The sequence below is a fragment of the Aquarana catesbeiana genome, linkage group LG03, assembly GCF_042186555.1.
Source record: "Aquarana catesbeiana isolate 2022-GZ linkage group LG03, ASM4218655v1, whole genome shotgun sequence".
NCBI classification, from domain to species: Eukaryota; Metazoa; Chordata; class Amphibia; order Anura; family Ranidae; genus Aquarana; species Aquarana catesbeiana.
Genome location: NC_133326.1, coordinates 130,652,669 through 130,787,668, shown reverse-complemented (window position 1 = coordinate 130,787,668; position 135,000 = coordinate 130,652,669). Strand labels below are relative to the sequence as shown.

The 135,000-nt window shown below is 42.3% G+C and overlaps 3 protein-coding genes across 3 annotated transcripts in view; 2 read left to right on the top strand and 1 right to left on the bottom strand.

Annotated features, from left to right (window-relative positions):
• LOC141134474 (regenerating islet-derived protein 4-like) overlaps positions 1–6,153 on the top strand; it is a 12,269-nt gene extending 6,116 nt beyond the window's left edge. Inside the window, exons 2-5 of the mRNA XM_073623998.1 lie at positions 363–460; positions 2,894–3,031; positions 3,117–3,231; positions 5,993–6,153. Coding sequence (XP_073480099.1) covers positions 363–460; positions 2,894–3,031; positions 3,117–3,231; positions 5,993–6,060 — 419 coding nt within the window. The 3' untranslated portion in view covers positions 6,061–6,153. The remainder of the gene's footprint in view (positions 1–362; positions 461–2,893; positions 3,032–3,116; positions 3,232–5,992) is intronic.
• Positions 6,154–17,309: 11,156 nt separating this feature from the next.
• LOC141131681 (regenerating islet-derived protein 4-like) lies at positions 17,310–27,147 on the top strand. The gene is made up of 6 exons (XM_073619233.1): positions 17,310–17,453; positions 21,452–21,516; positions 22,486–22,580; positions 22,673–22,810; positions 26,339–26,453; positions 26,990–27,147. The coding sequence occupies exons 2-6, from the start codon at positions 21,453–21,455 to the stop codon at positions 27,055–27,057; spliced, it is 480 nt and encodes a 159-aa protein (XP_073475334.1). The 5' UTR covers positions 17,310–17,453; position 21,452; the 3' UTR covers positions 27,058–27,147.
• CPT1B (carnitine palmitoyltransferase 1B) lies at positions 26,188–114,465 on the bottom strand. Its single transcript, XM_073619232.1, has 19 exons — positions 114,305–114,465; positions 98,490–98,638; positions 95,955–96,094; positions 91,509–91,680; positions 90,979–91,080; positions 88,781–88,918; positions 82,318–82,395; positions 79,153–79,260; positions 67,482–67,566; positions 56,758–56,953; positions 56,397–56,582; positions 54,412–54,517; positions 52,160–52,276; positions 48,893–49,057; positions 44,093–44,227; positions 43,856–44,008; positions 42,095–42,208; positions 36,829–36,921; positions 26,188–27,737 (listed from the first exon to the last, which is right to left on the bottom strand). The coding sequence occupies exons 2-19, from the start codon at positions 98,628–98,630 to the stop codon at positions 27,651–27,653; spliced, it is 2,316 nt and encodes a 771-aa protein (XP_073475333.1). The 5' UTR covers positions 98,631–98,638; positions 114,305–114,465; the 3' UTR covers positions 26,188–27,650.
• Between the last annotated feature and the right edge of the window lie 20,535 nt (positions 114,466–135,000).

Genomic DNA, 135,000 nt, shown 5'->3' with positions numbered 1-135,000 from the left:
GTTCTTCCTCTGTTCTTGATTAATTGCAAACAAAATCTAGTGCTACCCCTAACTGTGTTTCTAACTCATCCTTTGGCATCATCAACATCTACCTAATTGTGATCCCCTTGTGTTATACAACTACTCTGTGTATGTGCATCACCTAGTATAGTTTTGGTTTGGCTCTGGACTGTGGTGTATGAATTTGGTAATGTCCTCAATAACGTTGTCATAGGATTCAATATGTGACTGACAAATACATATCTGAAAGTACATACTGCCATAGTTATAAGTGTTTCCTAATGACCCTGATATAGACACATGTTTTCAAATGTGAACGTATACCCACTGACCCATATGATCAGATGTGTTTCTTTCTTTAGCTGCATCAGTCAGAATATCATGTCCCCCTGGCTGGTTCTTCTACAGATCAAATTGTTATGCCATCAGTAAGAACCCAGCAACATGGGCTGATTCAGAGGTAAGTCATTGCATTGTCATTGCAGGTTATATAAACAGTTTTATTCAGTAAAACACTGAAAGGAATACAGTACTAAGTGCAAAATGTAAGGTTCAGAAACCATCTTCTGTTTGTCTGACTATGCACTTTTCTAATAGCACCATTTACTGAATAAGCCCATTAGGCTGTGCTCCAATCAGATTTAGGGTTGTTTTCTATATGCTTCGATGGAGAAACGTAGCATTTTTTTTACATCAGTTTGGGATGCTTCTGGTATCATTCAACATTATTAGCAGGTGTACTTGACCTGCATTTGGCCTGCTTCAAGCTGCTTTTGCATTCTCATTTACAGTACTTGCATGTGCAGGGAAGCAGTTCTGGAGTAAACAAAAGCCATCATGTTAACATTATTAACATTTTTCTGCAATTAAACTATAGACATAATACAAACTATGTATACCAACATTATAAGGTTGTATTTAGTGATTTGGCATTTGATTATAAACGTTATCTGTTACACAGCTAGGCAATACTGATAAAGCAGCACAACAATTAAAAATTAAAGCAGAGTTCCAGCTTTATTTTTTTTCCTAAAAAACACCCCTGTAAAGGTCGCATCCTATATAATACATTCTGGCATACAGTATGTAGTCCTTTTTATTAGATATTTCTGAATATTACTCACTGTCATCTCCTTAGGAAGCGTGCTCTCATCTTCAGTGTGTGTATCTGAAGCCCGCTCGTAGCTTCTTCCGGGATACGGTGCTGCTGACTTCCCAGCACCTCCCAATCTTGCACGTGCATATTGCGTACAAAGCACGACGCACTCATTGGGTTGTGTTGTGGAGGCTGCTCATTGACTCCTTGGATTGATGACACTTATATCTCAGGAGCCAATGGGCAGCCAGATATGAAATACCTCACCATAGCGAGGTACAGTGGAAGTGCAGCTGTCTACCCAGATAGCAAGCAATTGTGCTGTAAGTTTGAAAATGACTTGCAGAGCTCCTGCTGTAGACTCACCACTGCAACTTTGCTCTTTCTAGAGACTTGCCACACAAATTTGCTTCAAATTGGAAAAGTGTCAACTAGAACTTGTGCATCAAGTGTTCTGCAAGTGTAGAGTACAACTTGCTAGTGAAAATGTGCAGCAAGTTAACAGACTTACAATTCAACACTTACATAGCTCAATTGCATGTGTATGTCTGAGGTGCTGGTTTATAGACACACTATTTGCTATATGTTTATATCACACCAGTGAATAAGTATCTATCTTGATGCATGATCTATGGAATGATATCTATATATATATATATATATATATATATATATTTAATGAATGTCTCTACATTTTCATTTAGAAATTGTATATAAGTTCCCAAAAAAGCGGTTCCATGTCGAGCTTCCTGTAACTCATACTTTGTACTAGCCGTCATGACAATAGTTGAGGTTGTCACCAGTACACCCCTAACGTAGACGGCTGTCTTGGAGACATATATTTTACCACTGTATATTTTCTCAATTACTGTCTTTTAAATTCTGTTTTATATTTATGTGGTGTTTTTAATAAAATGTATTACTTTTTATCGGTGGTGCCTATAAAGTCAATTTTTCCAGTTATATTTTTCCTCAATATGTTAGGACATAGAGCTTTGTTATTTCTGTACACCCGCAGTGCCATCCTGCGTTGGTGTGCTTAGCTTTTTTCTTACAATTCAACACTGCCACAAATTTGTGGCAAGTTGTCCTTGCTATCTGGGTACTAGTCAAAAAAGGTAATAAGCTTTAAAAAATAAACAAAAAAAAACTAAAAAAACAAATTCAGATGATTAGTGGCAATGTGATAAGCAATGCAGGGGCTCGAACTGCAAAAATTGGGTGGAACTCCGCTTTAAATCACTTGAGTATGTAGCCAACACAATGTAGCCAACATGCATAACATTGTATCAAACAGTATGATTATAAATATAAACACAATTGGATCCTCAATGCTTCCAGATCCAGAGCATAAAGTGCCCAGGCCTTCTATATTGGAAATATGGTGTCTTCAGGTTTAATCCCACTAATCTGGGAAGCCAACCGATCCCAGTACCGAACAGCAGCCGATGGCGATCAATTTTTCTGTTGATTTTTAAATTTGACAAAAATCACCTCTTCCTCACAACTGTTGAACCAAGGACTTAACTGCTGGTGCATGCCCAGTTTTATATATATGATTACCTACACTAAAAGGCCTGTAATTAACAGTGCATAATCCAAATATATTGTAATGAACCTAAAGGAAAACTCCCTGAGTTTATATTATTTGTATTCACTCCTAAAACTTTGCTTTGTGTCATTGGACATTGATGTACATTCATAGGAAACAGCTTATTTGTTTTTTGCATTTTCTTACTGGGTACTGTGTCTTCAATTTTTATAAGAAGGATCTGTTAACATATTTTTCTTTTGTAGTATGAGTGTACAAGTTATGGACATGGTGCCCATCTGGCCTCCATCATGGATGAATCAGAGGCATCCATTATTGCTAGCCATGTGTCTGCAAGTCAGGATTCGGAGGGTGTGTGGATAGGACTGCATGACCCTGACAAGGTGTGTATATCCATTGAAAATCAAAAAACAGACTTTCACAATAATCTCATGACGTAGTCTATAAAGCCCAATGTTTGACTTTCAGAATGGTCGTTGGAAGTGGACGGATGGATCCATGTTTAATTTTCAAGCCTGGAAAGCAGATGTTCCAGATAATGCCAAAGGAAAAGAATATTGTGTTGTGCTAGTCAGTGGCTCCAGTAAGTGGATAGTATCAATAGTATCTATTTATATTATATGTCTATTAGCTGCAATAGTGTTGGCAGGTATAGGTCATGTCGATATTATATATTAGCTTTTTTTATACCCTTACTACAACTGTATAGCCATCCATGTTATATCTAAGTGCCCAGGGAGCACGTTGTGTACAACGGAATGCTCCTGTTTAACAGTGGATGACGTTAATCAGCCAAGTTGATAGGTTGAGTTAAAGAGCAACCACAAATGATTTGTATATATCAGGGGTAGGCAACCTCGGCCCTCCAGCTGTTTTGAAACTACAAGTTCCATGAGACATTGCAAGACCCTAACAATCACAGATATGACTCTTAGAGGCAGAGGCATGATGGGATTTGTAGTTTCACCACAGCTGGAGGGCTGAGGTTGCCTACCCCTAGTATATATGATCAAAGCAGATCTTTCAGACAGTCCATTTGTATGTTATATATAGGGATTGGAAACAGTATTTCTATAAAGGTAAAGCAGTGACCTACTATATACTTCTATTTGTATACCACTGGGGTTTGCCTGTATAATGATGAATAAACAACACGTTTTTGATTTACCCAAATATATTAACGTAGATTTGTTCAGTTTGTGGAAAATCATACAATTCATAAATGCTGTAATTCTCTGCAGATCAAGCAAAAAAAAAAATGTGACTACCCTGATAAGTAAAACATTAAACTCAGCACTATACTCAATTCACAAATGAATACACCAGGATAAGAATCCTTTTCTTTTTAAAAAAAAAAAAAAAAAGGGTGACAGTTATTTCAACTGGGTCCAATAAGGTTTGAAATTGTAAAATAATGATTCTTATCCTTATGTTAAAGCCTATAATATGTGTTTCTATAAAAATATGGTGTAGACTTTTAAAGCAGAACTCTTGCCAAAAATACCAAGATACAATTGAATAGCCCATTAAAAGATAAAATCTCAAAACCATCTTTTGTTGTGTTATTCACCTTCAATCTATAGACTTCCTCTGCAGTACTTTTTTCTGAGACCAGATGTCCTCAGTCCGATGGCCTGAATCATTAAACCCAGTGGTCATCAACCCTGTCCTCAGGGCCCACTAAGAGGCCAGGTTTTATGTATTACCTTGGGGAGCTGCAGACTAGAATACTGCAGTCACTGAACAGCAAATGATTTCACGTGTGATGTATTTCAGTTATCTTGCAAACCTGGCCTGTTAGTGGGCCCTGAGGATAGGGTTGATGACCACTGATTTAACCCACTACTTCTGACTCCAGGTTGTTTTGGAATCACCCCTGCCTCTGACTGGACTGTGAAAGAAAAAGCAGCAGAGAGCTCATCTCTCTGTTACTTTGCTTTATCCTCCTATCAGCATGCTTCTTGCTAGCACATGAATTGATGATTTGCTGCTATTCCTTCACCTCACACACATGCCCTTCTGTACAGGGATTGGAGACTGATACTAGGTTAAATTCAGACAATTACACTACTTGCATTTAAAAATAAATGTAATGGTATATTATTATATATTATATATGTTGCCACGCTAATATAATGAAAACAAATTGCTAAAAGTCTATATCAAAATGAAAATTTGGCAAAGGTAAATAAAGTATATGAAATAGTCCAAATCCAATATGTGATTTTGAGGAATATGTGATTTTGAGGAATATGTGATCTTGAGGAAAACACCACTGATATTGTGTGGAGGTTGTGCTACTCCATTCATGTAGTCACCATGTGGCCCATCACCATTGTAAGAAATGAACTCTTAGCAGACTGAAATGACCCCACTACAGAGTCGGATTCGCCTGTTATAAATACTTCCATTGGGAACATTCAGTTCAGACCCATTGGTTCCAATATGTCAGGCTGGCTTTCACTCCAGAATTAGTAGAGACAATGGTGACCATATATACTGTATAATCGAATAGCCATATGTAATCAAAGCAAGGAAAGATAAAAGGTGTAAATCAGCTAAAAACTTTAATGTAAACACATGATACACATTTTAATCACATGATAAAAAGGGGGTAAGAGCATAAAAAGTCACAATTTCAAGCTGTACAGCAAAGATTCCAACTCCAAAGAAGAGTGGCAGTGTTGCGTGCATAGGCTCATCCCAACGCGTTTTATCCCATAGGACATCATCTGGGGCATGGGATAAAAAAGGGTAGGAATGAGCCATCAGCAATGTCTACAGCATACAAAAGGAGATACACGTGTGGGAAGGAAGCTGAAGTTTTCTAAAAAGGTGCAGTGGATGAAGTCACAGTAGTATGGGCAGAATTGCTGTCAGCTCAGGTGGTGTATCTACACAGGTACTTGCAGAATATTGCTGGGCACACGCAGATCTAATTGTCTTCAAACTCAGTGCAAGTACCTAGTGACAGCAGTGCATGTGTAGTACGTAAGTCTCTTTTGCAACAAAGATCGGCTTTTTCTACCTGTATTTACTTGAGGCGCTTATTATCATTTCTAGAACATATGATATGGGTCACGTTTCATAAGGGATGCATCTCGTGTCTTTTTTGGGCCATTTATAACTAGCCTATAAAGTGCTCCTAAACCAAATTACTGTTGCAGCTCCTTTTTCAAAATTTAACATAGGGGGAAAAAAAGAGATAAAGCTCAATGGACCACTAATTATGCTGTAATTCACATTCTCATATTTAGCTACACCCAAAAGATAAATGTTTGAACTGAATGAAACGTATGTTATACTTACCTTTTCTCATGCTTTGCTTCCCTGTTCTCTTCCAGAATATAAGAAGTGGAATGATGTTGGGTGTGGAGGAAAGAGGAGCTGTGTCTGTAAATTTAAGCCCTGAACTGCCTTGTTTTAAAATCCAACATGTTCACCCTATTTTCTAATAAAACAGCATAATGATGTACCTTTTTAGTTGGAACAGTGCATTATTTGATGTTGATATTTGTATTTTATATTGTGTGCTGATGGAAAGCGAATCTGAATCTGTTTAATTTTTCTAAATAAATATCCTGATAATGTACTGTATGTGTGGACAGGCTACTGTAATGACCAGACAAATGGCAAAATATTGTAAGCAACAGAAAGGAATCAGATATCTCTTTAAATGTTTTTTTTTTTTTTTGTTATTAATCACTACAGGCAGTCTACATTGTTTTTTTTTTTCAAATAAACCCAAAGTGGTGGCTAAACAGTAGATTACTTATGACAAGTGTGAATATAATATTAAAGTTATTGTAAAGGCCCGTTTAAAAAAAAAAAAGTAAATAAATAAACATGCCATACTTACCTCCTCTGTGCAGTTGGTTTTGCACAGAGCAGCCCGGATCCTCCTCTTCTCGGGTCCCTCTTCTGCTCTCCTGGCCCCTCCTCCTATCGAGTGCCCACTCAGCCAGCAGGTTGCTACAAGGGGCACCCGAGCCTAGTCAGAGCTCTGTTTATCCATTCAGACACGGGGCCCCACCCTGGCCCAGCCCCCTCTCTCCCCAATTGGCTGACTGACTTTGATTGACAGCCGCGAGAACCAATGGCACCGCTGCTGTGTCTCAGCCAATCAGGAGGAGTATCTGGGACTGCTAAGATAGTCGTGGACATCGCTGGGGAGAGATGGGACTCAGGTAAGTAATTAGGGGATGCTGGGAGGCTGCTACACACAGAAGGTTTTTTTATCTTAATGCATACAAAAAAAACTTCTGTCTTTACAATTCCTTTAAAGAAAAAACACTAGGAAAAAATTTTAATAAAAGCAAATTAAAGTAATGCAGCATAAAGTTGGATGTCTGCAGTAACCCACAGCAATTATAGTACAATGAGAAGCTGCCAAAAGTGTATTATTACCAACTGGACAACTTTATGACTGCCTTTAAACTGAAGAGTGCTTTACTATGGATTTATAAATATGTAGCAGTATCTTATCACACAGATATAACCCAGTTTGCCAAATGCATGAATGTTTGTGCTGATATGGTGGTAAGTAATTCAATAGGTACAATGTGTGTACAGATCACGCAGCAATTCCTTGGGCTGAGACGATTGTCAAAGGCTGGAGCAATGTTGAACTACGGTAGGTATTTACATTACAACCATTAATCAGACTGTATTGCACCCTACCAGGTTAGAAGTACAGTTTATGATGAAGCGGAGATCAAGCAATGCTTAGTTAGTGATAAGAATAACATGGTATTTTGCTGGCAGAAAACCACATTTTGGAAAACATGCCAGCCAAGAAACTTGTAGCCAATGAATCAGGCAGTGCCTGAACAGCTTCATATGCATAGTGAACTGATAAGAAATAAAAACCAGACAATACTTGCTAATTGAGCTGATGCCCATTTTATATACTTGGCAACAGAGCTTGCATTTATGATTCCTCATTCACCTTTTAGGGTTTTAGGCCTGCTTGCCTCTCTGATGGATATGATTACTTCATGCATTTGGAAATCCCCTACTTGAACAAATGACCAGAGAATTGTAGCAGCACCACTTCTCTATAATATACTACAGTGGCACCCACAGAGTGCAGGACATTGCGAATACTATTAAGCCCAGGATAGGGCACACCTATTTTCAGGAACGACTTGGGCTATACATTAGCTGCTTAGCAAACTCAGGTGGACTTTGATTCATCCTATCCATCATTAGGCCTGCAAGTGCATTCAGCGGCTTCTACACAGGGACTGAGGGGGAGGGTTGGCTCACCAGCGTTTATTTTTAATCATTCAACGTTCTATTTTTGTCTGTCAATTGATATTTGTCTTGCAGTTCATAGATATCGCGGAGGAACGGACCCCACCTGTGTGGCTACGTTCCACATATGTGGGATCCCCCCCTCTTCTTTTACTTATATGTAATTTTTTCAATAAAGTTTTTTGCAATTGACCTCATTACGTTGTAGCTTCTCCCCTTTGTTGGCTATCCAGGGGCCGCTATGGTCCCTTTTTTTTCTTTTTCCATTGCGAACAGCTTGTTTCAAAACCAATACAATAACCTGACTGCTTAAAATTGAACCCCCGTGCACACGGTGGGCTTTATACTGGCACAATGCAGGCTCACATGCTCCTTATGCATTTTGGGTCCTCTAGGCATGGCGTTGCATAAACCAGCCCCTGCAATCAGATGGCCCTGCATGAAGTGCTTTTTCATTACAAAATTAAAGTAGGGGACTTCTAATTGCAGAGTATAACTTAGGCACTCTAAGATAGGGTGATCTCCTGCCTGATGATGCCTGCATAGTCCCAGTTCTCCCCATAAGAATTTGTGCAGGACATAGAGCCTACAGGGTAAGTGCCACTGAACACTAACGCTGTAGCAACATTTCTCGCACTTAACACCAGTGATAGGGCTACATTACTTGGACTGATCATCAAAGATAAGGCTACATTCCACAAACTGACCACTAGTTATGGGCATACATTTTCCACACTGACAACCAATGATAGGGCTACATTCCTCCCACGACCACTAGTGATGGAGGTACCCTTCTCCCTCTGACCACCAGTGATGGGCCTACATTCCTGACACTGACCACCAATGTTGGAGTAAATATTCTGACCACCAATGATAGGACACTATATTCTGATCACCAATGACAGGGCACTAGCACAGAGCTTTCCAGCACCCTGCAATTTACCATATCATGTGAAATGATCTCCTGCCCAATGGTGCCTGTATAGTCCCAGTCACGACATCCCCACAAGGAGTGGCAATCGGACATTCAGACTGCAAGGTAAGCTCCACTGAACAACAATGGGGCTATATTTCTCTAACTGAAAATCAATAATGGGGCTACATTCCCCTCACTGACAGAATATGAAGGGGCACAATATTCTGACCACCAGTGATAGGTCACACTTTTTCCTACTGACCACTGATGCTAGGGTATGTATTACTCCCACTGGCATTTTTTTTACTCTTTCTGACCACTGATGCAGGGCAGTTGCATAACCAGAAATCACATTGCACTATAGCAAATACTTATTTTAAGCTCAAAATAGAAAAATATATACACATTGTACAACTAATTACCATGGCAGGGATAATAGACTGAAGAGGACATGGTGATGATATTGAGGTAAGTATGGATGTGTGGAGGAGGGAGGGTGGGTTTCTTTTAACCATGGAATCTAGAGAAAACGTAAAAGTGTACTTTGTTTAAAAGTATAGTCCCAGTCCTGACATTACCACAAGGAGTGGCACTGGAACACTGGGACTGCAAGGTAAGTGCCACTGAACACCAATGGAGTTACATTAGTCCAACTGAAAACCAATGATGGAGCTACATTCTTCTCACTGAACCCAATTATGGGGCACAAACATCCTGACCACCAGTGGTAGGGCACTCTTCCTTCTACTGACCACTGATGTTGGGGCGTTAGCGGTAATAGCAGTGCTTTTCAGCCGCTAGCGGTGCACTTTTCACCCCCAACAGCGGCCTAATAAAGGGTTAAAGGCACCCGCAAAACGCCTCTGCCGAAGTGCTTTGCAGGCGCTTCAGCAACGCTGCCCATTGTTTTCAATGGGCAGGAGTGTGTGGAGGAGCGGTATATACACCACTCCTACACCACCCGTCTGTATAAAACAGAAAATTGTATGTGCTTGGTGTACCGTAAAATTGCAACACTATGTATATCCAGATACAGGAATGTTAACTATAAAGCCAAAACAGTGTACATGCTCCCTGTGGATGTCCTACTGCAGATGAAATGCATGTAGGAGTTGGGCTTGTGGCCAGTGACTTTATAATTTGCCCGCCAGTGTACAATGGTGTGACATTTGTTGTTTTTAACCTGTGATATTTGTGAGTACCTTTTATTATTCAATAAAAAAGCGTTTTACCGTCATTACCCTATATTGGGTTGCTTTTCTTCCTATTATTCCTGAGGTGAGTTGTGCATACTGGAGTTTTTCAGAAGGGGAAACATGTGGAAGCACACAGCGGATCTGATGGAGTTTAACCCTTTTCCCAAGTGGATTTGATCTCTTTGTTATATAGAGATCATATATTTCTGGTAAGAAGCTGGGAGCATCGAATGTTTGGCTTCAATGCACAAGTGCTATATTATGTTTTAGCATTATTACCCTATGTTGGTCTTCTTTTTCTCCTATTACAGCTGAGGGTACCTGTGCATTCTAGGATACAGTATTGGCTGTATTCTAGGAGAGATATGTGGAAACATACAGTGTGTCCAGCGGGGTTTAACCTTTTTCCTAAGCGTATTTGATTTGATTTGGGAGCATGTATTTCTGGTAAGAAGTTGGCATTTTTGGTGGTTTGGAAAGTTGAGAGCTCCAAATATTTGATTTCAATGCACAAATTTCATAAAATGCATTAGCAGTTATTTGTGCTATTTGTGAACACTGGGTGTAGACTTTATTTTCATATGTTTTATGAACACTTTTATGGGATTTCTATTCCTCTCTACATTGAACTGTTGTTCAGTGCAAACTGCAGACAGGCTGAATGCTAACAAAGCTGAATTTACACTGCTGCGAGGCTTTAATTACAGCTCTCAAAGTATAAAGAAAGCATTAGAAGAGGTTATAAATGCAGTGTCATTGAATAGATTAAAAACACCTTATGTGCTTTAAATTTTCAGTAATTCTTAAAGCTGAACTCCTCATGTCTTCTGTCTTGCACAGTTGTACAGGCAACCCTCCTGTATTGAAATTGCTAATGCCGCGTACACACGATCGGAAATTCCGCCAGAAAAAGTCCGATGTGAGCTTTTGGTCGGCAATTCCGACCGTGTGTATGCTTCATCGGACTTTTGCTGGCGGAATTTCCGCCAGCAAAAGATTTAGAGCAGGTTCCCTATTTTTCCAACGGAAAAAGTTCCTATCGGAAATTCCGATTGCCTGTAGCACTTCCAACGCGCAAAATTCCTATGCATGCTCGGAAACAATTTGACGCATGCTCAGAAGCAGTGAACTTCTTTTTCTCGGCTCGTCATAGTGTTGTACGTCACCACGTTCTTGACGGTCGAAAGTTCCGAGAACTTTTGTGTGACCGTGTGTATGCAAGGCAAGCTTGAGCAGAATTCCGTCGGAAAAACCATCCAAGGTTTTTCCGACGGAAATTCAGATCGTGTGTATGCGACATTACTTTGATTTCACTGCACGTGAAGCTGCAGTAAGTCAGATAGAGGGTGCCTAATTTCCTGGCAGGAGAACATTCAGCATCAAATAGTCCTTTCTTCCACATATGGCCCTTACTGTCCCTGGTCTGCCCCTTTAATTTTTTTTCTTCATTCAGCAGGTTCAGCATCACATGTGGATGTTATCTAGAGGCAGTGGTTCTCAACCTCAACCTAAGTACCCTCAATGGGCCATGTTTTGGCAACTTCCCTTAGATAAAATAGCTCTTATCAATACCATGACATTGATATTGATTTAAGGAAGCTGTGCACAGTAAAGGAAAACCTGAAAACCTGGCCCGTTGGGGGTACTTGAGGACTGAGGTTGTGAGGTTGAGAACCACTGATCTAGTGCAGCCTGCCTAGACTAATAGCCATCCATCAAGGGATTTTGATATTTGCATAACTTCTCTCAAGAATTAGCTCACTGCTTGCATCAGGGTCATGCTTTTCTCCACCAGTCATCCAGGGAGCAGCTCTGACATGAGGAAGTAAAGTTCTGAACCTCTTATGGGGATAGGATCATCTGCAGTGAGCCTAACGGCAATACTGATGATTGGTCCTTTGCCCTCTCCTTACTATTTTTGGCCCAGCTTCCAAAGATTAAGTTCTCTTAAGTATACAGCTGTTTTATATACAAATGCTTCTGTGATGAATGCCTAAAACCATTGCTTTTTATCAAAATTCAGTTTGTACACCCAGTGATATTAGCCAAACCTATATACACATGTGATAAGTACAGGGCTTCACAAACACTACAACTTTCCCAATAACAAAACTATATTTTAATGCAAATACTGATATCAGTGAATAACATAAATACATGTTTCTGTAACTTTAAAACTCTGTGTCAGGATCAGGATCTGGATCTAAGGCTCGATTCACACCTATGCATGTTGCTTTTGAGTGTTTTAGGAGTTTTTTTTGTCATGCTTGCCACGTTTTTGAACAGCGTTTTTACATCGTTTTTGCCGCGTTTTGTGTTTTTTTTTTTTTTTTTTACAGTTTTTTTTTTAGACTGTATACAGTCTAAAAAAAAATAATAAAAAAAAAACGCCAAAAACGCATCAAAAACGCTGTAAAAACGCTGCAAAAACGGTGCACTTGCGTTTTTGATGCTGGTCCATTGAATTCTATTACATGCAAAATGCTGCATTTTGCATAAAAAAAGTCCCTGACCCTTTCCAAAAATGCAGAAGTACAAAAAGGCATTGATGTGAACATGTTCCATAGGAACTCATGTTAAAAAATTCCCATGCATTTCTGCAAAATGCAAAATGCATCAAAAAACGCGCTAGTGTGAATGGCGCCTAAACCTGGGGCTTCTGCAGTGTCTGGCTGTGGCTCTTCTCACCGTGGCACCTGAAATGCTGGAAAACTCCCTCTCTGGTCCCATGGACATTCCTGTTTTATACCTTGTCTCTGTTGAATCTCAACCTTTTTGCTCCTCCCATAAACTTCCTATTTAAGCTATGTCCTTCCTGGTTACCATATTATTGTGCTTACTTCAACCCATTATTTTGCTATGTGCATCCCTGCTGTTGTCCCTACCTTCGTTACCACTCATTCTTACATTTTGGCTTGCTCTTCTACTGTGCTTCCACCTGATCCTATCCAGCTAATACTCATTACTAACCTTTTGGCTTGTTCATCCACTACACTCCTACTTGTTTCCTTGCTGCTCTCTGACCACCACTTGCTCTCTTCCTGCTTGGGCAATCCAGAGGGGCGTTCTGGCTTCAGGAGCTCTGGTAAAGCTAGGGCATAGACCCTGTGACTCGGGTGAGCCCACGTTATCCACTATGGAAATCTGCTTGTGTATTCATCCAGTTGACTACTGCTGGGACCTCTCTACTGTTACAGCCACTGGCCTTCAAGCATTATCCCAGACCTTGGCACTCTGTGGGGTTGATTTACTAAAACTAGAGAGTGCAAAATCTGGTGTAGCAGTGCATGGAAGCCAATCAGATTCTAACTTCAGCTTGTTCAATTAGGCCTTGACAAAAAACCTGGAAGCTGATTGGTTTCTATGCAGAGCTGCACCAGATGTCGCACTCTCCAGTTTTAGTAAATTAACCCCTGTGTGTCAGAAGAGTCCAAATAATTTAACCTCATGCACAATGGACATTTGCCTAGCTCTTCTGTATACCTTAATTGCTGGCAGGTGGGAAAAACAAGGCAGGAGGAAAAAATGCACCTAAAACCACATTAAGCAAATGCAATTAGGCACATCAAGCATTTGGGTGTTCATTTATTCCCTTGACCAGAATATTAATTTATTCTGGCCACTGAAATGAATGACTGCATAAGAAAAGCAGTGTTTTTGACACCCAGCGTGCATGAGGCCTTTGAGTGGAAAATCCACAACAGTAATGAGTGGAGTCGTTTTTGCAAAACTGATTTACTTGCAAAAATAACAATTTGCAGTGCTTCTTTGGGGAAATTGGCTTTAAAAAAAAAAGACCCACCTATAAGAAGGTTAGTGGGCTGTTTTGTGTTTATCCACACCCACGAACTAAAACCTGTCCATGCCCAAGTTTTACTTTACCATAATACCAGCAGGTCTTTTTATAATAAAGAAGTACTGTGCGAGCCCAAAAAAAATTATGCTATCTAGAAACTGATAAAGCCATTCATTCATTGTCAAGGAAGGCTGGCAACAATGTAATGGAAACTTAGACCGTTCTTCAGCAATACATTGGAATTCCAGAAAGTTATTTACTGTCAGCCTGGCACAATGTTATTATCTATATCTTGAGGGCTGCTGGGGATGCTGACAAACACTGTAGTAGCCTGTGCTACATGCGGTGATAGTCACAATCTTCCAGGTCCTACTGGAGCTGCACACTGACCTCAGGGGGTCACTCACTCTGCACCATCACCATTCAGAGAACGCCTTGTATTTTTTTTGCAGTGAATTGGACAATGGTAGATGTCATCTGCCCCCTCCACCTCCACCTCATCCAATCATAGTATGCCTAGTATTCATTGAAAAAAATACAAGGTATTCTTTGAATGGCATTGGAATTGATCCCCTGTGTTCAGTGTTCAGAGTGGAAGCCACTCAAGCAGGACCCAGAAATTTATAGCTATCACTGTATGTAGAGCATGCTATTACATCCCCAGCGGCCCTCCATATATAAGATATGAATAATTACATTATGCTAAGCTGGACCAATGTAAGTTGGCAATAAAGATAATTCCTAGAGTCCACTTTAACCACTTCAGCCCCGGAAGATTTTACCCCCTTGCTGACCAAAGCACTTTTTACAATTTGGCACTGCGTCGCTTTAACTGACAATTGCGCGCCCGTTCGATGCTGTACCCAAACGAAATTTGGGTCCTTTTTTTCCCACAAATAGAGCTTTCTTTTGGTGGTATTTGATCACCTTTGCAGTTTTTATTTTTTATGCTACAAACGAAAAAAGAGCGAGAATCTTGAAAAAAATATACTGTATTTATTGGTGTATAGCACTCACTTTTTCATCGGGTGCAAATAGCTTGTGCATGTTATACGCCAATACTTCAATTTTAGTTGCCTCAGAGGGGACAGAGAGGGGTGCGGGACGAGCGCCATCAGATTACATACAGTGAGAATTTCCTGTTTACTTGGCGGCCTCTGTAATAGGAAGTCCCCTCTCCTGGGCCACCATTGGACCGCTGTTCTGTCTATCATAGGAGATTCTCACTGTATGTAATCGGTCAGCGCTCGTCCCGCCCCCCTCCCTGTCCCCTCTAGGCTGCTGCATTAAAGGTAATGGTGAGGCTGCTGCATTGAAGGCAGTGGTGAGGCTGCTGCATTGATGGCAATGGTGAGGCAGCTGCATTGATGACAATGGTGAGGCAGCTGCATTGATACCACTTGTGAGGCTGCAGATAGGCATTGATCAGGCTGCATTGATGGCAATGGTGAGGCTGCAGATGAGCACTGACCCTTATTTTGCTTCACAGTTCCTTATTTAAAATGTAAGTTTTTTTTTTCCGAAACTTCCCTCTTAAAATGAATGTGCGTGTTATACGCCTGTGCATGTTATACGACGATAAATACGGTATATTTTTTACTTTTTGCTATAATAAATATTCCCAAATTTAAAAAAAAAAACACATTTCTTCATCAGTTTAGGCCAATATATATTCTTCTACATATTTTTGGTAAAAAAAATCGCAATAAGCGTATATTGATTGGTTTGCGCAAAAGTTATAGTGTCTACACACTATGGGAAAGATTTATGGCATTTTTATTTATTTTTTTTTTTACCAGTAATGGGGGTGATCTGCGATTTTTAGCGGTACTGCGACATTGCAACAGCCAGATCGGAGACTTTTGACACTTTTTTGGGATCAATGGCATTTAAATGACACTGGCAGGGAAGGGGTTAACACTAGGGGCGATCAAGGGGTTAATTGTGTGTTCCCTCAGTGTGTTCTAACTGTTTGGGGATACCAAACATACCCAACAACCCGTACGCATACGGGATGTCGCCCAGGGGAGCCACCTTGCCGCAGTATATCTGCGTGAGCCGGTCGGTGAAGCGGTTAAAGAGACTCTGTCACATTGCAAAAGCTGCAACATAAAGACAAGCTGGAAATCTGCATGAGGAAAACTTGCAGAACCCCAACTTCTGCAGTGCAATGTTAGGGAAACAGGGTGGCATTCCTGCTGCAAAATCCAATTTCCGGACATGTTGAATCGAGAGCCTTTATGCTCTTTCCTCCTTTTCTATGTCATTGGTGTGTTTTAACATACATTACATAAAATTTAGCATAAAATTGGCAGTAAAAGCTTCAGCATGGTTAGTTGACTACCGTTGTTTACTATGCATTGCCTTTTACTGCCAATCTTACAAAATGCTTCTACGTGCTATTGAAATACACCAATTACGTAGAGGCTGGTTGAAGGGTGGGTGGCACTGTGGGTGGCCAGTAAGATCTGTGGATCATGAAAATGTTGGCAAGATTGCCACCCTGATATGTTTACCTAACTGGGTCAAACTGGTGCACTAAATACTCCTAACAAAAGTTTAGTAGGCAGCACAATGGGTGGTGGCGCGGATTCTAACTGTGAGTTTGCGTGAAGCCCGTTCACAAAGCCAAGTTGATATCAGTAGTTGAATATAAAATTATTTAGTTTAACACCAAAATATGTTAAGTATATAGAACGTTGGATCTTTCTTTTTAAGCCATCCATACATGGATCAAAATTTGGCTAGTTCAGCAGGGACCGGACAAATTTTCATCCATGTATGGGCAGGAGTGGTTGTACACAAGTCAATCTATTGATCAACTTATGTACAACCAGCCTGTTGGGTTCTTCCTGAACTCTTGTGCCACTGGCTATAGTGGTAACGCTGATCATTGTATCCTAATGGTGGGGAAGTCTCCCCGCTGTCAGAATACAATACCACAGTGGAAATGTGTGGATGGGGAAACCAAGGTATTTTCTTTTATCCAACCAGCTGGTTGGAATTCTAACTGGGAATGCTATGAAATTTCAATCATTTGTTCTGTTCTTCTGCTCCTGTCAATTCAAAACCTCTGAACAGCTTTCTTTAGCACAGAGATCAACTGTCAGTGATGGAATTAAACCCTCCTTGCGTATTGTCTCTAGAAGAATATAAAGCTGGAAACCTTGTCCAATCTAAATTGTTATATGAATGGTGAATGGATCAACAGAATTATCTGAAAACCTGTTGTTAGGTTAAGTGATTCAGCTTTGCATTACATCACAGGTTAAATGAGGGAAAGGTTACGCTATGGCAGCCTATTTACACAACTATGATCATTACATTATTAGTGTAATTATCTATATTTCCAGAGCAAACAGTATGTGCCACAGATTTATCTCACCAGAGGCATCAGCACCAGCAGTTGTTTATCAATGGTGTAGTGCTAATTTTATTTTACTATTTATGATCTGGGTGGATGGTGAAAACCCTTTAATTAGGTGAAATAACCATATCCTTATTACTTCCAATCTTTGTTTCCTGCTCTCCATATGGCATGATTGACTCTCCTGAGAGATATAAATTCACAATCTGTGAATATAGAGCACCAACAACTCAGATAATCCTAATTCTACTGGCTGTTCAGGCTTCTGTGGCAGGTAAGCAAAGGATCTATAAATGTCAACTGGAATTGCATATATATATATATATATATATATATATATATATATATATATATATATATATATATATATATATTTTTTTTTTTTTTTTTTTTTCCAGCCCCATAGATCTATGGGGAAAATATTATACTGCTTGGAAACTACAGGCTAAAACATCACTTGTATACTCATTTTAATTTAAAATCATCTCAGCACAGTACAGCAAACTTTCTGCAACTATTTGGTTTGACATATTTTTGAGCAAAACAAGGTAGGTTTGGACTTACCAGGGTTAAGGTAATAGGTCAGGAGTTAGGTTAAGGTTAGCGTCAGAGTTTCAGGGTAAAGTGTATGTAAACCACAATACAATTAATCTCTCTTACTTGCTTCTTTTTGGTCTGTTAAATATACTGTAACATGGAAAGAGTTTAGTCATATCTCTTTGACAAGTGGAAAAAAACAAAACAGTTGATCCTGCCAGAAATCCAGTGCTGTCCTGTGCACTCTGCAATGCTATCACAAGGAGTCTCCTTGCTTAGGCCTGTTTCACACACAGCTTTGACAAAGCATTTGCAGAGCTTTCAGCAAGCTTTATTGAAGCTTTTAAATTGCCGTTCAACTCTAGTTTGTAAATGTTGAACGCAAATCCTAATGGGAGTGTTGACACTTTAGGCAATTTGCTAGCAGGCTTCAGTGTGCTTTCAACAAGCTTCATAAAGTGCTGAAGCCTGCTAGCAGCTTGATTAAAGTGGCAATCAGCACTCCCATTAGGATCTGTGTTCCACACTTACAAACTGTAATTGAATGGTACTTTAAAAGCTTCAAAAAAGCTTGCTGAAAGGTCTGCAAATGCTTTGTGAAAGCTTGCTGTTTACACAGCTCTTACACAAGCTGAAGTCTGTGTGAAAAAGGCCTTCAGTTACCTCTGTAAACTAAAGACCAACTAACTTGCTATGTTATGAAGATGAAGAAAAGGGTATTGCGAACACCCTCATCCCCTAGAGCATAGCTCTCAACTGATTTCAAGGGACTGTCCCTGACTTGGAACAAAGTCACTCTGTCCCTCTTTCCCCTTCATCTAGCCATCATTTTGGTCTGATCTATATAGTTGTATATTAAATGCACTATTTATTCTTTAAAAAAGTCTTTCCCAGTGCTAAACCTTCCATCCAAATTCCAAATTGCTGCATTTGTAAATTTCAAAAGCCAGTATAAAGAAATAGTAGTGCTAAAAAAAAGCACTTGTTGGTTTAACTAATCATTTTTTTTTTTTGATAATTCTCCTTCAAAAGAGCGTAACAGGGGGTGTGTCCTATGCCTATATACTTTTGCTAATAGGTGTGCCTCGTTCCCATCTCAAAAAGTTGGGAGGTGTGCTAGAGTGACAACACTTCTCCTCCATAGACACAGTACAGCAATTGATCATTGTCACCATGGACAGGAAGTCTGTAACTGGCAGGGTCACCAGATGAAAATAAGGGAGACAAAAAGACTAAAAAAATAAAATTAATGCAGCCACCAAGTCTATATACTGTGTAATTCAAAATGTTGTTATTGGGTTCAATCACTCTTAATGCTTGAATGTAGGAGTTAAGTAAAGGCTTCGAGGTAAGTGTTGGGGTCAGAAAGATTACGTTTAGTCTAAGTGCTGTAGTTAGGTTAAGTGTTTATTTGAAGGGATGGGTTGAGTTTTAGGCAGTTAGGAAAGGGTTAAATAGTATCTTTTTAAAAAAGTTTTATTTGGAGTTTGAAAGCGTTAGATTGTCAAGTTTTATTTCTGTCTGCATTGCCCTGAAATTCATTGTCTTTGTCTTGGTGACCATTGTCACTGGGAAAGAAACTGATAGAAAATTTTACCAGTGGGGGGAACCTGTACTGGTGACACCCGTCTAAGGCTGGCCACACATTAGTCATTTTCTTTAGTTCAACCACCAGGTTGAAGAAAAGAAAATGAACCAATCCACATATTTAATGTGGATGGGCGAATCCCTCCCGTGGAGCTATTGTATTCTGACAGCAGGGGACATGTGTACAACTAGCCTGTTGGAAAATGTTTGCTCGATCAGTGCTGATGTGTGTATTCTGACATTGGTGAGATTTCCCCACCGTCAGAATACCCTCATCAGCACTGAAAGAACAAAATTGTTTCAATGGGCTAGTTGTACAGATATCGATCGACTTCTGTAAAACCAGCCTGCTCATAGATGGATCGAACTTCAGCCGGTCCTTGCTGAACTGGGCAAATTTCAATCCATCTATGGCCAGCTTTAGGCTCCATGCACACTTTTTTTTTAAGCTCCTAGAAGCTGTTATTATCATTTTTTTTAATGCTCCTAGAAACTAAATAGTATCATCCTATGGGGGTTATTTACGAAGTGCAGTCGCTGTAAATGTGAGGGGTAGATCTGAAATGAGGGGAAGCTCTGCTGATTTTATCATCCAATCATGTGCAAGCTAAAATGCTGTTATTTATTTTTCTTGCATGTCCCCCTCAGAACTACAGCGACTTTACTTCCAAGTGCACTTGCAGTGCAAAGTGGATTTGCCTTTAGTAAATAACCCCTTATGTGCCCATGCACACTACTTTAGGCTATTAGTGCTTTTTGAGCTAAGGCATTTAGGAGCAGAGTTTCTTGAAGCGTTTTTCCAGCAGAAACGCTACTAATAGCGTTTTTTTAGCCCCCCCCCCCCCTTATTTATTTAAAGGGACTGCTTAAATGCTACTACCAGCATTTTTTTATCCATCGTTTTTTAAGCTTAAAAAAACACTAGTGTGCATGGAGCCTAATAGAGCATTTCCCTTCACTTTGTAGAGACTTCCCTTTCAGGGACAAGAAGTAAAGACAAATCCCCTCGATGAGACACAGATAGCAAAAAAATACTGGAGTTCTAACTAGTCTCAACTGTTCTCTAATATAAACCTTTAAATACACGTTGGCCTGTATACAGAATTTTTCTCTGAACTAATTTTGTATGCACACAGGTTAATGGGAATGTAAAAGCAGCTTGATGCAGCTTAGGATTTCAGATACAGATCACACGTAGGCCAACTGCAGGTCAATTGTACCTGTAAAAGGAACTCAAATGCAGGCTGAATATACCTGGAAGTACGCTGCATTTGCCCACTTACACAAGTACTTTAAGTGAAAGACCAAAAAGTGCCAAGAAAAGATACTGACAACTAATGCGTGTTTTTTAACCAATGAGCAAAAATGTAATCGACCAAGGCTTATTTTTTCAGGCTTTTTTTTTTGTTTTTTATTTTACTCTCTGACCCTGCCATTAACACACTTTCTGTCCTAGGGTGCAAATCCAAATAATGTACGTCCTGAATTTGACTGCTTTCAGCTTCTTGCCATCCCTGTATATTAGAGCTGTGTGTGAGAGGAAGAAGCAGACCAAGGAACCAATCAGTTAATGTGCTGATAAGAAGCATGCTGATAGGAGGACAAAGCAGGGTGACAGAGTTCATCACTGTTCTCCTTTCACTGTCCAGTCACAGGCTGGGGTGGGTGCAGGACAGTCTGGGCTCAAAGAAACAGGGCTGAATGATGCTGGCTATCAGACTGAAAGTGATTGTAAAGCCTCGCTTTAAAAAAAAAAACAAAAAAAACAAACATGTTATACTTACCTGCCCTGTTGCAGTGGTTTTGCACAGAGCAGCCTGGATCCTCTTCTTCTCGGGTCCCTCTTTGCTCCTTCTGGCCCCTCACTCCTGTCGAGTGCCCACACAGCAAGTAGCTTGCTATGGGGGCACCTGAGCCGAGCTGCAGCTCCGTGTGTCCATTCAGACCTTCAAAACCTTCTGCCTTTACAACTCTTTGAAGGTATCTAGCGGTGAAAAAAAGCACCATCGTGGAAATCCCTGGATTAAAGCTGAATTACAATAACATTTTTATAAAATACTGGGTTGCGTTTTAGCTCCATGCCAATCTATTATTAAAATGTCTGTTAATATTTCATAAGGTTTCTTATATATTTCTTGCTGTCCTTAGGATGAGACCCTCCATTTCTCTTGCCCTTTTGGGCCTTCTGGTTATTGTTGTGTCCGTGTCAGAAGGTAAGGATGGGTCCTTTCATTAGTCGTTGTAAAAATAGCTCTATGAATGGGTTATTTGTGGGTTTGGGTAAAAATAGCGCTACAAACAAGTTATTGGTGGTGTTGGGTAGCTGTGTGGGGAATTTTTTACTTTGTATGGAATTGGTTAATGATAACAGACCCCCCCCTCCAGCAACAAGAGATCCTTCCCAGCAACAATAGACCCCCTCCAGAACAAAATGCACCCATCCCCAGCAACAATAGATCCCCACCAGCAACAATAGATATTACCCAGCAACAAAAGACCCCTGCTGGCAACAACAGATCCCCCAGCAGCCAGCATCAATAGACCCCCCCCCAACAGTGGATCCTCGCCAACAACATAAGAACCCCAAAGCAAAAGATCCACTACCAGCAACAATAGATCCTCCCACATTGTTAGAACTCTCATGTAATAATAGACACCCCTCCCCAGCAACACTACAACCCCCAGCTACAATAGATCCCCAGCAGTCAGCATCAACAGACCCTCCAAGACACCCCAGCCCCCTTTTCCAGTACACACATTTTGCGCTGGAGGTGCTGGAACTGTGTTCGGTGTTCCCGCTGAAAAAAATCCCTGTGGGATTTAATTATCCGATTAATATGTCTCAGGGACTCTGGAGGCAAGATCATTGCACCTAAAATACCCAGGTCTATTCAGCTGTCCAAGCATTAGATTGGGTTTCAGCATGGGTAGTCAAGCAGAAGGAATGAGACACAGAATGGCTTTATCTAGGTGAAGTCAAGCCTTATCAGCAGCACTTCTTAAAATGTACTGATACAGGACTAAGCTCCCCTGGCATAACCTTTAGTCAGAATCTGAAAAATCTTACTTATAAATAAAATGATTGGAGCTAAAGACCATAATCAGGCTATAGTTTCGCTTTTTGTAGGCTATTTTACAAATATTAGGCATGCACAAATATTATAAAAGTCATTTCCACACAGCTGCGCCTCGATCCTCTTGTCCACCCGGATGGTTCTTCTACAAGGCTTACTGCTATGGTTACTTCAGATTCCCCCTGACCTGGTCCGAAGCTGAGGTAATTGGTAAACAATAAGGGAACTGAAAGGGGTTCAAGACACTCAGCTGTTTATTATGTTGGTGTTCCAAATTTTTTCCCTTTTTTTGCAGTTTGAATGTGTCAGTTATGGTCATGGTGCACACTTAGCCTCCATCTTAGATGACGCAGAAGCATCCATTATTGCAAGCCACGCGAGTTCTTACGCCAAAACTGTAGACATTTGGATTGGACTTCATGACCCAGAGCAGGTATGGTCAATGCACACACTAGATCCCAAGCTAGTTTTTGTTGAGACAAATGTATTCAGAGTCTACACAATATACTGTATCCTCTATACCTATAATCTTCCAACCTTGGTTCCTTAATAGCTCATCTTGTGTATATATGTGTCATTTAATGTGTATTTACATGTTTGTATATTATAGGGCGAAGTTATGTTTTCCAAAACTAGAAATGAAACTAGGTTCCAGTTAATAACAGCAGGCTGATATTTTCTGGAATAGCACCAAATAGTAGAAGATCTTAGGCTGGGTTCACACTGGTGCGCTGTGCGAGATCGCAAGTGATTCGCACTGTACTGCAGTGCAAATCACATTCGATGTCCGTGCGATGCGATTTCAGGAATACAGATAGTATGGCTGAATTTGCATCGCATTTGGACCAAACTCACACAGGACCCTATTTTTGGTCCGCACCAGAATCGGATCTCATGGGTGTTCATACCCATGCGATCCGATTCATGTCCGAACTGTCATTAACATTGTCAGGTGCGATGCGGGAACCTGCAGTGGATTCCTAGGGTTCCCGCATCGCACAAGTGTGAACCGGGACTTAGTGTTTTACAGCAGCTCTGTATTGGGACATTGGGGTTTATTTACTAAAGCTGGAGAGTGCAAAATCAGGCTCACTTCTGCATAGAAACCAATCAACTTTCCCACCTCAGTTTGTTCAATTAAGTTTTGGCAATACAACCTGGAAGCTGGTTTCTATGCAGAAGTGAGCCCAATTTTGCACTCTTTAGTAAATGAACTCTATTGTCTCATTATTGAGGGTGAAAGTGGGAGCTATACAAGAAATGTTTGCATAATTAGATCTATATGATAAATATATGCATGATGTATAACTATTTGTTAAAGCACAAAGGTAGACAATTCCATAACAGAACAGAATGCCCAAACCTGCATTCCAAAAATGTTTTCAAAGTATCACAGGAGAAATAGAGTATGTTGCTTTAATACATTAACACAATTGTGGAAGCACCTGGAAGCCTAGAAAATATGACCTGTATGTGGTTCTTTAGGAAAAGAGTTGGCAAACAGACCTTGTGATAACAGTATATTAATAGGATGAACATGTCCATCATCTTTCACAGCCAAGGTGATGAACCACTGCCAGGGGCTGCCAATTCAGGATTCCCAGTAGAGGTCAGGCAGAACACAGCAGAGTAATGTCACACACTGCGATAAGCCTATCCCCGAATTAAGGCCACCTCTAGATGTTAGGAAATGGCAAGCTTAAGCATTTCTTAGAAGCTTTAGCTGTGGCAAGTAAAAATTCAGTTAGCACAAACATTTTTAATTAATAAAAAAATATATTAGATCCATGCTTTCAACGTAACAAAATCTTTTTGGAACAGGTGAAAGTGTACTCTATTGTAAAAATGTCAGTGCAAAAATATTCTGTAAGTTAAAATGGATGGTGTCTATTTGTTCTTTAAAGGAAAAGGGAATTTCAACAAAAATATTATTTATTCAGTTGGTAATATTTATTTATATAATTTATTTATTAATTTAATTTTTCACAGAAAATCTACAATGTAACTTTAAAGTCTTGATTTTATGAATCAGAAGTAATTTTACTTGATTTTATTTTGAGACATACAATATATTTATATACATGTTTATACTTTATTATGTGCACAGAATTATTAACAATAGTAGATACTGTTTTTTAAGTTTACATATACAAGTGAAATACATTATGCTATTCTCTCATGGACAGCCTATATCCTGAAACAGAATATGTTTTTTATATTTCACTTTAACGTTTGATAGCCACTGACACTGGAAAGTGATACATAATATAATATAATAATTTATTTAATACAAATAACATTTGCCACACAATATCATTTCTATTGTTCCTATGTTTCTCATATTTAAAATGGAATCCCACCACCCATATAAAAGTAAAGTAAATTAAATATTAAAATATTTTCATGCCTTACACTAAACTAGTGTAAAAGAAAAAAAGAATTGCGCTAGGTGGAAAAATCTCTCTAAATCAAACAGAACCGTGAAGGGGGTCCTGCAGCTTGTACTATAACCCCAATATGAGGGCACATAAATAAAGAATAATAAAAAAGCAGTACAGCGTTGGACAAATTTCAAGGTGAATAAATATGTGATTAAGTGAATATGATCATTAATATGAAAGTGTATATAAACACAAAAATTGCATATACAATAATAAAAGAGAATCATAAAAAATCAACACTATGATGACAGATTGGATCATAGTTGTAAACAGTCCAGCGGAGATAAACCATGCCAGAAAAAAGAGGAAACTGGGTTAGGGGCTGATAATTTCCAATCTGTCATCATATTCTCTTGAGTATTTCCAATCGCCATAAAGAAGATATCCGGAGAGGAGAAAGGAGATCTAAGAGCCCTCAACTGATATCCTGTCACGATCCTTTTGGTAATCAACCAAGCCTGTATTGACCCCCCTGAGTAAGGGCGGTCGCAGGCTTTCTGGTAAGCCTCCATCTTGTTTTTTCACTTGGTGACGGGCAGCACTAATAAGTTTGAACATCAGATTTGGATCTGCTTCACTTCTATGTTATCAAATTTGTGGACTTTTTGTTTGAATTGTTATTCATTTGAACACATTGTGGCACTTTCTGGAGTATTTAAAGTGCAATAAGTGTTGATTTTTTATGATTCTCTTTTATTATTGTATATGCAATTTTTGTGTTTATATACACTTTCATATTAATGATCATATTCACTTAATCACATATTTATTCACCTTGAAATTTGTCCAGCGCTGTACTGCTTTTTTATTTTTCTTACACTAAACTAAAAATACGTGTTCCCGATCAATACAACCCCACTTGTGTTTGCCTTCTAAACCTTTACTGTGTAAATTTGATCATTTTTATTTGCACCAGGGCAGATAATCAATACTTGTGCATATAACCTGGGACTTCATAATTCAAGTATCTACAGCCAGCTTACACACTTTTAAATATGAAATTTACTAAACCAGTGTTCTCAGTGTTCTAGTTACTTTATCTCTGCTATCAAATAAACAATTTTGAAGTTACTTCTCCTAAAACTAAAGTCATTGGGGTTGATTCGGTAAAGAAGTAAAAGGTTGTTCACTTGGAAAGGAAAATATTCACTGTGCAAAATGAGTGTCAATTTTGCTCATTTAATGATATGAAGCTGTGCTCACTACAATCATTCAATCATAAGCATGAGAAATGTAAAAAAAAATTAAAAACAGGAATTGTACATGATTGGATGATTGAAGTGAACACAGCTGAAAAGCAAGAATTCTCTCCACAAAAGTAAATATTCATTGCGCTAAGTGAGCAGTAAATCAGTCCCATTACCTTAAATTACTAATATGCAATGTATTTTATTGATATATATTAACATTTTAAAGGAGTACAGTAGATTGATATGTACAATTAAAACAAGAAGTGTAGGGTAAACGTATTATTATTGTTAATGTTCTTTTGGTAATGATTGTCATATATGTGGTGCTAGAATCGCCGCTGGAAGTGGGCTGATGGCTCTATGTATAATTATCGTAGTTGGAAGACTGGTGAGCCCAACAATCTGCAAAATGCTGAATACTGCGGAGAGCTGACCAAGGAAACAAGTGAGTAACCAGACAAGATGGTGTTGGTGAACCATGCTGATTAATATTGTAACATATACACAATACATATTCTGTCTTTCCTTCTACAATAATCTGCATTGGAAGCATATTTTAGCAATGTTCTTACTCCTCAAATTTCAAATATCTATGTGTAATATTACTGTTTGGACCCCCACATGTCCTCCCTTCTTACAGTGGTAGGGAAGGCTGTACAAAATAACTGGATTTAAACTCCTACATTCAAGGTAGTGTAACCTGTAGAAAAATCCAAAGAAATGTAAAACATGAATAGATTCCCCAGGATTATTATTGTTGATAGGTCTATGGTTTTGTCAGCAGTAGGGATCTACACCTGTTCCCCCAACACTGATATGCAATAATGTAAAGGAGAGAATAGCCTGTGCAGTATAAACAAAATCTATTGCAGACATACAAGCTGAACATAATTCTTTTTTTTAACAATTATAAGAACAGAATTCCTATGGATTTATTTACTCGCTTAATTTGAATAATTTCTCGTCTTCTTCCTCTGTCAGATTACCGCCAGTGGAACGACACTCCATGTAATACACAAAACAACTTTGTATGCAAATATAAACCGTAAGAACATGGTCCTACACTGGGATAAATTGGGAGTTGGGGCACATCAATATTTGCTACATTCTGTAAACCTTAATAAATATCTTTCTCCAAATTGTTGATGTTTACTGATCAGTGCATGATAAAGGGTTTGCTGGAAAATGGTTGGGGTGAAATGATAGGTGATGCAAAGAAGCAGTAAAATTGTGCCATTGGTTTGTGTGCACATATGGCATAGATAGACATTATTTACATACATTCCATACAGCACTGCTATATATATATATATTGCTTTTAACTTACAGCTATCGGGCTTGTATTGTTATGGACAAATAAGAACAAAGTTGTGAAAACACATTTAAATTCTTGCCCGGGATCAGGAATGGAACAGTTCACTCTTCAGCGCTGGTGAAATGTATTCTGCAGCGCACTTCCAAACTCCAGCATGCAATAGTTTTGGTGCGTTTTGCACTGTGTGCAGCGAGAGGCATTTTCCTACTGCACTGAACAGCGCACAAATATGAATAAAGCCTAATAAGCAGATAACATTTTTCAAGTGAGTAGAAAGTACAACAAATCAAGTGATGTGTCATGTGATCTCACAGAGGTGGCAATGTTTTACCGTTCACCACGAGGAGGGACAGTGAGGAGCTGAGCCAGATCCCGCATAGACTGACAGATCCTTTGCCCAAAACGGTGAGAATTCTGGGGAGAAGTAAGAAGATTAGATAAGGTCTAATTGAAAAAGGGACTGTTTACAATGTGTGGTTCCATGATCCTACTATAGGACATTTGTCAAATTAACTGAATCTAGTGCAGGCAGCTCAACCTTAAAACGCTACTCTACAGCTATTTAAAATTAGTATATGCTGTAGCCTGCACTTAGCTTTAAATGATAATATCCAAAACCTGCATTTCTGTATTTCAATACATCTATATCAAGTTGAGAGAAAAATGTAAAATATTTATAGCATAATATGCTACAAAGCAGGTACAAGTGCATTTAAATACCAAATTGAAATTGCATGATTGTGAACAGGCCCTTAGATTGACTTTCAATGTAATATAGATCATAAATGTACCCACAATATAAACAATATAGCTCCTTTTATTTATATTTTTATTAATTATTACATAAATAGCAGTCAATGAATTCCATATAGGTGAAAATAATTATATACAGTAATTTCACCTTATCCAAAACATATATAACCAACAATCATCCATGGTGGTGAAAAGAAGTGAAATATGACCAATAATACTGGTATTGGTTATTAAAAGTTATTAAACAAAAGTTAAAAGTAAGAAAAATTAGCACAGCATACCTTAGAAACCAACGGGAATACATATTTTACTAACAGAAATACAAATGATTATTTCTAATACTATTAACACAATTTTATTAATTGAAAGACTTTCATGGAAGGACTACTTTTGATGGGCTACTACCAGCACTGTAAACTGGGATAAAAACTTTAGGTTTAAAATAAACTAGTCCTGTTAAGGTACACTTTGTATTTCTTGGATGAAACATCTCATGCTAAAAATTTTTTAGTGTTGATTGAGGTTTAGCAGTAGAACTGGATGGATGATGGTACAGTATTCACTATGACATCAGCCTCAAACACCAATTGAAGAAAAGGTGCTCCTTTAAAAAAAGAGGTCTCTTGTTTTTCTAGATCTACAAATACTGACATATCACATGCACTGCCTCACAATGTAATCACCGTAACTAGTCTTTTAGTAGTCCTGGCAATGTACAGTATGTCTTGCCTATTATTAGATATAGTGCCAATCATTGGTTACTGCAGCACCCAGTCTAATATTGGTTTGATGTGTCAAAAGCGGTGTTTGTTCCTCTAATAAAATGATCTGATTGCTACAGGGTACTAGAAATGTTTTATTATCAATGTTCTTTGTACTAATTTATTAAATTAGTCTTTTTGAGCCTGAATACAATTCTACAAGAACAAAACTAGATAAGAGCAAATGATCCTGCTAAGTTAACTAGGTGGCAAATCAATGGGACCTGAACCAGTTTTTATATACACTTGAATGATCCATGACCACCCTCTTGGTGGAAAATAAATCTGATCTGCAATAGATTTGGTAATTGGGAAAGGCCTAGTTTGAAACATATGGGAAATACAGGTACGTTCCAGCCACTCATATTGTACTAGGGGCATCCAAAAGTTGTTCAGGAGCCTCTTACCCGCATAGTTGTGGCCCTTAAACATCTTTCATCCCACCCAGACTATATCTGAAAAGATAGCTAATGGATAGGTAAGTCAGAAGCCAACAGGCCTAACAATTATCAGAATAGAAGATCTCAAACAAGCCTTTTCTTTAGTAATCTGCACATATATGTACAATGTGTCTCATTTGGTGACTGCCTGGCCCTAGCATAACAAAATTTATAAGGTGACTCTACATATAAAGGTTTACCTAATTATAGGGGAGAGGTGCACAGACAGGGAATCTTTAGAATAATGAAACTTTAGACTTTACATTTTAAACTGATAAAGGGTAGAGCTATATAGTGTGGCTATGTGGTAGTCAACATAATTCTGCATATGAGAGAAAAATATAGCATGTTAAAAAAAAACTACACACTGATCATACAACTCATTATTAAAGCCCAAGTTCAGCAATATCATGTTTGTTTGTGTTGTAAATTTTGGAGAAGAGTGGGTAAGGGGTGCATTTATGCATGCCATACTTGTGCAAATGACTAGCAGTAGATACTTTTCCAATTGGATTGTTTAAAAATAGTAAAACATCTACTTTTACACCTATGTTAAAAACTGTAGGGCTAATGGGAGAGCATATATGTCTTTTTCCAAAAAATATATAAACTTAGACATTTAAATTAGATTGTCTATAATTAGGAACATTTTAGTGTAATATGTTTTGAGACTGGTTTTCACGTATTATCTATTGCAGCTCTCCTTTACTCCTACAAATTGATATATATATAGTATGAAGATGGTTTGTATAAGATCCTCTGCATTATTGTAATTCATCTCTGTCTGCACTGTATAACTGAAACCAGACCATGGTTGGAAATACATTTCACACAACAATGTGAAAAAGAAGCATAGTTCAAGACCTAGAAGCATGACAACTGCAATAACAATACTTCAATAATTTAAGCTACAATACAATTTAAGCTACAATACTTCCCTGAAACTACCTGATAATTTATTGGTCTAGATGTAATAATTTAATGCTAAATGGTGTCTCTATTGGGAGAGAACAAATTTTATATGCACTAAGGCTTTTGCTAGCTACTATTACTGTCATGAAATTCATAATAAAACTGACTTTGGGAGCATTAACTTTGTTTTGGATTTCTTTTATTTCTATGAAATTAGAAAAATTAACAAAAATATGATGTGATGAACATTTTTTAGATCAGATTACAATTTTTTTTTTTTAGACTACTGTCAGTTTTACATACATGTCACAGATAATATTTAGTATATGAATTCCTATTGTAATTCACAGCTTTATATTTTCTTGACATTTACATGCAGGCTAATCTGTCCAGCAAAATGACAGTAACAAGGGTAAAAACACTACCAGGAGTGCTTCAGCAGTTGTGGCAAGTGTGTACATTTTTAGGTCGATTTGTAGCCCAGTTGCAGTCACAGATAATTAGTAAGAGAGACACTGTATTGCCCTCCATTTTCAATATATACAATCCTATACCCACAGTTGATCCAGAGGATGGAAAAAAAAACCCAATAAAGCATGATCCAATTTGCTCCAGCAGGGGAAAAAAATCCTTCCTGATCCCCCAAGAGGCAAACGGATATTCCCTGGATCATTTTTACCTATAAATATTAGTATCCAGTTATGTTATGTGTATCTAGGAAAGAACCCAGGCCTTTCTTAAAACAATCTACTAAGCTGCCCCCATGTGCAGAAAGTGGAACACAGGCTTCTGTATAAAGTGACGATATCTTCCACCACCGGCACACAAATGTGCTTATCAGATTGGGTGGACCTCTTATTACAGGAGGTCATAAACGCATGTATCTGCTCAGAAACAGGTCAGCACTCCTCAGCCACTCTGGAAATCGAGTTCCACACCGTCAGATGACACTCCGGAAGGAAGATATGGATGTTGCCTCCAAAAAGTGTGTAGTCAAGGGAAATGCAACAATCCCGCAAAAAAAGAGCAATAATCTAAGTATATTCCGTAGGGTAGGTAATTTATTAAATAAAAAGAGCAAGCGCCACAACAGCGCAATATATAAAAACAGCGGCACAGTAGCACCAATGTAAACAGCTAAAAACAGCCTGTTCCGAACTCGATTTCCAGAGTGGCTGAGGAGTGCTGACCTGTTTCTGAGCAGATGCATTTATGACCTCCTGTAATAAGAGGTCCACCCAATCTGGTAAGCCGGCGTGGAAGATATCGTCACTTTATACAGAAGCCTGTGTTCCCCTTTCTGCACATGAGGGATCTCCTCTTCTGTTTTATGTCTCCATATGTTATGGACTTTTTATATTTACATGCGCTGCACTAACATTGTGTTTTAACCACTTCAGCCCCGGAAGGATTTACCCCCTTCCTGACCAGAGCACTTTTTACAATTTGGCACTGCGTCGCTTTAACTGCTAATTGCGCGGTCATGCAATGCTGTACCCAAACGAAATTTGCGTCCTTTTCTTCCCACAAATAGAGCTTTCTTTTGATGGTATTTGATCACCTCTGCCGTTTTTATTTTTTGCGCTATACACGGAAAAAGACCGAAAATTTTGAAAAAAAATGATATTTTCTACTTTTTGTTCTAAAAAAAATCCAATAAACTCAATTTTAGTCATACATTTAGGCCAAAATGTATTCGGCCACATGTCTTTGGTAAAAAAAATGTCAATAAGTGTATATTTATTGGTTTGCGCAAAAGTTATAGCGCCTACAAACTAGGGTACATTTTCTGGAATTTACACAGCCTTTAATTTATGACTGCCTATGTTGTTTCTTGAGGTGCTAAAATGGCAGGGCAGTACAAAACCCCCACAAGTGACCCCATTTTGGAAAGTAGACACCCCAAGGAAATTGCTGAGAGGCATGTTGAGCCCATTGAATATTCATTTTTTTTGTCCCAAGTGATTGAATAATGACAAAAAAAAAAAAAAAATTACAAAAAGTTGTCACTAAATGATATATTGCTCACACAGGCCATGGGCCTATGTGGAATTGCACCCCAAAATACATTCAGCTGCTTCTCCTGAGTACGGGGATACCACATGTGTGGGACTTTTTGGGAGCCTAGCCGCGTATGTGGCCCCGAAAACCAATCACTGCCTTCAGGATTTCTAAGGGCATACATTTTTGATTTTACTCCTCACTACCTATCACAGTTTTGAAGGCCATAAAATGCCCAGATGGCATAAAACCCCCCAAATGACCCCATTTTGGAAAGTAGACACCCCAAGCTATTTGCTTTGAGGCATGTTGAGTCCATGGAATATTTTATATTTTGACACAAGTTGCGGGAAAGTGACACATTTTTTTTTATTTTTTTTTTTTTTGCACAAAGTTGTCACTAAATGATAGATTGCTCACACAGGCCATGGGCATATGTGGAATTGCACCCCAAAATACATTTAGCTGCTTCTCCTAAATATGGGGATACCACATGTGTGGGACTTTTTAGGAGCCTAGCCGCGTACGGGGCCCCGAAAACCAAGCACCGCCTTCAGGCTTTTTAAGGGCGTAAATTTTTGATTTCACTCTTCACTGCCTATCACAGTTTCGGAGGCCATGGAATGCCCAGGTGGCACAAACCCCCCCAAATGACCCCATTTTGGAAAGTAGACACCCCAAGCTATTTGCTGAGAGGCATGGTGAGTATTTTGCAGCTCTCATTTGTTTTTGAAAATGAAGAAAGACAAGAAAAAAAATTTTGTTTTTTTTTTCAATTTTCAAAACTTTGTGACAAAAAGTGAGGTCTGCAAAATACTCACTATACCGCTCAGCAAATAGCTTTGGGTGTCTACTTTCCAAAATGAGGTCATTTGGGGGGGGGGGGGGTTTGCCACCTGGGCATTCCATGGCCTCCGAAACTGTGATAGGCAGTGAAGAGTGAAATCAAAAATTTACGCCCTTAGAAAGCCTGAAGGCGGTGCTTGGTTTTCGGGGTCCCGTATGCGGCTAGGCTCCCAAAAAGTCTCACACATGTGGTATCCCCGTACTCAGGAGAAGCAACAGAATGTATTTTGGGGTGTAATTTCACATATTCCCATGGCATGTTTGAGCAATATATCATTTAGTGACAACTTTGTGCAAAAAAAAAATTGTCTCTTTCCCGCAACTTGTGTCACAATATAAAATATTCCATGGACTCGACATGCCTCTCAGCAAATAGCTTGGGGTGTCTACTTTCCAAAATGGGGTCATTTGGGGGGGGGGGGGTTGAACTGTCCTGGCATTTTATGCACAACATTTAGAAGCTTATGTCACACATCACCCACTCTTCTAACCACTTGAAGACAAAGCCCTTTCTGACACTTTTTGATTACATGAAAAAAATATTTTTTTTTGCAAGAAAATTACTTTGAACCCCCACACTTTATATATTTTTTTAAAGTAAATGCCCTACAGATTAAAATGGTTGGTGTTTAATTTTTTTTTTCACACAGTATTTGCACAGCGATTTTTCAAACGCATTTTTTGGGGAAAAAACACACTTTTTTAAATTTTAATGCACTAAAACACACTATATTGCCCAAATGTTTGATGACATAAAAAAGATGATCTTAGGCCGAGTACATGGATACCAAACATGACATGCTTTAAAATTGCGCACAAACGTGCAGTGGCGACAAACTAAATACATTTTTAAAAGCCTTAAAAGCCTTTACAGGTTACAACTTTAGATTTACAGATGAGGTCTACTGCTAAAATTACTGCCCTCGATCTGACCTTCGCGGTGATACCTCACATGCATGGTGCAATTGCTGTTTACATTTGACGCCAGACCGACGCTTGCGTTCGCCTTAGCGCGAGAGCAGGGGGGACAGGGGTGCTTTTTTTTTTTTTTTTTTCTTCTTTATTATTTTTTTGCTTTTTTATCTTATTTTTAAACTGTTCCTTTCATTTTTTTTAAAAATCATTTTTATTGTTATCTCAGGGAATGTAAATATCCCCTATGATAGCAATAGGTAGTGACAGGTACTCTTTTTTGAAAAAATTGGGGTCTATTAGACCCTAGATTTCTCCTCTGCCCTCAAAGCATCTGACCACACCAAGATCGGTGTGATAAAATGCTTTCCCAATTTCCAATGGCGCTGTTTACATCCGGCGAAATCTAAGTCATAAAATGCTCGTAGTTTCCGGTTTCTTAGGCCATAGAGATGTTTGGAGCCACTCTGGTCTCTGATCAGCTCTATGGTCAGCTGGCTGAATCACCGGCTGCATTCTCAGGTTCCCTGTTGAGACAGGAGAGCCAGAGAAAAACATGGAAGACGGTGGGGGGGGGGGGGAACATTCCCTCCCACTGCTTGTAAAAGCAGTCTAGAGGCTAATTAGCCGCTAGGATTGCTTTTACATGAAAGCCGACCGCTGGCTGAAAAGAATGATACCAAGATGATACCTAAACCTGCAGGCATCATTCTGGTATAACCACTCAAAGTCGTGAATGGCGTACCTGAAGACAAAAAAATGGTTAACAATAAAGCACAGTAAACGGTAAAGTATAAAAAATTGCATACCTGAAAAGCAAACGTGATAAAACATAATAACAATAAAACATTGCAGAATAGAATACAGTAAAAAAGAGCAGAACAATAGAGAGAATAGAGAGAGAGAGAACAATAAAACAACAACTATTTTTGTTTGTGTGTGTTTTCTTTTTGGTGGCAGCGGGACACTACTTGTGCTTGCCACCTCACCAGCTTGAACTGCACTTATGGGACTCGCCACGTCACCAAGTGTTACTGCAGTGCTGGTTTGACTACAACTGGGGTGTAATAGGCCGCTGGTGCTTGCCAGTTCACCAAAACGCTACCAAAAAAACTGTTAGCGATCGCAGGGATCAGGCCTGACTCTGCGAACGCTGCAGTTATGCGTTTAGTGTTTTGTAAGTGACAGTGATCGATCGATACTGCACTTGGGTGGGCTGGGCTGGGCCGGGCGGAGGGGCAAAACGCAGGTGCTAGCAGGTATCTAGGCTGATCCCGCTAACACTGCGTTTTTGGGAACCCTAAACTGCTGGGGACGCTAGTATAGATCTGATCGGATCAGATATTGATGCGTTCAGATACTATACCACTAAGGGAGGTGTATGGTGCGTGCGTGGGTGTTAGCGGTACTGGCGCTAATCTGACGCTGCCTGGGGCGACGCATATCACCGCCAGGCAATCAGGGGGCTAAACCTTTATTCGGTAATAAACGGCGGGTGCCCTGACACTATAAAAAATAAACAAACTAACCAGCGTCAACTGTAATGGTTATACGGTGATCAGTGGTGAAAGGGTTAACTAGGGGGCAATCAAGGGGTTAAAACATTTATTAGATAGTATATGGGGGTCCCTGTCGCTATAAAACGCTGACAGCGAACCTAAATATTTACGTCCCTAACTAGCGGAACCAGTGACACTAATACAGCGATCAGAAAAATGATCGCTTATTGACACTGGCGACAGGGGGTGATCAAGGGGTTAAAACTTTATTAGGGGGGGTTAGGGGGGTACCCTAGACCTACAGGGGGCTAACCCTAACTGCCCTACCACTGCTAACTGTCACAAACTGACACCATGCAGTAATCAGAAAAAAAAAAACACTGCTTGGTGTCAGTGTGACAGGGAGGGGTGATTGGGGGGCGATCGGGGGTGTAATGTGTGCCTGGCATGTTCTACTGTGTGTGTGTGTGTTGTGCACTCACTTGTCTTCTCTCCTCGGCGCCGGAACGGAAACTGCCGAGCCGAGGAGAGATGACATCACATCCTCTGCCTGTGTGTACTATACAGAGGCAGGGGATGTTTCTCATTGGCTGGGAGCGATCGCGAGGGGGGGGCCACGATCAGATGGCCTCAAAACGCTCCCAGACAAATGCCGACCGCCGCTGGCACCGGGGGGGGGTCCGATCGGACCCCCCGCCCGCGGGAAGGCAATCACATACCAGGTACGTGATTTTGCCTGCCCGTGCCGCTCTGTTCACGTATATAGGCGTGAGGCGGTCGGCAAGTGGTTAAGTAGCTTTATAGGGTTTGTGATTTCCTATAGTGTTCAGCTTGCATTCACGTGCTATCAGTTTGCGCTGATTGTTCTTATTTTTACAATCTACTAAGCTGGCCAGAACCAACTCATGAGGGAGTCTATTCCACATTTTTACAGCTCTGTAAAGAAGCCTTTCCGTATTTGGAGATTAAATCTCTTTTACTCCAGACATAAAGAGAGCCCCCCTTGTCCTCTGTGATGACCTTAAAGTGAATAACGCTAATAAATAATAGTGATGAGAGATACTCAACTAATCAAACATAATTATTGGATTGGGAGGGCAGGAAATGGATTTCCATTATGACTTTAAAAACATTGGAAATAAAGGGTGATCTTTGTACACGACCCTGGCAGTTTTTTCCCCAACCCCTGTAACTGTCAGTTTTGATGGATAGCTTGTAAATCTGGAGAAATATATATATATATATATATATATATATATATATATATATATATAAATAATCTAGAAGTAAACTGAAATAAGCATTATATAGGTAATTAATACAATTACAAGAAAGCTAAAATTGGTAACAATAAGACAGGTAGCAGGTGCTTAGATCATACCGTCTCAGGGCTGGAAAATTTACTGGAAATGTGAAGGGTGATGACATTTTCACCAGCAAAGATGTAAGACACACCATAACCATCATCAGCCACCTATAAGATCATAAAACAAGAATTGGAAGTCATTTTATGTATAGTAATAGAATACATATATACAGTAGAGGTAGAAGCAATGGTTTGAAATATACAGCAGGCACAGAAACTAATCACCCCCCCCCCTTTAAAATAATCACATTTTGTTGCTTTGCAGCCTGAAATGAAGACAGGCACGTTTTTTGTTTTATCCAGCTGTATCAACTTATAACAACCATGTGAAAGATAGAACACCAACATGTCAGAAAAAAAATAAAGACAATTCCAAAACAAAATCACTGAGTTGGAAAAAGGCTCACTCACCCCCCTCCTAAAAATGATTTGTAAACACAATGGTGTAGCTAATCACATAAAGCCATTTAACTTTCAACTGTTAACAGCTGTGATCATTTTGATTAGCTCAGCATGAAAAGAGCTTTCTTGGGGCATTTCAGTCACTGGTAGTGCAACTGAACCAAACAATGCAACTGAACCAAACAATGGGTGGCAGGGCACTGTCCAATATTTCTGGGATAAAGTTGCTAACGATAGGCACAAGTCAGGAGATGGATACAAAAAAATTCAAAGGCTTTATCATTGCCTAGAAGCACAGTGAAGTCTATTATTATAAAGTAGAACGTATTTGGTACAACACAGACCCTCCCTGGATCAGGATGTCACTCCTTACAGGATGAAAGTGCTAGGAGGAAACTGATCATGGAAGCTACCAAGAGGTCTACAGTAACTCTGGAGCAGTTGTAGGAATTTATGACAAAGAGTGGCCATTGTTCGCCCGCCAGTATGAGGGGCCCACCTGACCGGCTGACTGTCTTGTCATTGTGTGAGTGTGTGTCCACAGTCCACTCTGGCTGCTGTTCGTCCGCCGCGGGGAGGGGGGCTTTCGCCCGCTGAGGGGAGACGGAAAAGGCAGAGGTAGCGCTGATACTGTGGACCACCCCGCCCCCGCCTATCCAGAGACATAGTGAATGTAGGGAGGATGGGCGGACACTAAAAAAAATTAAGCTAAAAGTTAAACTAAGAAAAATGAAGTCAGCAGACCTGCTGACACCAAATGAGAGAAGGCGGGGGAGGAGCTCTCCCCTCTGCGGCTGCATGCACTACCTGTACCTGTGTCTACCCATGAGGCAAGTCATCCTGGCAGGAGAAGGCACGGTGACGGAATTCCCGGGGAATCGATTGATTGACAGTTAGTCAATCAAGTGACATTTTTCAGAGCTGAGCAATCGATCCCAACCTCCACCACCTGTGCCTCTTACTGATCCTATCCCCCCACTACTGATCTCATCCCTATCCCCCCCGTCACCTCTGTTGTAGACGTAATGGGGGGGGATAGGGATGAGATCAGTGGTGGGGGGATAGGATCAGTAAGAGGCACAGGTGGTGGTGGGAGAGGATGGCACCACCACTGCCACCCCCTTCAAGTACCACCACTGCCACCTCCCAAGTACCACAGCTTGCCACCCCCCAAGTACCACAGCTTGCCACCCCCAAGTACCACAGCTTGCCACCCCCCAAGTACCACAGCTTGCCACCCCCCAAGTACCACAGCTTGCCACCCCCCCCAAGTACCTCTGCTGCTACCCCTCCCCCCAAGTATCACTGCTGTCACCCCCCTCAACATCACCGTTGCCACCCCCCCTCAAGTATCACCGCTGCCACCCCCTCAACATCACTGTTGCCACCCTCCCTCAAGTACCACTGCTGCCACCAATAAATAATTAGTGCTTTTGTACTGTCCCATTTCAATCTGTAATTTCTTGTTTTTCAATTTCTTGCTTTTCAAGCTTGTGTTATATTGTCCAAACGTTGTGTTAATGTTTAAACACTGATTTTGTTGGAAGTACACAATAAATATAGCCTTATTGATAACTTGCATTTTTATTCTTGTGCGTGATTGTGTAGACAGGGCCCTAGTGCACTGTATTGCCCGGGGGCCTATAATGCTCTTAAGATGGCACTGCATGCAGTCATGACTGAGCTTTGCCAAAAAGCACCTTGAAGATTCTGAGGCCACATGGAAAAAGGTGTTATGATCAGATATGAGATTAAAACTGAATTATTTGGACTCAGCACCAAACGATATGTCTGGCAGAAATCCAATACAGCTCACCATCCAAATAACACCATTCCTACAGTAAAGCATGGAGGTGGTAATGTCCTGTAATAGGGGTGTTTCTCTGCAACAGGGACTGGAGCACTTGTCAGGATAGAAGGAGAATTGGATGGGGCAAAATACCATAAAATTCCTGGGGAAAATCTGCTGCCTTCTACCAGAAAGTTGTCAATGGGTAGAAGATTTACCTTCCAACATAACAATAACCTAAAGCACACAGCAACAATATCCACACAGTGGTTGAAAGAGAAAAAGTTGAATATCCTTGCATTACTTAGTCAGAGCCCAGACTTAAACCCCATTGATAATCTGTGGAATGACTTGAAGACTGCAGTCTACAAATGGTCACCATCAAATTTACCTGAATTTGAGAAGTCCTGCAAAGAAGAGTGGGCAAATATTGCAAAGTCTAGATGTGCAAAGTTAGTAGAGACATATCCCATATATACAAACTAAAGGCTGTAATTAAAGCAAAAGGTGGTTCAACAAAATATTGACACACAAAGGTGATCCTTTTTCCAACTCAGTTATTCTGTTTTTTATTTTTTTTATTTATTTCTGACATGTTGTTATATTTTTCACTTGGATGTTATAAGTTGCACTGGGGAAATAAAGCTGGCTAAAACAAAAACTGTGTCTGTCTTCGTTTCAGGCTGTAAACACACAGATCCCGGTTCTCTCAGGGAAGAGGAGACAGATTGTGTGTTCATACAAAGTATGAACACCGATCTCTCTCTCCTCCTAGTCAGTTCCATCCACCCCACAGTTAGAACACACACTAGGGAACACAGTTAACCCCTTTGATCACCCCCTAGTGTTAACCCCTTCCTTGCCAGTGACATTTATATTGATCGCTGTATAATTGTCACTGGTCCCATCTTTGCCATATAACCTCTAGTCCTAGGTCACCTGCTTCTTGGTGCTCTAATGTGCTTTTTCTTTACACACAAAATATATGCAATCTTTACAATTATATGGCATGCAAATTGTAGATTTGTAGACAGACATATTGCAAATAAAAATTTTCATATCTCTGAAGTACATGTCGGATTCCACAGAAACATTCCATGTGATTCATTGTTGTTTTGGGGCACTAGTACATATGTCACAACCTGCACTATTTTGCACTGGAGTTAGTTTACCTGGGCCATCGTTTTATGTTTCTGATGGTCCTGTTTAAACTTGGAGAATTTACAGCAGCTTGTACAACCATCGTCCTGACATTGCAGAAACCAAACCCTCTAAGTAGGACTTTAAGGGGTATGAAAGTATAAGCATATAAAACAAATTATAAGCTTTATTGTATATATTAAAAAGATATACAAGTTAAAACAGGACAAATGCGGCTGTGCATTGCCAGTTTGTGCACAATTACATGAAAAAAACCCACAAAAGATCGGTCTATAAATACATCATAGAGACAGAACTATCCAACGCGTTTTGAGGTGTTCTTTTTTTGCTATCTTCTACAGGGGTAAGTGATTAACCACTTGCTGACCAGCCGCTGCAGTTGTACTGTGGCAGAATGGCACGGCTGGGCGAAACTCAGGGGCATGCGCTCGCCACCCGCTCGCCCCCCCTAACCAATGCGAGTGCCCGTGGTCTCGATCACTGCCAGGCTCTCGCAATTACCGCTGAGACACAGAGAACCGGGAACTGTGTGTGAAAACAGTTTCCGGTTCTCTGAGGGGAGAAGTGACAGATCGTCTGTTCATACAGAGTATGAACAGCGATCTGTTATCTTTCCTGCACAGTCCCCTCCCCCCTTCAGTTAGAACACACATTAGGACACATAATAAGTGCATAATAACCCCTGCACTGCCCCCTAGTGTTAACCCCTTCACTGCCAGTGACATTTTTACAGTAATCAATGCATTTTTAAATGCACTGATCGCTGTATTAATGCCAATGGACCCAAAAATGTGTCAAAATTGTCCGACGTGTCCGCCATAATGTCGCAGTCACGAAAAAAAAACACAGATCGCCGCCATTACTAGTAAAAAAAAAAAATAATAATAAAAATGCTATAAATCTATCCCCTATTTTGTAGACGCTATAATTTTTGCACAAACTGATTAATATACGCTTATTGCGATTTTTTTTACCAAAAATATGTAGAAGAATACATATCAGCCTAAACTGAGGAGAAAAATTGTTTTTTTATATATTTTTGGGGGATATTTATTATAGCAAAAAGTAAAAAATATTGCGTTTTTTTCAAAATTGTCGCTCTTTTCTTGTTTATAGCGCAAAAAATAAAAACCGCAGAGGTGATCAAATACCACCAAAGCAAAGCTCAATTTGTGGGAAAAAAAGGACGTCAATTTTGTTTGGGTGCAACGTCGCACGACCGCGCAATTGTCAGTTAAAGCGACGAAGTGCCGAATCGCAAAAAGTGCTCTGGTCAGGAAGGGGGTAAAATCTTCCGGGGCTGAAGCGGTTAAACAGATATACTTTATCTACAACAGAAAAATATAACTAAGTATCATATTGTACATCTAATACAAAAGGGTAAGTGCTACCCATGTATTGGGATCATTTTGTATTAGATGTACAATATGATACTCAATTATATTTTTTTATTGTAGATAAAGTATACCTGTTAACCACTTACCCCTGAATAAGAAAGCAAAAACGAACATATCTTGAAACGCATTGGGTATTTCTGCCTTTATTATGTATTTATAGACAGAACTTTTTGTTTTTTTTCATGTAATTGTGTACAAATTTGCGATGCACAGCCGCATTTGTCCAGTTTTAACTTGTATATCTTATTAATATGTACAATAATGCTTGTTATATTTTTTCTATGCTTATACTTTCATGCCCCTTAAAGTCCCAATTAGTGGGTTTGGTTTCCGCATACTTATGATAGGGATGAGGGCATTCTTCCCTTAAACAACATATCCATGATACAATCTATTTGACATTAGTATTTAGCCAGAAGAACATGAACATAAAGGCCCACATACAGCACATCCACGATTTCCTTTTATTTTGCAAATACTGCAGTACTGCATATTTGTAGATTACCCATGCCAAATACTAAAACATACTTACTGGTCCGAATCCTCCACCGGCAGATATATGGTCTGGGAATTTCTCCAAATCAAACATTTTTAGCTGCTGTTGAGGTGTTTGAGATGTAGAGAGACGCCAGGGTTCGGACAACACCTAGGAAAGGCCCAGTAAACTATCAGGGTCAACAGACTAAAAAATTCTACTCAGCCCCTAACCCACCACAACACAGAATCCAGGCACTGGAAAAAAATAGCAGAAAATATATGTCATGAATTTGCAGTAATGATTCATGCCCTGTCTGCCTACTACTGGTCTGTGTATCAGCTTTAGGCCCCTTTCACACTTGTGCGACTTCAAAGCCGCGCAATTTTATGGCGATTTTGCGGGCACAGTTTTACCGCGAATTTGTACGATTTTGCAGCGATTTGGGATCAGTATTACTTTGTATGACTTTTCCACAACTTTGGCATTAACAAATGAAAACATACATGGTGTGAGGCTTGTGCTTACAGCTTGTGCTTACAAAGTTGTACTGAAATCATGTCTATATCATTCGGGTATGATTTGCATGCTACTTGAGGGTTTAACATTGAGGTCTATGGAGTACAACTCGCATGGAAGTTGGACCAAAGTAGTGCAGGGACTACTTTGGAGTCGGCACGACATAGTTGTGCCAATATGAATGGTAGTCATTGAAAATCATGGAGAATGACTTGTTATATGATTTTGCAGTACAAAATCATGGGACAAGTCGTATAAGTGTGAAAGGGGCCTTAGGGACTGCACTCTCACACCTGCATGTTTAAGTAATCTTCTCTCAGCATGGCTCCACCCTAGCCTCTAACAGGAAACATTATTTAACACCGTGCACTCCAAGCCTGTCTTGCCCAAGCAATAGTGTGTTTAGGCTCCCCTGTGTGTTTCTTGCCGTGTGCTTTACGCTTGTTTCCGTGTACCGACTTTGGCTTGTATCCTGACTATCCCTGTCTACTTGTAGCCCCAACCTTTGGCGTGTTCTCCTGACTATCCCTGTCTGCTTGTTACCCCGACCCCTGGCTTGTCCTTCTGACTATTCCTTTTTGCCCTGCACTGCTGCTTCCTCTCCATCCACCAGAGCCTGCCGTGGGCATGAGCTGGGAGACCCTGTGGGCCGCGACCTGGAGTCAGCTGCAGCGAAGGCCATTCTCACCATCAGAGGCTCTGGTAAAAACCTGCTGACTCTTAGACTCCGCGCCATGGGGTAACTTATGATCTAGCTCCCTGTTTAATCCATGTCGGTGCTCAGGTGCAGCTGCTTTCCTGAACCATCCAGCGTTCCATCCGTAGCACAGGGTCCATAAGCTTAGCAGTGTTCTCCTGACCCCAACAGTGTGCATCTGTCACCTGGACTCAGGTGACCTGACAATATATGAATGTGTATCTAACTGCATATATTTGAAATGACCTTGGCCCTGTGCTGATAGAGTCGAAAAAGATTATTAAAAATGGACAAGTGAAGGCACCATCCACAGTCAATCAACTAGTTTGGTGTTATTTATTTTAAAATATGATGGGTTGCTATAGGCTTCCTCAAGGCTTTTTAACATAAGGGCCAATATTTTCTGAACAGAGACAGTTGCTATAACAGCAGTGAATATATAGTAGTTAGGACTGACTTCCCATTCTAATATAACATATAAGTTTACCTTTAGTTCCCCTTTATTGAAAGCCACATTAAAAAGAAATGAAACACAGGTTATGGAGCAGATTCACATAAATAACAATAAACATGTTAACTTTTCTAATGACAGGCATTCTTACCTGCTGAAGGAAGGGAGACTCAGTTCCCAGATACTTAGACACAAGATAGAGACAGAAAAGGTGGCGGTCAATGCCTTTTCCTGTCATTGCTAAACGATACATGAGTTGGTGACGCTCAGCAGCTGCTCGGTAGAATGTCAGACGGTTTTCTCTCTGTGCGATGATAGTTGAGAGTTTAACTGAAAGCATCATTTTATATGACAAATTAATTCATTTCAATAAGAACTTGGTACCTACAGTTTCATTGGGGTCCTCCATGGCCCTCACAAAATCACAGGATTCCTTGGTGCAGGATCTCACGGTCTCTGTTCGACCCTCACGGAATAAACGGGTCATAGAGGCTTCATAAGTCAAACAGAAGTGCCCTTTATCCTGTCATATCAATAAACCAAAAGGGAAATTAAGTTTGCCTCATCACCTTACGAAATTAAATTAAGATGCTGCGATTCATTTAGGACTCGTTATTACTGATTCTTAGTCAACTTCTTTCATAGTCCCAATAGGGCAGTGCTGAGGCTTTTTAAAAACCGTATGTACCTACATACCTCATTTCCATCACACATCCCAAAAACAAAGGGTTTGTTCCTTGCTGTAGAACAGATCTATTCAAATTAATTTCTTTCGACTCTAGGGCAACTGTACATTCACAGGTTTATAGAACAGATACAGCCTAATATTAATAAGCCCTTTATTTCCAACTGCATACAGCTGTTTCAAGCTTGTCAGCCATCAGCGCAGTGTATGGAAACCATGGCTTCTATAGAAAAGGTCTGGGGAAGCACTGACAAAGAATCTTCTAATACCACCACAAATCTAGCAAATCTATCACTCTACTTCTCACCTCACCCCTTCAGTCTCCGCTTGCATTACTAACTTACTAACTGACATTTTAACATGGATGTTACAGCTCTTCCTTAAACTAAATCTTTCTAAAACCAGGGTAAAGCTAGGGTACTAGGCGTAATCCTAGACTATGACCTGTCCTTTCAGCCCCAAATCCATTTGCTGTCAAAAGCTTGTAGACTTTACCTGCGTAACATCTCTAAAATTTGCCCCTTTCTAAGTAAGAAAACCACCAAGTTACTCATTCACTACCTTGTTATCTCTCGCCTTGACAACTGCAACTCCCTTCTCGTAGGCCTACCTCTCCATAGGCCTACCATCTCCTCTTCAGTCTATCATGAATGCTGCTGCCAGACTCATCTACCTTACCAACCATTCAGCGTCTGCCACCACTCTCTGCCAATCCCTCCACTGACTTCCAATTGCCCAGAAAATTAAATACAAAATACTAACAACAACTTACAAAGCCATTCAAAACTCCGTCCTGAGCTACATCACCAATCTCGTCTCCAAATATCACCCAAACTGTACTCTCCACTCCTCTCAAGACCTCCTATTCTGAAGCTCCCTTGTCTCCTTCTCCCATGCTCGTCTCCAGGACTTTTCCAGAGCCTCTCCCATCCTGTGGAACTCTCTACCTCAATCACTCCGGTTATCTTCTACTCTGGCTGCCTTTAGGCGATCCCTGAAAAATCATCTCTTTAGGGAAGCCTATCACGCCTGCAACTAACTGAACTTTTATCACGTCCATGATTTCATCCCCCCAGTTTTAACCTTTTGTACCACTTGCCCCACCCTATTAGATTGTACAATCTTATGAGCAGGACCCTCTTAACACTCTAAATTGTATTGTATTGTAACTGTACTGTCTCCCTTTATATTGTAAAGCGCTGTGTAAACTGTTTGCACTATATAAAATAGGAGAAGTTGTAACTTTTTCCCATTTTATTCAAAATGGGAAAAACATGTCTGACATGGAGATACCCTTTAATTCACAGCAGGTAATGACATTTCAGTCTACTGTGGTGGGATAAACAAAAAATGGTTTTATTATTAGTTCATATGCGTTACTACAAATTTCCCATTCTCTTGACTTACAGAAGAAGCTGACAGTTTTTAAAGCTAAACAATAATAAGATAGAAAAAGCTATCATAGGTCAAAAAAAGGTGAATGTAATGTAATATATATATATATATATATATATGTATGTATATCAGATGAACAATTACAATAAATGTATGGTCACTGCACGATTCTGCAGATCCACTATTGTGATTTAAGAACGCTTATGTTGCCCAAGTAAGCACAGTGAGTAATTATGCAGTATGTCCACATGAATGTGAACATACCGTTCACATTCTTGTGGACTCTGGAGTATATTTCTGCCTTGATGACAATTTTATGTTTTTTTTCCCATGTGTACACAGAACTACAGTATATATCTACAACATAAAGCATATGAAAGATACTTTTCTTATATTAGACTTTGATGTAATGTGCAGTTTTTGTTAGGTGCTGTGAACTGTTCCACAACCAGTGCTCTAGGAATAATAATGGTAGTCCACAAAGCAATTCTCTTCAGCCCCGGAAGGATTTACCTACTTCCTGATCAGACCATTTTTTGCGATACGGCACTGCGTCGCTTTAACTGACAATTTCGCGGTCATGCTATGTTGTACACAAACAAAATTGATGTCCTTTTTATCTCACAAATAGAGCTTTCTTTTGGTGGTATTTGATCACCTCTGCGGTTTTTATTTTTTTGCGCTATAAACAAAAAAAGACCGACAATTTTGAAAAAAAAAAAAAAAACAATATTTTTTACTTTTTGCTATAATAAATATCCAAAAAAAATAAAAATAAAAAATAAAAATTCTTCATCAGTTTAGGCCAATATGTATCCTTCTACATATATTTGGTAAAAAAAAAATCGCAATAAGCGTACATTGATTGGTTTGTGCAAATGTTATAGCGTCTACAAAATAGGGGTAATATTTATGGCATCTTTATTATTATTATATTTTTTTACTAGTAATGGCAGTGATAAGCGATTTTTAGTGGGACTGTAACATTCCAGCGGACAGATCGGACAGTTTTGACACTTTTTTGGGACCAGTAACATTTATACAGCGATCAGTGCTATAAAAATGCACTGATTACTGTATAAATGACACTGGCAGGGAAGGGGTTGAGACTAGGGGGCGATCAAGGGGTTAAATGTGTTCCCTGGGAGGTGTTTCTAACTGTGGGGGGATGGGACTGACTGGAGGAGGAGAGAGACCGCTGTTCCTAATTACTAGGAACAGCGGATCTCTCTCTCTCCTCCCTTGTCAGAACAAGTATCTGTCTGTTTACATTGATAGCTCACTGTTCTGGCTCTCTGAGGAGCGATCGCGGGTGGCCAGCAAAAATTGCAGCCTCCGGCCATCCGCATCGGCCACCCACAGCTCTTATAGCAGCCAACGTACATCTTTGGCGGTTTGCGCAGCCGTGCCAACCTGCCGCCGTATAACAACGGTGGCTGGTCGGCAACAGGTGTGTATTCTCAATGTGTATCTTTAAGATTCCTTCCTGGATCAAATAAAGTGCATTTGCCAAAAGTCTGAGTGTGTCCTAAACACTTAAGCTTTATTCTGCAGGCTGATCTTCTCCTCCACTAATAATGCTCTAAAGAGTCTAAAAGAAAAAAAAAAAGAGACAAAATATAGTGTAGTATGAACAAACCTATATAAGAAAGTATTGTATGTGCTCACATTAAAAATGAGTATACCAGTGCCAGCCCTTCCTGGTTTGGAATACACACTACTCACCATTGACATTTTTCCTCCCGGCTGGTCCATCCATCCTCCCATCCTTTGTTCACCTGGGGGCCACAGGTGACATAGATGGTACCTCACTTCACCCGCAGTGGGTCACATATGGGGCTGTGGATTTGTTACACCTTCTGGATCTGAAGAGGGTGCATCATGAAAGAAGAGTTGACAATTTTGATAAAAGGCATGATAAAGAATCCTGAGGGTAAGGGTAAATACTAAGGCTCGGTTCACACTGGGGCGACTTGGGATCCGACTTGTACGCCCTCAAGTCGCCCCAGAAATAGTTTCAATGGGAGTGAACGCTAGCGTCTTAATAGACGCTACTGAAGTCGCTCCGACTTCAGAGCGTACTCCCTGTACTACTTTGATCCGACTTGGTAGGCGACCTGTACCATAGAAATCAATGGAAGTCGCCTCCAAGTCGGATCTCTCTGTAAAGTCAAGCGACTTTGCAGGGAAAACCCCTCCCTCCCCCCCTCCCTCCCAGAGAGCTGATTGGCCACAGGCGAAGTCGCCTGTCATGGAGGCGACTTCAAGTCGCCTTGAAATTTGCTGAAGTCGCGCTGAAGTCGCGCTGAAGCCGCGTTGAAGTCGCGGTACAAAGTCGCGCTGAAGTCGTGTTGCCCCAGTGTGAACCGACCATAAGGGATTGCACGAAGAAGCTTGTTTTGGTAATGTATGGCACTGGTATACACATTTTTAATCTGAGCACATACAACACGTTCCTATATAGTTTTGGGGGTTGAACATACTACACTACATGTTCTCTGGTTTTTTTTAGAGCATTATCAGAGGAGGAAAAGATCAGCCTGCAGATTTGAATTTCACCTGTGGAATAAAGATAAAGTGTTCAGGACACACTCAGACTTTTGGCAAATGCACTTTATTTCATCCAGGATATATTGAGGAAAAGCTATTTAATTAATTGCTTTGTGGACTACTATTATTATTCCTGGAGCGCTGGTTGTGAAACAATTCACATTTTCTTGCGAGGGTATTATATCCAGCTGCTTGGGATATAACATATTTTAGATAATTCTTTCTAGTGTGCTGTTATTTCATGAATACTTGGTAGGTGCTGTGCTTTGTAGGTTAATTGTAGACTTCAACAAGAAAGTGGAAATTCTACCACATATCTCTTGAGGCCCTTTATTACATTTAATAGTTGTCATAAAAAAAATAAAAATATTTCTAAGTGTTGTAGCTATAAAGCTGCCATTTTCAGACTCTTAAAAACAACTGATTCTGTTTAAGAACGTAGCAGGGCATCATCCACTGGCCTACACTGAAAAGAAACAAATGGATTACCTGAGGACATAGATAATAAGTAGATATTTTTCTATGACACAGTGACATAGCACTTTAGGAACGCTTTACCCGATAGTGAGCCAGCTGTAGTGATATTTGGAAGAAAGCATCGGGGCTGCTCCGGCACTTTTTAATAAGTCCTTTCCCAAAATCTGTGAAACGAAGGCAGTTAAAGTCCACGTCATCTGCTAGGGTCTTGGCTGTGAAGTAGGAGCGTTCAATGACCTCACGACACTAGACAAAAGTAAATTTCACTATTAAAGTTATTTTTGCCTGACAAAGACCTTATAATACATAAAAAAACTCCTAATGAAGCAATGAGGTTGAAGAAAACAAAGGCACTCTTACTGATAATCAGGAAACGTATTACTTCATGAAACAGGATAAAATGACAATTATTAACAAATGACAATTACTCTTTAATGAGTGAGGGTCTTTATCAATATATCCATAAAGAGATGTTTAAAATAGAACACTTAAATAGCAATACATGTTAATTAACATTCCTAGGTGCCATTGTTCTTTTTCAAGCCAACAGCTCAACATTTTGGAATCTTTGCAGATGTTCGAAATCTAACCTGGAATAACTACTGACAGTTGAATAGAAGCCAAGAATTGCATAGAAAATGCATACCAATTAATGGGAATTGTTCTTTTTTCAGTGCAGGGTACACAAAAGTGAATATATTATTTGTTTCCTCAGCCACAAGTGATCTTTTTTAACTTCTTATGCTGTGTACCCACAGGCAGACTTATTGACTGGACTGGACAATCCGACCGAGTGTGGGCTTTATCGGACCTTCAGCTGACTTTTTCTGTCGAAAAATCAGACGGATTTTAGATTTGGAACAGGTTTCAAATCTTTCCGACGGACTCGAGTCCGGTCGAAAAATCAGTTCGTCTGTATGCTAGTCCGACGGACAAAAAAGGACGCAAGGGCAGCTATTGGCTACTGGCTATGAAATCCTTATTCTGGTCCCTTCGTACGTCATCGCGTTCATACCAACGGACTTTCGAACGGACTTTAGTCCGTTCGTGTGTGGGCAAGTCCGGTCGTCCGAAAGTCTGTTGTAACTCCGTTGAAAGTCTGTCGGAAAGACCGTAGAACGTTTGATGCTGAAAAGTCCGCCTGTGTGTACACAGCTTAACTGTTGCATACCAACAGCAGAACAGGAAAATTAAAGGATAAGTTCACTTTTTGAAAAAAATAAATAAATAAATGCACATTTTTTTGCAGGTAAAAAAAATGTGCATTTTTTTTTTAGGGCACCTGCAGAGCATTGCACTGAAGATCAGCAGATCACAGGTGCAATCTCAGGCTCCTGCAGACTCCCAGCTTAGCAGTCTGCCTGTACCTCGTACAGGGAGGTAGTTATTTAAGCCCGGGTTCACACTTGTGCTATGTCAGACATCGCATGTGATTCGCACCCGCACTGGGGTGCCGATCACATGCAATGTCTGTGCAGTGCGAGTTCATCCATACAGTTGTATGGCTGAATTCGCATTGGATTCACACAAAAAAGGTGCAGAGACTTTTTTTTCCCCGCACTGGAATCGGTTCACAGATCGCAGTGCAAACTGTGGATTCGGACAGGAATCAGCTTGCATGGGTGAGAACACCCATGCGAGCCAATTCCTGTCCGAATCCACAGATCGCACTGCAATCTGTGAACCGATCTGTGGGTGTCATTAACATTGTATTGACACCCGCAGCAGTTCACAGAGGGCAGTGTGAACTGCCTGCGGGAGAGATGCAATGTGGGAACCGGCGCTGGAATCGCACTAGTTCCCCCATCACTACAGTGTGAACCTCAGAACAGGAAGATCAATGGACTATGAGAGTGCTCACCAGTGACCTCATAGTGCATTGAGAACTACAAACAGTTGGCCACAATGGCTGACAGAGTTTTTAAGCATTCATTCACAGGAGTCTGTAAATAAATATTGCGGGCGTGTGGGCGGAGCCCAAAATGGCCGCACTGTTTTTAAATTGTGACAGCTGGTGCAGGGAGAGGATCCCACATCTGCTATCACAGAGAGGGGGGATGGGGGGTAGATACTGTAGATGCTGGAACATGTTACATGTTCAAACCTAAAATAGGGTGGAACATGTAACCTGTTCCAAGGGTGAACTTTTCCTTTAAGCGCAAGGTTCAGGACAGGAGGCTTTATTATAATGAACTCACAGAATGAACATAATGTACCCCTTTGCAGAACTTAACATTAATATATACATGGAAAAGGCAACTGTTGTAGCAGGGGCAATTAACTTATGCTATTGTGCAAATACTCTGTGCTTTACTTCAAAAGATTAGAGTCGACTGAAATCTTCTGTTTTGCTGCTGCCACCTAAAATAGACCTGAACTCAAAAAGTGAAGTTATGCTATGCTATAAATAGAGATCATCTAAAAACGTTCATTGTGCCTAAGATGTACCCTGAAAATGTAACTTTTGCCATAAATATCTCCTGAAAATGCAGTGTACTTCCTGTACATTTACATTTCTATTTTCTATACTCATATAACTACTGTATATCTGTACGGTGAGATAATTGAAGGCACTGCGCCTGTAACTCTTCATCTATAAAAAAAATTGTGTTTAATTTGGTGATATCACTACTGTGCTGCTCACTGTTTTACGATCTGGAGGGAAAGCTGTTCCTGAGAACCTGCAGTACAAAGATCCCCTTGTATATGCTTCATTTATCTGTGCTTTCTAAACCTCTCCAGCTACTTCTTTTGTTTTATCTCAAGAAAGACTTTATTGAACAGAAATAAAATAAGCATTACAAATTTCAGAGCAAGACAAGTTTAGAAAGGTTTCGGAGAACAATATCTTCAACTTTGATTCGATTGGATACCAGTTCCAAACATAATCTCAGTCATTGAATATGGAAGTAAGGACAACTAAGCATCTATACAAATACAAAACCATACTCTCCCCTATGGATCCTCATTATAATAGACATGATAGCCTTTCAGCTTTTACAGGATACGGTCCAGAACAAGATCCACAGAAAAACCTAACCAGGGGGGTCCAAAATTTGTTGAATTTCCCCATTACAACCTCTGTGCTGGTACTCTGGCTACTTCTTAAATATAACAGCACAAGTTATCAACTCATTAGTCACCAGCAGGGCAGCTTCAACGTGAGGAAGCAAAGTCCTGTCTCTACCAAGATGGTCTCCTCCACACAGAGACACAGTGCCGTGTCAGAAATGGGAAAAGATCAGCTGCAAGTAGAGCACTGGAAATATTGGTGGCTGGTCATTTGCCCTCTGCCTGCTTTTTTTTTAGGTACAACTTCCACAGTTTGGTTCCTTTTTAAAAACCCACCTTTGCTGGAATATCCCACTGTAATCTGTACGGTGGAGGTAATGAGTGTCCAGGATCTCCATGGCAATTCCCATCCTCTGTGTAACCCAGTTCAAAGCAATCAGTGGCCAGCATAAACTATGGCAGAAACAGACACAACATAAAACGTATGACATGCATGTGGAAATTGATTATAGAATATTATAAGTTATGAATTAGGCAATATAAAACAGATCTGAAGGACAGGCTGAAAAAAGTAGAGGTGAGAAGGATAACAAAAACGAATAGTATCACGAAACTTGACAAACTGGTTAGAGATGTTTATGTTGCTGAAACACTGAAAGCAATCTACAGTCACGTTAATGTTACACACACCTCTATGTCTATGAAAGATATAAAGGTTTAAAGTAGATCCAAAGTCAAAGCTTTTTTGTTTTATATGTATTGAAGTGTTAGAACCCGCGTCAGGTCTTTATTATTATTATATTTGACACTGCAGGGGAGATAAAACCTCTCCCACCATGACAGAAAATATCAGGGAGTCCAAAATGTTACAGTTGTAACTGACACAGGAACACAGAGAAATCTTCCAATGGTCACACTTGTTTTGATAATAGCGGTTTAAGAGGGGCTTTCTTCTTACTTTGGAGTGATTACACTTCTCTTCCTGTTATGTTGTAGGGACAAGGAGTGAAGAGAAATTTCCCTAATAGGACAAAAACTGACAGGGTATTAACAGCCCCTCTATATTTAATGTTGTTGTAAAGGCACAAGGTTTTTTTTACCTTCATGCATTCTATGCATGAAGGTAAAAGCCTTCTGAGTGTAGCAGCCCCCCTAATACTTACCTTAGATCTTGATCCAGCAATGTCCACGAGAACTTTGCCTCTCCAGGGACTCACACTCCTGATTGGCTTTTGGCAGCAGCAGGAGGCATTGGCTTCCGCTTCTGTCAATCACAGCCAGTGAGCCAATCAGGAGATGGCGGGGCCAAGACGCAACTCCATGTGTGAAGGGACACACAGAGCTGCGGATAAGAAGCACATCTGCTTGGTGCCCCGACAGCAAGATGCTTGTTGTGGGGGCATCCAGCAGGAGCCAGGAGAAGAGGGGGAATCTGGGCTGCTCTGCACAAAATGACAAAAAAAAAAAGTTTTAACAATAATATTACTGAAACACCATATCTTGCAGCAAGTAGTCAAATTATTAATGTACATCCCTGATGCCCAACCTGCAGTCCTTTGGTATATTATTTTCAGCCAGGACCGGGACAAGGGGTGGGCAGAAGGGCAGCTGCCCTAGGAACTGTGATATCATGTGAGATTGGGGGGGTACCACAAGGAGATTGGGGGGAGGGGATTAATGTTGGAAGGGGGGATTTGTTTGGGGGCTGCAGGGGGTAAGTATTATTCTAGGAGAGGAAATTTGGGGGAGGGGGTGCTAAGAGTGACGATTTATGAGGATTTGTGTTGGGGGAGGAAAAGAAGATTTGTACTGAGTGGGGGGTTTGGGGGGAGATATGTACTAGGAGGCAGGGATTTGAAGTGATGGGGGGGGGGGCTGGGAAGATGTGTACTAGTAGGGGAAGATTTAGGAGTAGAGGATTTGTGCTAGGAGGGGTGAATTTTTTTTTTTTGTTGGGGGGGGGATTTGAGGTGGTGGGATTAAGGGGATGGGGGGGGGGCAAAGATTTGTTTTGCGAGGTGGGATTTCAGCAGGGGGGTGGATTTGTACTGGGTGGAGGGGGGATTTATACTTGAGGGGTAAGCATGCAGATAAGTGCTCAGTGTTTTTGTAGGGAGACTTTTTCTGACACAAATGCTCATACATCTTGGGGGCTCATTTTGGCATATTCACCCCAGGCTATAGATGATCTTGTCCCGGCCCCGTGTGAGGCCCTCAGACCTCAGCAGTCTGTAGTGGGAACATTGATTAGGGTAATAGCATTGATCTCTACCAGCCTCATGTAACATATTCCCAGTTTTGTATTCTGTAGCCAATCCCTAGCCAGAAATGTAGCATGACCACACTCTCTGACCCTCATTTCCTCTATTAGGGTTGCAGTTCCTGACAGTCCCCCCCAAGCATTACATATATTGAACGTTATGTGTAACCCTTTGGTGATGTCAGGGGTTGCATTCGAGGCCCCTTTTAGCTCATAAGTTGACGACCACTGGTGTACATCTTAAAAAGCACAGATAACAGTTCAGATATAATATCAGCTTTGTTAATATAGACCTGAGTACATCACATCAATTACAGTATGTTAGTACCTCCCATAGGTGTCCAATGATCGGAGCATCAGCCCAGGAATGCTCAGCATTGAGACCCAGTCTCCCGTTACTGAACACAACCATACTAAAGGATTTATCAAACCACCTGCAATGAAGTAGAGGGGAAAATAAGTGAGCAGTTGAAGAAGTCAGCATCAAGCACACAAATTTAATTTACAGTCAGTGTTTTGTCTCATAGTCATTTGCATTTTCACTCACTGGCCACTTTATTAGGTACACCTGTTCAATTGCTTGGTAACACAAATTACTAATCAGCCAATCACATGGCAGCAACTCAATGCATTTAGGCATCTAGACGTGGTGAAAGTGGATTTAAGTGACTTTGAGCCTGGCATGGTTGTTGGTGTCAGACGGGCTGGTCTGACTATTTCAAAAACTGCGGATCTACTGGGATTTTCACACACAACCATCTCTAGGGTTTCCAGAGAATGGTCCCAAAAAGATAGAAAGGCAACAGTAACTCAAATAACCACTTATTACAACCAAGGTATACAGAATACCATCTCTGAATGCACAACACATCAAACCTTGAAGCAGGTGGGCTACAGCAGCAGAAGACCACACTGGGTGCCACTCCTGTCAGCTAAGAACAGGAAACTGAGGCTAAAATTCGCACAAGCTAACCAAAATTGGACAATAGAAGATTGGAAAAACGTTGCCTGGTCTGATAAGTCTCAATTTCAGCTGCGACATTCAGAATTCAGAGTCAGAATTTGGTTTAAACAACATGAAAGCATGGATACATCCTGCCTTGTATCAATGGTTCAGGCTGATGTTGTAATGGTATGGGGGATATTTTGTTGGCACACTTTGGGCCCCTTAGACCCCTTTCATACTGGGTCATTTTGCAGGCGCTATTGCACTAAAAATAGTGCCTGCAAACCGACCTGAAACAGACGCTCCTGTGTCTCCAATGTGAAAGCCCCGAGGGCTAGCACGGGTTAAAACCGCCCCGCTAGCGGCCAAATACCGCTGCTTAAACGATGGTAAAGCGGTGCTAAATATAGCGTCGTTTTACCGCCGACGCCGCCCCAGCCCCAGTGTGAAAAGGGCCTTAGTACCAATTGAGCATCGTTTAAACACCACGGCCTACCTGAGTATTGTTGCTGACCATGTCCAATCCTTTGATGACTACAGTGTATCCATCTTCTGATGGCTACTTACAGCAGGATAATGCACCATGTCATAAAGCACAAATCGCCTCACCACTGGTTTCTTGAACATGACAATGAGTTTTCTGTACTCCAATGACCTCCACAGTCACCAAATCTCAGTCCAATAGAGCACCTTTGGGATGTGGCGGATTTGCATCATGGATGTGCGTGATGCTATCATGTCAATATGGACCAAAATCTCTGGGGAATGTTTCCAACACCTTGTTGAATCTATGCCATGAAGAATTAAGGCAGTTCTGAAGGCAAAATGGGTCCAACCCTGTACTAGCAAGGTGTACCTAATAAAGTGGCTGGTGAGTGTATATGCACATAGGCATATCATATTTAGCAAAACACACACAATTACAACTTTTATGTTAATATCCAGTGGTTAGAATGCATTCTCAGTTAACAATAAAAAGAAAATGGTTAACGTCATTAAAAAAAAAAAATAGATCAATAAAATAGTTTTCTCCAAAAGCACTTGAGATAATGGATTATATCTTTAAATTGATAAGTATATTTTTTAATGATGTATTAACTACAACAAAAGTTATACAACTGATGATTGTTCTATAGCGTCAGACTGAAATTTAAGTACTAACCAAGAAATAGCGTGAAATGTTTAAATACTTTTTTTTATAATATATTGTATTGTACATATTATAAATAGATAATAGTAATAAATATTAATTGTTAAAACATATACAGTATTTAGGACAATTGGGAGATTCTAATATAGCCTTATAAGTACAAATAGGCCAGAAACTACATGCCATATACTGTATATGATATTCTGACATTTGTTACCTGTTGTAGCAATTCCCATGAAGTAAAGATTTAGCATATACACTGAGAGAGTTCTTATCCTCCTCTTGATATCCTAAGGCATCAGGGTCCAGGCAAACAAAGAAGACACCCTTTTCAATGCAGCTCAGTGACACCCGATTCACACCGTGATTGAAGAACTCGGAGCGAGCCTTTGCCCAAGAAACTCTGTTACGTCATTTGAAACCAAAAAAGGAAAAGTTTCAACAAGTGGTAAGTATATAAAGCAAGGAAAGAAAGAGGGAGACAAGCAGAAAGGGAAAGGTTATATTTATAATATATATCCATATTCTGCCCATGCCTAAGAGTCTTCCTAGTCTTTTCCCCTTTTCCCTGATCTCACCGGTCCCCAGCTGTGAGTGCTGCCAGTTTATCCTCGCCTGGTTGTGGTGGGCTTGGATCATCAAGAATGCGTTGAATTTGTGTTTGCAACTGGCGTGGGCTAAGCAGGGTTCTGTCATCATATAGGCATAGCCTGTAGAAGCGGCCCTTGTGGTACACACATATATGTCGACTTTCTACCAGGTGCTGAAGGAAGTCTGCAGAAAAAAATATATAAATTGAATTGTGCGTATGCTTATTCATATGACTAAATGATGATTATAATAGAAATAGCTGCTATGTAATGCTTATTGTACAGAGAAGGCAAGTACTGGGGTTGATTTACTAAAACTGGAGAGTGCAAAAGCTGGTGCAGCTCTGCATAGAAACCAATCAGCTTTCAGGTTTTTTTAGCTTAATAGGTTTTTAAAGGTTAGTTGAAAAAGCAGAAGTTAGAATCTGATTGGATACCATGCACAGCTGCACCAGATTCTGAGTGAGCTCCAGTTTTAGTAAATTCCCCCCACTGTGTATTCACATATCATTGTCTGAGGTTTATTGATTCTTGTGTTGTTTTCAGTAATAATAATTATCCACTGTTCACAAATTTGGATTTTAAGGTAGATATAGTATTGTGCTCTTGTAGACATAATGAAGTACACTATTGCACACTGCCAGAAAATGATCAAACATCTAATTGCTGACATATGAAATGTTTTTTTTTCTAATTATGTATAGAAGCAGAACCTTCCTGTATCCAATTTTGAAAAAAAAAAGTTTTTCTTTGTTTCTGTTACAAAACTTTGTAAATACCATAAGTAAGTTTTCTCCTTCACTGGTGAGGCAGTACTGATTAGCACTGATGAGGTGGCACTTATATGCAGCACTACTGGGCAGTGATAGGTGGCACTGATATGCAGCACTGATGGGCACTCTCAGGCGCCACTGATGGGCACTCATAGGCAGCACTGATAGGTGGCACTGATGGGCACTCATAGGTGGCAGTGATAGGCGCACATAGGTGGCATTGGTGGGCACTTATAGGCGGCACTGATGGGTGGCACTGATGGGCACTCATGGGCGGCACTGATAGGCAGCACTAATCAGGAGGCACTGACAGGCAATCATTGATGGGCACAGAGTGCCATCCTAATGGGCACTGATTGCCACTGATTGGCATCCCTGGTAGGCTCACCTGGTGGTCTCCAGTGGGCATCCTCGATGGGTCTGCACTGATAATCAATGTACTGATTATCGGCGCAGATCCCCGTCAGGAGAGCAGCCGATTGTCTCTCCTCTACTCGTGTCTGTCAGTGCGAGTATCGGAAAAGCGGCTCATGTTTACACTGTGAGCAGCTGTGATTGGACACAGCTGATCACATGGTAAAGAGCCTACAGCAGAGGCTCTTTACCAGGATCAGAGATGCAGTGTGTCAGACTAAAACACCACACCACCGATCGGCGCGCTGCGTGCCCCCGTGGGCGCACTCTGGCAGCTTATCCTGCTGGATGTCATATGATGTCAAGTCAAGATAACTTAACCACTTTGCGGCCATCATTTTGTTATACGGCGGGCAAGTTAAAGGATAAGTTTACGTTTTCAGGCAGAATTTCACTTTTTATAATGAATAGAAGCATTTTCCAATGCCATTTTTGGCCCAGCTTTTTCTCACTTATCTTATCCACAGGAGGTTTAAAATCTTAGATCTCCCATCAGCTATGTAGTACAATGGCCTGTCTGATTTGATACAAATGGATTGGATTGGTCAGGTGTGTCACCCTATTCCATAGTTCGCCACACTTGGGATGCCTTTAACCACTTCAGCCCCGGAAGATTTGGCTGCTCAATGAGCAGGCCATTTTTTGCGATTCGGCACTGCGTCACTTTAACTGACAATTGCCTGGTCATGCGACGCTGTACCCAAACAAAATTGACATCCTTTTTTTCCCATAAATAGAGCTCTCTTTTGTTGAGCATCTCTGCGTTTTTTATTTTTTTTAAACAAAAAAAGCGACAATTTTGAAAAAACACAATATTTTGTACTTTTTGCTTTAATAAATATCCCCATTTTTTTAAAAAAAAAAGCAAATTTTTTTCTCAGTTTAGACCAATATGTATTCTTTTATATATTTTTCGTAATAAAAATTGCAATAAGCATATATTGATTGGTTTGCGTAAAAGTTATAGCGTCTACAAAATAGGGGATAGATTAATGGCATTTTTATTACTTTTTTTTTTACTAGTAATGGCGGTGATCTGCGATTTTTATTGGGATTGCGACATTATGGCAGACACATTGGACACTTTTGACACATTTTTGAAACCATTGATAATCAAACAGCGATCAGTGCTATAAAAATGCACTGATTACTGTGTAAATGTCACTGGCAGGGAAGGGGTTAACACTAGGGGCGATCAAGGGGTTAACTGTATTCCCTGAAGGTGGGAGGGGACTGACTATAGGAGATGACCTGAACAACCTCGAGTCGTATATCGAGGTGTTCCTTCCCTGAGGCTACAAATTGCTCCAAATATAGTGGATCCACCCAAGCAGCTGTCCTTTTTTCAAAATATGGGGGGTTTTTATCCATGCAGAAAATGTTCCATTTGCCAAATCAATGCATGTAGAACTAGAAGAACAGATTCTTTCCAGTCAACATACACTCAAGAGACCTTCCCCATTAAACCCTTCGTCACATGTACAACGAAATATGTGGTCTATGTGATCAAATGTCCGTGTGGGAAGCAATACATAGGACAAACGAAACGCATGCTACATGTGAGGTTAAGTGAGCATGTGGCTAACATCAGACGTGGCTTCCCTAAGCATAGTCTTTCTCATCACTATGCACAGAGGCATGATTGCAATCCTGAGGGCACTACATTTTTGGGCATAGACAAATTTTGTGGTCACTGGAGGGGTAGCAACATGGTTAGGGAAGTTTCATGTCTGGAAACCAAGTGGATCTATCAGGCCCAGACCTACAGCCCATTCGGTATGAACATCGAATGGGATATAAATGCATTTATTAATAATGGTTAGAATTTTTTTAATAATGGTTAAAATCTGTCTTTTTGAGATTTATATATAGCTTACGTATTTTTGAGGCCTGGTGGTCGGTGTGATCTATGTCTTTTGTTAAGTTCTGTCACATATTTTACCACAAAGTTTATTAGTAGTACCTATATTCCCTCCATGGAAATGTTATTTTATTTAATGTTTTATGTGTTGTTACATGTACCTACCACAAGAGGTCGCCACTCTATGAGTCCACATGCACGTACGATCCCTGCCCAGAGTAGATCCATTTAAAATCTTGAGAGGAATTAATCTTTCCTTTTGACTTATTATTATAACCATTAAAGGTATATTTTTGAAGGAAGTTATGTGCTGACGTTTTTTGTGTAACTTTTATCAATATTTTTGTTTGATAAATATATTTCAGCTTTCAGGCAGTGATTAGTTTTGCTGTTGAAGCAATATTATTTTATTCTAAATTTGTGTTTCTTGTATGCTGGTGAGTTGTATTCAATCTTCAGCCAGGGAAACACATTTTGATTATATTGCTACCTTTTTCCGGGTATTTGTCTCCCTTTTTTTTTTTTAACAAAGGTAAATTTTTTGCAATCAAAACGTACACGTCAGTTTACAATATATCATACAAAGAGAAGAAAAGGCATTAATGTAGCACAGTTACAGAAGTTATCTCACAGGTATTTGCATTGTCAGTAATTAATCATTTGAGGATCAAGTAGCTAATAAATTATACAAAGTAATTTAGCAAAACATCACCAGGGGAGGGGGCTCTCTCACCCGAACCAGTGAGTTCCGAATGGGCATAGTAATAGTTGATCCCCAAAAAAGAAGGGTATAGAGACACAAAAGGAGGATAGGAGATGACCCAACTTTGCTGGTCCTACAACATATATAACAAAAAAAAAAAACACCCATTATACCTTTAACCCTTACTGGCTTAACCTAAGGATCTAGTCCCAGGCTGGGCGGAAGAACCTCCAGCGGGAGGGATCCCCAGGAGTCAATCCAGGAAGACCATATTTTATCGAATTTAGTCGGACAATTCCTGTTGATATATGTTATCTTATATAGTGGCAAAACAGCATTTCTCCAGGCAGTGACTGTAGGCGGCGCACCCGACATCCACCTCAGCATAATCTCTCTGCGGGCATAATACGTAGAGTATGCTATAAACAATTTTGTGTATTTCCTCACACCAGAGTCAGCCAACACATTTAACAACAATGCACGAGGGCACATTGGGATCAGAGTTTCCGCTGCCTGGTTAATGTCTGCCAGAACCCGCTCCCAGAACCCCTGCAACAAAGGACACGACCATGTCATGTGTATGAATGAGGCCTCCAGGTCTCCGCATCTTGGGCAGGCCGGTGATCTATCGGGATAAATAGTAGCCAATCTGCGCGGCGTGTAATAAGCCCTGTGCAGGAATTTTAGTTGCAGGAACCGGTTCCTAGCAGAGATCATGTTAGAAACGTATGAAGAGACACATGTCTCCCATTCCTCTTCCTCAAGGGATGGCAAGTCTCGCTTCCACTTCATAAATGTTTTAGTAAGTTTTGTGGGCCTAGAGGCTGTTATATGAAAGTAAATCGATGAGAGGGGTGCTGTCAAAATTTTTGTGGACAGCAATCGCTCCACAGGGTCCGACTCAAGGGTAATGCCCCCAGGAAACTGATGCTGAAATGCATGCCGAACCTGCAGGAAGCGGAGAAACATCCAGTTGGGCAGTTCATATTTTTCTTTAAGCTCCGGGAATGTCATCAGCCTACCCCCCGCTACCAAATGTTTGAGTCCCACTATACCCTTAGCTGCCCAGACCTGTGGGTCCGGTACACTACGTAGGTGAGGAAGATTAGGGTTACCCCAAAGAGATGTATGAGGGGAGATTTTACCTTCGGAATGATAACTCGCCCTAGCCCTATGCCAGACCGTTACGGTAGTGCGCATTAGGGTCGTCAAGTTTGGATAGGCCCTAGTTCCCCGGAATACCAGGTTACTGAGTGCGGTGTATGATCCTAATATCGCAGCCTCCAGGGTTACTGCGGGGTTGTCTCTGGGTTGTGAGAACCACCATCTGGCTGTCACCAATATGGCTGCCCAGTAGTATACCTGGAAATCCGGGAGAGCCAGCCCCCCTTGGCCCACCGTCAGCTGTAGTGTGGTTAGTGCCAATCTGGGCACTTTTCCCAACCATAGAAAGGAGTTGACTATGGCTTTTATTTTGGTAAAGTAAGAGGCCAGGATCGGTATTGGGCTATTCCTAAACAGGTAGAGGAACTTTGGGAGGAAGACATCTTAATTAAATTCACTCTCCCCACTGGCGTTAGAGGAAGCGACCTCCAGTCTGCGCACTTCTTTGAGAACTGCGTCAGTAAGGGATTTAGGTTTAGATCCATATACTTGGCCACCGATCCCCCCAAATGAATCCCCAGATACCTAAATTTGTCAACCCAAACTAAGTGACTCTGAATGGGTGGTCTAGGCTTAGTAGGATTCAAAGGATAAATCAGGGATTTTCCCCAGTTGACCCTAACTCCTGAGTAAGAGCCGAACTCGTTGACCAGTTTCAAAGCCACTGGGAGTGAGGAGGAGACGTCGTTCAAGTACAGAATAGTATCATCCGCATACAAGGATACCTTCTCCTCCACCACCCCCATTTGGATACCCCGAATCGCAGATTCTGCTCGACTCCTTGATGCCAGGGGCTCCACCGCCAGGGCAAACAGCCCAGGCGACAGTGGGCACCCCTGCCTGGTACCCCTGCATAGTGGGAATTCCCTCGAGAGTGAATTGTTAGTACGCACTTTGGCTCTGGGTGAGGCATACATCAGGCGTAGCCACCCAATAAATGTTGGCCCAAACCCGAATTTCCTGAGGACAGCCCAGAGGTATTCCCATTCAACTGAATCAAACGCTTTTTCGGCGTCTAAAGACACCACCACCCCTGGGCTGTCCTCCGGAGCAACAAGTTTTTCAAAAGTCTGCGTATGTTTATGTCTGTCCCTCTGCCTGGCATGAACCCCGAGTGGTCCGGGTGGATCAGAGCTGTGATTACTGAATTTAGGCGACCGGCCAAGGCTTTGGCAAGTATTTTTAAATCCACATTTAAAAGCGAGATTGGTCGGTAGGAGGAGCACAGTTCCGGATCCCTGCCAGGCTTAGGGAGGACAACAATCACCACCTCAGACATAGAGAGGGGGAGGGCACCACTCTCGAGGGTTTTCAGCAATACTTCCCGATATGTGGGCAAGAGATCATCTGCGTACTGCTTGTAGAATTCCGCCGGGTAACCATCCGGTCCCGGCGTCTTCCCACCCTGCAGGGATTTAACTGCCAGTTGGAGTTCTTTGAGAGTGAGAGGACTATCTAGTCTCTCCCTGGTAGCTTCAGTAAGGCATGGTAAATCTACCCCCTCCAGATACGCCTGCAACTCAGGTTCAGTGAACCGCACTTTGGAGCTATTGAGTTCTTGGTAATAAGCTGCAAATTGTTCTTTTATTTGGGAGGGATCCGTTAGGACTTCCCCGTCAGGAGACCGGATACGGGATATGGATACTGGAGAGGAGTACTCCCTTGACAGCCAAGCCAATAGGCGACCACTCCTCTCCCCCTGTTCAAAGATCCTCTGACTCTGGTGCAGGAGGTGTAATTTTGTGATAGATGTACATATGAGAGAGACGTCTCTCAGTGCTTCCTGTAAGGACGCATACGCCTGAGAGGTATGGTCTCTAATATAGGCCGCCTCCAGCCCACCAGCTCTAGCCTCCGCCCTCTCAAGTTCCCTACGGGCACCTTTACGAACATTTCCAATATGGTCCCGGAATTTACCTCTCATATAAACCTTAAATGCATCCCAGACAACAGAGACAGGGATAGATCTATCCCAGGTGTTCCAAAATTCTTTCATATCAGCCCTGCCTGGGACATCCACCCTCGAGTCAGACAGCCAAAATCTGGAAAGTCGCCATAAACCCTCTGAAGCATGGCTTGTTAGTTCAAGCTGCAGGGAGACTGAGGCATGATCCGAAATCCCTCTAGGGAGGATAGTAATGTCTTTTATCCTGGACAGGACCATTCCCCCAGAGTAAGGGTATTTGTCTCCATGGTTGGGGATTGATTTCTGATCTGTGGAGAGCGGGTTATCTCCAGTTAATATGGAGCAGTGAGTTTTTACCTAACTTCCGCTCTCTGGAGTACAAGGTTTGTTCGGCTCTTTGTTTATTTCCATAAGTTCCGGTTTTTGGAACGCACGTCATTTCCAGTCGTTGCGTTCCACTGGCGGGGAATAGGCCATTTCCGCCATATCGAATGCAAGACCATATCCGGTTTCTTTTCCTATTCATCCCCTTTATAAGCGGCGATGTCACATGGCATAGCCACGCCCCTGAGGATGCACGCTTGTGACGAAAGATCAGGCTGTACGAGGGACACGTGACGTAGCATTGTGGACAGGGGAGTGGCTGCCATCTCGCCGGTAGGAAGCGCTGGACGCTTTCCGACTGCCTGTAATTTATTCACTACATGTGAGTTTTTTTCTACTGCTTCATGTCAATAAATTAAGCTTACTGTCAGATGTTTGCGCAATGAGAGTTTTCCTCTTCTTTTCTTATGTGGTTACCGGGTTGTACCTATGGGAACATGCTGCTTGGTTACCGAGCTGTATACACCTGGTTTGTCAGTGAAAGAGGGACCTCTCTAATGCAGTGAATTATATGGAGCGGGGATCCAACCAACCATACATCTCTATACTGTGTATATCCAATGCACTGGCGGTAAGAGTCAGCATTATTGGGTGTTGGTGACGGCTCTTCCTCTTCAGCTTTTTCTGATGAATTTCTGAATTCTTCTTGATGGACTACATTACCTATTAATTTATTAGAATTATCATATGATGAACTCATTGTTTATTATTACCATTTATTAGCGCTGCACCTCTTACCTTACACCTTCCTTATTGTATCCAGCAATATAGTGCTAGCAGCTTTTTACAAATTATAATTTAAATTTTACTAGGTTTAGCGCAACAAATCTTCTATAGGTGATGACAGATCTGGTTCCTAGCTATTAGGAACTCACGATCTGCCTCTCCTCAGCTTACAGAACAGGGATTTGTGTGTTTACACACACACGTCCCTGTTCTGCCTCTCGTGCCCACGATCACGCGCGACCGCCGGCCACAAGCATTGGCACCCCCGCAATGCATCAGGCATGTGCATGCCTCCGGCGGCGCGTGCGCGCCTGCTATCCTGCTTAAAGGAGCTGATATACAGCTACATAGTTTCGCCCACCCGTACCATTCTGCCGCAGTAAAACTGCAGCGGCTGGTCCGGAAGTGCTTAACATGTAATGACAACACAAACACAATGCATATTTAAAGAGTTTCTGAAACACATGGCAAAGTGTGCATTTTCTCTAAGGTTTGCCATGCATTCTGAAACACACAGCTGTGAATAGAGCCTCATTATTCTTGTGTAAATGGACCAATTTCATAGAGTAATGGCAGTGCATGTTTTTTGGCTTGTTTTTCCAGTGACACACATAGGGCAGCCCGTTCATTTCAATAGGCTTTGCTACATGTGGCAAAGTAGCTCATGGGACATTTTGGCATGGTGCAATTTTTTCCTGCGTTTGTCACCTGTTTTTTCACATTGCAAAATGTGTGTTTGCTTCTGTGTTTAGTGTGCTGTTAACAAATAATGACACTGAAAGAGCAACTAGGTCATTTTAGGTGTATAAATGTGGTCAATACACTCTACAATCTGATTTGTACAATCTCTGTACAATGTCCTTTAGATTGACCAAAACTATGTAATAGGAGGACACACCATCTATTCAATCACTCTGTATTCAATCAAGCAGGCCCTTGCACTACATCAGGGGTGTCCCGTGGGCTGCATGCAGCCCCAGGAAGTTTAGCATGTGGCCTGAGCCAGTCTGAAGGAACGCAGGGGAAGCCAGGCAAATGCACGTATGGAGAAATGCCGGGGATGCTGTTAAAACTTAGCTGATGGTTGAAGAGTGTGTGCTAATGAGGTCAGCTGGTAAACTACTTCCTGTGTCTTACTGGTTTCTCTGTCTCAAATCTATACCATGGAATCTCTGAAGCTTCCTAAGAAATATAGCAAGGGCTAAGGTAAGGCCTTGTTCTCAAAATCAAAGACAGCTTTTTTTTGGAAACATTCCTCAGAGATTTTGGTCCATATTGACAAGATAGCATCGTGCAGTTGCTGAACATCCATGATGCAAATCTCCCGTTCCACCACATATCAAAGGTGCTTTATTGGACTGAGATCTGGTGACTACGGAGGCCATTGGAGTACAGAGACCTCATTGTCATGTTCAAGAAACCAGTTCGAGATGATTTGAGCTTTGTGACATGGTGCATTATCCTGCTGGAAGTAGCCATCAGTAGATGAGTACACTGTAATCATTAGGGGATGGACATGGTCAGCAATAATACTCAGGTAGGCCGTGGTGTTTAAATGATGCTCAAATTTCAATTTCGTAGCCACAGTTTCCTCTGTGATTGACAGAAGTGGCACCTGGTGTAGTCTTCTGCTGCTGGAGCTCATCTGTTTCAATGTTTGATGTGTTGTGCGTTCAGAGATGGTATTCTGCATACCTTGGTTGTAACAAGTGGCTTTTTGAGTTACTGCTGCCTTTCTATTATCTTGAACCAGTCTGCCCATTCTCCTCTGACATCAACAAGGCATTTTCGTTCACACAACTGCCGCTCTCTGGATATTTTCTCTTTTTCTGACCATTCTCTGTAAACCCTAGAGATGGTTGTGCGTGAAAATCCCAGTAGATCTGCAGTTTTTGAAATACTCAGACCAGCCCATCTGGCACCAACAACAATGCCACATTCAAAGTCACTTCCTCCCCATTCTGATGCTTAGTTTAAACTTTGGCAAGTCCTCTACCACATCTAGATGCCTAAATGCATTGAGTTGCTGCCATGTGATTGGCTGATTAGCAATTTGTGTTACCAAGCAATTGAACAGGTGTACCTAATATAGTGGACGGTGAGTGTCAGCTTCTGCATCCACACCATAAATACACATTGTCCCTTTTCTTTGTATAAGTTGAGTGATCAAAAGTCCCATAGACTCGCACATACATAGGTACCTTGCTGAAATTTGGGAAATCTTACACACTGAAATTGCCTTCTTTTTGTGCTAACAGATGGTTTGTCTCCTTACATGTGTTGTTTCTGCTTTGTCATTGGTTCTGCTTTGTTTTGTTGCCTAATTTTTTTTTCTCTTGCTGTTCAATCACACCCTATTGCATAGGGAACCAACACAGTGTATTTGTTTTTCTGTTTGTAATGTTTTCCATCTTCAAAAAAATTTATTATGGAGAAAAAAAAAAGAATGTGTATGGGAGGTGTGTAAGCACATGCTTGTTTGAGATCAGTGGCTCGCCAAGTTTTGGACAAAAAATATGGATAACAACACCTTTTTAAACAATTTAGCAATAGCAACTACCATATTTCTTTACTTAGAAGTTCCCGTTTTAAAGAGCTTCTGTTCCCCTGGATTGCAGGATGCTGGGGCAATCACACTGGATTTGCCAACTGAAAACTAATGATGGAATGATTCGAAATGTATCCTGTATGCAGTGTTATGTCCTGGATTTGCAGTTTTTTAGTTGTGTGCAATGTGATCTTCTGTTATATTTCATTTGTACTGTTCTATAACACACTCACCAGTCTCCACTCCTGGAATCCGTGAAGTGTTAAACATCCTCTCCATCTGATAGGAGCACATGGGGACAATGCCAAGAGCCATGACCTGGTCACAAAGGAATCAACATTAGCTGAATAAATACCTGTTTCTGCGCAATGGACTATAGAGGTGATACGGGAGAGTGTGATTTGTGGGCAGCTGCTGTCACCAAGTAATATACCCTTCAGGGTATATATATACAGTGGGGACGGAAAGTATTCAGATCCTCTTAAATTTTTCACTCTTTGTTATATTGCAGCCATTTGCTAAAATCATTTAAGTTCATTTTTTTCCTCATTAATGTACATACAGTACACCATATTGACAGAAAAACACAGAATTGTTGACATTTTTGCAGATTTATTAAAAAAGAAAATCTGAAATATCACATGGTCCTAAGTATTCAGACCCTTTGCTGTGACACTCATATATTTAACTCAGGTGCTGTCCATTTCTTCTGATCATCCTTGAGATGGTTCTACACCTTCATTTGAGTCCAGCTGTGTTTGATTATACTGATTGGACTTGATTAGGAAAGCCACACACCTGTCTATATAAGACCTTACAGCTCACAGTGTATGTCAGAGCAAATGAGAATCATGAGGTCAAAGGAACTGACTGAAGAGCTCAGAGACAGAATTGTGGCAAGGCACAGATCTGGCCAAGGTTACAAAAAAATTTCTGCTGCACTTAAGGTTCCTAAGAGCACAGTGGCCTCCATAATCCTTAAATGGAAGACATTTGGGACGACCAGAACCCTTCCTAGAGCTGGCCGTCCGGTCAAACTGAGCTATCGGGGGAGAAGATCCTTGGTAAGCGAGGTAAAGAAGAACCCAAACATCACTGTGGCTGAGCTCCAGAGATGCAGTCGGGAGATGGAAGAAAGTTGTAGAAAGTCAACCATCACTGCAGCCCTCCACCAGTCGGGGCTTTATGGCAGAGTAGCCCGACGGAAGCCTCTCCTTAGTGCAAGACACATGAAAGCCCGCATGGAGTTTGCTAAAAAAACATCTGAAGGACTCCAAGATGGCGAGAAATAAGATTCTTTGGTTTGATGAGACCAAGATAGAACTTTTTGGCCTTAATTCTAAGCTGTATGTGTGGAGAAAACCAGGCACTGCTCATCACCTGTCCAATGCAGTCCCAACAGTGAAGCATGGTGGTGGCAGCATCATGCTGTGGGGTGTTTTTCAGCTGCAGGGACAGGACGACTGTTTGCAATTGAGGGAAAGATGAATGCAGCCAAGTAAAGGGATATCCTGGTTGAAAACCTTCTCCAGAGTGTTCAGGACCTCAGACTGGGTCTGAGGTTTACCTTCCAACAAGACAATGACCCTAAGCACACAGCTAAAATAACGAAGGAGTGGCTTCACAACAACTCCGTGACTGTTCTTGAATGGCCCAGCTAGAGCCCTGACTTAAACCCACTTGAGCATCTCTGGAGAGACCTAAAAATTAGCAAATGGCTGCAATATAACAAAGAGTGAAAAATTTAAGGGGGTCTGAATACTTTCCGTCCCCACTGTACATAAGAAATTACATTAGATTAATTATGGTGTAGCTTTACCTAACCTCTCCTTCCTATTCTGTTTCCAATACTGTGGATATAAAAAAGTAACAATAAAATTATGCATAAAAAGTGCCAGTACTACAATGCGCCTCCCCCTCTTTTCATGAGAATTCAAATACCACATGTACTTCAAATGTCAAATCATCTTATATTAACCTGGTGTAAGTTGGTTTTATCCTTCCTTATGACGTAATCTTTTGAATAGTTAGATCTATGCTAAAATTGTTTTAGTTAAACTACTTTTAGTTTATGTTGGAACTACAACTCAATATTATTACCATATATGTGATCCTTTCTTTTGCTACCACCATATGTACTTATGTATGCTAATTGTTAAAATTTAATAAACAAATTTGACAAGGAAAAAAAAATGCTATGTACATAAATATAAAGTGCATGTTCAGGAACTACAAAACACCTTCCACATAAATAAATGAAAACAATATCAGTAAAGTCCTTATTAAGTGAACAAATAATATTCCATTAGTCTTTTAATAAAAAAAAGTCCTGGATTAAGTGCAAAGTAAACTGTGCTCTTGTAGCAAAGTAATAGTGCCACTGGTGCTTCCTCTCCAAAACTGCACTCACCGCAATTCCTTGACCCCTTGTAACTAAGTGGGTCAAAATGCACTTAAATAAATTGTCCCCTTCCCAGCTGTCCCCATGTCTAACACTATGGGAGATTCCCTCTTTTGATTTCAATTGCATGGTCCGTTTGGAGGAGAGGAGGAATTATTGGAGTGATCAGTGAAGATGTGGAGACAGCCAGCATCATTTAAAGGATTTTTTGAGTGCTGAAATAGGTCGCTTCTCAGCAGAGTCATTGGCACATTTAAAGTATAATTGGTATTGGAATTCACATGCAAAGAGCAGGTGGTGCAGTGTCGTACCGCAGCACTTTACATGGTCTTTTTTATTTTTATTTTTTTATATACACAGTATTGGAAACAAAATAGGAAGGAGAGGTCAGGTAGCTCTACAATATAGAATAATTCTTTTAAATTAAAAAGAATGGGGTTTTAAGGCAGGGCCGCTGATAAGGCAGTACAGACAGACTTCCTGTACTGTACCTGGGCCCCATCAGTTCACAAAAGGAGCCCAGGCACCTGCTGAGCAGGAGGGCTGTCTGTACTGTCTTATTGCAGAAACCAATCCTTTTCTGCCTCCCTCTGCAGTGCTGCCAGTTTCTTCTCCTCTTTTTTCCTCTGGCTTCACTATAGGGGGATTGGTTGTAGCACATGCACCCCTTCCATCTGCTGTGTGTCCCTATTCCCTGCAGCACTTCCGGCTTCCCTCCTCTCCTCTCCTGCCGACAGCTGCTGCAGACACACAGGTGTATGTTTCAGGGTGGAAAGCTGGGGAAGGGGCTGGGAAATATATATTTTATTGGCCCCTTCCTTTCCTGAATGAACACAGTGAGTGATCGGTACCAATCACACCTGTGTCCATTCATCACTGAACCATAGTAAACTGTGTTTACTATGCTTCGTTTTGTGAATGAGCAAGAAGCCTCAGAGCGCTTCCAATTAATTAATCTGTGTAGCTGTGCGACTAGTAATCTATATCCTCAGTCACTTCCAGCCAGGAGGGAGGGGGGTTCCTGTCAGGTAGGCTGTATGGGGCCCCGTGATTTCGAACAGCCTCCTCCTCATCCAGTCTCTGGTGCCATCCGGGGTGTGGACAGAGCTTGCCATGCTGCGCATCGGTGCCATGCGCACACCTGACTGGGGGTTTCCCCGTGTCACGTTGCAAGGCTACCCCTTGTTTCTCTGATGCTCTGAGGAAATCCGAGTGATGGATGAAACGTGTCAGCATGACGCCATCACGCCCTGCCTAGCCCTCCCACAGAACCACCAATCAGCCTTGGAATCTCTGTCTGCACCTCCACGAGTTTGAATGCCTCCACCCGGGAACTGAATGACGGGATGACAGCACATCAACTACAGCGTTACCTGTATACCCATAGGTGAGACTCCACACAAGTAAGCTAGCTTGATTAGCCAGCCGGAGATACAAGGAGCCACATACAGACTTTCTGCCTTGATCGGTGCAACGAGAATTGGGTGAGACCTTACCTTGCTATATTTGGACTGCCTTTCCAACTATTACTCTGCTCCCACCCGCCACTTGCTCAACACCGACACTGCAGCTCCTTCCATACTTGCTCATTCTCACCGGGGCTCACAGCTTATCGCATACAGGTGCTGACCTTCTCTACCACACCGTGCCTTGCTGTAGACTGTAACCCTGCTGTATTTATATCATCTAGGACAATTCAGTCCACCAGCTTAACAGCTTGCACGTGATTGTCAGCTTCCTCATTGCTGACAATCTCACAGCGGACACGATTCCTCATATGGCTGCATCCCCAACTGCCCTCCTTTATGTTCATTATTAACCATTCATCAAGTCACTCATCAGGATCACTTATTCCCCTGTATATGATACCTTGATATCAACACTCTGTATTTATTTATTAGGAGGAGTGCTTGGTGTTTGCATGTGGTGGCCATCTGTGTTGGTTTATGACAACGTTGTCATGTTTTAATATTGATGGTGGTGCCTGGTTTTTTAACCATATATTATCGATTGGTGTTCAAGTGTACTATTTTCAATAAAACATTTATATTTTTGGCAATTGCCCGTCCCTCTATGAAGAATTGCTTTTTCTTTTTTTGGTTTTGGTACCCCTTGTTTCCATCTGACGTCAGGTGCAGGTTGGTGTCACTCACTTCCAGCGCATGCACTGGATGTGGGCTGTCCTTCCCCACCCAGTTGGCGTTTGCATGGAGTTGGCGGGGACCCGCCCTATTGTCATTGGGGTTATTTAGCCAGGGTTGGCCGGGGGCCCACTCATTTGGAAGAATTTCACTATAGGTAGGAGGATCGTTGACACCTTCACTTTTGCACAGAACATTTCGACTTTGGTTTTCTTTTTGGTCTTTGGCAATTGTCTAAGGCGTGTTTTTTTTTTTCTGTTTATTAGGCTTGAGTTTTTAGTTGTTTTCACATGCTCACTTTTTATCTCATCACTAGTATCCTGTGGAGGACTATTTATCCTAATTTTACTTTTCACTTGGATCTGTTTGGCGTTGTATGTCACTTCACCAAACTATGTTATTCATTATATTACTTACCTTTTTTTGCATATTCATTTACACACATATTTTTATAGACTAGTTTGGTTTACACACTTTCTCACACTCCACAGTTTTGCAGGTGGGGTCTTGGTTTTCCTCTGGCCGGATTTTCCCTTTGGACTGGGCGGTTTATCCTCACCTCAGCCCCGGGCAAGACGGCTGCTCTGACTCTCACCCCCTCCCCTATAGTTGGGCATTTATGGTGCTAATATGTATGTAAGTAACATGGGTATTTTGTTATTAATCAATAATTTTTAAAAAAATGCAACTTTTTTTTTTTTTCTCTCCAATATTAGCACAAGGTCCACATTTTTCAGATAGTCTGTTGCGTCAAGCCCCTGATGATTGGACAGGTGTCCATGAAACACGTCGGGCTCCATAGATGTCAAGATATACCATTTAGAGATCTACTATGCACCTTTTTATGGAATTACGATAAATTATGAATTTTAATTTCACTAACTTTGTTTATATATTTTCCTTGTAACACCGTGTGTTATTCTTATTATTGATATTTCATAAACACAAGTTTTGTACTTTCCAACAAGTCTCATTTCTGTCCAAATAACCGCTTTTTTGTCCTGGTTTGGAGCCCTACACCCTCTGGGCACAAATTTTATTTTTTTCTTATATATATAGCCCTACCTGCTTTTATATCTGTATTATCTATATTGAGTTTTGCTCATAAGATTACATACCCCATCAGAATTTATGATTTCTTGGCCATTTTTCAGAGAATATGAATGATAACACAAAAACTTTTCATTCACTCATGATTAGTGTTTGGCTGAAGCCATTTATTATTAATGAACTGTGTTTACTCTTTTCAAATAATAATGACAACAAAAACTAGCCAAATGACCCTGATCAAAAGTTTACATACTCCAATTCTGAATACCGTGTATTGCCCCTTTTAACATCAATGACAGCTTGAAGTCTTTTGTGGTATTTGTGGATGAGGCTCTTTATCTTCTCAGATGGTAAAGCTGCCCATTCCTCTTGGCAAAAAGCCTCCAGTTCCTGTATTCTTGGGCTGTCTTGCATGAACTGCACGTTTAAGATCTCCCCAGAGTGGCTCAATGATATTGAGGTCAGGAGACTGAGATAGCCGATCCAGAACCTTCACTTTATTCTGCTGTAGTCAATGATAGGTCGACTTGGCCTTGTGTTTTGGATCATTGTCATGTTGGAATGTCCCATGCGCATCTTCCTGGCTGATGAATGCAAATGTTTCTCCAGTATTTTTTGATAACATACTGCATTCATCTTGCCATCATTTTTGACCAAATTTCCTGTGCCTTTTGTGGCTCACCAGTGATCCACCTCCGTGTTTCACAGTAGGAATGGTGTACCTTTCATCATAGGCCTTGTTGACTCCTCTCCAAAAGTAGCGTATGGTTGTGGCCAAAAAGCTCAATTTTGGTCTCATCACTCCAAAATGACTTTGTGCCAAAAGGTTTAAGGCTTGTCTCTGTGCTGTTTGGCGTATTGTAAGTGGGATACTTTTTGGCATTTGCGTAGTAATGTCTTTCTTCTGGTGACTCGACCATGCAGCCCATCTTTCAGTGCCTCCTTATTGTGCATCTTGAAACAGCCACACAACATGTTTTCAGAGAGTGTATTTTATCCAAAGTTATTTGTGTTATATTTCCATCTGTCCATAGCTCCTTTGAAAAAACTTGAAAAAACTCATGATAGATGGAGACTGGACATTCCAGATTTGTCAGAGGAGGAGTGGGAGTCATGTGTGTCATCCTTTGTCACTAATATGATTTCGGCCAGAGACCGTTTTATGCAGGTCAAGTTCCTTCACAGAGCCTATTACACTCCAAAGCAGTTAACTATTATGAATCCTAATGTCCCGGTGGCCTGTCCTAGATGTGGTCAGAGTTCCGCCACCTTCTTTCATATGATATGGTCCTGTCCCCGCCTTGGAGACTATTGGTTGGAGGTAGCTGACACCCTTAGTCGGGTTACCTCTCTGGAGCTGGGAATAGACCCCAAAATGATGCTGCTCAATGTTTTTGACTCTAGGGTAAGAGGCAAATATACTAGACTATTTTTGAACTATGCCACATTTCATGCTCGTAGAGAGATATTCCTCCACTGGAAGGACAATGCCCCACCCAGGTTACCTCATGGCGCCTTAAATTGAACTCAGTGCTACCATTATATAAACTTACATACGCCAATAGAAACTGTCCTGCCAAATTTGACAAGATATGGTCGGGATGGATAGATGCGTGGGGCACAGAGGTGGATGAAGATCACCGGGATATTGATATTGAACCCGCCCCGCAATAGTTTACCACTATTTCTTTTTTACCTTCTGAATGTTTAATCATTGTTTGAGTTCTGTGAACCTAATAGGATAGATGAGATCCTCCCTCGGGCCCTCCTTCCTCTCCTTCCCCTCCCTCCCCCCCCCCCTCCTTCCTCCCCGTCCTTTCCCTCCCAGTCCCCCGCCCCCCCTCCCTTTTCTCCCCCCCCCCCCCCTTGTCTCCATAATCTCCTCAAATAATACTGCCAGAAATTGCTAACTCAGATCTCATCTCCTAATGTGATATAATTCAATAACTCTGTACAGATTTTTCCTGTTTTAAAACTTCGCCCATTCGTTTTGTGACAATCTATGTAACAGTAATTTCGTGAACAACTGTGTATTTGCATCGCTTGTATTGTAAAAATCAAATAAACATTTCTTTTCTTGTTAAAAAAAAGTTATTTGTGGTTTTTTTTTGCATTCCGAACAATTTTCCTGGCAGTTGTGGTTGAAATTGTAGTTGGTCTACCTGACTGTGGTTTTGTTTCAACAGAACCCCTCATTTTCCACTTCTTGATTAGAGTTTGAACACTGCTGATTGGCATTCTCAATTCATTGGATATCTTTTTATATCCCTTTCCTGTTTTATATAGTTCAACTACCTTTAATAGCCATTCAAACTCCTTTGTGTCAACTTGTGTGCATGTTATCAGGCCAAAATCACCAGGGTATGTAAACTTTTGATCAGGGTCATTTGGCTAGTTTCTGTTGTCATTATTATTTGAAAAGAGTAAACACAGTTCATTGATAATAAATGGCTTCAGCCAAACACTAACCACGAGTGAACGAAAAGTTTTTGTGTTATCATTCATATTCTCTGAAAAATGGCCAAGAAATCATAAATTCTGCCAGGGTATGTAAACTTAGCAGCACAACTGCATATTACACTTCTCAAATGTGCTTTAAAATGCATGGTTTTCTGACCAAGAAAATAATGACTGTATGCTGTTGGGCTGGTATAATAATGCTATGGGGCTGGTATGAAATTAATTCCGGGACTGTTTTTTTTTTGCAGTTTGGTCCTGCCTCACTCTACTATCTATTTAACAAAGCAATTTTTGGGCATATTCAATATAAGCTATACCCCCCCCCCCCCAGATCCCCCTCCCCCGTGGAAGTGTCATTCAGGGCAGCCTTCCGCACACTGGCCACCTAACCTCTACGCACTCAATCCTGTATATATGTCAACCCCTCTCACACCTGTATATTTGTCAGCCACCCCCCCCAAACCTGTATATTTGTCAGCCCCCCAAACCTATACCTCCCACACCTATATTAATGTCAGTCCCCCCCCCCCCCCCACACACACACCTGTATATATGGTAGCCCCCCTCACACACACCTGTATATATGTCAGCCCCCATACATACACACCTGTATATATGGCAGCCCCCTCACACACACCTGTATATATGTCAGCCTTGCCCATACACACACACACCTGTATATATGGCAGCCCCCCTCACACACACCTGTTTATATGTCAGCCCCCCCAAACCTGTATATATGTCAGCCCCCTCACACCTGTATATATGTCAGCCCCCCCCACACACACACCTGTTTATATGTCAGCCCCCCCAAACCTGTATATATGTCAGCCCCCTCACACCTGTATATATGTCAGCCCCCCCCCACACACACACACACACACACCTGTATATATGGCAGCCCCCTCACACACACTTGCATATATGGCAGCACCGACACACACACCTGTATATATGGCAGCCCCCTCACACACACCTGTATGTATGTCAGCCCCCCCCCATACACACACCTGTATATATGGCAGCCCCCTCACACACACCTGTATATATGTCAGCCCCCTCACACCTGTATATATGTCAGCCCCCCCCCCCCCCCCCACACACACACACACACCTGTATATATGGCAGCCCCCTCACACACACTTGTATATATGGCAGCACCGTATACACACACACACACCTGTATATATGGCAGCCCCCTCACACACACCTGTATGTATGTCAGCCCCCCCATACACACACCTGTATATATGGCAGCCCCCTCACACACACCTGTATATATGTTAGCCCCCCCACCCACCTGTATATATGTCAGCCCCCTCACACACCTGTATATATTTCAGCCCCCCACACACACACCTGTATCTATCAGTCCCCCCCCACACACACCTGTATATATGTCAGCGCCCCCTCACACACACCTGTATATATGCAGCCACCCCTCCACACAACTGTATATATGTCAGCGCCCCCCCACACACACCTGTATATATGTCAGTGCCCCCCCACACATCTGTATATATGTCAGCGCCACACACACACCTGTGTATATGTCAGCCCCCCCCACACACACCTGTATATATGTCAGCGTCCCCCCCCTACACACACCTCTATATATGTCAGCCCCCCCACCTGTATATATGTCAGCGCCCCCCCCCCCACACACCTGTATATATGTCAGCGCCCCCCCCACACACCTGTATATATGTCAGCCCCCCACACACACCTGTATATATGTCAGCACCCCCCCCCACACATCTGTATATTATTATTATTATTATTATACAGGATTTATATAGCGCCAACAGTTTGCGCAGCACTTTACAACATGAGGGAAGACAGTACACTTACAATACAAATCCATACAGGAGGGATCAGAGGGCCCTGCTCGTTAGAGCTTACAATCTAGAAGATATATGTCAGCGCCCCCCACACACACACCTGTATATATGTCAGCCCCCCCCACACACACACACCTGTATATATGTCAGCGCCCCCCCCCCCCCCACACACACCTGTATATATGTCAGCCCCCATCACACACACCTGTATATATATGTCAGCCACGCCCCCACACACGTGTATTATATGTCAGCGCCCCCCCCCACAGACCTGTATATATGTCAGCGCCCCCCCACACACCTGTATTTATGTCAGCGTCCCCCCCCACACACACACACCTGTATATATGTCAGCGCCCCCCCCACACACACACCTGTATATATGTCAGCCCCCCCCACACACACCTGTATATATATGTCAGCCACGCCCCCACACACACGTGTATATATGTCAGCGCCCCCCACCTGTATATATGTCAGCGCCCCCCCCCCACAGACCTGTATATATGTCAGCGCCCCCCCACACACCTGTATTTATGTCAGCGTCCCCCCCACACACACACCTGTATATATGTCAGCCACCCCTCCACACAATTGTATATATGTCAGCGCCCCCCCCCACACACACCTGTATATATGTCAGCGCCCCCCCACACATCTGTATATATGTCAGTGCCTCCCCCACACACACCTGTATATATGTCAGCCCCTCACACACACCTGTATATATGTCAGCGCCCCCCCACACATCTGTATATATGTCAGTGCCCCCCCCACACACACCTGTATATATGTCAGCCCCTCACACACACCTGTATATATGTCAGCGCCCCCCCACACACCTGTATATATGTCAGCCACCCCTCCACACAACTGTATATATGTCAGCGCCCCCCCCCACACACACCTGTATATATGTCAGCGCCCCCCCACACATCTGTATATATGTCAGTGCCTCCCCCACACACACCTGTATATATGTCAGCCCCTCACACACACCTGTATATATGTCAGCGCCCCCCCACACATCTGTATATATGTCAGTGCCCCCCCCACACACACCTGTATATATGTCAGCCCCTCACACACACCTGTATATATGTCAGCGCCCCCCCCACACACACACCTGTATATATGTCAGCCCCCACACACACAAATCTGTACACACACAAGCCTCTGGCCCCTCCCTGTTTGGTCCTGCCTCACTCTACTATCTATTTAACAAAGCAATTTTTGTGCATATTGAATATAAGCTACCCCCCCCGTGGAAGTGTCATTCAGGGCAGCCATCCGCACACACACTGCCCACCTAACCTGTACGCACTCAATCCTGTATAAATGTCAGCCCCCTCACACCTGTATATATATGTCAGCCACCCCCCCCCCACACGTGTATATATGTCAGCGCCCCCCCACACACCTGTATATATGTCAGCCCCCCACACACACACCTGTATATATGGCAGTCCCACATGCACAAATTTGTACACACACAAGCCTCTGGCCCCTCCCTGTACACAAACAGCCCCCCTCCCTTTCCTTCACAGCCCCTAATTGCAACTTCCTACCTGGTCCCAGCTTATTTTTACAAAGCTGACATGTTTCTGAAAAGCATAGTACAGGCAGATCACTGTCACGTGAGGGGTGCACATGCACATAGTAGCCAGAGGTGGCAGTAAAGAGCTCGCTGTCTAAAATCAATGACAGGAGAACTGCAGAAACTGTGAGATCGTTTCTACACTGCACAGCATGGATCCCCTTCACCCGTCCTGCCTTCTTCCGGCCTGGGCGGGCCCCTTACAGTTGTAACGGCTGTACCTCCCCTGATGGTGGCCCTGGTGCCATTACCAGAAGCAATATTGTAGCTATTGCAAATCTCCACAATTTTGCTTGTTAGACATGGCTTAATATTATACACTTGATAGTGAATATCTCCTTGTCTTACTGGACAGAGCATTATGCATTACATGTTGTCATGTCACTGATGCATCGCTCACTAAATACACTCACAGGAGGTATCAGGCCCCTTTCAAGCTTTCTTCGGTATAGAAGCATTGCATGAATGGCATTTCCTGCTCTTGCTGCTTGGTTATTGGTCGGACTCACAGTTAGAAAATCCTAAAATAAAAATATAATCATGTCAGAAGGTTAGACAAGGATGTAAAAACATTGTACTACTTAATATTTGAACAATAAATAGTGTAAAATACAATACAAAGAATGACAGTCAACTTTTCATGCACACATACATTAAAATTTAAGTCGAGTCAAAACTTTTTTTCTGATAAATGATAAAATATTAAAGCACCCTGGAGATTCAAACCACAGCTCTCCTAACCGTATACACGATCAGAAAATCATCCGAAAAATACCGCTTTTGAAGCGATCGTTTGATAATCTGATCATCAGTACGCAGCTTTCGAGAGCCAATCACGACAATTAATGTGAAATTATCCAAAGGGACAAGCACAAAACCTTTTATCATATGATACCAGATCGCACGATTTTTGTTTAATCAGTATAGTTGTCGTTCGAAAATACAATACAAACACACTACAACACATTACATCACTTCCGAATTTTTATTCTGTTGTACAAGAATTTCAGTAACTTTAGTAAACTCTTCAATTTCGATATGAGACTAGCATGCAAACCCCCCCCCCAAAAAACGGATGATCATGTCAGATATTCTCATCGTGTGTACCAAGCATTACACATAGTAGGCCACCTGCTCTACTTCAAAATGTGACAACCCCCCCCCCCCCCCCCCGAACAGTGCACCAATGAACAAGTGTTGTTGAGTATTGGGGCAGAGTGTATTGGGGCAGAGTGTATTGGGGCAGAGTGTATTGGGGCAGAGTGTATTGGGGCAGGGTGTATTGGGGCAGAGTGTATTGGGGCAGGGTGTATTGGGGCAGGGTGTATTGGGGCAGAGTGTATTGGGGCAGGGTGTATTGGGGCAGGGTGTATTGGGGCAGGGTGTATTGGGGCAGAGTGTATTGGGGCAGAGTGTATTGGGGCAGAGTGCATTGGGGCAAAGTGTATTGGGGCAGGGTGTATTGGGGCAGAGTGTATTGGGGCAGGGTGTATTGGGGCAGAGTGTATTGGGGCAGAGTGTATTGGGGCAGAGTGTATTGGGGCAGGGTGTATTGGGGCAGGGTGTATTGGGGCAGAGTGTATTGGGGCAGGGTGTATTGGGGCAGAGTGTATTGGGGCAGGGTGTATTGGGGCAGGGTGTATTGGGGCAGGGTGTATTGGGGCAGGGTGTATTGGGGCAGAGTGTATTGGGGCAGGGTGTATTGGGGCAGGGTGTATTGGGGCAGAGTGTATTGGGGCAGAGTGTATTGGGGCAGAGTGTATTGGGGCAGGGTGTATTGGGGCAGGGTGTATTGGGGCAGAGTGTATTTGGGCAGAGTGTATTGGGGCAGAGTGTATTGGGGCAGAGTGTATTGGGGCAAGGTGTATTGGGGCAGGGTGTATTGGGGCAGAGTGTATTGGGGCAGGGTGTATTGGGGCAGAGTGTATTGGGGCAGAGTGTATTGGGGCAGAGTGTATTGGGGCAGGGTGTATTGGGGCAGGGTGTATTGGGGCAGAGTGTACTGGGGCAGAGTGTATTGGGGTAGAGTGTATTGAGGCAGAGTGTATTGGGGCAGAGTGTATTGGGGTAGGGGAATTTGTCAGGCCGCTGCTTTGTGTGAGAGGGCTCCAGAGAGCATTTGAAACCTTGCTGAAGCACTTAGGACTGCCAGTAAAAGTAAAAAGATGTATTACTGTATATGCTGCCTGGCTGCATTACAGTAGTAAATTCTGAGGGTCTCATTGGGCTTTAAATAGCTTGGTTTGCTGGAAAAAAAAAATGTAATAAATGCATTAATTATACCAAAAATTCTAAATAAATTGTGCCAGTTTTGCTGGATACATTAGCACACATTGATAAGCTTATTTTTACTGAGGTTTTCTTTTTCATTTTTAATCTGTTTGACATATTCTACACTCTTTGAAGTCAGTAGGATAACTGTAGTAAGTACCAGGTAGAGGCACGAATCTCCCCGTTCCTATATATGCGAATCAGATGCGTTTTGAACCACATCTGATTCGTATAACAAGTGATCTGGCAGCCTTCTCAAGGCAGACGGTTTACACATACGCGGGGCAGCTGTGGTGTGGTTTTAAAAAGACTCCTGTGCATTTTTCAGTCTGGTTCAGGTGCGATTTCAGGTAAAAAGTGACATCTAAACCGGTGTACAGAACCGCACCATGACTGGAAAAATAGTCTTTACATAGAAATACAATGTCTGATAATATAAAGTCATCTGAAAATAATTTACTGGTGATTGTTTTTGCGGTGATTTAGCGCCGTTTCTGTGGCGACTTTGTGGCATTAGCGGTGTGCTTTTTTTAAGGTCACGTGACCTTAAAGAAAAAAAGAGACGTTTTGCAGCGTTTTGGAAGTGCTTCCCATTCATTTCAGTGGACAGCTTTTTAAATCGCTTCAAACATGCTCCAAAGATGTTGCTTGAAGGACTTTTTGCACCGCTCCACCAGCGCACAGCCCCAGTGTAAAGGCTTCCATTGAGATGAATGGGAAGCAGTTTTCAGGCGCTATTTTTAGCGCAAAAGCGCCTGAAAAGCGCCTCAGTGTGAAAGGGGTTTTAAATTGATTGCAAAGGCTCCTCTTTTTTTTCATAAGAATAATAAACATGCTATACTCACCTGCTTCTTTACAGTGGATTTGCACAGAGCAGCCCAGATCCTCCTCTTTTCGGGTCCCTCTTCTGCTCTCCTGGCCCCTCCCTCCTGTTCAGTGTCCCCACGGCAAGCAGCTTACTATGGGGGGCACCCGAGCTGAGTCACAGCTCCCTGTATACATTCAGACACGAAGCCCCGGCCCCTCTCTCCTCTGATTGACTATCTGACTTTGATAGCAGTGGGAGCCAATGGTGCTGCTGCTGTGTCTCAGCCAATCAGGAAGGAGAATCGAAGACGGCTGAGGGACCCGTGGACATCGCTAGACAGAGAGGGACCTCAGGTAAGTGTTAGGGGGCTGAGGGGGGCTGAGGGGGGCTGCTGCACACAGAAGGCTTTTTAATTGAATGCATAGTATATATTAAGATAAAAAACCTTCTGTTTTTACAACTCCTTTAACCGTGGAAAAAGTAAAAATGTTGATCTCACCATAGCATAATAGTTGCTGTTCACCATAATTGGTCCTCGGCCACGCAAGTAAATGTACTCTTCCCACCAGTCGCTGACCTGAAAAATAGTAATTAAAAAGTACTATAGAATAAATGTTTTTCATCATACAATATGTTATGATATATTCCATCATAACTCAAAGGTAACCTCAAACAAGTTTTAGTTGAACATACACTTTAAATCAGTTTATAACACACAACTAGTATACCAAAGGCATGGGCAAGTGCACGGGGTATGCTGGTGTGCCTGGGAACACTCTAATTACTCTGTGCGCAACACGCAGATTGGCAGTGGGGTGCCGGACGCTGGAACTCTGTGTTCCAGCACAGAAAGGAGTAATGTAGCACCCAACATGCAGAGTGGCACCGTGTACCAACCCCTAGCACAGGAAGGAAGACTGCACTGTGGGTGGCAGAGCTTTGTTTACGTGTGATGTGTTTAGTACTTATTTTACCCGCTGTATATACCGTATATATATATATACACACACACACACACGCATGTGTGTTTGAGCTTTGGGGTGCATGCCCTAATGCAATAGGCTGCGCACAGCTATGACCAAATGCCATTGGCAATGCCATCAAATGTGCCTTCAGTAGGGATAAATGCAAATATTAGACTCTGAACCCCACATTTATGCTTAGTAGAGCTGATCATAAACTAAGAGTATACCATAAATTGCATTTACACTGTTAAGTAACTCTTTTCTGACACATAATGCACCGGTAAAAGTTTTAGATAATATACCTGTACCAGCAGTTATCAAAAACAGCATTCTCTGAGGCATCAGCCCGCACGTTTGCGAACAAACTAGCTTTTCATCAATATAAATTTAGAGATAAATGTGGTAGATCCCTGGCTCGCACCCTCCACACCAAACAACCTAACTCCTTTATACCTCATATACGGGACAGCTCTGGGAAAACTGTCTCATCACCTTCCGAGATGGGACAGGTGTTCCGGGACTTTTATCAATCCCTATATAATATACCTGCAGCGAGCTCCACTGATCCTCCCCTCACTACAGCGGAAACACAAGCCTTATACATCGAGCAAACTGCATTACCCACTCTAGATGGCGAGACGATAGAGGACCTTGAGGCCCCGATTTCGGAAGACGAGGTTGCCCGCGCCATTACTTCTACCCCATCTGGTAAAAGCCCGGGTCCTGATGGCTTTACTCCGAAATTCTATAAACAATTTGCTACCCTTCTTACTCCCTTCTTGACAAAAGTATTTAACTCCATCTCTGAACGATCAGTGTTCCCACCACAAACCTTAGAGGCACATATTACCCTCATCCCCAAACCAGACAAAGACCTGAATGTTTGCGCTAATTACCGACCTATTTCGCTAATAGGAGTAGATCTAAAGGTGTACGCAAAAATTTTAGCTAATAGGTTGCAACCATTGTTACCCCGTTTAATACACCTAGATCAGGTTGGCTTTGTGAGTGGAAGGGAGGCGCGTGACAACACCCTAAAAACACTCCTCATTGCTGATTATGCTCGGGCCCACAATATCCCATTGTGCCTTCTCACAGTCGATGCGGAAAAAGCCTTCGACCGTGTCGACTGGCAATTTCTCCGCTTATCATTACAACAACTAGGTCTAGGCCAAAACATGATCTCCAGAATAATGTCCCTCTACACATCTCCTTCCGCTAGGATTAGACTAAACGGCTCCCTATCCCCTAAGTTTACTATACACAACGGAACGCGGCAGGGGTGCCCCTTGTCCCCCATTCTTTATGTAATTGTCATGGAACACCTAGCCATTGCCCTTAGAAACAATCCGGCCATACATGGCGTTAGAGTAGGCCCACTACACACTAAAATTGCCCTATTTGCTGATGATCTACTCATATTTGTAACCCAACCACAAATTTCTCTACCCTCCATTATGCAGGAGTTTCAGAGGTATGGAGAGGTTAGTAATTTTAAAGTTAATCTAAATAAGTCAGAAATCCTCAACATTTCACTCCCAACAGCGGTTCTACAACAGCTTACGACTTCCTTCCCTTTTAAGACAAGCTCCACATCTATCCGCTATCTAGGAATCCATATTCCAACAGTCTCATCCCAACTATTCTCCAGCAACTTCACCCCTTTACTTACCAGAACTCAAGCGGATCTGACCACATATGCCTCTAAACAGCTCTCCTGGCTGGGTAGGGTGAATGTCTTGAAGATGGATGTTCTCCCTCGATTCTTATACCTTTTCCAGACCATTCCTATCTATATCCCCACCTCGTTCTTCAAAAGGCTCCGTCAGATCTTCTCTAAATTTATATGGCAGGGACGTCGCCCCAGGATAAAACATGACACAATGATTCTCCCGAAAGTCAGGGGGGGTGCGGGGGTCCCAGATGCCTCTATATACCATAAGGCAGCGGTACTCGTGCGTATAGTGGATTGGTTCCACCACTCTTCCTCCAAACTTTGGGTTCAACTAGAGAAATATCTTAATGAGGCTGATCTTTGCGCCCTGCCATGGACCCCTATGGCTGGGCGTGGGGACGGCTTATTCTCCACTGCTCTTACTCGCCAAACTCTCCAGATTTGGGACCGCATGATCTCAGCGAGTAAATTGTCTAAAATCCAGGGCCCAATGACCCCTCTCTTCGGGACTCCGGCTTTCCCCCCAGCAGCGAACAAGTTAAGATTTGGACCCTGGAGTAGGGATAGCCATAGACGTTTAGCACAGGTCTTACGCGCTGACCCATCCTTGAGAACGGACATACCCTCTCGGACGGAATTAGAGACCTCAACAATGTGGTTACAAAGGGGTCAAATAACGTCATACATACGCACTTTCTCATCCATCTCAGAGATACTGGCCGACCCATCAGACTTTGACGAACTGCTTTTACAACCAGACCCACCAATACATGTAGTATCACTGTTGTATTCCCTACTACTGAACGAATATGCCCCTGACCTTCCAACATATACACAGAAATGGGAAGCGGAGCTGCAACACTCCATCTCCCCCACTGATTGGCAAAAAAGCTTTATCCTAACGCATAGGATTTCCCTGGCAACCAAGAACCAAGAAAAAGGGTTTAAATTATTAACGAGGTGGTACAGATGCCCAGTAGATATTAAAAAGTTTAACCCCTCTTTGACAGACGTGTGTTGGAGATGCCTGTCCTCTAGCGGGACAATGCTTCACATCTGGTGGGCTTGCCCTCCAATCTGGAAACTATGGCAAAAGGTCTTTGATCTTTACAGCAGGCTGATGGCGACATCAATCAAACCCACACCAGAGATAGCCCTATTATCTATACTCCCAGGCCCCCTCAAGTCGATTAAAAAAGATGTACTGCGCCACTTTCTGGCAGCAGTTAGGACAGTGATCCCCCGACATTGGAAAACGACAGATGTGCCTTCCTTGGGAGAATGGGTGGTTGAAGTGGACCAGATAAGAGATCTGGAGCGCCTGTTGGCGGAGGAAGTGGGAAAGGAGGAGCAGTTTACCGCTACCTGGACCTCATGGTCCATGTTTCGCTATTCTGATGAGTTTTCCCTTTGGGTCAGAGATACCCCACCCTTACCCGCCGATTAGCCATGCTGGAGTGCCTGGTGCCTCAGGTACCATCCCACACTTCTACTCACGTTCTTATTTCTGACTTTTTCTGTCTCCTCTTTGTTAAGTACTGAACCGACCACTCACATATATAGTTAAAGATCATATCTTTGGACTAGCTAAATGACTTGATTATCTATAATAGGTGAATAAAAGACTTCTACAGCAGTCTAATTCGTTGAGAGGGAACCCTCAGATAACACCAACCCGCGAAACTACAAGGTTCATTATATGTTGGCCCCCACCCGTATATTATTCCTCTCTTAGAATAAAGATTTCAATATACAATATGATATACCAGTAGTTCACCGAAAGCTGTATGTTAAAATGATCACTCCTGTTTATACATGGGTAAAGTACACCTCACTATTCTATGTATACTATATGTGTTGCCAAACTGTAAAGAATGGTATTTTTCTGTTATATTCTTTGTGTTCTTACTTTTGAAAATAAACTAAGATTGAAACAAAAACAGCATTCTCAATAAATGAAAGGTAATTTAAAGATACTATTTAAGGCTGGGTTCACATCTAAGGCGCGTGCGGCTCGCAGCAGGGGTCCAGTGCGTCCCTGTTCTCCATTTCAGGGACAAATCAGGGACAAATTTTTGTCTGAATTCAGCCCTGAAACGGAGTCAAAGACGCACAGCACTCCTGTGCAATCCACTCCGCAGCCTCCCCCGGAGATATGTGAACCGGCTCCATAGAGAACCGGTCACAATCTCCTGTCATGCGAATTGGATGCGGGGAAACCTACATCCAACCTACATCCAATTCGCACTAGTGAGAACCCAGCCTAACTGAAAGCCAAAATTCAAACTTAAATAAAAAGTACAGGTACAAGTAATGTATAAGAAATGTGGAAATATTTTAAATACAAATAGAATAACAGTAGAGCATCTCTAAATAACAATAGCTGACTGCATTTTAGAAGATTAATACCCCTTTCACACTGGGGCATCGCCACGTTAGCTAGCGGCGTTTTACTGTCGTTTTAGCGGCACTTTTCAGTCGCTAGCAGGGCGCTTTTAACCCCAGCTAGCGGCCGAACAAAGGGTTACAAGGGCCCGTATTGTGGTGCTGTTTAGGAGCTACGGCAGCGCTGCCCATTCATTTTAATGGCAGGGCATTTTGGGAGCGGTGTATACACCACTCCCAAACTGCCCCAAAGATGCTGCTTGCAGGACTTTTTTTCCTGTCCTGGAAGCGCACCGCCCCAATGTGAAAGCACTCGGGCTTTCATACTGGGGAGGCTTGAGAGGCGCTTTTCAGTTTTTCAGTCGTTTTACAGGTACTATTTTTAGCGCTAAAACGCCTGAAAAGCTTCTTCAGTGTGGAAAGGGTCTAATACCTGACTGCCTGTTCCATTTTTTTTTTTGTTATGAAACATTTACTATTCATACAGTATTAACATAGTTGTGACCATACAATGTTATAGACACTTTCTAATACAAATATAACTATAAAGGTACAATAACTGTTTTTGCTTAGTTTCGCTTACCTTTTTTACAAGGTTAAAAGTTTGTGTCATGTGACAATGCAGCTCTTCTTTCTGATAGTGGAGGTGGGGTTACAGGACACCGTGCAGACACACAGTATGCCCGTATTCCATAGTCTGTTCAGCCTGAGGCAAGATGCAGGCTCTGATTGGCGGGGGAATGTGCCAGAGGCAGGCTGTGATTGGAGGGGGTATGTGCCAGAAGCAGGCTGCGATTGGTCAGGGGGTGTGATGGCTGAACAAACTACCCCATACAGACATGCTGTGTGTTTGCACAGTGTCCTGTACCTCTGAATGGCCAGTCAAAGGATGCAAAACTAATCACACTAACACAGATCAGCTCCTATGCTTTGTGTGGTCAGTTTAGAACAGGGAAGAAAGGTGACTGGCAGGATCAACCAGGTACTTCAGATGGAAGAAGTACTTGAAAATAATAGAGACAATGTTTTATAAAATACTTGCGTGAACACACACATAAAAAAATAAAAAATATTTAGGGTAATATACACTTTAACTGCATTTTAAGTTATAGCTCCCAACTGTCCTTGATTTGGAGGGACATTCCCTCTTTTGGAACCAAATCCCTTTTTCCTTCTTATTGTCCTTGTTTTTTTGGTCTTTTTAAAAAATGCATTATACCAAAAACATCATACAACAATAAATCTTTAATCGAGTCTCTATATTTCTGCATTTATTATTTTTAAAAGCCAGTATAAAGGAAAAGTAGTTGGGGAAAAGTTTGTATCAATCATCTTTGGTTTATTCATTCTTAAAAGAGAAGTATTTTTTTGTTTTTTTTTAATCATAATTTAATAATCATACTTACCTAGGTGGATGCATTATTAGTCTGATGTGAGAACCGAGCCATTGAACATCACCGATGGCTCGGTTCTCTCACCTCCGCCAGCGGAGAGCTGCTGACTGTCCATCAGCAGATCTCCACTCAGCCCCCCTCCCCGTGCTCACTGGAGCGCTGAGCTGTGGAGAAGTGGGGAGCGGCTGTCTTAGGCTCTCGCTGAGAGGCTGAGACGGGTATCAGTCCAGGCACCTGGCGGATCCAGACTTTATTGTCGGGATGACGCGGTGCCTGGACTGATTCCTGTGACGTCAGCAGAGAGCGGACTTTGGACCGCTCTGCTGAAAGCGGGTCACAGGCGTGCAAAACTAATTGCACGCCTGTGACCCATAGGAGAAGTACAGCCAAACAAGCTCAGGCTGGACTTTTCCTTTAATGGTCCATGTAAAAAAGGGTGTGTCCTATGCCCACATACTTTCTGCCAAAAAAGGTGTCCCTCTTTCTAAAACCTAGAAAGTTGTTTAAGCCATTGAGCATGAACTAAATATATACTGCACCTACATAATTTGTTGCCCACCAAGACTTGAGATGCAGGTATTTCTGTAACTTTCGACCAAGATCTTTCTGGAAGTCATGAGCCAAGCTTTTCATGGAACTGAACTTTTCCTCATCCATCAATGGTTGCACGGACTGCAAGTACTGCAAAAGCATCAGTCAGTAATTAGTAGCAAGGTCGTGGAAAGGTAAGAAAGCAAAAAAGAAGGATAGGAAAAAGTGAAATATCAAACTATACTGCATGTACACTAAAGCAGTATTAAACCCAAAACCAAAAATGTAATATATTGTAATATTAGATGTGGTGGCTGCATTTGTTTTCTTTTCTTAGGCTTCTTTCTCTCTGTTTTCACCTGGTGAGCTGGCCAGTAACACACCTCCTGTATTACAGTGCCCCCACTCTGAATGGAGTAGGAGTAGAACAGGGGGCACATTTGGACAGCAGAATTGTCAGTCCGAGGGGAGTGTTAGATATACTAGCAGATTTAGATACACTAACACATTGAAGCCAAACTCCAGTTAACACTTTATAAGCAGTTACAGCAAACAGTTTTTTCCTTTTGGGATACAGGTTTTACATGGATATATATAAGCTGATCATCGTAAGCACCACTGTCAGTGGAAAACCTTCTAACTGCTACATTTGCAGGAGAGCTTGTTCTGTGGAAAAACAACAGACTTACTGGCCGGATCAGCAGGTGAAAATAAAGGAAAGAAAGCCAAAAAAGAAAACTAATACAGCCTTCACATCTAAGAATTCATAAGCTGCAATATAATAAATGTTTGCTTTTGGGTTTAATACTGCTTTAATTGTTAACATATTGAGGCTGAAGTTCAATGATCAGTAAAAAAAAAAAAAAAAAAAAGGAAGACATTTGATCAGCCTACACAGAGGAATCATTGCCATATTATAGTAAAAGGATCAGATCTGATATGTCAATTTGTTAATAAAATAAATCCTTTGTAGTGATTATGGCTCTGCATTTTTGTTTTCATATTACTAAATGTTTATTACCATTTATATAAAGTAATGAATGTGTGAATGTGACAGTCAAACATTCACTAAAGGTGAATCAATCACTGTATTTTAAAACACACGCACTAGGAAGATTTGTATTCAGTGAATACTTGGGGAATGTCACATACACAGCTTTATAATTATACCCTTAATTCAGTGGAAGAACTACCAGGGTCGCAAAGGTCACACTTGTGACTGGGCCCTGGCATTCCGCCACTGTCAGGGGGCCCAGCAGGGTTGCTGGCCGCAAGGCTCTGAGCTGAGATTGGCTCTGTCATACAACCCAGAGCCTCTCCAGATGGGAGAGAAGAGAGCCGATCTGCTCCTTCTCATCCTGCCCCTCTCCTCCTGTGTGCACCATGGGAAGTGTGAAGCTAAGCAGCTAAATTCGATCATTCAGCTGCTGGAGACGCTCTCAACTCAGATTCCTGCTGAGGAGGCACTGATAGGTGGCACTGATGAGCACTGATAGGTGGCACTGATAGGTGGCACTGATGAGCACTGATAGGTGGCACTGATAGGCGGCATTGATGAGCACTGATAGGTGCCATTGATAGGCACTGATTGGCACATGGGGCTGCCCTGATTATCAGTGTAAACAATGTACTGACAGCCTTGCTGGTTAACGGTTCTCCTTTCCTCACACAGACACACCATGGAAAGAAAGGACTGCCAATAACTGACAAGTCTGTTTACATATGATCAACTGATCACATGGTAAAGGGCCACTGTGATTGGCCCTTTACCGCGATCTGCTGTGTCCAAAAGACACAGCAGTCATAGAGCACGCTGGATGTGCACCCCAGGGGGCATGCGGGAGGTAGGGTTCTGGGAGGATGTTCATGGACGCCCTCGCAGAACTGGAAGCCCGGGGCTTGGATGGAAGGGGGGAGGGGGGTTAGGGGGGCCCTTCATAGTTTCTTGCACTGGGGCCCCTTAAGGTTTTAGTTATGCCTCTGCCTTAAGTGTTTGCTGTAACTAACTATGTTTCATGATGGTAAACTTCCAAATCAGTCCTCATAAGTTTTTAACTAACAACTTTTGTTTTTCATGATCTCATGGTGTAAAACCTTCTTGTTCATCAGAGTATGGGTACCTACAGGACAGCCTGTACAGAGCTCTAATTCTTTATCAACTTCACAGCACCATCAACACCATTTTGTAACAACATTCAAGGTTTTCTTACCCTCTCTATTGTGCCCTCTAGGCTTGGCACTGGCAACCTTGGAAGAGACATCTGGAAACTGTAGAGCATGGGCTGTCGCCTGGCCATGACCTTCATACAGCCCTGTGACAGTCACAAAGTAATTTTAAAAATGTTGATGGGAATGTAAGAGGTAGAAAGTACTGGAAATTAAAATAGAAAAAAGTTCTGTGGCTTGAAGAGAAGCAAGATAGGCAATTAAATTAGCTTTTTTTAAAAGGTTAATTTAACATTTTTATGATAGGCATGCCATGACTTGATAAAAATTTCTTTGTCTTAATTTTCTTAAAGCTTTAATTTTTAAACAGTTCTTTAAACATTTATAGGGTACATTATAGAAACAATATGTTTTTCTATCTACTCAAATTATTTTTCACATACAATTTATCGAACAATCCACTCTAGATATCTTTACAAAGATGATGAGGAGATTGCAGTGCCCAAAAGATGGTAAGGCGTGATAGTAAGATGTGTAAAATCTAGTAATCCTTTGAGAATATTAGAAGACTTACGCCCCAAAGTTTTGTTTTCAAACTTCTTTTTCCATGTGGCTCAAACATCCAGCCATGGTATGAGAGGAGCATGCGCAGAACTTGACGATACAGAAGGATTCCTGAGACCCAAACGCCAGAAGAGAAGAGAACAGCACTCACTATAGTACGGGATACAGGTGTGATGACAGACCTGGAATCAAATGGTAAAAGAACCTGAGATATATACAGTAAATATTGCACAAAAAATTTACCATAGTGAGATGAAGAATTACAGTTAAAGTGGAACTAAACCTTCCTATCCTTTACAGCCAAGGAAGCCGTCATTTTAGCCTGTGTTTGATCTGCAGCTGCCATAGTGCAACACATGTGATCTGTTATGACACCAGACATTTGATGGCTTGACAGTTCGATTGAGAGCAAAAGCACCCATAACAGGTATCATTAACGGCATGCCTTAAAGGGGTTGTAACAGTTTGTTTTAAAAAAAATAACAACAAACATGTCATACTTACCACCTCGAGTGGCCCCGTTCCTCCTCTTCTGGGGTCCCCCAGCGGCACTCCTGGCTCCTCCCTGCATCGAGTGCCCCCTCGGAGACCCACATTCCAAGGGGACACCCATGCGGGCGCGCTCCAGAGTCCTGCTGTTGGGTCCATTGACACAGACAGCAGGACTCGGCCCCACTCCCCAGTCACTGGATTTGATTGACAGCAGCGGGAGCCAATGGCTGCTGCTGCTATCAATCTATCCAATGAGGACCCGAGACAGCGGCTGAAGCTGCTGAGCTTGTTCTCGTCGCTGGAAAGATTGGGTTCAGGTAAGTAAAAGGGGGGCTCTGGGGGGCTGCTGCACTACAGAAGGTTTTTCACCTTAATGTATAGAATGCATTAAGGTGAAAAACCTTGAGGGTTTACAACCCCTTTAAATTTAACTACTTTGGTAAACAGGTAAATCAATAGGTTTATAGTTCCATTTTAAGGCCTCATTCACATGACCGTAACACAGCCGTAAAAGTTTTATGGTTCATTAGGTAAGCAACAAAAGTTCCTGCATAAATGATCAGTAAATAAATCTTTTTTTTAATACATTTTATTGGGTTTTGCAAAACATACCAGCCATAGTGTCAAATAAGGAATCTCTGTATCTATGAATCTCCCTCCATGCTATTATAGTGCTCTATAGGAGCTTCAATCTACACTGCACTCCAAGATCCATTAGTAATGAATAAGCGCACCTGTTAGTGTGTGAAACGCGTCTACCATTTGAACTGTCTGTAACACTTGTTCCTTTATTAAATAAGAATTTTGATGGATCTTGGAGTGCAGCCATTTCTTCAGTGTTGATCGTATGTGCAGGCGAGGCGAGACGGGCACCCGTGATATCATTAGGCTTCCTGTCTCACCTGGAGCAGCGAGTTCTTTTGTTTGGATAGGAGCTTTAATCTGCTGTGTATGAGAGCTTCCAGGATGAACCATTTCTGACTCTAGAGTCCAATTAGAATAATGTGAGCAGTGTGATACCTGGTCCAGGCCTATACGCAGCAGACAGGCCAGGCTACTGTACATACCCTGACATTAGGTAGATTCGCCCTGCCCCCCTTAATTTCTTAGGAGATATAGTTTTGACAGAGCGCTGCACGGTCTCTTGTTATGCCATAGGAAGGAAGTAATCACTTTTTCGATGTTTGTATATCTTTGTGGAATGGTTTAAAGCGAGTATAATAGGCGAGCAAAACTCACCATTTTGAACAGATGACATTTTCCCAGGAGTGAGATGGGAAGGTCCATCCACTCCTCTAGCTCACCTAGAATTTTCAAGAATAGAGGATAGTTGAGAGTATACAAGGAGGATGGAAGTTTCCCATACTAAATATGCCTAAATATGTAATGTGGTTTCTGGTCACAGGAAATAGGGAGATTGAGAAACAAGCAGGGAATTTAGAGGCCCCTAAGGGAAGTACCTAGCTTTTGTTGAAATTGATATGGAGGCTTGGACAAGAACGAAACTTGTCAAATATTCTTATAGTGGGGATATCAGGAATGCGATTAGAGGTTCCTATTATGCCCAATATATCGTCTGCGAAGAGTGCTGTGTGCAGCTCTGTGCTGCCTATTTTAATGCCGTGCAGAGGAGCTGAATCAAGAGAAGGGTTCTAGTGCGAGATTACATGGAAGGGGTGAGAGCGGGAAGACTAAAGTTGTTGAAGTATAAATAAACAATTACAGCTTGACAGTTCTCTAACATCATTCCTATACAAACTGCTTTCTGAGTGCCCCTTGGTGCCTATACCCAATGAGGTAATCATACCTTAGTTGTAGAGAAAGTCTTTAGTGTCCTGAAAGTCCATAAAATTAGAAGCATGAGTCTATGTTCCTGGAACCAAGGCTAAATAGCAAATACATCCTGGTACAGCTCGTGTTCCCTTCCTATGCATATGCATTGATCATACCCTTATGACGTGGTTTTCTCCCTTTTTATATGTTTGCCCCAGTAGAGAGCGGTACTTCCTAAAAAGCCTGGGAAAACATGGCCAGCAGTATTAACCCTTGCTTCTTAAGATTTACGAGCTCAGTGGGGCAAATTAACTAAATAGTGCAATTATATCACATTGCAATATACAGTTATACCGAGAATGAAAGCAGGGTAATCAGAACCACACAATGCAGTAGTCAAAACATAAAAAACAGAAAACACACACAACAATAAACCCCTATGGAAGTACCTGCTTACATACGCAGCTCAGTGTACATACTGGAGAACTCTGTGCGCAGGCAGGTAGGTATTTAATTTTTTATTTCAGGGGAGACATTGCATGTTTCCTGTGCAATAAAGAGCCTGCCTGCTTGCAGTTTGTGACAGCAGAACATTAGTTGTGCTTAAAATTGATGGGTTTAGTTCTGGCCAATAGGGGATTTCACCTTTTCTTGACTGCTAGAAGTAGGACACAAATTAAGGGGATCATGAGTTTGCATAACTAAGTAAATGCATCCCCAAAATGTTGTGTGCTGCTTCAATGCACTCAAATAACAAAAGAGAAGGACTGAGCTCTGTGTTCCATATTCTTTTGTGAATTAAGAGCCATCCACATTGCACTACAAAAGCGCTCATGAATTTTCTCTTGAAAGATTACTTTTGGGTTATCACAATAACTTTATAAAGCAAATTTCTGTCCTACTCACAATTCAGAGCAAACAGTATAATTCTACTACTTACTGGTTTGCGCTAAATACCGCATACGGATTCTGAGTGCTGGTGCTCGAGGGATGGGGGGGTGGAGCACTGACACGTAAGCTTATGCCGAAGGCCCTGACTCCGCCCCTCCTGGCACTGACTCCTCAATGCCCCTTGCTTCTAGTGCCCGACCCCCCCCCCACCACACCTGACTCTAACTGCTCTGCGGTCCCTTGAGCTGGCTCTTGGGGCCTGATTCCCGGCATGGTCCGCTCGGACCCCCCACCCCCACCCCTCCCCCGCTTAAAAGGCTGCATCGCTGCCTGCTCCTTCGTCCACATGCCCGAGGAGGAGCTCCCATGAATGGTAGAGCGGTAAACTGCTCCCATGGCTGTGAGCTGTCGGCCGTTGTAGATGCGGCCTGGGAATGCTGGATCTGAGGTCTCCTAGTGGGGGCTTCCCACACCATCCTTAGCGGACTGAACCGCGGGAACCCCTTAATAAGGTTGAAGAGGGGACCATTGATGTGTTTCTGGGAGACCATCGCTGCAGATCCATTAACGAAACCTGGAAGAACGCCGAAAGGACAGAGGTAGGAAAAAGCGTATTAACTAAATGCTTCAGTGATTGTCAGTGAATGTTTCTAAGCTTGAAATGAACTTGTTACTTTGCATTACTGACTAGCACTAGGAGATCTTATGTGTACCCAGGAGCCGCCTACTCACTCTCTGCTATCCACCTGCGCTTAGCTCTGAATGAGCCCCTTTTTTACCACATAAATAAAAGCTCTGCCTGCCTATTTCCTCAGTTCCCTAAGCACTGTCTAAAAAGAAATAAATACATATACGGAGTGCTAAACAAATGCTTCAGTGAATGGCTTTAAGGCTAGGGTGGGTTTGGGGTACTGGCAGATGAGCTGGAGGTGTCAGGAGTAACCACCGCCCCCCTTGAAGATATAGAGATAAGGCGACATCTATATGGTGGTTGCCAGATCCATATATTGAACAGAAGGAGGGAACTTGTTCAGCCTCTCGCAGGACAATTGCTCCTGAGGGGGGGGGGGGGGGGGTGATATGCTATGGGGGGAGGGGAGGTGGGTGGGGACTGGGGTTGATCTGGGGGGTAGGGATTCCCTTTTTTTAGGGAGGGGGATTGGGGATATGGGGAGTATAAATGAATTGATGTAAGAAGAATTGTAAATATAGAAATGTGTTATTGAATGTATACTTGTTATTATCTTTTGCAAAATAAAAGAGAGAATATATATACAAAAACAAAAATTCTACTACTTACTGTGCAGGTAAGAGGCTGCTTATCTTCGTTATGAGTCCGAATGACACATCCACCTTTCCATATAGGGAGCCAAGAGTTACAGCTACCACAGCAAACCATGTAGAAGGGCTGGCAGGGTACACTCCACTCAGAACTGAGCTCTAAATAGGAGAAAAGAAAGCCAGTTTTAAGCTTTCATCAACCTAGAAAATTAGAAATGTGCTATGCTATCACCTAAATGATCTCTCTTCCCATTTCACGTGTAATGCTGACCACCATGGGCACAAATGATCACTCATTTCTGCTGTCAGAACAAGCATTAATGTAAGTAGTATTGCTAGTGTCTGTATAATAAGCATGTTTTATACAATTTTGACACTCTTGTATGCTATATGGAGTGCAGAAAAAAACTTTCACGATATGTAAAAAGGATCTCTCGCTGCACTTTTAAGCGGGCCATACATTTAAATTTGTCCAGTTCAGCAGGGATCAGCCAAATTTCAATCCATATATGGGGACTCTGGATCTATACAAGTCAAATCATCGATTGACTTGTGTACTGTCAGCCTGTCTGGGTTTTTCCGAATGATTAATGTCACTTGCTACATTAATCATTGTGTTCTGTCGGCAGGGAAGGCTCTCCACCTGCATAACACAATAGCGCTGGGGAATCGAGCAATAATGTTTTAAAATGTAAGAAAGTTGCATAATGTATGTGATATAAATGAGAAGCTGCGCTGACCAAAATAAAAATATATAAACAATGTGATGAATAGAAGCTAGCACACAAACAAACCAAGTTGCATCAAATACATAAAAAATACGTGCAGCGCTAACCAAGAGAATGTGAAAAAATATGTCAAATATAAAGATAATAAATCAGTGACTTGAAAGCGACTACAAATAATATTACTCAACACAATACAAACTTATGAGGTGTATAAAAATGTCCCAAAAAATATACTAAGTGTAGGAATGTCCAGAGGCAATGTCCCATTACTTTTGGTCCCTTAAAAAGTGGGAGGCACATATACAAACTGTTGTAATTCCTACACCATTCACCTGATTTGGATGTAAATACCCTCAAATTAAAGCTGAAAGTCTGCAGTTGAAGCACATCTTGTTCGTTTCATTTCAAATCCATTGTGGTGGTATATAGAGTCAAAAAGATTAGAATTGTGTCGATGTCCCAATAATTATGGACCTGACTGTAGTTTGCACAAAATCAAGTGAAAAAGAAACTTAAACCTTCTTGCAGATTATGCAGCCTAGCAGCTGCAATTGTGTAGTGACTTTCACAGAACTCAAGCTGAAATAAACTGACCTAAGTGCCATTTTAATCACTTATCGACCAGCCGCGATCATTATACTGAGGCAAGGTGGCACGATCCCATGAATCGCCGTAGCTGTACATCGGCTCAGGATCTCGCTTATGTGGGCACTGCCGGAGGCGCACGCGCACTCCCATTGGCCAGCAGGGGAGCCAATCAGCGTTCCCCGCAGTGACAGAACGGGAATCTGCCTTGTGTAAACAAGGCAGATCTCCATTCTGACAGGGGAGGTCACACAGATCCTGTCTTTCTGCTAACCAGGAAGACAGATCTGTTCCCCCAGTCACACAGTCCCCCATACAGTAAGAAAACACCTCCGGGGAACAAATTTAACCCCTTGATCACCCTTGATGCTAACCCCCTCCCTGCCAGTGTCATTAGTACAATAACAGTGCATATTTTTAGCACTGATTACTGTAATAATGTCACTGGTTCCCAAAAAAGTGTCAAAAATGTCAGTTAGGTGTCCGATCTGTCTGCCGCAATGTCGCAGTCCCGCTAAAAATCACTGATCGCCACCATTACTAGTAAAAAAAAAAATAATAATAATAAAAATGCCATAAATCTATCGCCTATTTTGTAGACGCGATAACTTTTGCACAATCAATATACGCTTATTGGGATTTTTTCCCAAAAATATGTAGCAGAATACATATTGCCCTAAACTGAATACATTTGTTTTTTTACATTTTTTTTAAATGTTTTATAGCAGAAAGTAAAAAAATTTTTTTTTCAAAATTGATGCTTTTTTTTTGTTTATAGTGCAAAAATTAAAAAATGCAGAGGTGATCAAATACCACCAAAAGAAAGCTCTATTTGTGGGGAAAAAAAGGATATTTATTTTGTTTGGGTACAGCGTCGCACGACCGTGCAATTGTCAATTAAAACAACGCAGTGCCGTATCGCAAAAAATGGCCTGGTCAATACGTGGGTAAATCCTTCCGTGGCTGAAGTGGTTAGTTAGTTAGTGATAGTCTATAGAGTCTTTCTCTCCAATCCTAAAGAAATCCACGCAGCCAAATACACTATGTTCTGTATGCAAAACTGCCACAAAAACTATAAAGTGTTGTGGTAATGCAATAATTTTGCATGCATGGCTTTTGCATCACCCCTGAGTATATTTGGTGATTTCACATCCAGAATTGCAGCATATACCTATTTTAGCTACTTATTACTGCCTTTTGCTTTATCACATTTCCAAATATATATGACATAGATCACTCACCTTAAGAGTGATGAGTCGTTTCCTACAGGCAATCAGTCCAGACAGGTAGAGGTGGCGGAGAGCATCACGTCCCAGCTGTAGATCTATGCCATCAGGAGTCACAGTAAACTGGAAGGCCACAGCCTGGTGAGCTTCTGCCATCTTGTTTTCTTCAGAGAAAGAGTTTAAAGAGTTACTTTAGCAAAGGCTGCAAATGTGCTTCTGAATGGTTATCATGATCAGATACATCTGTCACACATCCCAGTCTATGGCAATGATTTCCCAGTTAAACAGCAGAGCTAAAGTATAACTAAAGGCAAAACTTTTTTTTTTAGTTTTGGATGGAGTGGAGAGGGATTAGAACGCTTGTCAGTTTTTATCGCTGTCTGCGTCCCCGTTAGGGGAGATTCCCCCACTCTATTTATCCTGTTTACCTTTATCATAGAAAGTGAAATTAAAAGAAAAATCGCAAATTTTAGATTGTCCCCAGAAAAGTAATAGAGGAGAAATCTTCAAATGGGGACGCTAGTTCCAGTGACCTGGGGGTCCCCCAAAGGGATTTGTTAATTTGCAGGGATTTCCTCTCACTTCCTGTTTGGCTACGGGACAGGGAGTGAAGGTAAATCTCCCCAATGGGACACAGATGGTGAAAAAAAAATCTGACGGGTTGTAACCCTCCCTTACTCTATCCAAAATGAAAAAGAAAGTTTTGCCTATAGTTCTACTTTAAATCTATTGTCTCCCTTCACTACCACTAAGAATGAGAAAATATAGAGTATAATGACCCTGGAACATAATAGCTGACAACTAACAATGATTACAGAATATTTAAATGTAAGCATGTCACCAGCTAACCTAACAATGTAACACATTACTATGTTTTTCACACAGATGATGACATCAAGGTTTAAGTGTCCTATTTTACTTTTACACCTTATTGGACATGAAAAATGTCAGATTAGCATGAGGAAACCTGGATCTTAAAAGGAACTTATCTGCCGGAGCACACAGATATACAGTGTATGTGAGTATATCATATCCTTCGTATCATATGTATCTAATATTTTCTACGCTAAACTATCATCCCAGAAAAGCCCTTTTCACCTTTGCTGGATTTGTTTGTTAATGTAAATTATAAAGCAGAATGCCAAATATCACAGCAATTGCTTCCTCCAGTCTCCTCCACTACGTATGGTACATTTCTACATAAATACCTTTTTTTAGGAATGCAACATTGCAGTCATGTGACCATTCAGTTCCATTTTTCACCATCCTGTGGTATGGAGGTGGGCAGGGAAGAGCAGCAGGGACACAGGGACTGCATGTCCCAAAAAAGTCTGTGCAGTTCAAGCTGCTGGGAGAATGACTGCTGTGTTGTTTGGGCGATAGTAAAGGGCACTGGCTGCAGTGGCTCCATCATTACATCAGCCCGGTAGTACTATGAATCAGAGAGTGGCACAGCTGGCCACAACATAAAGCGGGTACCTAAGACTTGATGTCACAGATCCATTTCTGGAAACGAGTACATAAAGCTGAGTACATAAAGCTGCCCAGCATGCAAGACATGGGTCTGTAATGTACTGGAAACAAAGTTGAGTTAGAACCCACTCTGCAGCAAAGCTATGTACCAACAATGCAAACTGGAGTCATACATTCAAGTAAAGCTGTCCTATGGGGGGTATTACTGACCTCCTGAAAATGCTAGTTGCCTGGCTGTCATACTGACACACTGACTTTAATACATTGAGTCATTGACCTAGGACAACTACAGGGAACAAGAAAGTTAAAAAGAAAAAAGTATCTCTATAGCCCTCTTGGCAGTCAGTCTAATCAGACGTTTAACATGGCTACTGGTGTTCTTACTTGCAACTCTGAATTTACCCATTCGCTCCCCTGCAAGAGATATTCTAAAACTGGAAAAATTATTCAGGAGCAGCACCACTAGCTGATAGCTTGGGTAAAATATAACATCATGACCAGTGAGGTGTTTTAACCATGCAACTCTAGTAGCTGTACAAAATCATACTGTTCTGCTTGACCTGCCTGCCAAGCATCATACAGTAACAATATTAAGGGTGGACTGGGAGCTCAGCAACAGTTAATGAGAACATGAAAGCCTGAATCCAGCAGGAAGTGGCGCCTTTACCTAGTAATTATCAAGACAGTCATGGGGAAACTAGATAAATCTAGAACTAGACTGGAAAACCTCAGTGTAATTATTGTTTCATAGTGCAGAAATAAATGTTTGCAGGCCAATAACTAAATTCATAAATATGCACGGTGGCTTAGTTGTTAGCACTTTTACTTTGCAGCAGTCAGGTCCTTGATTTAAAGTATAACTAAAGACAAAACTTTTTTTTTAGTTTTGGACAGAGTGGAGAGGGGATAGAACCCCTGACTGGTTTTATTGCTGTCTGTGCCCCTGTTAGGGAGATTCCCCCTCTCCATTTGTCCTGTTTACCATTATCATAGAAAGTAAAGGTAAAATAAAATTCCAAATTTCGGGTTGTCTCTTGATCAGTAATAGAGGAAAAATCTTCCAATGGGAACACTAGCTCTGGTGACCTGGGGAGCCCCAAGGGACTCCCTTAATTTGCAGGGATTTCCTCTCTCTTCCTGTTTTGGCTAAGGGACAGAAAGTTAAAGTAAAGCTTCCCAAAAGGACATAGATGGCAAAAAAATAAACAATTGACAGGGATTATAAATAACCCTTCCTTACGCTATCCAAAATTAAAAAAAAACATTTTCCCTATAGTTCTAACCTAAAATCCCAGCCAGGACATGATCTGCATGGTGTTTGCATGTTCTCTCCGTGCTTCTGTGGGTTTTCTCTGGGTACACTCGACATATTGGTAGTGTGACAGACTCACCCGGGACAGAGGCTTTTGGAGGGGACTGAATGCTAGCCTCTTGCCTACCGGCTATCCACCCTGGCATTTGAGGGAGCTGAAAGCATTTAGGAAGATGTTCCGTTATATAATGCAAAAGGACATTATTATATTTAACAATCAAGGAAGCCATGATGGTCTCTGCCAACCTGAAACAGTAAACAGATGTATGTGAAAAGAAAGCTGATTAATGAGATTTGGAAAGCCCTGGGACTTCTGTTGTCTACTAGTCTGAGCTGGGGTGAGATCAGTTTGCATTGTTAATTCTGTAGCTTGATGAAGGAGCGCGGCTACCGTGACATCGTAGCCCGTGTCGCTTTCCAGTGACGTCACTATCCCGCGCCTGCCTCCCACCTGCGTTCCTGGCCTAGCTTTGGATTCCACCAACACCGCAGCCAGCTTCAGCGGTACACAGCAAGCCATACGCTTCACCAGTTAGCAGAGGGGATCGTGACCGACCTGATGGACTTTTCTCATGAAGGATCATCTTCTTAATCCACTACATGCTGTTTTTTAATCCGCTAAATGTGAGTTGCTTGCACATTAGGGATGAGCCAAACACCCCCCGGTTAAGTTTGCACCAGAACCTGCGAACGGACCGAAAATTTGCACGAACGTTAGAACCCCATTGACGTCTATGGGACTCGAACGTTCAAAATCAAAAGTGCTCATTTTAAAGGCTAATTTGCATGGTATTGTCCTAAAAAGGGTTTGGGGACCCGGGTCCTGCCCCAGGGGACATGTATCAATGCAAAGTTAAAAAAAAAAGTGAAATATTCCTTTAAATATCATACCTGGGGGGTGTCTATAGTATGCCTGTAAAGTGGCGCGTGTTTCCCGTGCTTAGAACAGTCCCTGCACAAAATGTCATTTTTAAAGGAAAAAAAGTGATTTAAAACTGCTTGCGACTTTAATGTAATGTTGGGTCCTGGCAATATGGATGAAAATCAGTGAGACAAACAGCATGGGTACCCCCCCCCCAGTCCATTACCAGGCCCTTTGGGTCTTGTATGGATATTAAGGGGAACCCCTCACCTAAATTAAAAAAAGGAAAGGCGTGGGGCCACCAGGCCCTATATACTCTGAACAGCAGTATACAGGTGGGGCAAACAAGACAGGGACTGTAGATTTGTTGTTAAGTAGGATCTGTTTGTAATTTTGAACTGGTACATTTTTAACGTGTTTAGCTCCAGCCAAAAAATCTATTTTAAGCTTTTTGGAAAACATAGGGAAGGGTTATCACTCCTGTGACATTTGTTTTGCTGTCTGTGCTCCTCTTCAGAAGATTTCACCTCACTTTTTGTCCCAATGACAAATGTTTTTTGAAAATTTGGGTTTTTTTGTGAAACAAGGATTGGTGATAAAGCATCAGTGGAAAGGAGAAACGTTTTTCCCATATTAACTCTTAAAGGAGAGAATTTCCCTTCCTAGGGGTAGATTTCATCTCACTTCCTGTTGTCTCCTTCCGTTTGCAAGTAGGATTCGTTTGTAAGTTGGATGTTTGAAAGTAGGGGCCTGCCCTATATACTCCTACCTATATAGAAATTTGGGCCTTAGGTGCTGCTGTGGCCACAACACTGTAAGCCCTCACAGGGTCCTGCTGTGAAATATTTGATCAAGAATTGTAATTACATGCCCCTGTTGAACAGGGGCAGAAAAATTGGGCCTTTGGTGGTGGTGCTAGTGCCACAACACTGTAAGTCCTCACTCGCTCTTGGTGGGCGCAGAAACGGGCCCTGCTGTGAAATATTAGATCAAGAATTGTAATTGCATGCCCCTGTTGAACAGGGGCTGAAAAATTGGGCCTTAGGCACTGGTGCCACAACACTGCAACCCCTCACAGATACTCTAGTTGGAACGCAGAAACGAGCCCTGCTGCAAAGTATTGCATCAAAAATTGTAATTACACGCCCCTGTTAAACAGGGACTTAAAAATTGTGCCTTAGGCACTGGTGCTGGTGCCACAACACTGCAACCCCTCACAGATACTCTAGTTGGAACGCAGAAACGAGCCCTGCTGCAAAGTATTGCATCAAAAATTGTAATTACACGCCCCTGTTAAACAGGGGCTGAAAAATTGGGCCTTAGGCACTGGTGGTGGCGCCCAGAACCAAAAATGTTCTTACAAGCTATCAGCGTGATCATTGAGGAAGAGGATAATTACTCAGGATAGTCACTCAGCATTAGCATAGGCAGTCTTTGAAGGGATCTGAGATTTCAAAAAAATTATTCGGCTACATCAGCATCAGGTGCTTGGTAGCTGGTGGGGATCCAAGACTGATTCATTTTTATGAAGGTCAGTCGATCGACCGAGTCGGTGGACAGACGCACCCTGTGATCGGTTACAAAGCCTCCAGCAGCACTGAATGTGCGTTCTGAAAGAACGCTGGATGCAGGACAGGCCAGTAGCTCAATTGCATACTGTGCAAGCTCTGGCCAGTGATCCATCCTCAAGACCCAGTAACCCAGAGGATTTTTGGTGGGAAAGGTGTCCAAGTCAGATCTTGCCCCTAGGTATTCCTGCACCATGTAAAACAGACGCTGGCGATGGTTGCTGGAACCGATTATACCTTGGGGCTGCGGACCAAAAAATTGTCTGAATGCATCGGTCAGATGGCCACCTTCTCCACCGCTCCTTCTTTGACTGACCGAAGCCTCGGCAACACGTTGTCCAGAAACAGGAGTTTGTAACCTCCCAGTCTCTGGGAACGCATTGCAGACCTTTCTGCAAGGCCTCCCGAAGATGTTTCATCCTCTGTTCCCTCTGCGATGGCAAGATAAGGTCCGCAACCTTACCCTTGTAACGTGCATCAAGGAGGGTTGCCAGCCAGTATTGGTCCTTCTCCTTGATACCACAAATACGAGGATCCTTACACAGGCTTTGCAGGATCAGGGAGGCCATGCAGCGTAGGTTTGCTGAGGCATTCGGTCCGGAGTCCTCTGGGTCACTAAGGACGACATGGTCCGCAGCCACCTCCTCCCAGCCACGTACAAGTCCATGTGTTTCTTGGGACTGATCCCTTAAAGACTGCTGCTGATGCTGAGTGCCAGGCTCCACCTCCATACTGACACAATCCTCCTCCTCCTCTTCTTGTGTGATCGGCGGGCTCGCAGGAACACTGTCTGGATAAAGGGGGCCTTGAGAGCTAAGGAAGTCCTCCTCTTTCTGCCTCTGTTCTGCCTCAAGTGCCCTGTCCATTATTCCACACAGTGTGTGCTCCAACAGGTGGACAAGGGGGACAGTGTCACTGATACATGCACTGACACTGCTCACCATCCTTGTGGCCTCCTCAAATGGTGACAGGACAGTGCATGCATCCCTGATCATGGCCCACTGGCGTGGGGAAAAAAAACCAAGCTCCCCTGACCCTGTCCTGGTGCCATAGTCGCACAGGTACTCATTGATGGCCCTCTGCTGCGTGTGCAGCCGCTGCAGCATGGCCAACGTTGAGTTCCACCGGGTGGGCATGTCACAGATTAGGCGGTTCTTAGGCAGGTTAAACTCCTTTTGGAGGTCTGCCAGCTGAGCACTGGCATTATATGACTGGTGGAAATGCACACAGACTTTCCTGGCCTGCCTCAGGACATCCTGTAAGCCCAGGTATCTGCCCAAGAACCACTGCACCACCAAGTTAAGGACGTGAGCCAAACAGGGGACATGGGTCATTTGTCCCTGTCGGAAGGCAGAGAGGAGGTTGGTGCCATTGTCACAAACCACCATTCCTGCCTTAAATTGGCGTGGCGTCAACCACCTCTGAACCTGCCCCTGCAGAGCTGACAGAACCTCTGCCCCAGTGTGGCTCCTGTCCTCCAAGCACACCAGCTCAAGCACCGCATGGCATCTTTTGGCCTGCATACTTGCGTAGCCCCTTGAACGGCTACAGAGCACTGCTGGTTCCGAGGACAAAGCACAGGAAGAGGCCATGGAGGAAGAAGAAGAGGAGGGGGTGGAGGAGAGAGGTGTGTCACAATCATTAGCAGTGGCATTTTGGAGGCGTGGTGGCGAAACAACCTCCAACACTACTGCACCTTGTCCTGCATCCTTCCCAGCTGCCAGCAGAGTCACTCAATGCGCGGTGAAACTTAGGTAATGTCCCTGTCCATGCCTGCTGGACCATGAGTCAGCGGTAATATGCACCTTACCGCTGACCGCCCTGTCCAGCGAGGCCAAGACATTGCCTTCCACATGCTGGTAGAGAGCCGGAATCGCCTTCCGTGAGAAAAAGTGGCGTTTGGGTACCTGCCACTGAGGAACCACACATTCCACAAACTCACGGAAGGGGGCAGAGTCTACCAACTGAAAAGGCAGCAGTTGAAGTGCTAGCAATTTTGCCAAGCTAGCATTCAACCACTGGGCATGTGGATGGCTGGGAGCGAACTTCTTTCGGCGGTGCAGCAGCTGGGGTAGGGAAATTTGCCTGGTACAATCTGACGTCGGTGTACCGAAAGCAGATTGCCCACAAGTACTTGGCTGTGACACACCTAATTCTACACCTTCATTCCTCTCAGTGCAGGTCTCAGGGAGGACTGAAGGTAAAGTGGGGTTGGAGATCTCAGCTGATGAGGAGCAAGGAGAGGTCCTCTTTGTTCTTTGGTGTGGGTCTTTTAGATACGCTTGCCAACGAACTGCATGGCAGGTCAACATATGTCTGGTCAAGCATGTGGTGCCCAAGCGGGAGATGTTTTGGCCACACGAGATACGCTTGAGACATATGTTGCAAATAGCAGTGGTGCGATCTGATGCACTCGTCTCAAAAAAGGCCCACACCAAAGAACTTTTGGAATAACGCGCAGAGACAGCAGCGCCCTGCACATGCGGAGCTTTGGGATGTGATGCAGTCAGTGTGCTGCCCTTAGGCTGGCCCCTGGAGGGGGCTGCCTTGTTGGTGCCTCGTTGGTGATGTGCCTCCTCCTCCTCCTCTCTCCTATCAGGCACCCACGTTGAGTCAGTGACCTCATCATCCCCTCCCTCCTTATCACTGGAGCAAACCTGGCAGTATGCTGCAGCAGGGGGAGCATGACTGCCAGATTGCTGTCCTTCTTGGGCACCCCCTCTGTCAGTGCTCACGTTACTGCCTTCATCTAGCTCAGTATCATCATCAGAGCCTTTTAAACGCTGGGCATCCTCCTGGAGCATGTACCCAACACTGTGTTCAAACAGTTCGAGGGACTCCTCAGGAGAACATGGTGGGGCTAGGGAAGGAGTCACTGATGCCATTGAGCCGAGGGAAGAGGCCGCGTTGGCAGCTGCTTTGCCAGACAAAGTACCCTGAGCATGGTGAGAGAGGATGAGGATGGTTTGGTCATCCATTCATGGTCATGAAGCTGCACTAAGCTGGGATATATATATATATATATATATATATATATATATATATATATATATATATATATATACACACATATACATATACACTGATACTGCAGCTAGCAAAATCAACTGCCTGGCTGTAGTATGAGAACACCACCAACCTTCTACAGGTATCTTTAGCTGAACACTGTGCAGAGCTCGCAGAAAACTAACTTGTAGCTTATTTAGCTGCCTGCGGTAGTGATAGGATCAGGAAAACACCACCAACCTTCGACAGGTAGCTTTAGGTGAACACTGTGCAGAGCTCGCACTACACTAACTTATAGTTTTAGCTGAACACTGTGAGGAGGACACACTACACTAACTTGTAGCTTAAGCTGAACACTGTTCAGAGGACGCACTACACTAACTTGTAGCTTTAGCTGAACACTGTGCAGAGGTCGCACTACACTAACTTGTAGTTTTAGCTGAACACTGTTCAGAGGACGCACTACACTAACTTGTAGCTTTAGCTGAACACTGTGCAGAGGTCGCACTACACTTACTTGTAGTTTTAGCTGAACACTGAGGATGACGCACTACACTAACTTGTAGCTTTAGCTGAACACTGTGCAGAGGTCGCACTACACTAACTTGTAGTTTTAGCTGAACACTGTGAGGAGGACACACTACACCAACTTGTAGCTTTAGCTGAACACTGTGAGGAGGAAGCACTACCCTAACTTGTAGCTTTAGCTGAACACTGTGCAGAGGTCACACTAAAAACTAACTTGTAGCTTTAGCTGAACACTGTGAGGAGGATGCACTACCCTAACTTGTAGCTTTAGCTGAACACTGTGCAGAGGTCACACTAAACTAACTTGTAGCTTTAGCTGAATACTGTGAGGAGGACGCACTACACTAACTTGTAGTTTTAGCTGAACACTGTTCAGAGGACGCACTGCACTAACTTGTAGTTTTAGCTGAACACTGTGAGGAGGACGCACTACACTAACTTGTAGCTTTAGCTGAACACTGTGCAGAGGTCGCACTACACTAACTTGTAGTTTTAGCTGAACACTGTTCAGAGGATGCACTACACTAACTTGTAGCTTTAGCTGAACACTGTGCAGAGGTCGCACTACACTAACTTGTAGTTTTAGCTGAACACTGTGAGGAGGACGCACTACCCTAACTTGTAGCTTTAGCTGAACACTGTGCAGAGGTCACACTAAACTAACTTGTAGCTTTAACTGAACACTGTGAGGAGGACGCACTACACTAACTGTAAATAGTCTAGCTGCCTGACTGTGGTACTAATAGAATCAAAAGAACACCAGCAATTTTCTTCAGGTAGCTGTAAATACTGTAACAAGACAAGCCTGCCTGTCAGTAGGAAGATAACAGGAACGGATCTAGCTAAACTGAATACAGTGTATATATATATATATATATATATATATATATATATATATATATACACACACACACAACACCTGGGATGCATATATATACACAATACACTGTAAGTGCAGCTAACTCACTGACTGTCCTGCCTAATCTAACTAACTCAAATGAAATGACACTGTCTCTCTCTCTCTCTAAGCATGTTGGAACACACTACACAGGGCCGCCGTTCAGGTGGCTTTATATAGTGTGGGGCGTGTTCTAAACCCCCTGAGCCATAATTGGCCAAAGCCACCCTGGTTTTGGCCAATTACAGCTATCTCTACTGATGGCGCTGTGATTGGCCAAGCATGCAGGTCATAGTGCATGCTTGGCCAATCATCAGCCAGCAATGCAATGCGATGCCGCAGTGAATTTTGGGCCGCGACGCACCACGCGAATTTGGCGCGAACGGCCCATATCGTTCGCAATTCGGCGAACGATCGAACAGCCGATGTTCGAGTCGAACATGGGTTCGACTCGAACGCGAAGCTCATCCCTATTGCACATTGTTTTTAATAAATTGGTTTTATACTACACCCAGAGGCGCCTTTTTCCCTTGTGCTAATTAATTCACCTACTGTCTGCTAGCAAACTACTGTGGGGATGTTGAACTTATGATAATGTGTAGTGTACTTTGTGAGCTCAGTGCCAGCAAGTTTGACCTTAAGTGGGGATATCTGATTAATCACAACATTGTCTGGGTTGGCATTGAGTCACCTAGGCTGGTTTAAGTGACTAGTTAATTAGCGCATGTTAATTCTGTATGTTTCTGGTTACAGTTTGTATTGTTAGGGTAATAAGATCAGGAGGGGACTGTTCTCCTGTGGGGTATATATTCTCTGTGAGTTTGTTCAATAAAAGTTCTAGTTTTGCAGCTGAGCTAGTCCCGTCTAGGTATTGGTTGCAATATGCGGCCATAATATCTGATATCTATTTTCAGACTGGAGAAAGTGGTATACTGACGGAAGCACTCAAGCAGAGTGTGGGACAGTTCCATCATAGGTAGGTTTAACGGCTCCTGTCTAAATCAGCCCTAAAATGTATGTGTGAATGTGAGATAGGGACCTTAGATTATAAGCTCCTAAGGGGGGGAGACTGAGGTTAATGAATAGTATGTAAGATTTGCATAAACTGACAATGCTATGTTTGCAAAGTTTACTGTTGGTGCTGCCTGAATGAAGCAGTGGGGGGAAATATAGCATATTGGGTCCTTCACACGTTGGCCCCACAGCAGCTGCATGATGGCAGTTTCAACGCAGAGAGCAAAATACAAAATATAGTGCCGATTTGTACAAGGCATCACAAAAACTGACATTTAACACTCTTTGGACAGAAGGTGCTCCTCATTAATACCATATAGCCTAGTTTACACTTGTACTTTTGGTGGGTAGTAAAAACAAGCAGTTGAGCTGCGTTTTTACCTCCCCCATGCTACAGACGTGACTGCTTTGTTATTCCTTCAGGAGCAGCAGTGCAGGCTTTTATAGGGTAAAACTGGTAGTGAGGAGGTGATGTATTGCTTCCTTGCTGTCTGTTAAATTGCCTCTGAAAATGGGCTTTTAAGGAGGCAACGTTAGTGTAAATGAGCCCTGAAAGTGTCCATTTGTGGCCTGTAGTAAAGGGGCATCATCACACCATTAGACAAAAGAGCATAGGATCATCTTCAAAATACCTTTTTGCCCGGAGACATATTTTTATGTGATCACATTATGTCACAAGTATAGAATTATGTCACAAACAAAAATTGTGAACAGAAACTTAAATCACATACATGTCTTCAAGTTAGGTTATAAAAAAAAATGGCTCTCACTATGCCCACAGCAATATGATTGATATGATCTTATTATGACGGTTTACTTTTTTTTACAGAAGTCTCTTGAATGCAGACAAGTTTCCAAATAACCCCCGGCTTTAACCAAATGAACTATGTCTAGCTAAGTTACAAGCTCTTGAATAAATGTTTCCTCGGGTTAACATGTTCCCTATGTACTTCTCTGCTTCTCACACATTCCCTTGCAGCAGCAACACAACTTGTAAGTTTATATCCACGGAGGAGAGTTGGATATAGCCCAAGTGTGTGAAAGGTTAGGGAACAGCAAGAAGGAAGAGCTAGGGAGTTCAGGCGCAAAAAAACAGGTGAAGAAAAAAGGGCAGGGTGGAGGACTGGAGGTTAAGAAATTAGGAATATACAGGTGCATCTAAAAAAAAATTGAATATCATCATAAAAGGTAATTTTTTTAGTAATTCAATAAAAAAAGTGAAAATCATATATTTTATATAGATGCGTTACACACGGAGTGATATATTTTTTAGGCATTCATTTTTTTAAATTTTGATGATTATGGCTTACAGCTAGTAAAAACCCAAAATTCAGCATCTCAGAAAATTAGAATATTACATAAGACCAATAAAAAAAAAAAAAAAAAAAAAAAAAAAAAAAAAAAAGGATTTTTAATATTTTTAATACAGAAATGTTGGCTTACTGAAAAGTATGCCCATGTACAGTATAGTATGCACTATACCAATACTCTGCGGGGGCTCCTTTTTGCATGAATTACAGTGCATCCGGTAGTTTTCACAGCGCTTCGCTTTTTCCACATTTTGTTATGTTACGGCCTTATTCCCAAATGGATTAAATTAATTATTTTCCTCAAAATTCTACAAACAATATCCCATAATGACAACGTGAAAGAAGTTTGTTTGAAATCTTTGCAAATATATTAAAAATAAAAAAATGAAAAAATACCATGTACCTACAGTAAGTATTGACAGCCTTTGCCTTGACACTCAAAATTGAGCTCAGGTGCATCCTGGGGATGTTTCTACAACTTGATTGGAGTCCAACTGTGGTAAATTCAGTTGATTTGGCATGATTGGGAAAGGCATGTTGGAAAGGCAAACCTGTCTATAAGGTCCCACAGTTAACAAGTGCATGTCAGAGCACAAACCAAGCCATGAAGTTCACGGAATAGACCTCCAAGACAGGATTGTTTCAAAGCACAAATCTGGGGAAGGACTCAGAGCTTCAGCATTTCTCTGTGGAGAGAGGAGAATCTTCCAGAGGAACAATCATCTCTGCAGCACTCCACCAATTAGGCCTGTATTGTAGAGTGGCCAGATGGAAGCCACTCCTCAGTAATAGGCACATGACAGCCCGCTTGGAGTTTGCCAAAAGGCACTCTCAGACCATGAGAAATAAAATTCTCTGGTCTGATGAAACAAAGATTGAACTCATTGGCCTGAATGGCAAGGGTCATATCTGGAGGAAACCAGGCACCGCTCATCATCTGGCTGATACCATGCCTACAGTGAAGCATAGTGGTGGCAGCATTATGCTGTGGGGATGTTTTTCAGAAGCAGGAACTGGGAGATGAGTCAGGATCGAGGAAAAGATGAATGCAGCAATGTACAGAGACATTCTTAATGAAAACCTGCTCCAGAGCACTCTAGACCTCAGACTGGGGTGAAGGTACATCTTCCGACAGGACAACGACCCTAAGTACCCAGCCAAGATAACACAGGAGTGGCTATGGGACAACTCTGTGAATGTTTTTGAGTGGCCCAGCTAGAGCCCAGACTTGAACCCAATTGAACATCTCTGAAAAGATCTGAAAATGGCTGTGCACCGACACTCCCCATCCAACCTGATGGAGCTTGAGAGGTCCTGCAAAGAAGAATGGGAGAAACTGCCCAAAAATAGGTGTGCCAAGCTTGTAGCATCATACTCAAAAAGACTTGAGGCTGTAATTGGTGCCAAAGGTGCTTCAACAAAGTATTGAGTAAAGGCTATGAATACTTATGTACAGGTGATTTTATTCGTTTTTTATTTTTAATAAGTTTGCAAAGGTTTCAAACAAACTTCTTTCACATTGTCATTATGGGGTATTGTTTTGTAGAATTTTGACGAAAATAATTAATTTAATCCATTTTGGAATAAGGCTGTAACATAACAAGATGTGGAAAAAGTGAAGTGCTGTGAATACTTTATGGATGCACTGTACTGCAGCAATGCGGCATGGCATTGAAAGCAATCAGCCTGTGTCACTGCTGATCTATTATGGAAGCCCAGGTTGCTTTGATAGCGGCCTTCAGCTCGTCTGCAGTTGGTGGTGTCAGAATTAGTGGGATAGGTAGCGGCCACCGGATGCTTTTGCACATGTCCTCTCCGGTTGACAATACCCCACAGATTCTTTATGGGGTTTAGGTCAGGCGCATTTGTTGGCCAATCAAGCACAGTGATACCATGATCATTAAACCAAGTATTGGTACTTTTGGCAGTGTGGTCAGGTGCCAAGTCCTGCTGAAAAATAAAATCAGCATCTCCATAAATCTGGTCAGCAGATGGAAGCATGAATTCCTCTAAAATTTTCTGGTAGAGGGCTGCGCTGACTTTGGACCTTGATTTGCAAATGAAATGCAAGATTTTCCACAGTCCGTGATGATTTGGGGAGCCATGTCATCTGCTGGTGTTGGTCCACTGTGTTTTATCAGGTCCAAAGTCAGCGCAGCCTTCTACCAGGGAATTCTATAGCACTTCATGCTTCCTCTGCTGGCTCTGATGCTCTTACGCAGGAAGAATTATAGTCATCAATGCTTTTGAGCAAAAAGAGAGACATTTGAGAAGGAAAGAATGACAGATAGTTTTGGTTCTAAACAAGAGAAAGTTGGGAGGTATGGGTTAGGTTTCTTGGCAAAAGGGATTTTTTTTGCAACTGTGTTGGCTAGAGTCCTGATTTAAAACATAGCTCACCTATGCTGACGATTTAAAAAAGAGATTCTTCAGGTCAGCTCTACTCAGTTCAAGGATTTTGGCAAACTTCACTTGGTTTTGCTTTTCTGACATTCTTCCTAAGCTATACTGCTGAAAAAAAGTATTCTCTCCAAAACTGTTTGTGGATAACAGGGCAGCTGTGTACATCCAGGGATGCGCACCCGCACGGCTGTCAAATTGGGACTAGCGGCTGTGTCCATTTCCCCTCTAGTCCTGTTCTATGGACAACTTTTGCTGTACCTTATCAGCTGTGTTAGCTGTACCTTACCAGAAGGACAGGCAAGGGGAAATCTCACGAATAAAGGACAGAGAGGAGAAATAGAACCTGGTAGATATTACATTACACAAAACCAGATGCAAAGTTTTGGCTGAAAGAAAATGTAAAGCCAAAATTTCATATTCCTGATATTTGCCTGCTTTACCATGTACTTATATGAAAAAGTATCTGGTTCTCTGTGTATTGCTTCCTTTGTGTGAAACCGCTGGAGTTCTTGCAAGTCCCTTCGCTTTCCTTTTAAAAACTGACCACATTAGGCAGGAGAACACACCGTGGTCAGTTGTCTGGTCAGTTCTCTAGCTGTTGCTGGGAACTCAGTCAGATTATCAGATTTGTTCTGACCCCCCCCCAATCTCTGCACCGCCGTTCACTGGTAAGTTCAGCATGCTGCTGCTTCTCCTCCCTCAGCTCTTATGCAGCTGAAAACAAAGGAAATGTGATCACTTATGAAAAAAAGGGGAAACAATGTATTTATAATGTTTTTTTTTTTATATTTATATACACACATGTTTTGCCTTTCATTTCTATTTTAAACTGAATGAGTTGTTTTACAAGGTGATTACTTACAATCACTTTAACTGCAGTACAGAAACGTGACCAACCTGGTGATGCAGTCTGCCAGGGTGTCAGAGTCACATGACTGGCAGCAAAAAGTTAGAAATTCTTTAGCAGGGAATAGAGTTCACATACTGTATAGTGTATGTTTTTAGCTATTTGCATGGCCTTCAATAATATATATATAATATATATATATATATATATATATATATATATATATATATATATATATATATATATATATATATATATTTATATATATATATATATATATATATATATATATATATATATATATATATATATTTAAATTCTGTACCATGGCTCCAGATAATTTCTCTTAAAGGTCAGCTGAAAGACAATGCACAGGCCAAGGACACCACTGTCACAATATGGATTCTACGTCCACAAGACAAACAGAAGTCGCCAACATACTCCTAAGCAGGTGCAATATATAAACAGCTATGTTTAACAACAGGTACTCTGCAATCTTTGCATACATAAACTGCTGTTCAAATTAATGTCACCACATAATATATAAAGTGTTTTTAAACAAAGCAACAAAAAGTACAAGTACACTACTTAAAATTATAGAAACTTTACCTGTTTTTTAATTATTTTGTTCCAAAGATCTTCCAGTTCTACCTACAAGCATACAGAACTGCAGCTGCTGCCTTCTGTCCTCTCTATGTCCTTCAAGCACCCTGTGTGTATGTGAGTGTGTGTGTGTGAGTGTGTGTATGTCATTTTCTAGGTTGCAGCCAAAACCCAGTCTGTGTAACCTGAGACCCAACAACACTGAGCTGAGATGTTCCTGCTGAGATTAGTCACATACATACTCACTGTTGCTAAAGGAAGAATCTAGGCAGCTACATTATAAAACACAGATTGTTTATGGTATACATTTCTGAAATGTTTTATCTGATAACCATACATAGAATCCCTTCACGGAAAGGAAGTTAGTGGATTTAGAGCTCACAACACAAAACAAGGTTTGGAAAAATACGTACAACCCTTGCATTTATTGTTACCCTAAAACGGTAGCAGGCTGGCTTTCTTTGTCTGAAAACTTTAACCACTTCAATGCCGGACACTGTCGCACTTTGAATGACAATTTCTCAGTCATGGAACTTTGTACTCACAGGTTATTTTTATTTTTTTCATACAAATAGAGATTTCTTTTGGTGGTATTTTTATTTTTTGCTAACTAAATGAAAAAAAGACCAAAAATGTTTCTTCATTTCTGTTATACAATTTTGCAAATAAATAATCTTTCTTCACAAATTTAGACCAAAATGTATTCCGCTACATTTCTTTGTTGAAAATAACCCAAATCAATGTATATTATTTCGTCTGTAGGAAAGTTATAGAGTCCACAAACTATGGTATATGTCTGAAAATTGATCAAACCTGATGTACTGAACGGCCTATTTCATTTCTTGAGGCATGAAAACACCAGGACAGTATAAAAATCCTCCCTTTTTGGAAAGAATACAGTCCAAGTTATTTCGTTAGAGGCTTTTTTTTTCTACACACTGTAACCAGTGCAGTACAGCGTCATCATACAACTGGTGTGGCAGTGATCAGGGACACTGACTGGTGACGGTATGTAAAAAAATGTTTATTATTTGCCTACTGTCAGAAACCATGAATCAGACTGAGACAGCAGTACAGTTAAATCACACTTGTATAGTAATAAAAAAAGGTAGACATAGTAAACGTAGTCAAAACATAGCCAGAGTTCAGGAACCGGAATGGATAGTCAGACAAGCCAAAACGTCAGGGAGCCAGAGATGAGTGTTTTAGAACAGCAAGCAGGATCTGGAGCCAGAAGGAATGTCAGCCAAGCAAGTCTTTAACAGGAACACAGGAGAGCGTCTCTAGAGATGTGACCAAGGCAAAGGCAGAGATCATCTGGACTGGATGGCTTAAGTAGGCAGGACTGACGAGCAGGATATCATCAACAGGTGAGTCACTGTGGAGAAATAGGAGCTGGCAATTAGCTGACAGCTGAGAGGCCAGCTTTGAGAAAGATCTTCCTGAAGAGTCATCACTATGGCTTTCAACTCTGCATACTGACTGGATCCTCCAATTCCAGTCTCCTGCAGGACTGTGTCTGTACTCGGGTTGTAGGCTGCTGCTGTCCATTTATGCCCAGACCAGGTGACTATCGCTGAACCATCAGTGAACCACGCTGACTCCTTCATGTCTTCTGACAGAGACTCAAAGGGTGGAGCCTCGTGAATGGGGGATGACTGCAGCACAGGAATTTTTTCTTCTGGCTGGGTGCTGGTGAAAGTAACAAGCCCTACCAACTGTTTTGAAATGTCTCTGACATCCCCAGCTGCAGTACCCCCTTTTTCTTGAAGGTACCACTTCCATTTCATCAGTGTCTGGTTCTGGGCTACAGCTGCCCTAGTGGTCAGTCCATTATCTCTCACGCATCCTGCTATTGGCAATGCAGTATGGATGATGACTGTGTCCTTTCCTGTAATGGTCTCCATATGTTGAATTTCTGTGTAGGCTGAAAACAGGTACTTCTCTAGGGCCGTGTATCTCTGCTGTGCCCCTATCAATTGCTTGGACCAAAATTCAATGAGTATTGCTCTCTGTCCTTTCTTTTCGTTTGGCTGCCACAGACTCCAAGATATGGTACCATTCTGCTCCACTACATCCAGCTGAAATGGTACTCCTTGTCTCACGGGTCCCATTCCCTGATGCTGCAAAATGGCTTCTTTAGCAGCAAGGAATGCGGTCTTCTGCTCTGAACCCCATGAGAACTCAGTCTTTTTTTCTGGTGACATTGTATATAGGCCTCGGGATTAGTCTAAGATATGGGATGAACGATCTCCAGAATCCCACAACTCCAATGAACTTCTGTGCCTCCTTTTTGGTAGTAGGGGGTGACAGTGACTGGATAGTTTGCACAACTGTCGCTTTTTCCTCTGCGGCCCAGTCCACATCATTCCCAGGAATTTCATTTCTGTTGATAGCCCACCCTCTGTTCTCCAAGTGCTGTATCAGCAGGTGCAGTGCTTCAGTTACATCTTCTTTTGTCCCAGAGATCATGATGTCATCAATGTAGTGAAACATAGCGACTTTCAAACTCAGGGTACTTAAATCTTGGGCAATCAGTCCATGACAAATCGTTAGAGAATGAAGATAGCCTTGCGGAAGGACAGTGAAAGTGTACTGGCGGCCGTCCCACACCATAGCAAAGTGATCTTGACACTGTGGGTCTATCAAAATTGAAAAAAAAGCATTAGCCACGTCTATCACAGCATGATATTCTCCTGCCTCTTTGGCAGTTTTCTCGACAGTTGAGAGCATATCCAGTACAGCTGACTTCAATAGAGGTGCCACTCTGACACCAGAGAAGAGAAAGGACTTACAGCAGGTCTAATGCGGCGTACACACGATCGGAAATTCGGCCAGCAAAAGACCGATGAGAGCTTTTGGTCGGAAAATGTGACCGTGTGTATGCTCCATCGGACTTATGCTGGCCGAATTCCAGCCAGCAAAAGATTTAGAGCATGTTCTCAATTTTTCGGCCGGAAAAAGTTCTGATCAGAAATTTCGATCGTCTGTAGCAATTCCATGCTCGGAAACAATTTGACGCATGCTCGGAAGTATTGAACTTCGTTTTCTCGGCTCGTCGTAGTGTTGTACATCACCGCGTTCTTGACGGTCGAAAGTTTTGTGTGACCGTGTGTATGCAAGCCAAGCTTGAGCAGAATTCCGTCGGAAAAACCATCCAAGATTTTTCTGACGGAAAATCCGCTTGTGTGTACGCGGCATAAGGATCCCTACTCTCAACAGTTCTCGAATAGTCTCCTCAATTTCTTAGTGACCTCCAGGAAGTCTGTACTGCTTGAGACAGACTGGCTTCTCTGGTGGAGGAATGTAGACAGGGGTCCATGACCTCTGACCACAGCCTTCACCGCCCTAACCAGATACGCTTTATCAGGATACCCGAATGTAAATGTACCCCATTCAGTCTGAATAAACTGACCTTGAAGTACATCCATCCCAGTGGCATAACTAGAACCTTCAGGGCCCCCGATGCAAGAAACAATGGAGGGCCCCCCGGACAGGGCTCTTTTCTCTGAGCCTGATGGCGGAACAACAGGGCCCGGTCACAAGTGGGTGGCTGCATATAAAGGAATTGATTTTTCTATTTCCCCCCGCTTCTCCTCCTCTCCCTCCCACAGGCGTTCAGCAGCTGCAGGAGGAAAATGGAGAGATCAGTTCCTCTATATCGGTGTTTCTCAATCTTTTTCCAGTCAGGGCACCCTTGAAGTATACCCCTAGGTGAATGGGGCTGCACTGCAACCACTCCGCAACTGTGTGCATTGCATGTAGTTGCGGGATAGTGATGATGCATTTAAGGGGTTAAAACAGGCGATCAGTAGGCAACATATTGCCTCTATACCGGCTGTCAAATGCCTCTGAAAAGCGAACTGAGCATGGATCGCTTTTCGGAGGAACAGCATTTTTTTGGTACTATGAACAAGCAAAAAAAAAAAATTAAAAAAATCGATTCTGATTGTACACATATAGGGGGTCAGGATTAAAAGCGTATACCTAAAATGTGCATACATACATGTAAACGCACACACACACATGTATAAACACACACACACATATATAAAAACACACACACACATATATATAAATGCACATATGCACAAACATAAGAACCAGTGGCAGCTAGTGCTCAAAATTTTTAGGGAGGCGCAAGCAAACTGAGAAATTTAGAAAAAAAAACATCAATTGTAGCCACTGTGCCTATCAATTGCTGCCACTGTGCCATCAAACGCCACCACTGTGCCATCAAATGTCGCCACTGTGCCCATCAAATGCTGCCACTGTGCCTATCAAACTCTGACGCTGTGCCATCAAATGCTGCCAGTGTGCCCATCAAATGCTGCCAGTGTGCCCATCAAACGCTGCCACTGTGCCCATCGAAGTCTGCCACTGTGCCCATCGAAGTCTGCCACTGTGCCCATCAGATGCCGCCACTGTGCCATCAAATGCCGCCACTGTGCCCATCAAATGCCGCCACTGTGTCCATTAAATGCTGCCATTGTGCCATCAAATGCTGCAACTGCAACTGTGCCATTGAATGCTGCCACTGCGCCCATTAAATGCTGCCAGTGTGCCATCAAATGCTGCAAATGTGCCATTGAATGCTGCCACTGTGAATCCCCCGCCCGCTCGCTGTCTGCCCAGCACTTACCCTGTCTCGGTGGGACAGCAGGTGACGGCCATGAGCGGGGTCCTCCATGCGTCTCCTGCCGTCCTCATCTCCCGTCCTCTCCTCCTGATAGGTGTCCAATAGCCGCGCCTATCGTTTCAGCCAATCAGGTGAAGAGTAACAGACCCGCACACCTGATTGGCGGAAAGGCGGTTCAATGTTAGGAAAGTGAATATTAATTCGCTTTTCTAACACATCTGGGTGGACTGTGAGCGCCAAGCATTTGTAACTATATATCTGGCTATAATAAAATGAAAAGTGATTTTTTTAAGAACAATACATTACTAAATAACTTTATGAGCAATTATATACACAGTATATTAGTAGCTGCTCCCTAAGCTTCTGGCCAATCTCTGACTGTGTAATCAGATGGTATTAATCATACAAGTATCCTCGCCACTCGAGCAGCGTGTGATCTCGGGAAGGAAAATAAAAAATAAAGTTTGAAAAGGTCGCCCGAAAATGTATTTGTTTTTACCCTTTAAATGATAGGAAACCTTATACAAAAAAGAGGGAGAAAAATCAGAAATGTTTGTAATATGAAAAGGTCAGATCATTTAGAAAAAAAAAAAAAAAAAAAAGAGTGAAAAATAACAGCAAGAAAACAAGAGTAAACACGTGTCGAGTATTAAGCGGTGTCGAGTATGGTTCATGGGTGACATTTTCTGCAAACATGACACCTCCTATCCCTGCAGCGTTACCTTGTAGTTTGGAATATAGATGTATTCCTGCTGTATGCCGTTACACCGTGTACAATCACTTACTCGTTCTAAAGTGCTCAATTGAAAATGTAAACCATCTTTGCCCATATTTTGTAACAAGTTCAATTTATAAGAGGCCTCCACCACAGAAGTAGAAAGTAGATTATACAGACTGTATGTGTGTAAGTAGATGGAAAACTATGTAACCTATTTTGAAACCTATTAGAGCCTATGGCTCTAATCAGGTGCTTCAAAAACACCCCCCACCACTGTAATTCAGGCGCCAGGCGCCCGGCGCCCGAAAAGGGGCCGGACACCTAAATGTGGGGGTGGCAGCGGTGTCCATGGATAGATTCATGCTATGCATGAATCTATCCATTGGTCATAGAAGGAGGGGGTGGCGCCTGTGCGCCCTTATGGACGCACCGCCACTGATAAACACATGCACATACATGCACACTCACATACATACATAAATGCACACTCACATATATACATACAAACATAAATGCACACTCACATACATACATATGCATACATACATGCACACATACATGCGTGCACACACACACATGCACACTCACATACATACGAACACACTCACATACATACATATGCAGACATACATGCTCACATACATACATACATACATACACACATATAAACATACATACAGTAGATAGATACTCTTATCAAAAAAAGGCAGACCTTTTTTACCTTAGCTCTTCCTGCCGGCTACTGCACTGTAGGGGGAGACAAAGAGCACAGCACACACTGTGCTTTCACTTTGACAAGCCCCCTGCAAAGTCAGTGCCGATTACAGTTCGGCTGACGATCGGGGAGCTCGGTCTCAGCTGCCCTTGCCTTTCCTCCTATCGAAGAGTACAGGGGCCCTCAAGGGCCCCCTGCAGCAAGGGGCCCGGTCGCCATGGCAATCTTAGCGACCCCTATAATTCCCCCACTGATCCATTCCAAGAATATTTTCGGGTAACTCTGATACCAAAACATTTGTCATAAATCCTAATCCCTTGCCAATAGCCAATTTCACCCGTATCCTAACTGCTGGTGCATAAATCAATTCTCCTTTCTGATGGGAAGGATTTCCTTGCAAAAGTACCGCCATTACATGTGTAGGAGAAGATGACTTCCCCCACCATACAGTGACAGGTGCATATGGGCGTCTGTCTCCTGCTGTCACTGCCCTCACTGCTATTACAGGAGACACACCTTCCCTTCATAAAGGATAAGGAACCTCCCAATCCCCTTTTCTGATTCTCTCTAACTCCTCCCCAGGATAAAGGGATTTGGGTTTGGTTCATGTTCAGTTTTGGGAATTGGTTTGGGGCTAACAGGAGGGGTCTGTTCTGTTTTCTCTAAGTCTAGGCTGATATTATCTTCACTAGAAGTAGTGTTTCTAACCCTGACAGTTTTCCCTACTAAATGTTTCCACCTGTTAAGCATTTCTGCAGCAGCTCTATCTCATCTTTAGGTACTCCTGCCTTTAATAGGTCCACCCACATTTCTTTCCTAGAAATAACTAGCCTGGTTTTCTCTTCACCTCCTGTCTTCTCTCCCACATTCCCTTTCTTTTCTGTAAAAGTTGTTTCTGCTTGTATTCTTCCTGTCTGGCCTTGATCTTATCTACTACCCTGACAGGTTTTGTTTTAGTCTCTTCTAGCTCCCCCAACTGGCTTTAGAGGGTAGTGGCTTCATGAATCTTGCTGTTTAATCCCAGGCCTCCCAGCAAGGACAATAAAGGAGCCCTAAGATTAATTGGAGCAGACTTCATCAACTTAGAGCGCAGAGCAGACGTAAAGGGTTCCATACCTGGACCCATCCATTCTGGAAAAGTATTTAATCCTGTTATACAACCCATCTCACGTAACCTGGAAATACCTTCCCTGATCGTTCTCCATTTTCTAGGTCAGTAGGACTAGCGTATACTCTGAATATTCCATCTCTCACGAGGTCTAACAGTGAAAAGTTCACATTGAACTCTCGGGCTTTTCGCATTGCTGACGCAATTGTGGCTCATGGGTTAACATAGCCACTGCTTCCTTACCTGACAATACAACACTGTCTGCCCCTTCATCCCACAAGCATAAGAGCCAACTCAATAGGGGCACCCCAGACCTTTGTTTGTATTGTTTTGCCAGCTCGTGGAGTTCAGTTTGTGTAAACTCCCGTACTTCTTCAAATTCCACATCTCTGGGGTTGTGATAATGCACCTCCCCATCTGCCATATTCTCTCCATCATGTTGCCTTTTCCTATGCTTAGTAATGAGAGGTCTGGCACACTTTTCCTTTCCCATTGGGTTATCATCTGAAATATCAAACTCTATCTCCTCATCCTCACTATCATTTGAGGCGAGCACATCCTCACAATCCCAGTTTTGGGATGTGACAATTGCTCGTACCCTGGCTTTACCAACAGGTTTACGGCACTTTTTTTCCTTAAGGCATTAATTGATTTGATCATGAGGGCTGCACACCGCTCTTGCAAATCATCAGCCCGACTGGCAGTTGAATGAACACACTCCGAAGCAACTGCTAGCTGGTCTTTTAATACTCTAACTTCTGCCTCTGCCTTATCCCTCCTTTGTGATTCGGTATAGAGAGCATGGAGGAAGTACCAACCCACTGTGGACACTGTCTTCTTCTCTGCTTTACTTAAATCCAACCCTTTAAGGCTAAAATCTACAAAATGATCTGAGACTTTATCAACCCAAGTTTTATTCAAGGGAGAAGCATACTTTGCAAATTCTTTAGAAAGAGGCTCCCACTCATTGTCTCTTGCCCAGATAGGTAAGCTGCACACTTCCTTCTGGCCACCAGAAACCTCTGCAGCCTTGCCTTTCCTAAACAGTTTATGCAGCATTTTACCTAGTACAAGCTACACAACACACCACAGAAAAACAGGTCTGCTTCAGTTGAATTTTAAGAACAAATCCAGGCCACGAGCCCCACAAATGTAATGCTTGCTTCTATCTATTAAACGTTCTTGCAGTAAAACCAAGAAAACTTAGACCTCTGTGGTATATCAATGTGCTTTTACTAAACAAAAAATGCTTTACATACAAAACTATTACAATATTAGCAATATAATATAAAGCTGACAGATATACCTATAACAAGAAAAAATGCTACCTACTTCCTAGCAAATGGTCTGTATACAATAAGAATACACAAAAAGGTTACTTAGCTCCGCTTATAGAAACTTCATGATCTCCTTGGCAATGAGGACTCTTTGACGATTGCAGAAAAACGGGCGAAAAGCTTCTCCATATTCTGGCAGAGACCTTCCTTGGTGTCATGTCATTACAAAGTCCTAATCTCAGTTTGTGTTCTTGTCTTTTATTTGGAAAGTTTTTAAGAAGCCAATCCCATTTGGGCATATCCTTCTCTGCCCCATTACACTGATGTCAAAAATAGCAAAAACTCAAGCTAGAACTATAGTTGACCAGAACACATATATAAACAATGGTAGCAGAGAAGGTATCTTGTGTAAGCACTCCAGGACATCTGTTGAACAAATGTCCCACTACCAGGAAAGCCTAAACAAACACAGCAAATGTTTTAGTGTGAGACTGGGATAGTCACAAATATATATATATATAAAAATATACATATTATATACTCCATGTATATTATATACATAAAAAAAAACACATCAGATGCAATACATTCACGTACCCCCTGTAGGCCATACCTTTATAGGTATATATCCCAGAAAGGATTGTGGACAGCAACTGGGTGTCTCCTTCGCTGTGGAAGGACACCTGGTGCTGTACCTACAGTTACCTCAATTGAGGGTCTGGTTACTACCAGCCCATTGTGTGTTCTATGCTGTATTCCTATGTTTAATTTCTATTTTTTCTTACTGTTCTTTACTTTTGTCCCTGTACTCTTAGGATGTGCCTTCTGTTTCATCACTCGCGCCGTGCCCATTGGTGTTTTTCGAGGAGTGCCACCCCTTCTAGTCAACCATGGCATCACTCAAGGTAATCTCATATAATGTTCGGGGTCTCTGTTCTCCACAAGCTGTGGTGGGAGCTGAAGAGGTTGAAAGCTCAGGTGGTTTTCTTGTAGGAGACGCACTTTACTACCCAGTCAATACCTAAGTTGCCCAATCATTTATTTAACCAATGGTTTCTTAGAACGTCCCCGGTGGCTAAGTCCAAGGGCACGGCTATAGCAATCCATAGATCCTGCCCCTTCCAACCCGGTGGGAGTCAGATAGACCCTCAGGGCCGCTATGCATTCCTGAAGGGGACACTTAATGGGAAAAAGTTTACGTTTGCTACTATACTGTATATGCCCCCAACTCTGGTCAACTCACTTTCATAGATGCGGTTTTAGAGAAACTGGTGGAATTCTGAGAGGGTTCTCTAATACTAGGTGGGGACTTTAATGTCAGTCCTGACCCCCTTCTGGATATGTCACATAGCCGGCTGACTCATTCCTATGCCTTTATCAAACACTTTCACAAAACCCTCCAGAGCCACCTTTTAGTGGATAGTTGGAGAGCACTCCACCCTTCCGGACGGGACTTTAGTTACTATTCTAAGGTCCATGATACATATACTCGTATTGACCTTTTATACGTGGACCATTCACCCTTGAGTTACTGCAGTCAGCATCTATTGAAAACATTACTATTTCGGACCATGCCTCCGTTGTTGTTACCCTCACTCTACCTGAGGGCACCCATAGAACTTGGTCCTGGCGGCTCAATGAACATCTATTGGATGACACTGCAGTGATCTCAAAGATTATGGAAGTTCTCACCTATTATTTTAAAGAAAACATGAATGATGACCTCAGTGAGGGGATAGTCTGGGAGAGTCACAAAGCTGTGGTGCAGAGAGAATTGATTTCCCTGGGCGCTAAACATAAGAAGGCCCACCAGGCATAATTTCAGAGGGCCATTGGTGCCCTCCAACAGGCTGAAGTTCGGCATAGGGGTCATGGAGATCCTGAGGCGTTAAAAAAACTGACTGAACTTAGAGAGATTTTTGGTCGCTCACTAGATCGCCAGATCAGAAAACATCGTTACCCGTCTCATAAATTTTATGAGCACGGAAACAAATGTGGCCGGATGCTGGCTAGGGCCCTCCGGAAAGGTGTGCCCAGGGACATATTCATAAGCTTCATTCCCCTACAGGAGATGTGGCTACTCACTCCTCCAAAATAGCCTAGTTATTCCGTGACTACTATGCTGAGCTGTATAATTTGGGCCCCCAGCTATCTTCTGATGCCCTGGCGGCTAAGCTGTCTAACATACTGTACATGCATATTTGAACGCAGCAGGCCTTCCTCCTTTGAGCAATGACCAGTGATCCACACTGGAATCCCCTATTACTCCAATTGAAATTTAATCTGTAGTGAAATCTTTGCCAGGCGGAAAGAACCCTGGCCCAGATGGATATACCAGGGCATATTATGTTACCTTCTTGCTGCTTTTAATAGGCCCAATGTGTAGCTATTTCAATTTTATAACAGATGGTAGCCATATTCCTTCGGAGGCCCTATTGGCCCATATCACAGTACTCCCGAAGGATGGCACGGATCCTACTTTACCACAAAACTATCATCCCATTTCGCTGTTAAACGTGGATATAAAAATTCTAGCAAAAATTCTGGCGAATCGCCTGAAACATCTTGTGCTCCATGTTGTCCATCCCCCCCAGACAGGATTTATTGTTGGCCGAGAGGCAAGGGATAATTCTATTAGGGCTATCCAACTTATCCACTGCCATACCTGATCCTATTGAGCGACGCAGAAAAAAAGCATTTGATCGTGTGGATTGGGCATACCTTAAGGCAGTCTTAGAGACCCTTGGTTTGGGACCAAACATGTTGACGTGGATAATGGCCTTGTGTTCGACACCCAGTGCCCAGGTTAAGGTAAATGGCCTTTTCTCTTCCAGGTTTCCCCATCAGGAATGGCACGAGGTAGGGGTGCCCCTTTCGCCTCTTCTTTTTGCTCTGGTTCTTGAGCCTTTTATACACTATAATGGCGAACTCGGATATTACAGGCCTGACGGTGGGCAATACTGAACATAAGTTGTCAGCTTATGCTGTCAATGTACTCTTTCACCTCACAAACCCACTTGTTTCATTGCCTAACCTGATGCAGGAATTTCAGCATTTCGGGACGCTCACAAATTTCAAAATTAATTATGCCAAATTTTACCCATCCAGCTACCTTCCTCCTTAGCGGGCAGCCTACAGGCTGCTTTTCCCTTTACTTGGGCTAAATCATCTTTGAAATACTTGGGAAATCAGCTTACAGACAACTATGATACCCTATATATTAATAATTATCCTGCCCTGTTAGCCACAGTTAGACGAGATATAGCATCCTGGACTAAAATAGCTTTTACGTGGATAGGACGGGTGAATATTATAAAAATAAATGTCCGCCCAAGGATACTCTTTTTTTATGCAAATGATAACGATACCCCTACCCAGGGGCTTCTTCACCCAACTTAATAGCATGCTGACTGGGTTTGTGTGGAATGGGCAGAGACCACGTATTGCTTTGAGGTTGCTGCAACGTCCAAAAAAGTCAGAGCGGTCTGGGAATCCCGGATGTCCAGAGGTATTATAGGGCCATAGTTCTCCAGCGGATCTTGAACTGGCATTTTCATACTCAATCCAAATTATGGGTGCCCTTGGAAAAGTGCATGGCGGACAGAAAATCGGTCTTACGCCCTGTGGTTAGCCCAGGAACACAGGGGATTATCAGATGATGCCTCTCCTTTGACGACTCATGCTCTTCGAGTTTGGGATCAAATTAACCAGCTATGGAGCCTGGTTCCCCCTGTGTCCCCAATGGCCCCCGTATGGGGGATTTCTGTGGTTGCCCCCTGGGGAACAAAATTCTTTCTTTTAACTGTGGACAGATGATGGAAATGCCAGTTATGTTAAGTTTATGGAGAATGAGGGAGGGTCTGTGTTGTACCAAATACCTTCCACTTCTTAATAATAGACTTTACTGTGCTTCTAGGCATTGATACAGCCTTTTTTGTATCCATTTCCTGACTTGTGCCTGTCCACAACTTTATCCTGGAGATAGTTTGACAGTGCCTTGCTACCCATAGTTTGTAGATTGTTTGCTTCAGTAGCACTACCAGGGACTAAAATGTTCCAGGAAAGCCCTTTTCATGATGAGCTAATCAAAAGGACCACAGCTGATCACAATTGAAAGTCAAATGGCTTTGTGTGCCATTGCGAAGGGGATTAGCTACACCTGATTGAGTTTACTCTTAGTAAACTCAATCAGAGTTTCGAATTAATCTTAGTAGTTTTTAGGAGGGGGTGATACTTTTTCCAACTCAGTGATTGTGTTTTTGTATGTTTTTCTGGCATGTTGGTGTTATATCTTTTACTAGGCTGTTATAAACAAGTAAATACAGCTGGATAAAACAAAAACTGTGTCTGTCTTCATTTCAGGCTGCAAAGCAACAAAATATGATCATTTTAAAAGGGGTGATTCTTTTCTATACCCACTGCACTTCCTTAAAATTGCTACTCTTACAGAATGAATCCCCTACACCAGGGATATGGAATTAGCGGACCTCCAGCTGTTGCAGAACTACAAGTCCCATGAGGCATAGCAAGACTCTGACAGCCACAAGCATGACACCCAGAGGCAGAGGCATGAAATCTGTGAATAAAAGGGATAGTCAGACTAGTGACCAAAGAGGAGATGCTGGACAGAATCAGAGTATCAGTACAGGAGAGGAGCCTGAAGAGAGGAACTGCACAAGCGAAGGTAGGGCTGGAGTTCAGCTTTACCAAAATTGACACGACACCATTATACCCTTTAAGATGGTCACAGACTATACTGCATTTTACACACATTAGAAGTTACTGAGAGATACACAACTATTTATAATATACTGTATATTGCAAAGTGAAATTTAAGCTTTGTTATAGTTTTATTATTAAGTGATTGAATAAAAAGGTAGGCATCTGTATTTCAAATTCTCCCACGTTAAGTGTACAACTATCGAAGGGCAAGTATAAGTATCAGGGCCGTCTTTAAGGCAGGGCAATAGGGGCAGCTGCCCTGGGCCCTGTCATTGTTGTGGGGCCCAAAGCAGCTGCCTCATACTTGCCAACAATCCCAGTTTAAATTCCCTTGTCTATTGAAGTTTTAGCCCCGTGCTGTGTCCCAATATCTCAGTGTGAAGTGCTGGTACTAATGCTGCCCAGCTCTGCCCTATTGTTGTGTACAGATGACTTACCTGCAGACCCTGTGTTTACATGTAAATAGCTGGCATTCATATATAAATAGCGGCGGCATTAATAAGTAAATAGCTGTGGCCAGTGGCATTGATATGTAAATAAAGGTGGCATTCATATGTATAACATGCTCCCCTGCAGTGAGGAGATGATGTGCTGTAACCTCTAGCAACCAATAAGTGAGCAGTATTACTGTACAGTAATCTCTAGCAACCAATTAACAAGCAGAAATCATTTGCTGTAACCTCTAGCAACTAATCAGTGAGCCGTAATGTGTGCTGTAACCTCTAGCAACCAGTCAGTAAGCAGTAATCATAGCTGTAACCGCTGCCAACCAATTGCAATTGCTGCCTGATCTGATACAGTCAACTGATTTGAAGTCTAGCTGCTATTTATTGTATGTCTCAGAGCAGGTGGAGAGTGAAATTGCATGGGGGGGGGGCCCAAGAAAATTTTTGCTCAGGGTCCAAACGATATTAAAGATGACCCTGATAAGTATGGTAGGATTTCCTTCTTCCCATTCACAGCATTAAGTTGTAGGTGAAACCCCAAACCTCATGGGTTTCAGTAACATTTTGACTGTTGAAGCCAAATTGAAAAATAGATGTATTTAATATACCGTGTAACCTCGGTTTGCGAGTAACGCGGTTAACGAGTGTTTCGCAAAACGAACACTGTATTTCTAAAAATCCTAACTTGGTTTGCAAGTGTTGTCTTGCAAAACGAGCAGGATTCAGGCCAAAAGCAGTGTGCAGTACCGCTTTTGGCCTGAGGTGGGGGGCGCCGGAGCCAAACAGCGCCGATCGTCGACGTTCGGAAATGCACGGATAGGCCCGAGGACAGTTCGGCTGACCTCGGCAAACCTCAGACCTTAGAAGAGCTCCTGAACGGAGTCTTTCCGAGGTTTGCCGAGGTCAGCTGAAGTGTGCTCGGGCCTTTTCGTCCATTTCTGAGGCTCTCCGGTGCCCTCCCCGCATCTGGCCACATGCAGTATTGCATCCCATTGAAGTCAATGTGGAACAAATTATTTTTGTTTCCATTGACTTCAATGGGAGAACTCGCTTTGATATGCGAATACTTTGGATTACGAGCATACTCCAGGAACGGATTATGCTCATAATCTGAGGTTCCACTGTACAAGCATGTAGGTAGAAATACATGCTTGGAGAGCATCACAATACCTAGCATTGGTTTCAAAAAGAATAGCTCTAGCTGGCTAGGACATCTAATACCCGTGCCCCTGGAAGACGCAATTTTTTTGCGAAACGCAGCGTAGGGCTGAGCGGTATCATCGCGTCACCTCCCACTGTCGTTGTGAATCCAGCAGGACGGGCTATCTGTGGTCATCCGGCCGGTGCCACAGACTGTTCTTCTGAGGATGTTCTTTCCTATTTTACATGTGAGTGTTTACTATTATTTTAAATAAATATCGTTTGATTTTACAATATGGGAGCCCTCCTCTTTTTTTCCTTATGATGATACTACTTTGCTGAGGGCCAAGTCCTTTCCCTGTGGATCCATTCATCTCTACCACAGTTCCTGACATCCCATTCCAGCCTCCATCCAGACTCCAGGGAGTTCCGGAATAGCAGGATTTCATAGCCCATTTAGACCCTCTGTAACGGGGGGTCATGGGGTTCTGGTAAGCGGCCAGGCTCTTTATCTATGGTGGTGGACCCATACACCTTGGATTCCATACAATTGGACAATTTAGGATTGTCAAATCACTTTGTGGGTGTTTTCTTATATGGACTATTTTTTCACTATTTCGATTTTTATTTATATATATTTTTTTATCTGTATATATCACACACGGAAGTTTCTGTGTCTAAAGATTTTCTGCACCAACTTTGATACATCATTGTATTTAATCTCTAAATTTGCTTAAGGGGGGGCTCAATACTCCCCCAATTTTGCATAAGTGTGGTTTGTCATATTATCACATTTTTCATTTTTATATTGTGTTTTTTCAAGGTCGTGGTACCTCTCAGCCACATGCATTATAGTTTGTTTAGCGCGAATCATTATTTTTCCCATTTATGTTGTGTGTTTGTGTCACATTTTGGACATCGCAGCATATATTATATACATTTTTTGATGCGCAGTTATTTTTCACTTTTTCTTGTTTAGGACATCTAATACAATTTATATGGTCTGAAGTAGGTGGCACCTACAGTGCCTTGCAAAAGTATTCCCCCCCTTAGCTTTTTACCTATTTTGTTACATTACAGCCTTTAGTTCAATGTTTTTTTTAATCTGAATTATATGTGATGGATCAGAACACAATAGTCTAAGTTGGTGAAGTAAAATTTGAATATATACATGAAACTATTTTTCAGAAATAAAAAACTGATAATTGGCACGTGCGTATGCATTCACCCCCTTTGTTATGAAGCCCATAAAAAGCTCTGGTGCAACCAATTACCTTCACATGATCTGTCATTACATATAAACACCTTTTTGAAAGGCCCCAGAGGCGGTAACAACACCTAAGCAAGAGGCACCACTAACTAAACACTGCCATAAAGACCAAGGAACTCCCCAAACAAGTAAGGGACAATTTTGTTGAGAAGTACAAGTCTGGGTTAGGTTATAAAAAAATATCCAAATCTTTGATGATCCCTAGGAGCACCATCAAATGGAATGAACATGGCACAACAGCAAACCTGCCAAGAGACGGCCGCACACCAAAACTCACAAACCGGGCAATCAGAGAGGCAGCACAGAGACCTAAGGTAACCCTGGAGGAGCTGCAGAGTTCCACAGCCGAGACTGGAGTCTTGAAAAAGCGCACAGTTGTGTGTTGCGAAATGCATTGACGGAGGTAGCGCCAGACTAGCCTCGTGCTCTGCCATACGCCCCAGCAATTTTGTGTGGCTTCGCCGCACTGTCATCTTTCTCTGTTCTGTATGGACAAGCCTGCTGATTACTGAACTCAGGAGCCACCGTAGTTTACTTCCCGGTCAGCTGATCGGCAACTCCTATGCACAATCAGGACACTACGGATCATGCTAGCACAGCTTTGCATGGACACTTTTCAAATCTCAACTAATGTAGCAGCATTCACCTTCATCTCAATGATTCCTGGAGAAGCACAGATCGGACTCAATGGAGATGGCCTTAGCCTTAGACAGCCTTAGACACGACAACGGAGTGGTGAGAGCCTCCGGTCTTCATCATGTGTTTGCTGTCCCTTCCCATACCCGTTCCCCCTTAAAGCGGGGGTCCACCTATCTATCGTTTTTTTTTTTTTTTAGTTCATTCACAAACTTTCCTTCTCAGCATTACATACTCACATATTGTGTGTAATATGTCCGCCTGTGTCAGATTTCGTTAGAAAGAATAACTTATATTATTCACTGCAGGCGGTTTCCATCTTCATTGTGGGCATTTGAAGCCCACAAGCATTTATTTCCTGGATGCTCTGAATGCTGTGCTCCCAGCATTCACCGCTCGTTCCCGCACATGCTCAATGGCATCCTGGGAAGCCTGAGACTAGCTCCCAGGAGTCTGGGAGAGGCTAGAAACACGCCTACTCCCACGGGAGGAGAACCAGGAAGTGCAAAGAAGAATAGAAAAATAAAAGGTAATTACGGCGATTTAAATTTTTTTAAATGGCATGTCAGCATCTAGGCAAGGAAGAGAATACATACAGATATTGTTCAAAATTTGGGTGGAACCCCGCTTTAATAATGAAATGAACACTGAGATATATTCAAATATACCGTGCACCTATCAGCTATGTTAATGTGCCTAATTATATTTGCATACTGCATGAATCACTGTACTTAAAGGACTTGTTCATCTCATTTTGTGATCGCCCTGTCTAGATCCGGGACACTCATCTATGCATACCATTCGATCAGCCTACAACTACTATTTTATCTTAGATCCGGGACGCTTATCTATGCATTACATTCGATCAGCCTGCAACTACTATCATATATTTCAACTTTAATTTATTAACTCTCCAGGCTTTCCATTAACTAATGGACACTGGTCCCAATATTTAGTCTTTAATGAATATCTAGTCATGAGCATACTAGCATATCCAGGTTCTATAATATTCATGTGAGAGATACATGCACATATATATATATATATATATATATATATATGTGTATATATATATATATATATATATATATATATATATATATATATATATATATATATATATATATATATATATATATATATATACATACACACACACTAGGGATAAGCCGAACACCCCCCGGTTCGGTTCGCATCCAGCACATGCGAACGGACCGAAAGTTTGCGCGAACATTCGAACACCGTTAAAGTCTATTGGGCTCGAATGTGAGAAATCAAAAGTGTGAATTTTAAAGGCTAATATGCAAGTTATTGTCCTAAAAAGGGTTTGGGGACCCGGGTCCTGCCCCAGGGGATATGTATCAATGCAAGAGAAAGTTTTAAAAGCGGCCATTTTTTCGGGAGCAGTGATTAAAGTGAAATATTCCTTTAAATATCGTACCTGGGGGGTATCTATAGTATGCCTGTAAAGTGGTGCCTTTTTCCTGTGTTTAGAACAGTCCCTGCACAAAATGACGTTTCTAAAGGAATAAAAGTCCTTTAAAACTGCTTGCGGCTGTAATGTAACACAAAAAACAAAAAAAAAACTGCTTGCGGCTTTAATGTAACGTCGGGTCCTGGCAATATGGATGAAAATTATTGAGAAAAACGGCATGGGTAATCCCCCAGCCCATTACCAGGCCCCTTTGGGTCTTGTATGGATATTAAGGGGAACCCCGCACCCAAATTAAAAAAAGAAAAGGAATGGGGCCCTCAGGCTCTATATAATCTGAACAGCAGTATACAGGCGGTCCAAACAAGACAGGGACTGTAGATTTGTTCTTAAGTTGAATCTGTTTGTAATTTGGAACAGGCACATTTTTTAAGTGTAGCCCCAGCCAAAAAATATATTTTTAAGCTTTTTGGATAACATAGGGAACTGTTATTGTCACCCCTGTAACATTTGTTTTGCGGTCACCTTCCGTTTGTTAGTAGGAGTTGTTTGTAAGTCGAATGTTTGAAAGTAGGGGACCGCCTGTATATACTATATGGCCTGCCCTAAATACTCTGCAGAAATTAGGGCCTTAGGTGTTGGTGGAACCAGAACACTGTAAGCCCTCACAGTTACTCTAGGTGGGTGCTGGAACGGGCCCTGCTGTGAAATATTAAATCAAAAATTGTAATTACACGCCCCTGTTAAACAGGGGCAGAAAAATTGGGTCTTAGGCACTGGTGCCACAACACTGCAACCCCTCACAGATGCTCTAGTTGAGCGCAGGAACGTGCCCTGCTGCGAAATATAACAGCAAAAATTGTAATTGCGCGCCCCTGTTAAACAGGGGCAGAAAAAATGGGCCTTAGGTGGCGGTGGTGCCACAACACTGCAACCCCTCACAGATACTCTAGTTGAGGGCAGGAACGAGCCCTGCTGCAAAATATTACAGCAAAAATTGTAATTACGCGCCCGTTAAACAGGGGCAGAAAAATTGGGCCTTAGGCGCTGGGGCCACAACACTGCAACCCCTCACAGATACTCTAGTTGAGTGCAGGAATGAGCCCTGCTGCAAAATATTACAGCAAAAATTGTAATTACGCGCCCGTTAAACAGGGGCAGAAAAATTGGGCCTTAGGCGCTGGGGCCACAACACTGCAACCCCTCACAGATACTCTAGTTGAGTGCAGGAATGAGCCCTGCTGCAAAAAATTACAGCAAAAATTGTAATTACACGCCCCTGTTAAAACATTGAGGAGGAATAGGATAGCCACTCAGAATCAGCATAGGCAGTCTTCAAGGGATCTCACATTCATAAAAAAAAAAAAAAATCAGTTACAATAGAATCAGGTGCTTGGTAGCTTGTGATCCAAGACTGATTCATTTTTATGAAGGTGAAGCCGATCAACCGAGTCTGTGGACAGGCGCACTCTGTGATCGGTTACAAAGCCTCCAGCAGCACTGAATGTGCGTTCAGATAGAACGCTGGATGCAGGACAGGCCAGTAGCTAAATTGCATACTGTGCAAGCTCTGGACAGTTATCCATCCTCAAGACCCAGTAACCCAGTGGATTTTCGGTTGGAAAGGTCTCCAAGTCTGATCTTGCCCCAAGGTATTCCTGCACCATGTAAATCAGACACTGGCGATGGTTGCTGGAACTGATCAGACCTTGGGGCTGTGGACTAAAAAATTGTCTGAACGCATCGGTCAGACGGCCACCTTCTCCACCGCTCCTTCTGTGACTGACCAAAGCCTCAGCAACACGTAGTCCAGGAGGACCAGGAAATTGCAACCTCCCAGGCTCTGGAAACGCATTGCACAAACCTTTCTGCAAGGCCTCCCGAAGATGTTTCATCCTCTGTTCCCTCTGCGAAGGCTGGATAAGATCCGCAACCTTACCCTTGTGACGTGGATCAAGAAGGGTTGCCAGCCAGTACTTATTCCTCTCCTTGATACCACGAATCCAAGGGTCCTTTTGCAGGCTTTGCAGGATCAGGGAGGCCATGCAGCGTAGGTTTGCTGAGGCATTCGGTCCGGAGTCCTCTGGGTCACTAAGGACGACATGATCCGCAGCCACCTCCTCCTAGCCACGTACAAGTCCATGGGTTTCTGGGGACTGAAAACGATCCCTTGAAGACCGCTGCTGATGCTGAGTGCCAGGCTCCACCTCCATGCTGACACAATCCTCCTCCTCCTCTTCCTGTGTGATAGGCGGGTCTGCAGGAATACTGTCTGGATAAAGGGGGCCTTGAGAGGTAAGGAAGTCCTCCTCTGCCTCCCTCTGTTCTCCCTCAAGTACCCTGTCCATTATTCAACGCAGTGTGTGCTCCAACAGGAAGACAGGAGGGACAATATCACTGATGCATGCACTGTCACTGCTCACCATCCTCGTGGCCTCCTCAAATGGTGACAGGACAGTGCATGCATCCTTGATCATTAGCCACTGGCATGGCAAAAAAAAGCCAAGCTCCCCTGACCCTGTCCTGGTGCCATACCCGCACAGGTACTCATTGATGGCCCTCTGCTGCATGTGCAGCCGCTGCAACATTGCCAACGTTG

Coding starts and splice junctions, on each gene's coding strand:
- LOC141131681 (XM_073619233.1), top strand. CDS start 21,453: ATGAGACCCTCCATTTCTCTTGCCCTTTTGGGCCTTCTGGTTATTGTT. Junction 21,517..22,485: donor TGTTGTGTCCGTGTCAGAAG/GTAAGGATGGGT, acceptor ATTTCCACACAG/CTGCGCCTCGATCCTCTTGT. Junction 26,454..26,989: donor AGAGCTGACCAAGGAAACAA/GTGAGTAACCAG, acceptor TTCCTCTGTCAG/ATTACCGCCAGTGGAACGAC.
- CPT1B (XM_073619232.1), bottom strand. CDS start 98,630: ATGGCAGAAGCTCACCAGGCTGTGGCCTTCCAGTTTACTGTGACTCCT. Junction 67,567..79,152: donor AAAGGGGCCTGATACCTCCT/GTGAGTGTATTT, acceptor CTTTGTGACCAG/GTCATGGCTCTTGGCATTGT. Junction 56,954..67,481: donor GATTCCAGGAGTGGAGACTG/GTGAGTGTGTTA, acceptor TTTTTTCTGCAG/ACTTCCTTCAGCACCTGGTA.